Source organism: Necator americanus, chromosome V (genome assembly GCF_031761385.1).
Source record: "Necator americanus strain Aroian chromosome V, whole genome shotgun sequence".
Lineage (NCBI taxonomy): Eukaryota > Metazoa > Nematoda > Chromadorea > Rhabditida > Ancylostomatidae > Necator > Necator americanus.
This window is the reverse complement of record NC_087375.1, coordinates 182,391-305,144: the sequence shown is the minus strand read 5'-3', so window position 1 is coordinate 305,144 and position 122,754 is coordinate 182,391. Positions and strand designations below refer to the sequence as shown.

General features: G+C 39.7%; 17 protein-coding genes across 33 annotated transcripts in view; 9 read left to right on the top strand and 8 right to left on the bottom strand.

Annotated features, from left to right (window-relative positions):
* Positions 1–1,765: 1,765 nt before the first annotated feature.
* Positions 1,766–3,605, top strand: RB195_012558 (uncharacterized protein; the record flags this gene model as incomplete). Its single annotated transcript, XM_013447635.2, has 5 exons — positions 1,766–1,850; positions 2,256–2,394; positions 2,464–2,599; positions 3,238–3,371; positions 3,437–3,605. 5 exons carry the CDS (start codon positions 1,766–1,768, stop codon positions 3,603–3,605), a joined length of 663 nt encoding a protein of 220 aa, XP_013303089.1.
* Positions 3,606–4,032: 427 nt separating this feature from the next.
* Positions 4,033–12,398, bottom strand: RB195_012557 (uncharacterized protein; the record flags this gene model as incomplete). Its single annotated transcript, XM_064201982.1, has 17 exons — positions 4,033–4,146; positions 5,395–5,519; positions 7,563–7,659; positions 7,710–7,815; positions 7,875–7,952; positions 8,606–8,673; positions 8,736–8,903; positions 8,962–9,017; positions 9,991–10,057; positions 10,377–10,446; positions 10,562–10,628; positions 10,683–10,779; positions 11,368–11,508; positions 11,590–11,760; positions 11,919–12,035; positions 12,260–12,302; positions 12,379–12,398. 17 exons carry the CDS (start codon positions 12,396–12,398, stop codon positions 4,033–4,035), a joined length of 1,605 nt encoding a protein of 534 aa, XP_064057863.1.
* Positions 12,399–12,661: 263 nt separating this feature from the next.
* RB195_012555 (uncharacterized protein) lies at positions 12,662–20,284 on the bottom strand (the record flags this gene model as incomplete). Of its 2 annotated transcripts, XM_064201979.1 has the most annotated exons (5): positions 12,662–12,754; positions 12,855–12,975; positions 13,032–13,138; positions 13,199–13,349; positions 20,100–20,284. In XM_064201979.1, the coding sequence occupies 5 exons, from the start codon at positions 20,282–20,284 to the stop codon at positions 12,662–12,664; spliced, it is 657 nt and encodes a 218-aa protein (XP_064057860.1). The 2 variants fall into 2 exon arrangements, with proteins under 2 accessions (XP_064057860.1, XP_064057862.1); XM_064201980.1 differs by lacking the exon at positions 20,100–20,284 and having other exon boundaries at positions 13,199–13,339.
* RB195_012556 (uncharacterized protein) lies at positions 18,975–19,271 on the top strand (the record flags this gene model as incomplete). Its single annotated transcript, XM_064201981.1, has 1 exon — positions 18,975–19,271. One exon carries the CDS (start codon positions 18,975–18,977, stop codon positions 19,269–19,271), a length of 297 nt encoding a protein of 98 aa, XP_064057861.1.
* A 5,063-nt stretch (positions 20,285–25,347) lies between the features above and the next one.
* RB195_012554 (uncharacterized protein) lies at positions 25,348–38,143 on the top strand (the record flags this gene model as incomplete). 3 transcript variants are annotated; one of them, XM_064201976.1, is made up of 24 exons in its annotated part: positions 25,348–25,645; positions 27,058–27,172; positions 27,955–28,064; positions 28,793–28,877; positions 29,167–29,266; positions 29,342–29,486; positions 29,686–29,816; positions 30,499–30,591; positions 30,649–30,814; positions 30,891–30,970; positions 31,515–31,637; positions 31,757–31,914; positions 32,951–33,057; positions 33,151–33,288; positions 33,347–33,465; positions 33,794–33,915; positions 33,996–34,125; positions 34,177–34,308; positions 34,378–34,496; positions 35,069–35,149; positions 35,230–35,364; positions 35,422–35,578; positions 36,243–36,383; positions 38,075–38,143. In XM_064201976.1, the coding sequence occupies 24 exons, from the start codon at positions 25,348–25,350 to the stop codon at positions 38,141–38,143; spliced, it is 3,054 nt and encodes a 1,017-aa protein (XP_064057857.1). The 3 variants fall into 3 exon arrangements, with proteins under 3 accessions (XP_064057857.1, XP_064057858.1, XP_064057859.1); XM_064201977.1 differs by having other exon boundaries at positions 25,447–25,543; XM_064201978.1 differs by having other exon boundaries at positions 25,447–25,645.
* An 81-nt stretch (positions 38,144–38,224) lies between these two features.
* On the bottom strand, positions 38,225–43,238 carry RB195_012553 (uncharacterized protein; the record flags this gene model as incomplete). 2 transcript variants are annotated; one of them, XM_064201974.1, is made up of 9 exons in its annotated part: positions 38,225–38,296; positions 38,368–38,547; positions 39,854–39,941; positions 41,034–41,133; positions 41,654–41,709; positions 41,772–41,875; positions 41,949–42,032; positions 42,202–42,282; positions 43,122–43,238. In XM_064201974.1, the coding sequence occupies 9 exons, from the start codon at positions 43,236–43,238 to the stop codon at positions 38,225–38,227; spliced, it is 882 nt and encodes a 293-aa protein (XP_064057855.1). The 2 variants fall into 2 exon arrangements, with proteins under 2 accessions (XP_064057855.1, XP_064057856.1); XM_064201975.1 differs by having other exon boundaries at positions 43,145–43,147.
* Positions 43,239–45,691: 2,453 nt separating this feature from the next.
* On the top strand, positions 45,692–46,868 carry RB195_012552 (uncharacterized protein; the record flags this gene model as incomplete). Its single annotated transcript, XM_064201973.1, has 3 exons — positions 45,692–45,814; positions 45,879–46,000; positions 46,724–46,868. 3 exons carry the CDS (start codon positions 45,692–45,694, stop codon positions 46,866–46,868), a joined length of 390 nt encoding a protein of 129 aa, XP_064057854.1.
* Positions 46,869–47,132: 264 nt separating this feature from the next.
* On the top strand, positions 47,133–49,514 carry RB195_012551 (uncharacterized protein; the record flags this gene model as incomplete). The annotated part of the gene is made up of 8 exons (XM_064201972.1): positions 47,133–47,160; positions 47,242–47,422; positions 47,498–47,586; positions 48,482–48,620; positions 48,688–48,757; positions 48,813–48,929; positions 48,992–49,125; positions 49,472–49,514. 8 exons carry the CDS (start codon positions 47,133–47,135, stop codon positions 49,512–49,514), a joined length of 801 nt encoding a protein of 266 aa, XP_064057853.1.
* Positions 49,515–50,692: 1,178 nt separating this feature from the next.
* RB195_012550 (uncharacterized protein) lies at positions 50,693–65,071 on the bottom strand (the record flags this gene model as incomplete). 2 transcript variants are annotated; one of them, XM_064201970.1, is made up of 30 exons in its annotated part: positions 50,693–50,805; positions 51,392–51,471; positions 51,534–51,655; positions 51,725–51,789; positions 51,956–52,049; positions 52,134–52,202; positions 52,361–52,446; positions 52,588–52,636; positions 52,692–52,880; positions 52,944–53,107; positions 53,318–53,407; positions 53,492–53,563; positions 53,636–53,768; positions 53,867–53,982; positions 54,094–54,182; positions 54,248–54,312; positions 55,265–55,327; positions 55,379–55,499; positions 55,604–55,771; positions 57,834–57,964; positions 58,022–58,111; positions 58,167–58,364; positions 58,735–58,835; positions 59,036–59,104; positions 59,955–60,029; positions 60,363–60,489; positions 61,938–62,029; positions 62,093–62,156; positions 62,213–62,395; positions 65,006–65,071. In XM_064201970.1, 30 exons carry the CDS (start codon positions 65,069–65,071, stop codon positions 50,693–50,695), a joined length of 3,144 nt encoding a protein of 1,047 aa, XP_064057851.1. The 2 variants fall into 2 exon arrangements, with proteins under 2 accessions (XP_064057851.1, XP_064057852.1); XM_064201971.1 differs by lacking the exon at positions 65,006–65,071 and adding an exon at positions 63,139–63,153.
* Positions 65,072–65,200: 129 nt separating this feature from the next.
* RB195_012549 (uncharacterized protein) lies at positions 65,201–71,501 on the bottom strand (the record flags this gene model as incomplete). 4 transcript variants are annotated; one of them, XM_064201968.1, is made up of 10 exons in its annotated part: positions 65,201–65,255; positions 66,203–66,285; positions 67,132–67,174; positions 67,305–67,458; positions 67,514–67,620; positions 68,323–68,418; positions 68,496–68,563; positions 68,654–68,773; positions 70,296–70,375; positions 71,393–71,501. In XM_064201968.1, 10 exons carry the CDS (start codon positions 71,499–71,501, stop codon positions 65,201–65,203), a joined length of 915 nt encoding a protein of 304 aa, XP_064057847.1. The 4 variants fall into 4 exon arrangements, with proteins under 4 accessions (XP_064057847.1, XP_064057848.1, XP_064057850.1 ...); XM_064201969.1 differs by having other exon boundaries at positions 67,305–67,452; XM_064201966.1 differs by lacking the exons at positions 65,201–65,255; positions 66,203–66,285; positions 67,132–67,174; positions 71,393–71,501 and adding an exon at positions 70,648–70,672 and having other exon boundaries at positions 67,298–67,452.
* A 4,517-nt stretch (positions 71,502–76,018) lies between these two features.
* On the top strand, positions 76,019–82,199 carry RB195_012548 (uncharacterized protein; the record flags this gene model as incomplete). Of its 3 annotated transcripts, none has more annotated exons than XM_064201963.1 (4): positions 76,019–76,460; positions 78,822–78,963; positions 81,919–82,090; positions 82,146–82,199. In XM_064201963.1, the coding sequence occupies 4 exons, from the start codon at positions 76,019–76,021 to the stop codon at positions 82,197–82,199; spliced, it is 810 nt and encodes a 269-aa protein (XP_064057844.1). The 3 variants fall into 3 exon arrangements, with proteins under 3 accessions (XP_064057844.1, XP_064057845.1, XP_064057846.1); XM_064201964.1 differs by having other exon boundaries at positions 76,103–76,460; XM_064201965.1 differs by lacking the exons at positions 81,919–82,090; positions 82,146–82,199 and adding an exon at positions 79,123–79,153 and having other exon boundaries at positions 76,103–76,460.
* Positions 82,200–82,379: 180 nt separating this feature from the next.
* On the bottom strand, positions 82,380–86,816 carry RB195_012546 (uncharacterized protein; the record flags this gene model as incomplete). Of its 2 annotated transcripts, XM_064201961.1 has the most annotated exons (6): positions 82,380–82,487; positions 84,159–84,288; positions 84,771–84,844; positions 86,223–86,395; positions 86,451–86,564; positions 86,777–86,816. In XM_064201961.1, the coding sequence occupies 6 exons, from the start codon at positions 86,814–86,816 to the stop codon at positions 82,380–82,382; spliced, it is 639 nt and encodes a 212-aa protein (XP_064057841.1). The 2 variants fall into 2 exon arrangements, with proteins under 2 accessions (XP_064057841.1, XP_064057842.1); XM_064201960.1 differs by lacking the exon at positions 82,380–82,487 and having other exon boundaries at positions 84,078–84,288.
* On the top strand, positions 82,727–82,930 carry RB195_012547 (uncharacterized protein; the record flags this gene model as incomplete). The annotated part of the gene is made up of 1 exon (XM_064201962.1): positions 82,727–82,930. The coding sequence occupies one exon, from the start codon at positions 82,727–82,729 to the stop codon at positions 82,928–82,930; it is 204 nt and encodes a 67-aa protein (XP_064057843.1).
* Positions 86,817–89,883: 3,067 nt separating the features above from the next.
* RB195_012545 (uncharacterized protein) lies at positions 89,884–99,608 on the bottom strand (the record flags this gene model as incomplete). Of its 3 annotated transcripts, none has more annotated exons than XM_064201958.1 (15): positions 89,884–90,061; positions 91,847–91,997; positions 92,063–92,241; positions 94,585–94,667; positions 94,762–94,876; positions 94,939–95,021; positions 95,072–95,149; positions 95,237–95,340; positions 95,401–95,476; positions 96,135–96,214; positions 96,561–96,634; positions 96,722–96,848; positions 96,902–97,175; positions 99,288–99,348; positions 99,595–99,608. In XM_064201958.1, 15 exons carry the CDS (start codon positions 99,606–99,608, stop codon positions 89,884–89,886), a joined length of 1,677 nt encoding a protein of 558 aa, XP_064057838.1. The 3 variants fall into 3 exon arrangements, with proteins under 3 accessions (XP_064057838.1, XP_064057839.1, XP_064057840.1); XM_064201959.1 differs by lacking the exon at positions 99,595–99,608 and adding an exon at positions 98,247–98,298 and having other exon boundaries at positions 99,288–99,331; XM_064201957.1 differs by lacking the exons at positions 99,288–99,348; positions 99,595–99,608 and having other exon boundaries at positions 96,561–96,848.
* Positions 99,609–104,006: 4,398 nt separating this feature from the next.
* Positions 104,007–109,092, top strand: RB195_012544 (uncharacterized protein; the record flags this gene model as incomplete). Of its 2 annotated transcripts, XM_064201956.1 has the most annotated exons (10): positions 104,007–104,083; positions 104,163–104,329; positions 104,382–104,463; positions 105,382–105,492; positions 105,552–105,643; positions 105,725–105,837; positions 106,198–106,352; positions 106,420–106,540; positions 106,673–106,735; positions 108,931–109,092. In XM_064201956.1, the coding sequence occupies 10 exons, from the start codon at positions 104,007–104,009 to the stop codon at positions 109,090–109,092; spliced, it is 1,143 nt and encodes a 380-aa protein (XP_064057837.1). The 2 variants fall into 2 exon arrangements, with proteins under 2 accessions (XP_064057837.1, XP_064057836.1); XM_064201955.1 differs by lacking the exon at positions 106,673–106,735.
* Positions 109,093–112,240: 3,148 nt separating this feature from the next.
* RB195_012543 (uncharacterized protein) lies at positions 112,241–114,922 on the bottom strand (the record flags this gene model as incomplete). 2 transcript variants are annotated; one of them, XM_064201954.1, is made up of 4 exons in its annotated part: positions 112,241–112,405; positions 112,472–112,580; positions 112,641–112,807; positions 114,797–114,922. In XM_064201954.1, 4 exons carry the CDS (start codon positions 114,920–114,922, stop codon positions 112,241–112,243), a joined length of 567 nt encoding a protein of 188 aa, XP_064057835.1. The 2 variants fall into 2 exon arrangements, with proteins under 2 accessions (XP_064057835.1, XP_013303077.1); XM_013447623.1 differs by lacking the exon at positions 114,797–114,922 and having other exon boundaries at positions 112,641–112,786.
* Positions 114,923–117,310: 2,388 nt separating this feature from the next.
* Positions 117,311–122,754, top strand: part of RB195_012542 (uncharacterized protein) — a gene marked incomplete at both ends in the record, with an annotated part of 19,717 nt that continues 14,273 nt past the window's right edge. The window contains 10 exons of one of the 2 annotated variants that reach the window (XM_064201953.1): positions 117,311–117,334; positions 118,697–118,740; positions 118,807–118,876; positions 119,151–119,297; positions 119,905–120,036; positions 120,465–120,642; positions 121,238–121,382; positions 121,436–121,550; positions 122,479–122,595; positions 122,683–122,754. The exon at positions 122,683–122,754 is cut by the window's right edge and continues 61 nt beyond it. In XM_064201953.1, the coding sequence (XP_064057833.1) occupies positions 117,311–117,334; positions 118,697–118,740; positions 118,807–118,876; positions 119,151–119,297; positions 119,905–120,036; positions 120,465–120,642; positions 121,238–121,382; positions 121,436–121,550; positions 122,479–122,595; positions 122,683–122,754 (1,044 nt within the window). The remainder of the gene's footprint in view (positions 117,335–118,696; positions 118,741–118,806; positions 118,877–119,150; positions 119,298–119,904; positions 120,037–120,464; positions 120,643–121,237; positions 121,383–121,435; positions 121,551–122,478; positions 122,596–122,682) is intronic. The other variant, XM_064201952.1, reaches the window with a different exon arrangement.

Genomic DNA, 122,754 nt, shown 5'->3' with positions numbered 1-122,754 from the left:
ATAAGGAACAATACGTCAAACGTCAACAATAACGGTTCTATTGATGCTATATGTACGTCAACACAAATGTACAATTTTCCAAAATATAAATGATAACTGCTACATAGGTGAAACTGACTCATGGAACGGGAAGAAAAATTATCTATGGATTTGCTGTATTAAATGAACTCAGTCGCAGATGAAGGATGAAGCAGTTTACGAGTAGAAGCTCACAAAAAAAAATAGTTTTTGCACTCGGAGTACGTTTCTGAACTCCTCACTCTTGTTTTGTGATTCATCGTCTCCTCCAAAGATCAAACCTGTTCTCCATAGATAGTTCCCAGGAATCCTGAACAAATATTGGACAAAATAAAACATAGTATAAATTTCAAATAAAGAGGCGGTTTAGGGCAGTCGATAAGAGGTTTCGCTGTGACTGGAAGATCGACCGATGGTTCGAAACGTCCCTACTGCAAACCAATCCCTTCATCCTTCCGGGGCCGAAAAATTGGTACCAGACTTGTCTGCGTGAATAAAGACACTGAATTGACACCTTGACTAGCCCCGCAAGTCATTGTATAGCCCAACACGGGTCCCAAAATCCCTAACAATTACGAATTGCAGTAAAACGCGTTGACACATCCGATGTGGATTGATACTCCAGTGACTCTAGCCTTTCGCCCTAAATTTCAGCCATCAGGTTAATAACGCCACATAGCATATTTGAAGAAAAAAAGCTCTCAAGTAGTCGAATTGTCACGTTCATTAGGATTTTTTTTTGCTTTTGAACGCTTTTTCACACAACCGAACATTCGTATGAATTTGATTCTGAATGTCTAATGTTACCGAAAAATACTAGTCTCCTGATCGCTTTGTAATCGTCAAAGGTTGTCATTTTTTAGTAAAAAAAAAATTGAGGATTAGCTGAGTCCTCTAAGAGAATCAATTGATAAAAAGATTATAGCAGGAATACAATCAAACAACGTAACTACATAAATTTAGTGGATTAAAATAATGAACATGAGCAAATGGTACCATCACTTGAGATTATGTATGAAGTCTAGGTTTAAGCTTTCCATGAGTAAGAGCTTGCATCAGAATGTAAGCAAATGTCAATGGTAAGCTTCGCGTAAAAAAATTGAAAACTCAACACTTTGATGTTAATGCGCACACGTCTAGCATAGAGTTCACTTTGATTTGATCTCTTAACAAATATTGAGCAAACTTGAGAGTGTTTTTTTTTCCAATGATCCCATATGCGGTAAGCTCAACAATATTTCTGTTGAAGTTGCTATATAGTTTTGCTTCGAGTCACCCTACGAATGCCGATTATCGTACTTTTTATAATTTCTCTAGATTTTCATATTAACTTTAAGCCCTCTCCAAATTCCTTCAGAAGTAATTTTCTCTCTAGATTAGATAACTTGCAATGGTTTTTAAGGCGAAGCTGAAGCCCATTTCAGTTTTTGCTTCAAATCCATGCTATGGTGGCTATCCATGCCCGTGGTCAGTTCAGTTGTTTAACTTTGTTAGTAAAATACAGATAAATTAGAATTTCAGACAACAAGTCCTGTAACCCGTGGGTGTCCACGAATTGCTCAGCTTATGGTGACAATCATCAGGGCCACAGTGGTGTTCCGCTGCTGTTTCTTTCGCCGCACCGCCTCCTATTAGTGATTGCTGTCAGCGTTATCAGCTTTCCTTCCGGTGCATATCACTATGTTTATAAAGGGCTCTGATCGTATCGCCGTAGTGCTCCAGCATTGGTCATCTGCTTGTAATCACGATGAAATCGCAAGACGTCACATCATTTAACCTACTCCCAGCCACATTCTCCACTATTTCATTTCCGGATGCTTCTGCTCCACTCAGTGAGTCATCGTTTTCCTTTGCAGTTTTCCTCTTAAAGGCATCACCCCACGAATCTGAGGTGGTGCAGATTTCAAGTGGAGTATTCGTATACGAGATGGGAGACTACGGAGAGGGAGGTGATTCCGTCCATTTCTTTCTAATTGCCGTAAAAAACGGCCCGGAAGATGCGGCGCCGCACAAGACTGGCGCGCTCCAATCGAACCTCTTGTACAAAATGGTGCGCTAAAACGAATGAAGCTGTATCTTCCGGGCCGTTTTTTACGGCAATTAGCAAGAAGTGGACGGAATCACCTCTCTCTCCGTAGTCTCCCATCCCGTATACGAATACTCCACCTGAAATCGGTACCACCTCAGATTCGTGGGGTGATGCCTTTAACTTCATGTATATTTGATCACAATTCCAGCTTACCCAACGTTACCAGCACCACATTTATTGCCATTCAATTTCTTCCTGAATTCTTCGCTGCTCACCCCATTTCTATCCACGCTTCCGGACCAGCCACTGCTGAATCTGCCCGTTTCTAATTCACAATCACCATTCGGGTAAGCGGTATCCAGATTCCAGAACAAGTTCAACCCTTTCTTCAGTCTACTTCTATCTTTCTTTTACAGCTCTCAAGTGTCAACTACTTCCTGCGCGAAATTCCCTCAAATCTTCGAGTCGTCCACGGAATGTTGTTCTCAGTCCAGTGACAGCTCACATGCTACAGGTTCCGGTACATCGTCACCACGCGCCCCATCTCCAGTGGTAAGTACATCTTCTATAGAGTCCAGTGTATGTCATAGGATTTTTTCCCTTAATTCTACGTGCATAGTGATAGAACGATAAGTAATTCGTAAATGTCAGAGATGCTCCACAACACTATTTTTGGCATGTGAAAAAACTAACAGAATTACGAAGATAAATGAAAACTGGAAATAAAAGAACGTCTTCTGTCCCAGAAAATGAAAAGACCTATGCTCGAAGATGGGACTGTTAAAGGCATCACTCCACGAATCTGAGGTAGTACGGATTTCAGGTGGAGTATTCGTATACGGCATAGTAGATTATGGAAAGAAGAGTGATTCCGCCCATTTCTTCCTAATTGCCGTAAAAAACGGCCCGGAAGATGCGGCTTCGGGAGTTCTGGCGCACTATTTTCTGCAAGAAGTTCGACTGGAGCCAGCCTTGTGCGGCGCCTTCTTCGCCTTCCAGGCCGTTTTTACGGCAATAAGGAAGAAATGGACGGATTCACCCTCCTCTTCATAATCTACCATCCCTTATAAGAATACTCCACCTGAAATCTGCACCACCTCAGATTCGTGGGGTGATGCCTTTAACTATAGTTTCTGCAAATGGTGTTTTGAGGTATAGGTGCTCGTTCAGCCTTCATCTTGCCATTTTAGCGTGTCTCCTCGGTCGAAAGCTGCAGTACCACTACGAGAATTCGGAGAGGTCGACCACAGCAGGAGATCTGCGATGATGATGATCCGACTAGTCAGAAAAGACGTCACCGAAGACTTTATGCTCGCCAGTATCGGTGCGTAAAACATTTACAACTAAGCTTAAGATTCTGAGTGACTTTAATTAATGTTGATATTTAAGGGCTCAAATGCGGCACAAAATTGACGAGGTGAAGGTGCTATCAGCAAAGTTGGAGGAAATGCAACGTACAGTCGAGAGGCTAGAAGCAGCGCTAGAAACAGAACGGCGAGAACATCATCATAAGACAGTTCTACTGAACTCGATGATACAATCGAAGCTCCTTCCTTAAGCGTTATTAAACGTGTATTTTATAGAACAGGACATAACCCTGTAAACCACCACACAGGTACTTCAGCATCTCCCAATCACTTAATTATTCATCGAATGGACATATATTTGATTTATAAACATTCGAATAGTCTACAGACTTGTACATAAGTTCAGAATAGTCGACGTATTCTGTAAGAACGCATTAGTACGATGGGATCTCAGATACAAACTAATACTCAACAACGAAGAGGTTATGAAAGGGCGAACAAAGATCAGGAGAGACTCTCCAGAAAAATCAAGGTAATATAGTATAAGGGAATCATCACGGTGAGACCAGAGACGAACAAGAAAATCATGTCCCCCTGAGAGATTCCGTAACCAGACAAAAATAAACAACCACTATAAAATTAGAAAGCAAACGTAAGACAATTCCTTGTCAAGCCATCCTAATGACGCGCCCTTTTCGAGTCTTCACGATCCGCATCTCGTTCTCCTCCTCGTTTATTCTTTACCTGTTGGAACAGATCACCCAAACCGAATACGTCCTGCTCGCGTTCAAACTGAAATTGAATGAGTATCATCGACAGAAATCATTATTCCATAATCACATTACAACAAATGTGTATTCTGTAGAAGAATGGTACCAAATAATGTGGCTAGAAATGACATTGCTTGGATTTCCCGTTTTGAATTCGAAAATATGAAGGCCAAACTTGTTTATGCTGTTCATGTAATCAATTCCGAAGATTTTGGTGCTCGATTACAGCCTTATCGGCTTACTACCGCGATGTGGCCACAAATACTGTAGCAGCGATTGCTTAACGCCAGAGAACAATTTCAGCGCGCAAACGAAAAGCTTCGTTTATTATGGCAGGGGAAAAATTGTTCGAGAGGCTTTTACATGTTCACATTATATATAAGCTAAACGGATCTGAAGCCAAAAGTGGATAAATAGAAAGTAGTAAGCTTTTTTATGCACCCACAATGCTGGTGCATAAAAAAAGCACAAAAAAAAAACAAAAAACAATCGAGAGATGTATACTTCTGAAGTCTAGTACCATCTCAGCTATACATCTGTCAATCACCATTTCACCAAAAAAAAAAAAAAAAAACCGAGTAAATTCTTTAGTCGCAAAAGAGTGTATAAAATTAAATGCTGCACTTGTTGCTGACCAAAAATGGCTGATCTACCGTTATATAAACGAGGGACAAATTTTCAAAGCCTCAAAAGATGCGATAAAGGTCCTGCGTTTGCATCTATCAGTTCTGAATAAACGAAAACAGAATACGAAGAAAAAACTGTTGAATTCACATATAATGTGTTCATTACTGATTTCTGCGACGCAACTACGCATTAATATTAATTCATTCTTACTTTTCGCTTCTAAAACTTCTAACAGAAGCTTCATAATGTAAAACGTGATCCGAACACTTTTGGGTAGCTATCTTTTTTCGTTATCATGAGTTCACCTTCAGCAAATGGTGTAGTTTTGCACCATAAATTGATTCAGGACTCTGATGCAACTTTTGTTTAAAAAAAAGCTGCGATCACAGCTTCCTCTATACGACAACTTCCTCTTTTATTAATGGTGTATGAAACGATTCGATTTCGCAAGAGCAGAAATGATAAGAACGTGATAGAGAAGTCACGTACGCACAGCGACGTTTTCAGGAATACAAAAGGAGGAAATTTGAGGAACAAAGAGGACACGCTTATTGTGAAATTTCTTGGATACCCCATGAAAAAAAGAAAGCAACAAGAAAAAAGAACATGAACAACACGATTTTAGAAAAACAACAACACTGACCTGTACTGGACCAGCTCCTCGCGAACTTCCTTCCGCTCCAGAAAAGCCTTTGTCTGGCACAAACCGCTGAGTATTGATGATTTTGTCAAGATCGTCACCGTAAACGTCTTTGTCGATATTTTTGCCTGAAAAAAGACAAACGTTTCCCAAGCAGGACTACGAGAATGTCCCTTTAGAACTCCTGGAATAGTAGCAAAGACGAGCACATTTTGAAGAAGCAATATTTTTGATTGGACAAGTTTCTACAAAAGTTGAAAGCTAAAAATGTAATTTACGGCTTCTAATAAAAAAATCAGTACGCAAATACCAACTACAAGTGTGAACGTTATTTTTCTCGACAAAATGATTATTTCAGCGCTCATGGCTCCATTGCTTTAATTCCAATTCCTTTGAATTCAGGCTCATCTTTAGGAATAACCGTAAACGCTCAGATTTCACACTGATTAGCTTTTGATCAAAACAATCGAATAACGATTTCTGCTGTAAAAGAAAGTAAAAGGAAATTAATCATTTAATGAAAGAACCGCTAGAATTCTTGACCAGCAAAAAGTTATAGCTTTGAAACTCTCTTGAAATTAATCCTCAGAAAACTCTGCTGAAATCTTCAATACTTCACAGCACTTCTTTTGATTCACGTTGACTTCGTATGAGAATCGCATGTATTGCTGACTGTACACTGATAATAAAGCACGAGACAAACAAATCGCAAGCGCTCTTGCTGCGAACACAGTCGAATTCTGGGTGACATCATATACTCTACCACATAACGGTTCTAAAGATAGCGATGTGATCAAACCAAAACAGCAACGAAGATCACTGTTCAGTGGCTGAAATTCTTCAACTCCTCAACATTAAAAGTCTAGTCACAAATGAAAGCTAATGTAGAGTTGATGAAAAATTTGCTGTAATTGTTAGCTATGAAAATCATGTCATTAGCAAGTAAATGTGCAGAACTGTTCTGTTACATGACATCATTGTAGATTATCATCAACTACACTCAGTGGCATGCTCTGCTTTCGAGTCAACGTCTCCGCTGTTTGTTTGTTTTGAACAAAACCTTAGCTGTTATAACAAAGAACAACGTTTTAACCACATTGCAAGGTTGTTTTTCGAAAACGGATAAAAAATCTAAAAACAAAACGTAACTTTTTACATTATTATTGGGTGGTAGAGTGTGCACATTCGCGTTCCTAGTTGATTAGAAAGAGAAACAGAAAAGAGAGGAAAAAAATGTTTGAATGATATTTAAACAATTAATTGATCAGTTGAAGGAACGTGAAGAGAAGTATGCACTAGAATTAAACAAAAAATGGATATTATCTTGATTTCTCAGTTTCTCGTCTTTTTCAGGGAAAAAAAGGAATTCACACACTCCATCACTACCCCTATATTGAAGATGATTCAGCGCTACTAGGCCCTTCCATCAAATTTTCAAAAGATGCTGCGCCGTGATGAAATTATCTATTTAACTCGGAATAAGAAATTCAGAAACCATTTTGAGTCTCATAAAGCAGACCCAGAAGAGAACTTTACGTAAGTTACATAAATCTAATATTATTTTCAAACGCTCATACCTCAACCGAAAATAGTACACAGTTCTTAAGTTTACTGCTTTATTGCAGCATGAACACGGCATATTAGAAGTTCAACACTAAGAGTGCTTTATTTCTACGTTCCTTTTTTGTTAATGTGTCCTGGGGGATCTGAGAAGAATCTGTTCTACAACATATCGTCATTGTTCTCGCAAACTGATGTCCTCATTGGTAGCTCAGATAACCATCAGAGTTCATTCTTCTTGAAAGGTATTTGTATTTGGAGTACACGGCGAAATTATGGCATATGCCGTATTAGCACTGCAGCGAGGTATGTGATTAATACCGTTATCAGTAGAAACGAAAAAAGCAATAGTCCAGATCCATCATTCTCTGACTCGTTTTTTCCAAGGAATGACGGAACAAATTTGGCGCCCAATCACGCATTACAGACCATGAAAGGCCCTGTTATCAAGAGAAAAATCTGCTGGTGGCGTCTGCAGGACGTGAATCTCTCATTTTTATGTGAACGGCCAAAGAACATACAGAAAGCAAATATAGTAAAAGTATGGGAATATATGAAGAAGTACTTCTGTACAATGGCAAGACTTCTGAGTAGTTCATACTCTAACTTACTGGGCCTATAAATGTGTTGCTGAACGCTGTCGGTACCGCGCCACGCTTTGTCGTACGGGTTGTAGGTCTCGTCGTCCATCGCTCCGCTATCAAGACCCTGAAAGCATCAACTTTGTACCATACGAAATTTTACTGCACTACTCGGACCTTATTTTGATCAAACAGCCTTTGATCAAACTGTGTTTCAGTGGATCGGACTTTCGCGTCAGGCAATCCCAGTACTATCTTCTCTGAAATATCGCGGTCACGATCCCTAAAAATAAACTGTGTGAAATTGGGTTTAAAATCAAAAAGACCTCAGGGACAACGTACCGCATAAGTTTGTCCACTTTGTCTGGCCGATTACGAGCAATATTCCTCTCTTTGCGAATATCATCCAAACGATCACGCCTGAAAGTGGGATCGCCACTGCTTAACTTGAAGAAAAATGATATGAAGTCCAGAGATAGATTACTGGAATTCTCACATTTGTATTTGCATGCAGATGCGTCCAAGATGGAGAAAATTAACAGAGAGAGCTCGGTAACAAATAACTACAACGCACTGTAATTTCATTAAATCTCTGCGCAAATTGTTTTGCCGGCCGCTCAGCCGTGCAAATAAAAAAACAAACGGGAGCAAGGTACTAGTATTGGGAATGAGAGGAATGCTTAAAACTTGTATAAATAAACGTGAAAATACCCTTGCAAAGAAATCCTCATGGAAACCTGTCAAACAGAAGGGTGATAGCTTGAACCCGCAAAGAAAGAAGCATACCTTTAGGGACTTATCATACTAGACAATTTGTTCACTAATTTTTGTTGCAGTTTCGTGAAAAAAAAATTACATAAACGGAAGTGCATCCACAATTTTCAGCCATAAACTCGATAACAAAAGACGAGTAAAAAGAGAACACTGGTTGTCGGCTCATCACTTTTTTTCACCAGAACAGAAATCTATTTACCATCACAACACATCGTGATGAGGCTTACACACTACTCTTTTCCTTTCTAACCTGGATTATAATAACAACTGTGCAATAGCAGTTCCAGAGAAAAACGAACCGAATTTCTTCTCGTGCTTTAACTGCTTCATCTTCATCTTCATCTCTCTTTCGTATGCCAGCGCGTTCCTTAACATCTAATTCTTAGTTACAACCAGCGACCCCGCCTCTAAAAAGATACAATAGCAAACCTGTCGAGCTTTTGCTGCCATTTCGCGCATGCGTGCTTCTTGTTCAAGCTTTTTGTGTTGGGCGACCCTCTTTTCAAGTTGCGCTCTTGCTTCTACTGACTCTCTAGCTTTTCTGTCAGCAATGTAGAGTGCTTCCGATAGCTTTGCGAAACCTTCGTTGATATGAGTCTGAAAGAAATGGTCAGACGTCACAATTTAACCTAACCTAGCAGAGCAACGGATGAACCTGCTGTAATCCTCGACCATCTGCTGCTAATCGTTTATCCAGCGACACGGTGAAACCTTAAAGAAGAATTCTATCCTTAAATTTGTAGTAATGGGCTTTGCAGGATGTTGCCAGAAAGTGTAAATAATCCATTTAGCTACATTTCCACTGAATTTCCGCACAAAAAAAAAGCTGGAGACAAGAAAACTGCAAAATGTTGACATTTTATACACGTAATGAATCACTATTTCGCACCAAAAAGACGTATTCCACCCACTACCACAGTGGGGAATCCATTCTTGCATTCATGAAAATAATAAAACGAAGGGAGATGGTAGAGAAACTAGACCTAACACACTGAAATTCAAAACTATCAGATAAACGGCACAGATTTCCTCATTTTCACATGGTTTAAACAAATCTCAAATGAGTAGAGAAAAACATTCTTAGCAATTAAACTAAAACTATCGTGTATACGCATCGAGCGCTTGGGTTTTCGACCGAGAATATCGCTCTTCCTCATGAAACCAGTCTCTTTCCACGGGATCTTGCTGGTGGAATTTCGTCACAAAAATCCATGTTTATTAACTTATTTATTTATTCTTTACATGGCAATTATACGCTCTATTTCTAGTGTTCTACTGTTTTTCTTCAATTTCGATGGCTCCATATTTCAGAAACAACAAAGAGATAGACAAGGAACAGAAAGAGGATTACCAACAAGGAACAGAAAGGGGATTAGAAATCTCAAATACGTGTGGAAATTTTCGTGAATTGTAAATACCACTTCTAAAAAGGTAGCACCAGCGCTTTTACCAAAAGCCAACCTCGACATAATTGAGGATATTTGAGGATGCTCAAAAAATGAAAACAGGAAATCTAATGAAAGAGAAGACTACTTCACGGGAATATGAGCAAGAAGAGCCCGACGCCAACATGCAAATGAACAATAACAGCAACGCAAGAATGGACTACTACGAAATAGAACAGCAGTTTCCCAAATAGAAAAAAAGAAAAATGTAAGTAGAGAAATAAATAACACCTTCACACCTTTTGGATTTTTCCAGTTAGAAATACATGGTGGTATTTTCCAATCGTTTTGATCCTTTGTAGTCACCTGAAAACACCACATTACCCAACGAACTTGGGAGCATGCTTAAAAAATGAGAGACAACATGTGATGGTAAGAAGCTAGCAAGCGCTATCGCTGAAATAATTTGGTTCGCAAATTTTTAACGGTAAAGAAAAAATATGTCTCTTGATGAATTAATGTCGTACGCGACCTTCTAAGGCGATTCCAAGAATCCCTAATATTACTTGAAGAACTACAATCTTTTTTAGCGTGATATTAGTTGGATATTGTCATTAAATGTATTTGTCGCGATAAAAGATTCGAACAACGTGTGATATATGATAGTTCCAATAGTCAACATTACCTTTCGAGGGGGGCTATGCATCACTGGGGCAGGCGGAGAAGGTGGAGCTCGTGGGATTTTTTGGTTGATTCTGAAATGATATGCTACATATTTCAACACAACATGATTGTATATCATCCCACTGGAAACCCTAACTAGACCCATATGGCACACTTTAAAGATTTAAAAAGAGAAAAAGTGCTTGCCTGAATTTCGGTGGTTCCATAGGATCTTTCTGTTCCTCAACCATACGAATAATTCGTTGTTGTGACCCTGAATTAATAATATTTTATAACAACGACGAAAAGTTGCTACTTCAGTTCATACCTCCTGCATGCAGAGAACTCTGTTGGCTGGGTGTGTACCGGATGTACTGCGCCGGGGCCTGTTTCTCGGCATGACGAACAGGAAGAGCCGATGCAACCTAATCATGAGCGAATGAAATCTGCCGTACGGCAAGATCAATCTTGCATGAGATCATGCGTTTTATTATCGAAATATTACTCACTATTACTATTCTTATTGAAAATGAGTGATCACATGCAATATGGTACTTTTGATAGCATTTGTAGAGCATGAATTACGCTAACAACTTTTTCGTTAATACTTGTCATGGTTGTCGTCTTTGTAATACCAACATCCTCTTCACTTAACTCATTAAGAATCTTCATGAACCAGCAAGCAATCCCATGTCTGTTCAAGACTTCATTTCCAGTTGGTCTCAACCGTTTTAATTCGGTGAAACCAAGACACACCATCATTGAGATAGATCTTAGAACGTCCAATAAAACTAGAATTTGCTCTAAAAAATAAAGAAACTTGGAACTAGATTATCATTTCAAATAACCTTTGGAATAAAATCAGTTCAGGATGGCATTACAAGCCGTACTTCGAACTTCTAATATCTGCTCAGAACGTTCAATACAATTCAAAACTTGATATAACGCTACCCACTGCATATTTTCAGTACAAAACAGAAAAAAAAAACGAAATTATAGAGTCAGCCAACAACCTTGCTTTCTGTGATCTTCTCCAGAGCCAACCTCGTCTTCTCTGTCTGCTCTGCTATCGTTTCTTCATCTGGGCGTTGAATGTCTTCGTCCTCTTCGTCCCATACTTTTGCTCGCATATCAGCTAACTTCGTGTAGACAACCTATTTTTTTAAATTTCTAATTAAGAGAAAAAAAACAGCCATACTGTCAAAATACTTGGTAAAAATACAACTGAGAAATACCTTATTTTTATCATGGCCAATTCTAGCGATAGCGTCGTGTCTTAGCTTACCATCTGCATCATACTGCAAAGCAATCTGACCCTCACTCTTCCCTTTCCTTTCTCCCATGCCCATTCCTAAGGGGAACTGGGCAAAATGAATCTCAGGGAACGCACCGCCATCACCATAGTCCTAAAATAGTATTCAGAAAACATCAACTTGGATTTCCATAAGCAATGAGAATGGATGTGGTTTATACACTTCAAGATGTTTCAAAATTTGATAGGTTATCAAGTTCCAGAAGCTAGAGAAGAAAAATGACATGAAAAATGCACATAAAAGCGTCTCACTTCTGGAGTACGGGGCTTAAATCCTTGTCGTTTGCCATACGGAGGTGGCTCTTTTACAACAACAGCCGTAGAAGGCAAAGCATCTTCTCGTCCACGAAACCAAGGATCCCGCCGTACCTGCAATAGAAGAGTAAAAAAACAATTAAAAAAAAACTACTGTATCTTATTATATTAGCAAAGAATATATTATATTATTATAATATTAACGAGTAGCAATTATTAGCATAATAAAAAAACTATTATATCTTATATGAACAACGAAAAGCTACAGCTGAACAGCACAACATTTTTTACTCTTCAGCCGTAGCTTTTGGTTGTTCACAGGAGATGCTTTGCCTTACTTGTGAGTACTCCTCTGTGATAGCAGATGGGGCTGGAAGGAGGCTAAAACATATTATGATAGACTGAATCAAACAATATAACTACACCTCACATTCAATGGCAAAACAATAGAACTCACTCAGAGAGTTTCAGCGACATCTGCACTAGTTCGGGAGGTCGCTAAATCGTTAAATAGGTGGTGTAGCTGAGAAACCGACAGTAGCAACAAAAAAATCTTCAGATATGAACTGAGAAAACAAAAACGAAAATCTTTTAAGAATATAAGAATAAGGTTGAATGTTCATTGAGATTCTTCTGCAAAGCGATGAAGCTGGTAAAAAAATACAAGTGAGATTACGTCATACGGAATGTCAGATCATAATGAGCAAGAGAAACTTAGTAAGAACCAAAATATGCTAAAACTATTTGAGAGAATTCAGGGCCTTTATAGCCATTGTCTCGATTTCTGTTGAGGCTGCTTCGAAATCTTTGATTTCTTGGATTACATTTTGCCTCTGAAATGAAACTTGAAGGAATCAAAATCAAGTACGATTAAAATGAACATCAAAAGTGACAATCAGAAAAATGACGTTTATTATTTAAATAACAACGAACCTGTTCAGCAGCTATCCGACCAGATAACAGATATATGAAATCTCGTACAGTCCACTCTTTTTCATCTAATTTGCCTAACTCCACAAAGCTACACATCTTAGCGTGAGACTTATGTTCTTCCCTGCGGAAAACGAGATTAGAAGAAACATCACGTACCATAACGAACAGACAACATACCAAGGATCATCATTCTCCTCGAATATCATTTCCTTCAAGCAATAAGCACATGTTGCTGCAGCAGGTTCGCTTCTGCTGCCAGAGAAAAAGAAACCAGCTCTGGAGAGCTGAAATTCTTAACGAAAACACAGAAATGAAAAGATATAAGACTATATGCAGAATCTCACCGCATTTGAACTACATGGTGAGTTTTTCTTGTCGAAACACCAATTTTTAAATGTGGCCTTACGAAAAGTGTAGAATAATGTATCCGATTCCTCTGAAGCTAAGCTTTCGAAGAGGAGGTCCTTCGTATCCTTGTTGGACATATTTTGGGGGCTAAAAATGGACTAAAAAATGATGAGCACATCTTGTACACAAGGATTTTGAGCATATAACAAGTTATAGAGGCTTACATATGATACAATACATTACAGATACTCTCGACGGTAGTGAATTCACTATCTAAAGTTTGACTATGATATAAAACATGTTGCAAAAAAGAACACAACTATGTTGATGTTGACAAGCTATTCCAATGCTACACAACTACAACAATATTTCTGAGCAGGAGAAGATCAACAAAGTAACAGATCGACCAAAAAGAAACATGTCTGTAGTTCTTGTAGTAGATATATGTAGTAATAAAATCATCTTCTTACAAGCAATTAATAAATAACACACATAAATCGGAGGGATGAACTACCGGGTAAAATGGGGGAGGGGGGCACTCACTGGGTCGCTTATTTCCCGACGCTCTAACTTACTTTTTCTCTTAGTAACTTTAGTTTACATATCATAGATCCTCCAAGACTAATGCTTAGGCCTTAGGGTCCCCATTGATTTGATTATTTACTTCGAGAAATAAGGGCACCACTGAGTGCCCCAAACTACATTTTACCCGGAACTACCGATCACTAGAACTTCTTCTTACAATCAATTAATAAATAAAGGAAAAATGGATTACAAAACACAAGTTGTAAAGGCGACGCACGTCCGAATCGCGGCAATTTCAGATATTGCTCGTCGCAGTGCCTATTCACATTTCTGACGCTACCGTACCCTCGGAAAAAAATCATTCAGGCGAATGCTCCGCTATGATAGAATTTTGCAAATTTTCCAACTCACAAAGTACATTTGAGGGAACAACTACCTTTTTTATTCTGTTCGCAAAACATATCTCAACATTATGTTATTCATGGAACTTCAAACTGTCTCCAAAGTGCCGTGAGAAGTCCGGAGGGCCGACACAAAGTGATTTTTGGGTGCAGCACACAAAGTGTGTCGACAATAATGCGGCTACTTTGACATACTAGCTCAAAAGGGAGCGGATGTATTTGAATCCGGTACTCTATTGAATGTACCATTTCTTAGCTCTCTTTCCGTGTAGTTGTGACTATGACTGAGGTTTCTTAGCAGTTGTAATAAAATCCTTTTCTTTGGCATCAGAAGAGACACTCTATCCATTCTTTTCCATACATATGTGGAATCTGGTACTCGCTCTCCTCTGCGGAAGACGTAACGCGTCAGGTTGAGACAACAGGCTCGATGACAACTTATAGTAGAGTCAAATCGACATGAAGCACGTACGCAACTGCGTACGCAGCTTCTCTCGAGGCGCTTCGATGGAGCGTAGCGGCTAGGAGCGTGGTGAGACCCTTGCTGGCACCAATCATCGCAGCGGTTAGCGACGGTCCCACCACAGTTCCAACTGCTGCCTCCACCGCGCCGTTTCGAGCGCTTACGCAAATGCACCGCAACTACACTCGTGTGATTCATGTCGTTTTGACCCGAGTATAGTGTTCTCAGGCCTTGGCCAACGGACGAAAAGGTGTCGGAGGTATGGTCAGTTTAACACCACATGAAACTCGGTTCAGTTTCGTAAGCGGCTACGCTCGAAGTGGTGGGACGTAGCGGTTGGGATCGAGGTGGGAGCCTCGCCAGCGCAAATTTTCGCTACAGTAAGAGTGAAGCTAGCTATGGTCCTACCGAAGCCGCCTACGCAGCTGCATCGAGCTTTAGATCGTTTTCGCCAAATTCTAAATTAGTTGGCAACTTCAATTCGCTAGATTTACGCGTCCACACAGCTATGGAAATTCTGACTTTGATTTTGGCTAGTGATAAATTGAAGAGAAAGGAAGGCATCAGAAGCACTGAACATCTCAATTTCCCTTGACTATCCATTGACTGTGGCAGTATCATCTTTTCTGTCCAAACAACGTTGTGAACCGAAGAAAACACTCATCGATTTGACGTGCACGAGATTGTTGTGGATTTAGTACGTTTGGCGTGTGTGTACTATGCAAACAACATGTAGCAAGCAGCCAGTGAGGAGACTATAGAGCTGTACATATTGTTACCTGATTATATGCATTATTGTGGGAACAAATATGTTCTTCGAGGACGAATAATTTCATTTAGAAGAAGCACTGGAACCTTTAAACTTGTACAATCCCCAAGCGATCAAAAATAAGGGAATCTAGTGAGGATACATACATATATGGGTGGTTTTATCGGTATTCAGTCAGATGAGACAGAAAGAAAAACGAATTTTTGCGAGCGGCGCTCTCAAGTGGGCACTTATTTTGCAGTTCAAGGATTCGCCCATAATAACTGTATGAATATTATAACAATTAGAAATAACAAGATGATAAATAATCATAGTATTGATTTACTACTAGTAATAGCAATCACTTAAAGCAGAAGGACGAATTAAACTACATAAAACATGATTTCATCGGTGGTTGATTTTATTTTAGTGCTGATTTACTCACCAAGGCAAACTGAATTACGCTAAGGAATATAATCCAAAAAATCCGCTCATATCCACATCACAAGTCCACTGTAGTGGTACAAGTAATATCGACTCATAACAATTACACAAAGGTAAAATTTTAAAGATGAGATTCAACTAAAGTTTCTAGTATTGGATTACAACCTATCATTTTGACTCAGATAGATATCGTAGCAATTAGGATTTATTCCGAAAATGTTTCCTCGACAAAAGTGTTTTTGTGTAACAGTCCTATGAAAAAGCACATAAGGACGACAAAGGACGTCGTTATCTTGGTTGAGTGTTAATTTTCTAAATAGTTTTGGGCTGCAAACCTGCTATGTGAATCATTAGGATTCTGTAACACGTGCTTGGCGCTGATAAGAATCATCGCAAAGCACATAAGGATGACAAAGGTTGAAAAGAGATGCAACGTTTTTCGAAGGCACCAGATGCATCCTTCGTAGGTATATTCGATTCGGGTCGGTCGAATCGGTTAGGTTAGATAGCAACTTTTATGGCCTTGATCTTCTTCGCCTACGCTGGCCTTTTCGGCTGAAGTGCGCGTATTTTCATACTCGATTTGTTTCCTTTGAATTCCTATATTATTCACATTATGTGCATCGCTTATTCTCGCTTAGCTACAGTCATCCCTTAGATCACTCACGGAAATCCTAGCTCAATTGTTTTGAAGCATTCATTTACGTTATTGTATCAGTTCTTCCTTAGATCAATGCTCACCTTAAACACTTAGCTTTAGCTTTTTTCGTCCCTTATATTAGTTAGTATATATAATTTTAATTATGTAGGTTTGAGTGCTCTTCTTGTTGGTCAAACCGCGTCGGAATCAATTTTGGTTTGAGCGCGAGGAACCTAACGCGCAGAAGTGTTCCCGCCACATAATTCCCTAGCATCGCTAATTATCTTGTCTATTATTATAAATAGGTATGGCACAAAAGTGCATATTCATACTAGTAAATATATTCTACAGAAGAAGATTAAATTATAGTAAGTACTGTTTTGCATTAAAGCTTTGTAAACTGTGTATATTGAGAAAAGGAGTCTAAAAGGAGTATGTATAGATTGTTGGATAAAAATGTCAGCTGGATGTTGTCAGTCTCTCTCGTGAACTTCTCTTCTCGATACTCCTTGCTCACAATTTTCGGTACAAAAATAAAAGAGAATAGGATGATAATAATAAGGATAATAACAATAGAATAAAATAATGATGTAAAACAGCAGTAAGGAAGAAATTTTAAAATATTTACTTACCCAATTTATTTATTTAAAATATTTTTTAAAGTATTTTAGTTAAAATTTTTCAAAGTGTTCTCTTGATTTGGAAAATTCAGTATGTGTTCACAGGAATAGAATAGTACAAGTCTTATAGGGTTTTAGTGAGGAACTAATATGGAGTGTGAGTATCTGTACAGTAATTGTTCTGCTAGTATACTATTTCTTATGTTCAAAATCCTTTCATACGCTTTTTTTAGAGCAACACAAACGTCAGAGGGTATGTAAGAGATTTGCGAACAAAATTGACCAGTATTTGAAAGTTTACTGAGCATTACGCGCGTAAATATATCATCAGATGCGACAAGAATAGAGTCCATTCCATACATCCGCAAAATCTATCGACCTACCACCACTCCTTTTAAAGTCGTTCTGAAAAGTAACAACGAATCTCACGTATGGAAAGAAAGCGTGCTTAATCCTTTCCAGAGCTCGAAGTTTCGAGTATATTCTCCAAGAGTCTGGAGTTATGCTCAGAAAAAAAAGACGAATTGACTCGGGGTAATAACGTTACATAACAACATTAATAATAATATATAACAATATATTATATACTCATAATATATAGTAATAACATTGTGCACTAACTTCTAAATAAATCATAAAGCATACTTCTGTTTTTACGAACGTTATATGTGTAAGTTTAAATGTTAAAGAGTGAGATTCCTTGGTTATTTTTATAACCATGGATGAACTGAATTTTCCGTTCGCGGATCTGTCTCGCGCTCATTCGTCGTTTATTCGCGAAACACGCATGTCTGCTTCCGGTGTCCTGACCCGTTTCCCTATAGCATCGAACTTTTGAACTAGAGTATTTGGAGTATTTCTTGATGATTATTGAATTCCATTGTTTCCCGGAAGGTCAGTTTTCTACTACTTAAAGAATTGTAAAATACTCTGTTTCCTTCTTGTGGATCCAATCCTTTTGCTTCATTCCTGTGGTTCAAATCCTTTTGGCCTCTCACTTCAAAGTTCCGCAAATTATCCAATCACTAAATAACTTTTAACCTTTCTTCAATTTTCTCGTGCAGAAAAAATCCCTTTTATTTCAATCATTGGCGCAGTACTTTTTAGTTTCTACCACAATTTTTTGATAAAACCAATTTCAAAGTTATAGAATCTACCTGTACGTGAGCTATAGGTAGCTGGCTATGATAATAAGAAGTGATTTACTAAATACAAAGATAATTAGTACGTTTCTGATCCATTTTCCTGCTGATAAAAGTAGGAGTGACTTGGTGGAAGTTTTCAGGAATTTTCTCCACATTTCTGCTCATCCTTTTGAAATGGTTAATTCTTATGGTGAGGAAGCGCGAGAAGACCTCTAAGACCTTAAACTGCAGTCTTATGTAAAATGCGCGAAAAGCTAAATAGCAAGTTAAACATTTGCTTTCATTCGAGGTCCATAAATTCTGCTTTCGATTGTTTTACTTTCGATTATAAATCGCATATTTCTAAATTCTAAGCATCGTTGTATTGATAGTAGTGTCGATCTCAAAATATACTCATCCAGAGCACTTCTTAAAACTTCGTAACCAAGAAATATCTCGAGATGTGTTTCTGAGGGCGAAGTGAGGGAGTAGCCTCTGTGCAAAGATTAAACCTATGCGCACACGCACATGACATGTGCTCCTCCACTCCTGATAGCGATAACCAATGGCTTTTGCGAAGAGCTTTTAGCTCAACTAGTAGTTCCTACATTAAAATAAGAATGTATGATTAGATGAGAATAAACAAGATCACCGTAAACATCTGAAAATCTCGCTACGGCTTTCGCGTACATAGCACGTGGTGGCCTCTTACCGCCATCACGATGCCCCCGCTCGGTCACGTTGGGCGCCGGCGACGAGAGCTCAATGTGGAGAGCATGCGCAGTGGTGTGCCTGCGGCGAGGAGAGATGATTCCCGGTGAAGGCTCGGCTGCCAGGCCGGCCGGCCGGCTCAGCACGCGTCGCAACCGCCTCGCCGCGGCCAGCCCTCGGGGCAAATCAACCTTGGCAGAGGAGGACGTAGTTCAGAACCTTGCGAACCGCATCGGTTGCCCATCTTGTGGCTTCTTTTCTTTGCTTACTCGCTATTCTTCCATGCAGTTCGGACAATCGAGCAGCTGGGCAGTACATCTGCTCTTCTCTCATGTTGTTGATGTTTTCGACTTCACACCTGTCGTGCACCTTGCTCTTCGCGTACTATCATGAATGATTACCTGAGCTTGGATAATGTAACATTTCCATTTAAGTCCGGTTATTTGCTAAGTCTCTATGGAATAAGCCTAACTACAAATAACTTCGTTTGAAATTCGTTCACCCACATATCCTCTGGTCATTTAACGCGTCTAACTGCACTCATTAGTTCTGAAGCAGCTGTAAATAGCTGAGCACTAGAATGACCCTACTCGTAGTTCACAGCGTACTGCTACCTCTCAATCTCTCTGTGACACTCAGCTGTCGGTCTTTTGCCACCTTCTCGATGTTCTTCTCGTGTGTTGCAAGACAAATATGCGGTGTACGATCGAAGTAGAAGTGTGGCGGTGTGCGTAGTAGAGAGCGAATGAGAGGGTGAGGGCTGCAGAGAGTGGCGCCAGAGATCCTTTGCTATCGAACAGAATGCCTAGTGTCAGAGATGTACTACTACTCACTCGTGGTAGCTACGTGGACAAATAGATCGATGCTTGCTGCGTTGCGGCCCTTTCACACCTCATCGAAGGAGGTCCTGACCAGGGCAGTGATTTCGACGCAAGCCGGGCAGTCGGCGCAAGAAGGTGTTTTCCTAGGAACATGTCGGAAGCGTCAAAAGCGGCGGCCCTGATGTATTCAGCGACGGCTGTCCGTGCCCGAATGCCTATAGAAGAGGCAGTTAATGGAGATTTCTAATGGAAATCTCTCCTTTGCTTCTCTCCTCTTCGCCATTCAATATTGCCTTCCCAGCCCCTCCCCCTACCCTCTCGGCCCGAAACGATGACACGCGAGACGCCTCATCAATTCATCCATACATCCGTTCCTTTTTTCGCTCGCGGTCCACTTCACCTTCTCTCCTCTCCTTCCGTTCCGGCTGCGTCTTTGCGCAGAAGTTTGCCCATCTGATTCACTAGTATTGTTGACAGATCGAGCTTATCCCTCCTATAATTCATCATTGATCGCTCTCTCTCTTCACCATGCACATGTAGGTAAATGATCGCTGCTTTCTCCATGGATTTCCTCTTCTCATACATTTTCTTTTCATTCTCTTCATTCTCCTTCTCGTATTCCTTGCATTACAAGGTGCAAGCACAACCTTTATTTTCACGTGAAAATATTTGAAATAGAGAATGTGCGGATTTGCAGAGCAGAACGGCACACTTCAGGAATTATCGATTGCTGAAAGGTTGATGAGTGTTAAGAACAGGAATTCCTCTCGATATATAATCGATTCTCTTCTATTTATTCATTATTGTTCGTAAGCTCTCATTATTCCCCCATTATTCGGTGCTTTAATTTTGTTTGGATAGATTTAAAAAAGAACAAAGCTTGAATCTTTGCAAAAATTTTCCCAGCTGTTTTATTGTTTTCTAAAATTGTTTTTGCATTCTGTATTATTCTCTTATTCACTCAAATTTTTCCAAATTTTCTTCTCGTTTTAAAATATCAGCTTGTTCTACGCAGACGCTAACTATAACTTTATCTTAAGATCCTCTTTAAATCTGATAAGTCTTGTAATAAAAACTCTGCTAAAAATACAAATTATCATAGGCTTTTTTTAGTACACAAACAAACAACCGATTTTAATGAGAGGAATTTTTGAGCGTTCTTGGGATGACTTGCAAGGAACTGTTTCATAAAAAAAAACACGTAAAAATTCTTCCTTTTTTCTTCTGCAAAAGAAAGAAATTTTGGAGAACCTCTTGAAAAATAAGCTTATTTCAATTGCAGTTTGTAATAACAGAATTCAGCGTAGATTTGTCAATCCTAAATCCAACCGCAGCATTTTCGATGCTGTTTCGATTCGTTTCTGCTTCTCCTTATGAAAATTATAATTTGATGATAGCATTCGATTGACTATTAGAACATTTTCGATGATGTTTTTCGAATATTCATATCTTAGCCATTCGCGTTATGATGCGATTAGGTGGATCGCTCTAAAAAAAAAACCAATACAACAAGGTTCATTGAAAGAATGCGGGGGAAATGTCGACAAGTAAGCTTGAGACAAGTAAGCTAGAAAGCGGATGTGAGGCAAGGAGTTCGAATAAGTGCCTCACATCAGTTTCGTTGGAATAATATAAAAAAGAAAATTAAATGAATAATAATCAAATAAATTAACACAAATTAAAGTAATAAATATTAAATGATTAAATCATAATATAAATTATAGATATATTGATTGAAATGCTCCATGTGATTGAACTTTGTTTTATTAGATTGTACATACTTCAGTGTCTATTTATTTATTTATTCATCACTTTCATGAAAAAAAAGAAAGCATCAAAGTAGAAGAAAATCATTACTATATCCGAGTCGAAGCAAGATTTCTGCTTTTGTTTTTTTAAACGCAATACAAACTGATGTCATATTCTTGTCATTTCGCTCCTTTCTTAGGAACGAATTCATTTTTCGAGTATCTCTGTGTGTGTAGAAATCGTTGCGCTCTGATTTTCATTTCGTTTCCTACATATGTCTCCGTGTTCGCAGCTTGAATCAATGCAATTTTTCCTCTCTATTGCTGCTCCTCCTGTGGAAGTCACATCCTCGCATGATTTCGTCTTGCTTCGCGAAGAAATTCAGTCGTGATTTGCTGCATAATCTGCAGCCCGTGTTTCCCGACGCCTTTCCGATGACACTCAAAAGACGTTCTCGACAACGAAAAATACGCAAGAACCGCCTAGACAGCCGTTGTTTTATTCTTTTTTCTCATCACTGTCGAAAAATTAGCGGGAAAAATCCCATGACTTTCGTGTTGATTCGGAAAAATTTCTTGTACTTGTACGTGGGACGATTACTGTAGAATTCTGTGTCATTCCCTCAGAGGTTTTCTACACATCATATGAAACAAAGCGCCATTCATGCAATTGACAATATTTTTATGTGTTTCTGCTGTTATTTAATGGTTGCTTCTGAATCGTAAATGCTGACAGAAATTACAACGGTGATCCTTGAAGCGTAATTCGAAAATAACAACGTAGATCCAGATCGTATCCCCTCAAAGCCGCGCTAAAAATCTTCTACCTGAATAAATATGGAAAAAATCTACTTTTTTTAACAGTACTCAATTGAAAAGAACTTAAAAAGAGGTGATATAAGTAACTTAAGGTATAAGGTATAAGATGAAGGATATATCAAATTTTATTCCGAAGTTTTTTTTTTGCAAGTATTGATCGTCGTTCGTATGTACATACACTTATGATCCCCTTTCTATTAGTTCTTCTCTTGAATAGGCGCTGTTACCTAGGAATTTTTCTCGAACGAAGGAGGCCGAAATGGAGGAAGGTTTGGCCTTTTCAAAGAAAAGGTATAGTGTTTTTAAGTCAGTGAATTATGTGGGACGTAAAACAAACTTATAAAGGTTGACGCTCAAGTAAAAGGAGAAAAACAAACCATGAAATGCGTAGTTCACGAAAATTTTCGAAAAAAATTGTCGAATTATCTCCAGAGTGATCGAATATCATTAAATACTAGTTAGAAACGAATGCGAGTCAAAATCTTAACATTTTTTGTCGAAAAGAAAAAAAAAAGTCAGAGAAGAAGTAACGTCACATCGTTAATAATTTCGCACAAAGATTTGGTCCTTTTGGTCGAAACTTTCATCGTAAAAAATTAATAGGAGAAGGCTTCAGTTTCGTTCATTGTTGTTGAATTAATTTTGTCGGCAATGCAGCATTTCTGAAAATGTTTAGTTTATTGGAAGAATGTTGCTAAACACATTGACCCTGTGGCATTGTTGTCCACTGCTAAACATCTAAATAAAAACGAACTCGTTTAAGGATTCCCGATGGTTATTAGCTTTCTACGGCTAGCTTTCTACCTGCTGATCATTCTAAAGTTTGCATTTTATGATCTATAAAAGGTTTTCCTTGCAATTGGCACAGCATGTGTTTCGCACTTGCAACCGACGTGCACCAGTTGTTTGAGATATTCACCAAAGACACGAACTTCCCGAATTTAACCTCATTCTTCAGACGAAACGACCTCATCTTCTGCAGTGAAGTGAGGGCGGTGTAAGCAGTATGAAAAGTTTTTTCCTTAAAACCTCTTCAACTACCTCTTCGTTCGCGTCGTTGTCATCACAGAAAATTATTCCAGTTGTAATAGCATAGATAATTGTCCTGAAATCGTTGCGTGATTGTAACAGTTCACAGAACCGGAAAAAATTTCCAGAACCATGTTTCTGCATCATACAGTAAGATTGTACTCTGCTAATACGTTGCAACCTAATGCATTACAATATTCTGACCTATTGGACTTTATTTTCCTCATTTCTGACACATTTATGCTGTCTTCTTTCGTTTTCTGCGCCAGTCGTTAGTCGCAAGCAAAGGGACTTGAAAATTATTCAAAACAAGAAAGAGTCATCCAGAACTCAGAGGCATCAGTTCATTGAACTGGGCAGCCCCAGTTACATCCACAACATTGACGGATTGAAGCCGAGCAAGGCGCGGTGGCGGTGAAATTACTCTCACCAATGCCACTTTACAACCGTTGGATAACTGAATCCGCTGTTGTTTCTTAAAGCTCTGATTTCTGGACATATGGGTGCTGCTTCATATTTTTGTTGTATTAATATTAAATTCAACATCGAAAATTTCCACAAAAAACTTAGTTAGTTAGTCCTTGATTCATAGCATATCTTACTAGGTATTACTATTTTTATTCTAGGTACTTCTCTTAGAAAAGTAACCATAACCTCTTTCATATTTATATCACTTGGACCAGGTATGCGAAAAATTCATCCAGACTTTTTGGTGAATTGTGTGATTTTCTCATTGTAACATCATTTTGAGATGGACGAGACTGGCACAATATCTGGTTTTAAGGATTCGTACCTGATGCTTCTTTATCTATTGATGGGACAATCAAGCCGTAAAATGTTTCATAAATCTAAAATGTGAAAAATGCTGACCTTTCATTTCCTTAAAAAAATCTTTACAAGATTTGTCTCCGGAAGAATATTTGGATTTTGCGTCACGATTGTTTTATGTATTAGGATATTTAAAAATAATTGAAAGAAATCTGTTATCTATTATCAGTAAAAAAGCGCTAGAAAGTAGTACTCAAACTATCTATTAAAATTAGACAAAACTATTTTTAAATATATTTTTATTCCCACTCAGCAATGAGAATCATCCTCATTATCAATTGAATTATTCTGCCATATATAAATTTGGTTTGCAAATTGCATAAATTATATCTATAAGAAGAAAGTGATTTTTGGTCGAAAAAAAGTATGAGAAGCACAAAATGTTTAATAAATAAATTTCATCTGATATATGATATGTTATTGCTCAAAATTGATGTGCTGCTTATTTTCTTTTTCACAGATTATAAGTAACTTAAATAAGATACGATTACGGTACATAGGTGCGATTCCAATACAGGTAACTAAAATGTAGTTCAGTCTTGTCTATCGTACAGGAATCCCGTGGATAAGTCGTATTTCGTAGAGCTTCGTCATGGAACTCAACCAACAAATTGCCCGGGAATTTTCTGTTGAAGATTGGTCTAAGAATCCTTTAGCGCATACTTTTACAGGTAGTTCCCTTTTACTGTGATAAAAATGGCTGTTTTTTTATTCAGTGCAAGCAGAAACTAAAATAGTTCTCGATATTATGGTTGTAACATAAAAGTGCACTTTCTAGACGTTTATATTTACTTCGCAAAACTTATTCGCTTCAACATTAGTCTTACAGTATTATACTGCTTTAGTAATGTCTTACAGTACTTTATGACTAAATAAATATACAAAATTTACTGAAAATATTGAGTTCCCCACTTTCTAAAACTCATCGTTGGCCTTACTGTGGTGTTTACCTACTGCTTTCTGCTCTGGATCATCCCCTCTCATTGTTCCGTTGTGGCTTATTCGAGTGGATTTGCGTGTTTTCGTTTCCGTTTGCTCCTGACCAGATGTTTTTGTTGAAAACTTCTGTAAACGCTCCTCTGTTTACACATGGCGCTGTTTCAGGCAGGCAGGCACGTCCTGCTGCTATCGAAAACGATCAGTGCACAGAATTCATGTCGTTACTTTTGACGAATTTCGTTTTAATTCCTTTTATCGATTAGCGAATATTCTCGAGCAGCGATCATGTTCTACATTTTACCATGTCTCTGTACTTCTCTTCTCTCGTTACAGGATCAGTTGAATGAGCGATTAGTGGTTGTTTGTGATGCTGTGCTTTGTGACATGATGGAGCCGGCGGGCGATGCGTGCTGTGGAGCGACGGCTCGAGCGCTGGATATGTTCAATCGTCGAGGTTCGGTGATCGCCGTCGTGATCGGAGGTAAATCCCGGAAGGTGCCACCTCCAAGTCGAGTCAACGCCAATCGACCTAGCACCGATGCGGCTGCCGAAGAGCATCACACTGATCTCAGTCACCATCCAGGTGTCGCATCGCATCCCTTTAATCTATTTTGCTCCAACGATATCCTTACTATCACAATTAGATTGTGAAGCTTAGAGTTGAAAACGAAAATATTATCGATGTGGATGAAGGAAACAAGCGATCTTTCCCTTGATTTCTCAGCGATTTTTGAGTTTTTCGTGCTTGCAACCCAGGCAGCACAAATTTTTTGAGGTAGTGAGGTATCTATACTAAAAGAAAGAAGGAAAAGGATATCGAAAGGTAATCGGAGCTTACATAATGTAGCGTAATTGGATTTCATCTGAGCAGTATTCGATTTCTTTTGAAGTTAGTGGTGAGGAATTAATGGAAAATGAAACTGGCTTTTTCGCTTTGATTTGGTTCAAAGAGTTGATCAATAAGAATGTCAGATTTTAAAATCGAATTTTTGCTGCTGTTCTTGAGAGTTATAACTGGAACACTGGCGTATGTTAGTGGGAAGAACATAGAATAGAAATTTTCCTTCATCTTCTCCACACATACTTCCTCCAGTCATCTTTGAGAATTGGCTAACGGAATTGTGTGATTTTAGTAAAGAAGCTACTAATATGCTGTCTTATTTTTGACCCAAACAGATATTAATCCGTTGACGTCAACGCGCCTTTTTTGAGCATCTGGAACGATCCATGTTTTCATTTTTCTGGTCCATTTTGTGTGTAATATTATTCGAGGATAATAAACCCATTTAGTACGGAAAATTTTTTAGGAGAAAGAGGAAGCCATGAAAAATAATTCAGAATTCAAGGATTGGATTCAGAAGGAAATTATAAATTTCTATGAGGATTCAGAAGGAAATTATAAATTTCTATGAGATTATTTATTTTAAGATTTGTAGAAATATGAATGTTTGCTTCGGTCAACTTCTTATGAGCATCATTTTAGACTTTGTTAGGTGAGCGAAATCATATAACAGCAAGGAATACCGAGAAACAGAGTCAAGAAAAATTTTCTGTTTGCTTTGCTCGTTTTATTCCTAACAAATACAAGCGAGAAACTGTAAAAGAGCCTTTTTTCAGTTTATTTTGCAGACCTTAGGAGGTAAATAATGGCTGAAATTTGCTTCTTTAACACTAACATATGGTAGTAAAATGCAATGTTATAAAAAATTAAAGTTAAATAATAAATAAATACATAATAATAAAAAAATAAATAAGTTAAAAAACACAAAAATACAATGTTCGCTGTAAAAATTGTGCTAGCAGTGTACTGCAGCTACAATTAAAGTTGAAAAATTATATTGTTAGGTAGAAGAAACAATTGAAAACTCCTTTAAGAAATACGATTGAAGATTTATTTATTAAGTTTAAAATTAAAAATTAGGAAAAAAGAAAGAAAATTAAGACATTCCCATTTCTAGAACATTTCTTTTCCTGCTTATCTTCTTTTGATTCCAGGAAACTCTCAGGATCTGATGTCTTCGTGCACCGCGTCATCATCGTCAGCAATCCCGATGGATCATTCGTCGAATAACTCGGATATTGAAACGCATGGCCAGGTCGATTCACACAGGTTTGTTACGGGGCTAGAAAATTTTTGGTTTTGTTTCTTCTAAGTAAATGTCTGAAAAAGACTATCATGTTATTAAAAAATCTGACAAGTTCGAACAAAATTAGCGTTTTGTTGGAAATTTTTCTGGTTAAATTCATTTTTTTTTTTGGGAAAATCTCTAGTGTTGGGTATCCGTATAATGTTCAAAGGCACATTTCCTAAATTCAAAAAAAAAACAGATTAGGAACATCGGAATGACCGGTTCAAAGGAGAAAGCGACTTTTTACAATCGTATCGGTTACAGAATAAAAGCGCATAGAGCGGGTCGGTGCGGAAATTATGCAAAAAAAAACCAGTTTTTTTCATACCTGTATGAGTGAAAAATTCACTTCGTAGTCCTTCATTTCGTTACTGTAAAACTGAACAATAACTTTGTTGTGTACAGGTGTAGAACGTTGCTTTCTCCTTTGTCAGTCAAACAGATCAGTCTGATGCTGTAGGGCATTCCTCGTTTTTGAGGGGATATTTGCAACTAACATCTCTGCTACAATCTATTATTGGGAAGAATCGAACACTTAATTTCTTCTCCTTAATATCTTAATTAAGTTATATTCCGACTGAGCAACGAAATTCGCTTCATTTTTTTTAACCGATTCCTCGATCTTTTTTTTGGGAAATTTTCATAATTGACAGTTAGTTACAGAAAAATAAATTGATGTGCGTTGATGTATTTTCTAGCACTTGTCTTTTCTGTTCCCTTCAATCTCGTTCGGTACCAGTTCCACAGATGCGAATGTTTGCAGTGACTGGCGGCCTCCATATCCGCGTTTGATCGCGTTCCATGACTGTCTTTCTCTTGCTTCCGCTTGGTCACTTGGACTGAATCCGTCTCTGATCGATGATAGGCCTACAGGTGTTGTTCACATTCTATAATATTTAATATCCATACTGTGCAGAACTATTTAGTCGATCGCGACGTGTTACGACACAACGACCGAGTTAGAGTGAACTCGTCGCAGTCCTGATGCTATGAAATGACTACATAGAGCGAAAAACGGTCTTTAAAATAGCATATAAAGTCAATGGATTTTAACAAAATTTTTTTTGAAAAAACGTCATTTAAAATATAAGTGAAAAAAATCGCAGGAACTTTAATGACAACCTAATGTTAGTGATAACGAGAAATAATATCATTTTTTTCATGAAATTAGGACAAATCAACGTTATTCCACCTAAACCCGATGGAAGAGCTTCTACTGCATCCATGGACGTCTGCTGTCACTGAATAAATATCACCAGTGCTTTTTATTGCTTTTATGACTTTCCTACCTTTCATGAATTTGGATTTCATTTATTGTAGAATGTGGAATTCTGTTGGTTTTGCATTAAAAAAGGGAAGTTGATCTGTGAAACAAAAGCAGAAGGTCCTTTTTTTCTTGCAGTAGCATATTTTGCATAAAAGAAATCACCTGACCCATGTTAACTAAATGTTGAGACCCGTAGAAACAGCATAATTTTCCGGCACCACTAATAGTTATCCTGGGTGTTATGTGTTTTTTACATGGATAGGACTAGTTTGAAGCATCACCAGAACCTCTCTGCAATTGATCGTAGGGTAAAAGGTGTTTAATTTGCATTCAGGTGCGTCGCAAGCTCAGTCACCATGCGAAGACGACTCCGGGGATGGTAAATCCAACGAAATGTTAGCCAGCTGTCCAGCGTTCAGGTAAGAATTCATCGTCGATTGAAACTGCAGATAATCAAAGTTGCTATTGTCTACTTTTTTCCTGTTATTTTCTCAAGGATCCACTTATTTTATCGAGAGATCCATGTTTCCGCAATGCTATGATTATTTCTTACATCAACCATTAAAGGAAGTATGAAGTATGGTTTCCTCTTTTGTGCGAGTATCTCGTTGTATTTCACCTTATATACATAAAGTATAAATAAATAAATAAATATGAGCATATATCGGTAACCTAGAAGTAATGTTTCATATGACTACCGTTATTCAGAAATGAACTCGGTAGTGAACCCACACGAAGGTTGGCTCTTTCCCGATACACTAATGATGGTCCGCTTGAGGTACACGAATGTGAGAGTTGGATGAGAGAGGTGGGTACATATTATTTTCTATTTTTATTCACTCTTTCTTTTTACTCTCTGATCATACTTTTTGCGAAATTTTAGCACACTGCTGCTGAAGCTGGGATTCTGGAAGATGTTTCGAATGTGTATCTTGGCGGTCGTCTTTGTGCTGCTCGACAACCGAAAAACGTTATCGAACCGCAAGATATTGGATCATACTATTACAGACATTGTTTCGCGGGTCGAGGTTATTTATTTATTCATCTGTTTTTTGCATTTACTACATGGGGCGACTGTAAGAGGCTCTCTAGCGCTTACATGGTCAATGCTTCGAAATCGCGAGCTTAGAGTTTCCCAAGGAACATCGGCAGACACAAAGACTTTTTTCACAAAGACTTGAAATGAGCTTATCACCGATATCGATTATCGATATTTGCGGTTTTCAGCACACGTGGAGTACTTTGGAATGGACGATGAGCTCGGTCCTATAGCTGTTAGCATGGTACGAGAAGCCACGGAGAAAAAGAGCGATCGATCGAGTTCAGCTATTTACCGGCTGATCTTTAGGATCAGCGATGTGAGATTTTTTTTACAATGTTTGAGTAAAATATATACACATATTGAATTGTTTCTATTAAAATGAAAAATGAATGGATTCCTGATGATCATTCAGGGAAGTGTTTTTGACACAATTTTAAGAACACGGACACACAAATCGAAGTTAGCATAAAAGCAGAAAAAAATTAAATGGTGGTAATGAGAATGTTACCTTTGAGCTTCTAGTGTTTTCAAGGAAATTGAATTTTTTTTCCAATGTATTTATTTCGGTTTGCTAGAGATGAAAACATTGGATCCACGATAATTAGCGCTAATAAAAAAAAACAAGACTTGATGTCCATTTCAGTAGAAACTGAGCGGTACTGATCGATGTCGGTATTTAGCTCGAGTTTTTTAAAGTAGTGAAAAATCAAGTCCTTACTTATTTACTACTAAATGCTATTTAACACCATATTAAGACAAAGAGACGAAACAAAAAAAGAAATATACACGAATAGTCCAACCCAGACAATAATGTGATGTTACCACATATATTATTGTGCCACCGACAATTTTAATAAAACAGCCACATTTTTCTAGAATTTTTCTGTGGTTGGTTTGTGAAGCAGAGAAGTGTACTAGGACTTGTGTTTTAAATAATTTATCTATTTTAACTGTTTTCCTATAGTTTGAATCCATTTAATCTGATTTTTTTTCTCCAGTTACGTACTATGCGCGTCGCCGTGCCTGAAGAGGCGCTTTCCGATAGCGCTGATCGTTCTACTCGACCTCTCATGAGAGAACTCATGGAACTGGTACGATGTTGACTATTTTTCGTTACACTCCTCCAATAATTGATGAGTTTTCTTAAGATCTGTCCACGGGTCAGCTTCGGCTGTATGAGACCGGCTTTACAGTCGCCGAGAGTGGAGGAATTGCTCATGAAAATGGATGAGCAACCCATTTATACTCGGTATAAAGTCGGTATCATGCTGTGTCGAGCTGGACAAAGCACTGAAGAACATATGTACAATAACGGTAAGCATATATATTGTTTACATTACATATTGTAAGGACTTTTTTCTCAATACATAACAATATTCCTTGATTCCAGAACATTCCTCTCCCGCATTTGACGAGTTTTTGGATTTTATTGGTCAACGCGTGCGACTAAAAGGATGGGATCAGTATAAAGTAGGCGTCTTTCTTTTTCTGATCACACCGTTCATATCAATTATTTGCATAGACGGGCCAGAAAGCTATTTTCACGAATTTAAAACATTCTATATCTGATTGAATGCGAAATTGTGCTCTCTTTTGAGAAAGATTCGTTAACTATGATATGCATGATTCAGAAATATCATTTGACGCGAAATGTCCACGGTTAGGGTCAAGAAGTTCTAATATATGGTGCAATCGCATAGCCAGTTCCATCTGCAAAGGGACCTTCGTCAGCTCCAACGTGGCTGCAGAGCTGATGGGTTCCCACGCGACTACGAGCTTACCCACTTACGCAGTTGCACCCAAGTCACGTCGTTTTGGCATGGATGTACATACACTTGTTCTGGGATTGTGTTATAGTTATGTAAAATAGAAGTAAACAAATAAACAACAAGTACAGCACAATCGAAATTTTGGTAGGGCTCAAAGATCATTTTATAGTTGGTTTTCTAACAAAATTAGTGGGAAGAGGTCATTTTGTGAGATTATCACTTATGTGAATGCTTACATTTTTCAGGGCGGCTTGGATACTCGCGGCGACACTACAGGGACGCATTCAATTTATTGCGAGTACCAAGCTCACGAAGTGATGTTCCATGTCTCCACTCTTTTGCCGTTCACTCCGAGCAATCGACAGCAGGTTCGTACAGCAGCTAAAAAGAAATTACTGGCAAAATTGTATAAACAATATTCTCTGACTAAGTAGGATTCCACTTGCATTGACTTCCGAAATTTTTTTCCGGAAACGTGCGTATTTAGCTGTCACGAAAACGACATATCGGCAACGACATGGTGACGGTAGTGTTCCAAGAGCCTGGTGCACTACCTTTCTCTCCGATCGCCGTTCGCAGCCATTTCCAGCACGTGTTTATTATCATCCGTGTACATAATGCTTGTACAGACAACGTTTCGTATAGGTAAGTTTCTCCATTCAAATTAATTATTGGACCGAATTTCTGAAGTTTCACAAAATTCGTTTGAAAAGCTAGCGATTTTCTTCCTCCATGAACGAATGTCGTGCCGATATGAACGAGAATCTGAGCTCGCGTAAAATAACCTGAGTTTCGTGATCCCAACACATTCCTTTGAGTAGCTTGTGGGGGGAATCGGAGCGTCAAGGAGGTGTTCTTATCCTTCCGGACAAATCTGGTAGTAATTTATCGACCTTGACAAATGAAAAGTTTGCTGGGCTAGAGCAGCCTCGAACTATCAACCGCGTAAAATGCATTAGTGTTCTCTTACTATCCCCTCACATCCGTGTGGATTTTTTCGTAAAAGGATAAGGATGAAATGTCTGGCGTTAGTCATTCTGCTTGGGATGCGCCACCACGTTCACTTCAATTCAGAATCGTTTGAGGTTTACGAACGTGTAACTGGTCTATACAATGACTTGCGGTGGCCAGCTGATGTGTTAAGTCAGTGTTTTTTCTTCCCAGAGGAGCCTGCATCCGCTACAAACCTCCTTCTTTTCGGAAAAAGATTGGTTATTTTTGCTGTGAACATTTGCTTTACACCACAAAGTTGGCCATATTTCCACTCTTCTCAGCGAGTCCCCAAGTACCATGTCAACATTCACAAGAGCCATCTTTTCATCTTGGAAAATACGATTTCTGAGTGTAACCCGCTCTGTTGTCGTTGCCACCCGTGACAGTCTCGGTCTGTGATTCCAATCCAAACGTATTGTCAAAAAATAGCCTGACTAAAAAGATAAATAAAAAGAAATAGCCTGACTAATGGTGCAGTCGCTTAAGCAGTTCTGCTTGCGATGGGACCCTCATCGGTTCCTCGAGAAAGCAGATCTGAGTGAGGATTATATACGCGTCTCGCGTTTTCGTCAGCAACTTCATACGGTTCACAAAAAAGTTAGGTTGTTTTTACCCGACTGCAGTGCCACTTGATTATGTAGCTACGATTCCGTGATGGAAATCCTCTCTATGATCCTCGATGTTTTAGTGTAGCAGTCTCTCGATCAAAAGAGGTGCCAGCCTTTGGTCCACCTATTCCAAAAGGAGCCACCTTTAGTAAATGTGCCGACTTCCACGACTGGTTACTTACAAAAAGTACGAGTTTATCACTTGATCTTTCTCCTCTTCATTTTTCTTCATTTCGTCTTCATTTTTCTTCTCTTTTACTTAATAACTTCCTGTTTCTAGTAATCAATGCCGAAAATGCTGTTCATCGCTCAAAAAAGTTCGCAACGATGGCAGCTCGTACTCGAAGAGAGGCGCTGCGTGACCTTGCTGAGAATTACGTTGGAACGCATCAAAATGAGGGACCGAGCAGGATAGCCAGTACGTTCTTGGATGCTCACATTCTTATTATGAGAACTGCTTCAACCACTTCGTTCAGGCCGATTCCTGGGTGGAAGCGTGAAGCGACGCGAGCGACAGAATCCGAAGCCTTTCCTTGCAAACACACGGGGTGCACTGTCATGGTTGGTCGATGTCCATGACCACTCCACAAATCAGGTTTGTTTACACTCGCCATCTGCGACAACTACCGCTGGATCTTTAAAACTTGTTCGAATAACGAATGATAAAAACTCTTGGAGTCAGTTTCTGAGAGATTAGGCTTTCCTTTATAAATACGTTACCTTAAGACACATGTTTAATAATTACTCAAATTAAGAGGAAAATAACAGCCGCAGTTTTTATGACAACAAAATTAATCTGAATTCATTTCCAGGGAATTATACCTCACTTTCCTATTTCTCCTTCATTTTCACTTCCTTTGTTTTTACTAGTTCATCCTTTTTCAAGACTTTTCGTTCGTTTTGAAATAGATCTGCTTTTTCAGAGAGTAGGCTGTGTCCTAGGCTTGTCGCAAGATGCGCTCGTGCTGCTGGAGAGGCCATCAGGTGTGGTCATCTTCTGCACCCCAACACATTCCATCATCGGATGGGCGAACACTGATATGGGGTGAATACTCGACAGCCATTGATTTTTGCCTCTGGAATGGTGTCCTGTGTTTACAAATAATCCTCAACATTCTCATTTAGCCTAAAAATATACTACGATCACGGTGACATGTTGTTGTTACGATGTTGTACCGAGTCAGGTACCGATGTGGAGTTGAATCTGCTTCTACAACGTCTGCAAGCGGTCACCAGAGGTGACGAAGCTAAAGAAGTGAGAATTTGTTCTTCTTCCTCTTAGTTCCCCGCACAATTCTTTTTTGAGGTTGTGCTTCGCCGTGCACGTCTTTCCGACAGTTGGGGCTTTCACGTACAAGACGAAGGTGTTGTCACAGATGTTGAAATGTACCAAACTGCTTGGAAAGCTGGTTTAAGACAAGGCAGCCGGATCGTTGAGGTGAGAGAGAAAGAAGTCTACATTTTCTGTGAGGATTGTTTGGTACAATTAAATCCGGTATGGGCTCAGATCGAGTCACTCACGGTCGCAACCCTATCCTTTGATAAGATTAGTGAAATGCTATCCGAACGCGATACTATGCGGCTGCTGCTCATCGCACCAGCTCACGATGGATCTCCAAGAAGAGGGTACGCTGGTTTTTTTTTCCTATCGACATTTTTTTGTTTCTTAGTAGAATATTAGAGTTGACAGTTTTCTAGTTTGCTTTTTGTTCTTTAATTTTAGTAGGTTTTCTTCTTCCAATTAACTCCTTTCACAAGTTGTTTGTGCGCAGCCATGACGAATATTCACCTATTCTTTTTCTTTTTTGACTAGTTATGAAGGCAGATTTTTCTGAACAGCAGTACACAGAAGAGTAAAACATGACCTATGGTCAGAAAGTGCCATAACAATCTAATAATATTTCTGAAAAATGTGCCCAAAATTCGAGTTCTCAGCAAACCAAAACGGGATGTTTCGGATGCAGCGCATCGGATTGTTCCATATCATTCATTACATATCATTTTAGAGGTAAACCTTTCTTGTACGTATTTTATGGCCTATTGCGCATGTTATTTCTCAAACCAAATTTTATTATATTAAATTGAAGATGCATAATGAGGTCATCTCTGCAAAAATCTATGCCGCCCCGACGTCCGTTCACCTATACATACTTACAGAACCTCTTGCGTCTCTCAAAACTTTTCTTTGCGCATTACAGATGTGAAGATCCTCATTGTCCAGCCGTTAAAGGAGTAGAACAAATGTTGACTCCGGATGCTTTCGCTAGGCAGCCCATCAGGTGAGCTGTCGCTAATTCCATTCGACTGGTTCGCCAACAATTCGAAAGCGTGCTAAAACCTTTCTTTTTTCTCTCTGTAGCTATCAGGAGATGTTCCGCATGCGCAACCGAGAGTACGGTACTTCACCGGCGAACAGTCCTGCTGGTTCGCTTGAAGATCGGTCCTTCAATTTCACTGTGAAACGAATGGACGGAGCGAGGGCGAACAGCACTTGGTACTGAGGTTTGCTGCTTTGTCGGAGTTTTTTGTGGATGTCGCTATGTTATTGTAGTGCTGCCTCGACCTGTTCCGCTGCTGCTGCCGCTCTCACGATGAATCGTCAGACAACTTCAGTGCACGACCATATGTGTTTAATGCTGAACGCACAGTTGTGTCGCGCACAATCTGACGAACACCTTCGTTCTCCAATGACCGAAGATAATAAAAAAGTGAGTATGTGAATGCCGGTCAGTCTTGTTCCTTCCAGCGTCATCAATCTTGTCAAAGCGCTTCTTTATTGTGTCAAAAACAGCTGTCAACAGAACCGAATCCACAAGTCGTGGATCTTCAGTCGTCGATATCTTCGTAGAGACTAATTTTCATGTATGATTTCTGAAACTTCTCATATCACCCTTGCATTTTGTGTTCTAGAACAGAAGGAGGATATAAGATGTCAGAAAAAAACTGCAAATCTCCTTGCGGAGCAAAATATACCACAAAGAGGCCAGGATTTTTTGTTAAATCCCTGTAATTTTTTGTATTATTACAATCAGCAAAACCTAGCTAACTCTTAATTCCCTGAACTATCCCTAAACTCATCGATTTTTTCACATTGTTGCTGACACCTTACGCGTAGTGTCTTTTTCTTGCGCGACATCTCGAGAATTGTAAAATTGTAGATGTCATTTCTAAAAGTTCGCACCATCAGTTCCGTCCTAAACATGACATTTACTGGTATGAAATTCTATTCATTCAACTCCCTATAACCTATTTTTGATGTAACCCTCTTTCCATAAAAATTTTCGAGTCTTAAAAATTTCTATCTTTACGCACGCAACTCCTATCTTTGACAAGATCTTGAATGGACGATTTATTCTGGAAACACTGTTCTAGGCACCGCTGTCAGCTCGTGAGTCAACAAATGAACAAGAAGCTGCCGAGCTCGTGAGATGCCACCAAAACCTCGAAAGGGCAAATCAAGAGAAAAGAGCGTTGGAGATGTTGGTACAGCAATTGAGGAAACAACTTTCACATGTGAGTTGCTCCGATTGACTTTCTAAGATCATTTATTTAAAAATGCAATTTTGAACATTCGCACATTTCTTCATTAAAAGTAGGGTTTGCAGAAATTATCGAGATAAATCCTCATCAGTGGCAGGTAAAATTCTGAAAGTAGTTTAAATATCAAAGCGAAAGCGCGAATCACCATCTACAATACAAATGCACAAATCAGACACCTTAGCCGGAAGCGCAGTCGGCAAAAGATTCCGCCGTCACTGCACCATCGATAGCTGGTTCGATACCGCCCTAGTGCCAACCAAGCCCTTCATTTGCCGGGGTCAATAAATTGGTACCAGACTTGTCCGGAAGGATAAAGACACTGACTTGACCCACCGGCTATCCTCTACAAGTCATTGTAAGGCTGCATCCTCGTGCATATGTAGACCTCTAACGGTTCTGAATTAAAGTCGAACGCGTTGGCGCATTTCCATATGCGCCAACGCGTTCGATTGATCAACGCCGTACACTTTATCCTTTATGAGTATGAAGAGTGTTCTGTAGTGTAATTTCACCTAATCAATTAACTGATTAATTAATCAATTTTCAAGAAACTCCATCCCTTCTTCTCCTGGAGCTTCTGATTTCTGAGCCATCGGCTGTAAGAATGCTTCCCATTTTCATCGGCATTCATGAGAACTAGGTAGTGAGCCCTATGTATCTACCAGAGAGAGGAACTAAACGCTAACAATTTGCTGGAGCGTTGCACTTTATTTGCACCGTGGATATCTTCCCTCGAGAATCACCTTGTAACGTTTATTTATCTCGCAGTATTCTTTGTAAGATACGTAATGTAGTGATAATAAAGTAATCTAGATCAATGGTTGCACCCATAGGACTGGCCAATTGAATCCACGTAAGGCAAAGTTTACTACTTGTGCGGGTGTATAAAGTTGTTCTGTGGTGTAATTCCACCTAATCAATTAGAAGTTTCACGTTCAAGTTCAAGTTTCAAGTTTTTGTGATCACGCGATTCTGGTTATTCCCCTAGGATCCATATCTTCCACTAGGCAACCACCAGCTACCTCCGAGCGGATTAAATGCGCTTAAAGGCATCATCCCGGGAATCTGACGTGGTATGGATTTCCGATGGACAAACTCGGAACCACCCCTGATTCCGCGATCTGCGGGATCGTAGATTGCGAGATCAGAGGTGGTTCCGCTCACTTCTCCCTAATCGTAGTAAAAAAAACGGAAGACTCCGTTCTTCACGACGATTCCAGTTGCAAAGCGCCACCTTTGCGCACGCGCCGGATCCAGCTGCGCAGTGGTCGAAAGCCACTAAGAACACAGTAAGTTCTCCTCGACTCCCTATTCAAGTGAAAACTATGAATAGGTTGCTGAGGGGACCAGAACGTATACATAGAGGAGCGTTCTAACGTCCCTCGTAGGAACTAAAGTAGCTCTCACGCCGGTTTTGAGGATTAGTAAGAGGTGAACGGAACCACCCTTGATCCCGCAATCTACAACTGAATATCTGGTTTTTGCCGTGAATTCCCTCACCACGTCGTATTCGTGGTATGCTGCTTTTCATGTCAGATGTTTGAGCCCCGTTAGGTTTACTTTATTAGCTGTATGCTGGACCGTGCATCTAGGGATCAGCTAAATCTCCCATTAAAGAGAGTCAGTCTTCAGTCACTGAGTAAGTAATCTCCTCATTCTTTCAGGAACGTCAATTACATGAGAATACACGACGAGAACTGGAACGGCTCAGGACGCAACTCGACAAGAGATGACTCTCTCATTATTACGGAAATAAAATATGCAATACATATACACATTTCATAGAAAAAATAGCACATTTTCAAAAAAGAAAATTAACAGACGACAGGAGAACAATTCACGCTACTGTCTTTCTCTCGGAGATCCTGTTGTTCGGCTGAATTTATCTGAAAAATTCCTGTTTATTATATTCTTATACCTACTTGTCTTGGTTTTTCTAAGGAAGGTATGCACTTACGTGTGTTCTCATTTGAGCACAACTCGAAGCGGAGGTTTTCTGTTGACGAATTGTTCGCAATTTCGCAAAATCACCATACGAAGGGAAACATGACCGCACCATTGTCATCCAATGCGGACGATTTCCTCCATCTGAAGGATCAGGTTCACCTTCATGCCGGCGTCGGATGTGGCGGGTGAACTGAAATGGTCTACGTATGTTTATTTCGAGTCGCAACGAATGCTTGTACGCACACTGGTGCCAGAGAGGAAAAAAGCTGGTTAGCCAATGAAGATCCACCTAACGGAAGTGATCTGATATGCCCCGAGGTGATGCTAACGATTATCATTTCAAATCTGTTCCAATAACGAAATAGTAGTAGGGTCCCAAGTCACGTTGCTACTAGGGCTACATTGTCTTTGTTATGTCCTTCTTATATTTGATGAACTGAGCTTCATCCCCTTATACCGGACTTTGCACTTTCGACACATTCAAAATTCCCGAAATATGATCTACAATAAATAGTAGATTTTTACAGCTCGGATTTTCAGGGGGAAATGCTGGGACAAATACGTCTCAGCAATGTGAAACGACGTTACATACGTATTCTATCGGTCATAAGATACCTTGTCAAAAACTGCGCTCGATGAAACATCCTGACCGGAAACCGGAAGTTTGGCCCTTCTTCGCTTGACCCTTTTACTAAAAACGCGACATGAATTCACTTTTGGTTGACTACTTTGTACATAGCTATTCCCTTTTCATGTTAAAAGATGTTCCTCTGGTCTTAATCCCGACCTTCGAAAATCAAGATTTTTCCCCGTAGACCTTTGACTGTGTATGTCTCCCTCACCCTTCTCCCTCATTAGTAAGGGACAAATCCGTAGTTGACACCTTGTTTGAGTTTCATCGAGCAAAAAAGAATTCGACTATGTTAATACATGTTATTATATGTTTCTGATTCCAACGATTGACTTTCTCCGTGGCACGAGCGAGCTGTTCAGCTGTGGTTGATTTGTTTCAATAACAGTAGTAATATCACTAATAAGGAATAATTCCCTCAAACACTTCCTGAAGACTTTTGTGTCCGTTTACTGGACGGTTTCTGCGTGTTCTCCGGATTTTGGAACATTGGTGGGACAATTGATGGTCGTATGCTGCACAGTTTACCGGCGATTACTACTACTACTGCTAGATTACTTCATAAAAGTTTACAGAAAAATCTACAGGTTCTTCATGCACAGTTAATGACATGTTGAGTTGCACTGCGTATTCCTCAGCGCTACGGTTAATTTACAGGAGCTGCGTAGATCTTTGTGTATCTGAAAGAATCACCTATGCCTGGTCACCTAAAACTCTAGTTTTCCTGAACTACATATTTCCAATGTTGTTTGCTGTTCAGCATGTGAGTGTTGCAAATTTTCAGCACATCAGAGAATGCTGCTGTCGTTAGGTGGTTCCAATTTCACATCCAACAGCCGTTTTCATCTATAATTTGATGACTTACATCAAATTTACGATCTGTGTGGTATTTACAGCGGCTGCAGCCATAACGCTTCCCAGAATGCGATTGCACGTGGGCTTTCAAAGAAGTCCTGAAACGAACAGTAACCGCTGGTAAATACTAGGATAAAAAAGATAAAGTCACTAGCGTATTAATCCACTTGGGAAGCACATACGCGTTCGCCTTTAAAGACATCACCCCACGAATCTGAGGTGGTACGGATTTCAGGTGGGGTATTCGTATACGGGAACGTAGATTATGGAGAGAGGGGTGATCCCGTCCATTTCTTCCTAATTGCCGTAAAAAAACGGCCCGGAAGATACGGCTTCGAGTGTCCCGACGCGCTATTTTCTTCAAGGAGTTCGATTGGAGCGCGCCAGCCTCGTGCACGCGCCGCATCTTCCAAGCCGTTCTTTACGGCAATTAGCAACAAATGGACGGAATCACCCACCTCTCCATAATCTACGATCTAATATATATATATATATATATATATATATATAAGAATACTCCACCTGTAATCCGTACCCCTCAGATTCGTGGGGTGATGCCTTTAATTCAGAATCGTTTGTGTTTATCCATGGATATACAACCTTACAATGACTTTCCGAGGATAGCCGATGGGTTAAGTCAGTGTTTATATCCTCCAAACAACTCTGGTACCAATTCATTGACCTCGGTGAAGGAAGGTCTAGGTTGGCACCAGGGTGATTTTGAACCATCAACCGTGTCAGCGGACCTCTAACCGACTGCCGAACACCCCCAAATATAGAAAATTGTACCAGTAAATTTCGTAACACTGATTAAGAACTGAATGTCTTATAGTGAAGAGAAACGTCTGAAGATAATGAAGGAATTCCGGCGACTTTATCAATCGATGTACGTAAGAAGTGAAGGAGAGAGGTGCTCACGGGAACAGTATAAGACTGATGCTTAGGTTTTAGGGCCTTCACTGACTTAACTATTCACTTCGAATAAGCTTAGTTTGATAAAGTTAAAGCGTGCTCAAGCACAGTTCAAACACAGTTCGGCTAGAGCTGTGCTGATTACCCCCTCCACTCCCTCCAACTACCTTTTCCCCGAAGCTAAAACTAACTGGAACTGGAAGGAGGGCAATATGAAGCACCCGCAAAATCTACAAATCTGTTATAACCCGATGTAGTTGCTAAAGACAAATTCGTACCTGTCTCGAGGTACTTCCTCTTGGCAAAGCATGCAGGTGACGGTTTCTCTTTCGGAGGTATCCATATTTAGGACTATTGGTCTGCCTACTTTACATTGCACTGAAATTCGTTTCAGAAAAAAAAGAACGATTTGATGAGTTGCGATCAGGATTGCAAGCATGATTTTACTTTTGATTTGGTGTAACATTTAAAGATTAGTGCCAGATAGTAACACTTTGATAAGTTAAATGCGGTGGGTGACGCTGTGCAAAAAGAGCTAATTACACTCTTCACGCGTTCTTTTACTTGGCGAAAGAGAGGTTTTTGGAGACTTTATTACTTCGTCATTTTCTGGACTGACTTGACTGAGTCTATAGTATATATAAGCTCTGACAGATATATAATTAATGGAGCCCCGGGATAAACAAATATGTAGAGTCGGGCTCGGTGCTCGGTGCTACCGCGTAAACGGCTGCGCTCGGAGCGGCGCGGTTTACCTGGCGGTTGCAAACAACTCGGATCGCAGAGATAAATGGAGCCAGCGAGGGTCGAACCTCTATGACAACCGCTAGCTCAAACGAGCGCAGCCGTCTACCCTTCTGCATCGAGTTTCAGGTTGTTTTGACCCGAATATAACCACCTGTCACTTTGGGTGCGGCAGTTTCAATAGCAGACTTGTTCAGCTCCACATTAACGCTAAAAATAAAAATAATACAGCGAGATTTGCGCATAAAATGTGCATGAAGCACAAGTCTTACTTTGCTTCGATAAAGCTCAGCAGTGCTGCATATTCAAGCAGTATAGGATCGAATAGTTGTTGTAGACCCATATGCGCTTCGTCGAAATAATTCACTGTACAGCTCTAAAGAAAACGAAATTTTCGAAAGTTAGAAATGTTCCACTGTGCTAAATTCTATGGAATTGGTCAAACTCACAGATTCGTTTGGTTCTTCTGTTGTAGTGCTTAGGCTGGAACTCGGTGCATCGTTTGTATAAATGACTTCAAGCCCTAGCCCGCTCTAGAAAAGAATGGTTATGCTGGGGCTAACTTTTTACTACAATTACTGACAAATGTCCATAAATGCGATAAACTCAACTGTTCTTGCTCCCTCACACTCTCTCGGGCTCACAATTTACAAAGCAGAAGAAGGTGCATTTCAAATCTAACATTGAAGAAGTACAACTTACCAACAATCTTTGAAAGACGACTTCATCTAAACCTTGGTAAAGCTTGACGACTGCATATCTGTGGCCGATGTGTGGGGGATCCTACAACTGCCTTGTGAACCATAATGCATAGTTGGGTCAAAACGACATGAAACACGGCGCATTTGCCTACGCGATCGAAACGACTCAGAAGCAGTTGGGACCGAAGTGGGACCATCGCAAATTGCAGTAATGGGTAGTGCCACCAAGGGTTCCAGTACGCTCCTAACCGCTACGCTCCAACGCACCGCCTCGAGAGAAGTCGCGTACGCAATTGCACCGAGCTTCATGTCATTTTGACCCTACTATAGGTGAGACTGTGAAGCAAGCCGACGACAGTAAAACATAACCACGGTCAGGTGGTACGAAATCGAAATCGAAGGCAGGCACCAAGAAATTCTCTATGTCAGGTTCTCTGTAGAGTAGTTAAGGTTCGGAACGCCTACATAATTTGCAAGGATCACAACGAAAACACGGATAACTTTCCACATGTTCCGTCAATTAACGGAGATGGATCAGGAGCACAAGCTTATTCGACGAGCCACTCTTTTCACTTTCAGAAGGTATTAAAAAATAAAAGCTACTGAAGTGTGCTCTGTAGTGAATTCAACTATTCGTCGAAATAACAATCTACACATATATGAAAGATGAGATTCCTCTTATGTTCATTCAGTTCATCAGTTGTAGGTTGTAAAGAGGTGTTTTGTCGAATAAACCAGTATAAACCAATAAAAGGGTGTGATTTGTGGAATTGCAAGGCTGTTCAGTATTTTTTTTTTTCGTAAAACTTGCAAACTACGTCGTTATAGCGTCCATTACGAAATCGTCTTCTCTTTCTAGCAAAAGTTCCCCGATAAGGAATAAGATACTGTAAAAACCTCTTAGAAGCTACGTAGCCGCACCTTAAGAATAAGAAGTGGCTCACCATGTTTCTTTCCACAAATAGCACTTTTTTCCACCGATCGGTAAGTCGTTCGCAACGAAAGTGTGCGCTTGGTGAACGGCGTCGCTACTTCCATTATCAAAAAACGAATCATCTTTTGATCCACAGTGGAGGCGGAGCGGTCCAAGTCAAGGCATGTGAATTAAGGCCTATTCGTCTTCGCAAGAAGTACTTGCAACCAGGACAGCACAGGAATTACACCAGATAAAAATCCGTTCCAGAGTTGAGTGTTAGGTTCGTAGACCTATCCTATATCACTAGCTGTAGTTCTGCACATCTTTGAACCACGAGAACTTTTCGTTTTTCGCTAAATGTTTGAGAAATTGCATCTAATTCTCAACTTACTGCCGGTCTTAGGCGTACTTAATGGATTCTACTGCTCTTTGCAGTTCTCCTTTAAAGGCAGCACACCACGAAACACCATTGGAATCTCTCCAGGAAAAGATTATTAAGTTGTAGATGCGTGTTTACTTTTATGCTCGTAATCCACACCTCGAGCCCCATTCTCCCTTCGAGAGATCCCAACATTGCCAATTTTGTGGTATAATGGGTTCAACAGAAGAAGTCACTGACCAATTTGCCCAACAAGAGGATCGAGGGTTTCCTTGGCCTTCCCCGGAGATCGGACTCGAAATGCTTAAGCGCGGCGCAGCGCTTTGGACCAAGTAGGAGGTAGGAGAGACTGGCTGCATTGGGGCTGACGGCATATACCTTCTGAGGACCGACGGTTTCAAAGATCTCGGTCCGCATTCTACGGCCGCCTTGCACGCGCGGTTACCGCTAATGTAAATGAAGTATGGCTGAGGTGGTGTCAATTATGTCTTCTGAGGCAAGAAGATACACGACCTCCTGAAGTCAAAGATAAATAAAACCATCATTCGACAGGTAAAAATCTGTGCCAACCAAGAGATGACCAAAGGATTATGGAACATCGTCTCCAGATCGTGGAAATGAATCTGCTTTCATGGACGGTCATTGCTTTTCGCCATATCCGTAACAAACATTTCCGATAGAGACAAGATGTGATTCGCATAGCCTAGAAGATCCGTGAACCTGACCTTCGATGGTACAGTCACATCCTACGGTGCGACAGTTACACACTGCTTTCGATCGGGATAGACCTGGATCTATCAGGAAGCGACATAGCAGACTGTTGAGACCAGCGCTGCGATGATACGATTCACACCGACATAAAGCTCGCTCGCGTCCACCCTGATAAAGTACATGATCGGGCGAAAAGGCATCACCTAAGCTGGAAAGGGTACCCCGTCACTAAACGGACAAACCCTGAAGAAAAAGAAGAAGATATCACAAAAACTCCAGCTGCCCGCTCAACTTAACTACTCACAGTAGCACGGTTTCAGGACCAGAAGCTAGACAAGTGTAGTGACTTCATCCGTATCGCCTCATCAGTAGTTCTCAACGACGTAGCCACCTAGGTGACCCTTAGATTAAATTACAAGCAACCAATGCAGAGGTAATGTGTTATATATAATTTGCAAGAAAAAACAAAACGTTAAAAGTTAGAGAAGATTAAATTCAATCTCTACATAGCGTCCGCAACTTGCAACGAATGAAAAAAATATGATTTTACAGTTACAGCTGACAAGAATTGGAGGAGAGCCTTGTCGAATATTTCGAACACTCCAGTTGCGATTGATTCTGTGTTGCAATCATTTTTGGCGCGAAGATACGCCAATCGATCAGGTAAGATCAAGGCAATTGCGAGGGACGTGATTTAATACCAGGATAGTGTGCTTAACGTCCCAAGCAACACATATTCGAAAGCAAAAAGGAAGGATTTTTTTCTAGCCAGAAAACAGCAAAACTTCTACTATTGCAAACATTTTGAAGAGAGTATAATGCGCTATTAATGGAAATTGATTTTGTTCCATGTCAGAAAATTCCGGAATGTGCCGCGAAATACAAAAATGTTCCACATTCATCTCCTGTTTTGCGCAGCAATCAATAAGAGATCCGGTTAGAGAATTTTTTGGTACTTCTTCAGACCGTTATTAGGTTCGAAATTAACATGGTATTTGTGACCAATACCTCAAACTATCCTCCCTGCACAAAGTTTGGATGAAATAAGACTATGTGATTCCGGGGCACAGACTGTACGTTAGCACTCCTGCACCTCACACTGGGATCTGTTCCAAATATTTTCCGCAGGATCTTTGAATGCTCCCTCAGAAGTTTATCATTACACTGAAGAAACTTCTGGAACCAGCATATTTAGGCATCCAGGCATGATCGAAACTTTAGAAAATGTGTGAGAAAACGCGTAGGTTCTGACGCAATAATGCAGAACATCTGTTTAATTCTCATCAACTTTCGCAGATGAAGTGTTTTGGACATTTCTTGCTGTTTTTTTTTTCGCTGAATACATCTAAAAAGCCAACTTTAGTTGAATGAGCTGCCACTTAATTTATTTGTTGCTTTGGGAATTACCGGTACTCCTTATTTCAGGTTACGGTGCACAAACTTGTTGCTTATACACAGTTCTCTTCGATTTCCTAGTATTTCGTCATGTCTCTCCTAAGTTTGTCGGCTCGTCAACCAGATCTTCTTGCCAAGCAGACTGCTTTGGATGATGAGTGCTACAAACAAACATCTACTGTCTCAAATCTTAATTTGGAGGCACCGAAAAATGTGAGAAATCTTTCTTTTATTCTTTATTATTTTTCTAAGTCATCAGATCAGTAATCGTTCTTAGACTGCGGCTGCCGTTCCTCATGAACTCGCTGCTGAAGACTCCCGTATTCGAAACCGAGTTGTGGATTACATCAACGCGCAGAGAATGCTTGCTGGGAGTGCACATGCGGAGCAGCTTCTACTGTAACCTATTTCTTAAACATTTCTTTGACTTAGGGGTTTTTTTAATGGCTTGCGTAGAAGTGAAGAATTCACCTCTTTAATCTTCCTTTCTATACACTGTTTCTTCTTCACGAAAGGAGGAAAATAATTCTAATATAACACGCGGGAAGCAACAACACATAGTTCCGCATATTCGTCATTGCATAATATGGATGTAGAGCCCTACAGTGACTTCTGATTGATCGGCACTGAAAACCTGGAAGCCGACGGATTTAGTCGCTTGCTACTTCGTCGCCACTTTTGTGGGGTATCACCGATTTTCAGTGATATGACTATTTGCTTAAGCGACCAAAAATCCCAGCAATACAAGAACCATTAAGAATTTGTAGGTGTTCCATAGCGGTAAAAGCTTTACTGACTTAAATCGTCCAATTTTTTCAACTCAAACGCGCCCTTATTTTCGAAAGCTCTATCTTCTTTTTCCCTCTTCATAACTTTAGCTTGCATTTCATAGATCCTCTAAGGCTAATGGTGGGTCCTGACTGACTTAGCCGTTAGGTCCTGACTGATTTAGTCGTTTAATTCCAGAAATAAGGTCGTGGCTGAGTGCCCCACACCCATCCCTTCTTCATTTTACCCGATTGTTGTTTTATGGTGCAGTTTTAGGTGTTTCAATTCCTTAAATACCCAAATGCGTTTTATGATAATAATAATAATAATAATAATAACTTTGCCGTATTTTAGTGAGCTGAACTCTGCTGCACAAATCAATCGCGGTCCTGAAGGTGTGTTTGAGTCGTCGCGTCTTCATTGGGATATGATCCTCGGTCGTGATGAAAAAATCTACCCGTCTGATTATCTCAATTTCGACTCGAAAATGAAATTTTAGACATTGATGCTTTTTTTAAATGGCTTCTTGATAGAAAGAGCTCAGTTGTACCGATTTACCTTGCTGGGCTTCTATGTGTTCTATTCAAATGTATACCGTACTTAATTTATTCCAAGCTGTTGCGTAATAAATGTTGAGATGATCTACTACAAATCAAGTTCTTTTGAGTTTATTCTCAATCTTAGCTTTCATCACATTGGTGACTTTGAGTAACTATTTTGCACATGCTTTGATTTCTCAGAAAGGTCTTCAACTTTTTTCAGGATGAATCCCATGCGTGCGGGAACCTCCGGTATGTTTGTATTGGTTTATTGTGTTTTTTATTTGTTGATTCCAAATAACGCTCCTCATTTTTTCTCTAAAAATGCTTCAGTAATGAGGCCAAATCCTCTACACATCACATTCAAAAATCCGAATTGGCCAGCCAATTTTATCACGCCCGAGAACGTACTGGAATATTTCTGCAACTCCGACAATGCATTTTACGATAAAAGTTCATGTAATGAGAACGTACGAATGCAAAACATTTCGCGACCACTTGAGGAGTGTCTACTGCAAGTTTTTTCTTTTGTTTTTTTCTTCGCTTCTTTTTTTCAACTTGTTTCACTTGCTCTGAGCAGCTGTTCCAGTTCAATGACGGGGATTCAGTACGTCTTATGGAGCGCTCAACCCCCTCTCTATGTGATTTGTAAACATCGTCGAAATAATATGCAGAACGGTGAGAGACACTTGGTGGAATTTCTACAGACTTCGATTTTTGCGTTATTCTATTTTATTCGTGCTTTTCCAATTGCAACTTGATTCTTATGATGTTGATGTATTCCAGTTACTCATTTGGATATTTTATGAGTTGTCGATGGATATTGTGCTCTGTTTGGCCGAGGATTTCGCTTACTTATTCTTACTTGATCGTCGGGCTGGTATTGTTGTCTGACGCGGTTGCCCAAAAAAGCACAGCCTAAATAGATCAAGTACCTAGAAACTGTGGGTCTTTAATGACAATTCTCTCTTTCGTTACGCTGAACTGCCGGACATTGTCGACGTGAGGTACTCGGGTCAGCCAATGTCGATAGGCAGTTCAAGCCAGACGTCTAGTGTCCCATGATTTGCAACAGTGACAAATGGAAGAATTTTGTGCTGTAAATCGAAAAGGTTTGGCATAGCTGTGTTCAAAGGCGATACTCCTCGGCGGAGATGCGGGCAGCCGCGTCAGGCGATAATATCAGCGCGACGATCAAGTCAAAGCAAGTAAGCAAAATCCTCGACCAAACAGTCAGCGAGCGCAGAGCGACTTTTGACGGGAAACACGAAACTTTTTCTAAAATCTAACCAATTCTTCTCGAACGTCAAGTGAGGTTAGAAGTGAATTGCTGCTGGCACCTGTGCTTTCACTTGGCTTGTCATTCTACGCCTCTTCATATTTCTTTACTTCCTTGTTTCATTCCGATTACGAAGAAAAATGAAAGCATTCTCCATGAGCTTGCGAAATGTTATTCGCCTTCTCTCGGTTTGGTTTTTACTTTAGAATCTCTAGGCTCTGAGCAGTATTTGTTTTGAAATCTCTAAACTAAGCTGATCTACAATTTGCGAATGAAATTACTGTATCTCTTCAGTTACTCCGCTCGCATACTATTACATCATTAATGGCACCGTCTACCAGGCTCCTGATGTCTACACTTTTGTTCAGTCTCGTTTGTTGGGCGCTGTTGAACCATTGAAAAACGCTTTTGATCAGGTCATACAATACTCAAGGTAATTGTCCAGGTTTCTCTTTTGCTTCTGATTGCGGACATTTCCTCATCTTCCTTTCATATTGCAGATACAATGTCGCAAAAGGCTACTACTGGCAATTTGACAAGAAACCTGCTACTAAAAAAGATGAGGAAAAGGTGGCCATTTCGTTTTCAAATGAATAATTTCATTGTTGTCAAGTTGAAGTTTCAGTCAGAAGAGGAGAAACCGCTCCAAGCCCGCAGCACTCATTTCCAAAAGACGCGCACTCATATGTTGATGCAGAATCTTTTCGAAATATTCCCTGCTGGAACTCCCTTAGCGATTTCGGTTAGTTCCTTTTATCTCAGCTTAACTCTCTTGTTTTCGCTTAATGTTGTGACTCATTCCAGAATCCTGCAGAAAGTTCTGAGCCAATGGATACCGATGTTAAATCTGAGGGGAATGCTGGAAGCACAACGCCATCACAACTTGTTGAAGGCAATCAACAACCTAAACCTCCTGGTACTTCAGCACCAAAACCGAAGTAAACAATGTTTTTGTACCCAAGGAATTGCGAACAAAATTACGAACGAATGATAGCTGTCGTGCAAGCGCCGCACTAGTCTATCTTTGAAAAGCGATGCATCCGCTATAATGCTCAGGGTTTTTACTTGTTTTATTGCATTTTCTCACCACTTTCGTGGTGAACAGTGCGGAACTGCTAACGCGAGTTGCACTATTTCCAGAAAGGGAATATACTCGTCGTACCCCCTATCAAAGTTTACATAAAACCGAAACTATATATGTATATGTGTTCTACATCCAAATGAGTCGAATACTAGGAATGATCTCTTTACGATAAAGCGTATAATATCAGCGACTGTATTCAGCGAAAGAATTTGTTCCCTTCCTGCACACTACTCATTAGTGTGATCTTCACGGATCTCCGCGAAATCTTCAGCAAAGGTGGCTGTCCTGACATGGATGTGGTGGATCCATAGAGTTTATATGTCGATTTCTTTGCTCACCCCTTCCGTGTATGGTGTAAACATATCAAGTAGATAATGCAAAGGTATCTTCTTGAAGTAATCGCCCACTAGCCTAATTCCAACGTTTTCGGGTTCTCATGAGCACATTGCTATCGTATGCCTAATAAAAGTTATTGTAATATACACTGAACCATAATTAGCTTTACCTTATGATTATGCGAATGTTTACCGCTTCAGTTACTGGGATTGATCTGTTCTGTGCACTTAATTCAAGCCTTGTTTTTTTCGTTCCTACAATAGAGGTTAATAATAATAATAATAAGCGCTCAAAACAAGCAACGGTAAAAGCATAGCTGAATCATATGTGCGCAAAACTGTTGTAAAATAACTCTTTTTCCAGCCGGTTTTTATCCTCAAAATTTAAGCTCCGCACATTCCCCTTTCCTTATTACCATAAAATAATTTTAAGATGTCAAGTGATCTATCACAGCAGCAAGAATATTTCTGTCTCACAGCAAAATTCCTCGCACCTCTTGTAGAAATACTTCTTCACGGTTTAGTACACATGCAAGAGTATACATATAGAATGCAAATTGTACTATCAGAAGTCGTTTAGTAGGAGCAATAGCCTTCTTATTGCGTGGTAAGGATGGGCGTCCTTTACTGAACACTGTTAACAACATGTATTACAGAAGCATTCATTTCAAAGGTAGAAGTGTTGATCCCCTTCTTTTATCGCAGTGACAGTACTTTCTTTAACGCGCCACTGGCGTGAAAGTAAGACTAGCAAATAATAGGCTCTGGTTTCTGAACGATAAATAAAACAAACTGCATTCCCAGCAGAGCAAATATTAAAACCGAATAATTATACATAATACATAATTATATCCTATGTTTGTTTCCTACTCATCACAAAACATGATTAATGTGAAGGGATATGACGTGTAAATGGAAGCAATGATTTCCAAATCTATCTTTGATAACCCGTCACAAGAGAAAGTAAAACGTTACAGAATAGAGTCCGTCATAAAAGCTATTTCACATTAGCTGTGACGACAACATTTCTGATTCTACTGGGAGATAACATTAACATTGGAGATGGTAACATTTGCAAACGAAAAGCTATGGCTCCCAAAAGTTCTTCCTTGCCCTTTGAGTAAAAGGCCTACCAGGGAGGAGATCATTGTCGAACAAACTCCGTCTTTCAAACTGGGATGGTGATGCTGGAGGATATCCTAGAATATGGAAAATTAGAAAACACCACACGAGAAGAAATTCAAACAAGAATTATATTATATTGATATACTGATAGATGTATGTAAAGCATTTAAAGGCATCACCCCTCTGAGGTGGTACGGATTTCACTCCGGAAGATGCGGCGCGTGCACAAGGCTGGCGCGCTCCAGTCGAACTCCTTGTAAAAATGGTGCGCCAGAACGCATGAACGAACGAACGCCAGAACAATTTATCGAATTTATGAAGGGCTTGGTGGCACTACGGCGGATTCGAGCCTCCGATCGATCGTGCAGGAAGCGGAACCTCTAACCGCTACACTACACCCGCACCTATTCGATCTACATACTGTGAATAATTTTCTTACATAATAGAATAACTGAGAGCATCATCTAAGTAATCAATCAGAGAAGACAGTCACATTTTGTTCTACGTTAGCAAGTTGCACTTTTGCCATCCATAATATCATAAACGTTATTTGTGAAACACCTTTCGTTGAAAAAACAATTGGAATGGTTCAGGATCTCTAGTGATTTCGAGAGTCACGCAATTCTTGATACGATTGATGTGAGAAAAGATAAAACTGACCAGCACGATCCCACACCTCATAATCAGTGGCTGCGCCTCCGCGATGCCATGGAAGCGGCGAGCTTGAGAATCTCATACGTCTAAAAGTTCACTGAATCATACCAACAAACCGAACCATAAAAGATAGCCCCTAATATCCCACATAGTGTCTGAAGGATGTGACTCTGGAGGTGACCGACTACGATGGTGTCCTTCTTCAAAGAATGACACGGGACCGTTGAACGGTGGCGGTCCACAAACTGACATCAAAGATGGGATAGTTTTCTGCAAAAAGTAAAAAGTACTAGGAAAGAACACGTCATCTTAGATGTGTCCATATTACGTTCAACTTACGGCATTTTTGTGTTGATGTAGTCCTCCGAACACATTCTTCTTCGCAGTCTTGACCTTTGTTTTCCCTTCAAAAGCGAAAATTTAATTGCATTAACAAAGCACTTGTTGATGAAGGTATGTGAAAGAGAAACAGATTAAACCCAAATCTGAGTTTCTGATCATTAAAAAGTTCGTTGTTAGTTCCCTGCATGAACGAGTTGAAAAGTTATTCCTACTTAAGATTTGACCAACCTGACTTTCCAGACTGTCTCAATGAAGGCTGTGCTGTTGTTTTTTGAGCTCCAACATCAAAAAGGCGTGAAGTTGATGTGTTAGCACCGTTCGTCTAAATAGGTTTCAAGTCCGAATGACAACAATATGCAGCTGGAGAAAAATAAAGTAGTTCCACTTAATTTTAAATCAGCTTTACCTTTTGGTTATTCCTGGTCATTTTCGATGGCAATTTCCCTATCATGGGCACGTTGTCGCCAGTGCAAGACTGAATCGTTAAATTGGAGAAATGAGTTACGATAACATCAGAAAAGAACAATAAAAGGTTTTCTACTCTGTTTAGCTGACGTTCATGCTTTTCACGGCTAATAAACAAATACATACAGGAACATAGTCAAATAATATAAATAAATTCACAACGTTAACCTGATCGCTGCTCCTAGTATCATGCTGTTGCCTTACGTTGCCCATTTCTGTAGATGTTGCAGTTACAACTGGTTGCAGCGGCCCAACTAACATATAAGAACTATGAGAGAAATACGGCGTGAGAAACTAGTAAAACCAAGGTCCAAAAGGATTTAATCGCGTTGTTTTATTCATATTCATAACCGACAAACACCACCTTTAAGGTCCATTTATTACTTGTAACCAACCTTTTCTTATGCTCTGATCTGAGAGTTTTTCACCGGTCCTGTCAATACTCTGAAGTAATTTTCCGCATTATGGATTCTGCGATGATTGTTCATGAAACACAGACCTTTTCATCCTCCTTGGTTGATGATGAGCCCACACTTGGACCATTTCGTCTTCCTGCAGAACGTTCACTGAACACTGGACCATTGAAAGGATGATTCTTCCGCACCGATGGAATAAGGCAGCCATGCTTCGAGGTAGTAGAAGGGGAATTGAAAAACGTTACCGGAGGAGAACAATCGACTCTACGTTCCTAAAATTGAACGTAACCAAGTCAATAACTCAAAAATGAAGCATTAGTAAACAAAAACGTCACCTTTGGCAACCAAGAGGTAAATGGTGAATCAGGCTCTTCCGGTGGAGTAGGCATTACTGGAGGTATTGGTGGTGGACGTACGACGGACCCTTCGACATTGTTGGCAAATATTTTGGCAACACCATCTTGGGATGAATTTAGCATCTCTTTGCTTGGAGTGGAACCTGAGAACTTTGTCTAGCGAATCATCCGGCCAAACTAAGAACTGAACATTATCGAATTGAACGATATCTACGGACACTTCCACCGACAAGCAACTTTCACACTCGAGGAAGATAAGGACGCTAAACTGCAGTTCAAGAGATTTTTGGCTGCCACTCGTCATGACAAGAGTGGTCCTGAATTTCCCTAAGACTGATAAAATAATAATTTACCAGAATCATTTGATGTTTGCAATTTTCCAACATGATTGGGAGCAGGAGAGGCGTTGCAATGGCTACTTTGCTTCGAAGTGAAAGATTCGCCTATAACAGCAACATCAGTTACGAACAAGAGGGAACATTATTATTTTACTCGTTTCGCATCAAACGCAGATGTATCTGGCGTACTTCGTGGGGTTTGTGAAGCTGTATTAGAAACTGCAGTACCAGAGGCGTTAGAGGTAACCTTCTTGAGTTCTTCTAAAAATCAGGTTGAAATTGTAAATCGGAGCACTTCTACAAAAAAAAAGAAAAAAAAAACAAGAAAAGTACCTTTTAATCGTGTGATCTCCGTAATGTTGCGCTCAGCGTCTGACTTCCACCTATTCAATTCAAACCTCAGTTTCTCACTATCCTTCGACAGTATTTGTGAAATGCGATCCGCTTGGTCAGCGCGTCGTACAGCCTCAAATATGGGAACTTTTGGTTCAACACCTAAGAAATGTGTATAAGGAAGTAAGAAAGAAGTACGTGAAGGTAAACTTTAAGAAATGGCACACATACATCTATACACTCCTTCTGACATTTTTCCAATAAAACGGTCTTCTCGGCTACAACATCAGTCAAGTGTTTCCGCATTTTATCACTGATTTGACAATGAGCACATTTCGCATTATTTGCTAAATGTTACAAGAGTTTTGAGAATAACGACAACTCATACACCTTCAAATAGTTCTTCAAAAGAACCCTTCATTCAAATACATTTTCCTGTGCGATATAAGTACACCTACCAACGTAGAGAGTGTCACCGAGCTTTCGCTCAGCTCTATCACGAGCTTTGTTTGCGAGAATAACTTCACGGTCACGAGCGCTTATTTCTCTAGAAGAAATGGGGTAAGAAAAAAGCAATCAGTGCAAAGTTCAATGATTAAGTGCCAAGAGAACCTTAGATATCCATCAGCACGTTCTTCAATCGCTTCCTTCTCCTTGATGTGCAAGTCTATCCGGGCCTGCAATTAGACGACACCTTCATACTCAAGTTTTACTGCTCACTGACGTGCTCTTACACCACTCTATTCATATTATTTTAGAAAGTAACGCTTCTCTTCTCTTCTCGAATTGTGAAGAAGAGGGAGGTTGTGCGTTTTTCAAGATGATTAGTGGAAATTGAGCGTGGCCACGCTTATAATCATTATTTCCATCCCTAAACATATAATGTTTTGAAGAGATCTAACATCAGCAGTTTCATGTCATGCTGGCCACTTGTCACAAGTTTTTGCGTCCTACGTCATGTTTCCAACACTGTCGGCAAAGAACAGCTCACGATGAAAGTTAGGCAGACGAACCTCCATGTTTGACTCTATTAATCTGAATGCTATCATTCTTTGGATAAAAGGGGTACATATGTAGCCAAAAATTCAAAATGTATGTATACGTGTATGTGAAACGTCAAAAACACTCCATGAATGTAGCGACTGCGCGCATGTAGCCCCAGCTCAATGTACGCGTAAACATGTCTGCTCTTCTCTGACTAATTCCTACTGTGTTCACAGTATTCTGTCTTCAGAAATGAAGCATATATGCATGTAGCATCTTAAACAGTTATTCCTCTTTTTCAAATCATTCTTTGTAAGAACGATTTGAAAAAGAGGAATAAACAGAAAGGCTTACGCCAATAAAAAGAATAGTTTTTCTTTCCAAAATATAGTGGCATCAAGGGTATTCAGATGTGAAAACTAGTCCGAATACTCATCAAATCGCAATCAAATAGTAACATTTTTAACAAAAATGCTGCAAAATCCTTCAATAATGCCAACATTTCTAAACCGAAGAAAATGCGCAAATAGTGATGTTAGCAAAATCCAAAACTGTAATGATAAAGCGGGGGGAAGTTACACAAAAAAAGACCTCAAATTACATGCAAAGAGCAACTGGAAGAAAAATGCCTTAGAAGATACTCACATTAAGCAGCCGATTTTTCCGCTCCACATCATCTATTCTCTGTTGAACTTCGTTCTTTTGCATCTGAATGTCTTAGCTGACAAAAGTGATATCAGCGAATGAATGTAAACTTACATTGATGCTGTCAATACTTTTTTTCGCTTCAACCACAAATTCATCTTGATAAAATGAGAACTCTCTTTTTATAACCCCAATTGTATCACGAAGATGTCTAAGTTCTGGAGTGTACTCATCTCTGTAAAAAAAAAATTATATTTGGAAATCTATTTGGAAATGCACATCATCCATCGGAATTCCTATAAAAAAGGAAAATAAGATCAGTTGTAATAAGATTCTAACCTGAACTTCTTTACCACTGCATTCATAAGGGTTACGAGTGTCATTAGGCGTTTGTTCTCCTCATGCGCTTGCAACAATTCTTCGGACTGGCGTTTCAATAGTTGCTGGCTTACCATTAATCGGCGTGATATATGGGTCGGGAGGATTGGTCTCGCTTCTGATGTCGTGCTGAAACCAATATATATATATATATATATATATATATATATATATATATATATATATATATATATATATATATATATATATATATATATATGTATATATATACCAGACTGAACGTCCGGCTAAAGCCGGACTTCGGGCTTATTTTGGTATTCGCTTCGCTTGCCTTCACCGATCAGTAAGAAGTAACAGTAGTGACATTTTTTGGAAATTAGAATTGCTTTTTTCTATCAACGCTTTCTTCAGTTTTTTTTACCCGAAAATATAAGCATAGATGAAGCATTTATGGTTTTTCCCTAAACGCGCCGGTTTTATATTTGGAAACATTATTCAAAGTATGAGTCTCCTCGTTCCTAACTGTTAGCAAAGAATGATGTGCTAACATGGAGTGACGTGAATATCTCTATCGTAGTGATAAAAATAACGTTCTGTCAGATCCATGTAAACTGGTGACTACTATGTATTGTATTTGATCAGCCGTTCGCACGTGTGTTTCCTCTTTTTGAAGAAAAGATGCTAGTAGCATCATGGAGACATGCTGGGAAATAGACAAATGAAGGAGCCACATAAACCCCGTCCTACCGCCTTGGGACTCCCGCGTACTAACCCGACGCAGTGGAAACCGTCTCTCCCCACTCTATAGCTTCCTGGGGTCGGCGCACCATTCCAACAGCGTGGAATCCGTCCCACCCAATTTTACAGATATCTGCTCCGGGACGCGAATTTAACACCGTAATACCCGCCTCACTCAATTTTACCGCCTTGGGGGTCCAGCGCACCAAATCGACGCCATAATATTCTCTTTTCGGAATTTCTTGACTGAGACGCACACATACACAGACGCACACACGTGACTAAGCCCGTTATTATATAGCATGACAGTTTGCGAATCTGGAAGTATACATTCACATAAAAGTTTACTTACTCTCACTAACATAACAGAGAAACTAACTTGCCTTATCAAGGCCAACATGCATAGCTACATAACTTTAGACAATGGTGAAAAGGTAGAGTGCTCACCTGTCACGTGCATGGCGATGGTTCGGCACCTTACCGCTGTACAGTTTTGCATCATTATGGAGTATTTTCGTGACACACAGACAGACAAACAAACAAACAAACACACACACACACAAACACACACACACACACACACACACACACACACACACACACACACACACACACACACACACACACACACACACACACACACACGCACACGCACACACACACACGGACTAAGCGCGTTATTATATAGCATGATATATAATGTCGAAGTCGAAGATTGTCGGAGAATTGACAGTTAAAAATCATGCGCTTCTTGGTAATAAATGAGGGCTTAGAATTGTAAATGACAAAGTGAAGCTTTTGAACAACTTAGACAACTTAAGACCTATTTCTCCTGAGCATCTAGTCAACAGAATGTCCATTGTTCGCAGTAAAAGTCTCGGTCTTATTGCGAAAGGAGGAAATCTGCAGATAAGAAGACCACAGTCAATCAGGTGCACAACAAAAAGAAAAGTCAGCTAAAGTGAACAAGTACGATGAACATTTGCTACATTTCTGGTGAATATCTTTACATCGCTTCTGGAGTAACTCTAAGTCCATGTTTGTGATCGAAAATGCAATCACCGATGACACAGTAACAAAATTCGGCCTTGAAACACAAAACCCGCGTAGTTGTTTTTTCAAGTTCCTCTCAATATTTTTGTGTACGACTTTCTACTTTACAGAGTTTCAGTGAACTATGAAAAAAACATCTTATAGAAGTAATAAAGATAATGATAATAATAATAGTACAAGTAGGAACTAACAGTAATAATATTAGTATATTATTATTATTATACATTTGAGAATCACTATTGCCGGAGCCTGGAATTTAAGAAAGTAACAAAGTCATGCGGAAAAGATTTCGTTGTTTTATGAGATAGCTGGATCCCAATTGCTGTAGGACATTTTTCTGCTCCAAATTCACCTCAAAGCACATTCGATATGATCAAGGCTTGTGTTTTGGTTACTAATCTGAACACGAAGCCGAATATAACGAGCGATAGAGACTTACCCAGAGTAAAAGTCTGCTTCTCCGTTAATGAGTTCCTCAATCAAAACAGAAAAGTAATGCGTTCCTCCCAAAGTTTGGGTACTACTTTCGCTGTAGGTCGGCTGCTGTGTACCGTTCATATTCGGAGGGTTCTGAACGAAACTGGTTTTGTGCAAACACAAAAGAATGAAATTCTCGAGCTTGACCACCTCTAATGAGTTAAGGTGCTGCAGTGAAGGGGAAATAGGCTCCAAAACATATCCCTTACGTAATTTCTTAGGAACAATTGCGGCATCGGACTGAAAAATGACAATTACGCATTCGAAAAATTGTTAGGAAGAAAATACTACAAACTATAGCTGGTTCCAAAGTCTTCTCTCTCCGTCGTTTCGGTGCTGGTGTTTTCAGGACTTTCGCAGATTTAACAGGCTTAGCAGTTCTTACAGGAGCTTTCGGAGGAGATTTGGAGTTGCGCTTCGGAGGCGTTTTATGAACAATTTTAATTGTTCGATTGTTTGATCGCTTCTCGAGCTTTTTGCTGTTAGGTGAGACCTGAAAGATTATGAGTCACACATCCTCTTAAGAAGTTTATCGCTCCTTTTATCCTCAAAGAAAGATCAAATTTCAGTAATTATGCTACTTAAAATGAGAAGATAACTCTAGTACGGTATAACCATAACCATTCCCATGTACACATTTTGTAAAAAAGTACAAGAAGATACATGTTCCTTTTCTTATGGAAGAGCATGTTGGAGAAGATTCGTCAGAGTAATTTAGTTAATAATAAGTAGTTCCACATTATGAAGTCAACGTCAGATTTGAAAGAAGAACAAACAATTGTCACAAGAAATATGACCACTGCTTTGAATCTAAGATCTTCAAGTATAACAAAGTTATGGATGATCCAATTAATTACCCTTACCTTAGTTATACTAGGTGTAGCAGTTTTCTTTCGCGCTGTAGCTCTCTGTCGTCGTCTACTTCTTGGATCTCCTGATGAATCTGCTGTCGTTTCAACACTATCTGAACACAATATGAGTAAATGACTCTAGGCTTTACGTTAATATAACAGATGAACTAAGACTTCAATATCTTCTCCTATCACAGAAGTTATCTCATGTAAGCGATATTCAGCTAGTAAGTCAAGTATTATATATATATTATATATTATTATATAGTAAGTAGTAATATTAAACAAGACTAGTAACCAAGATGAACTCTACCGCAATTGCTTCCTTGTCTTTCTTCGAGTGGTGATTCTTCCGGTGATTGATCTACAATTGTTGGCGGTGCTAAAACAGATGAGTAATTCGAAATTGATTGTTCGTCACTGGAAGCTGTTTTAAACCAAATAAGCTGAGCAGCTATTATACAAGGAGAGGTACCCTTCTGCTATGCTAATTTCATCCTTGAAATAAAAATTCATTGATGATTTGTGCATTTCGTAATGCGCGACGATGGTTTGCAAATACTCAGAACACGCGTTTCCACACATTATAGCTGCTAATGCTTCGGAAGAAACTTGAAACAAAATAGACAGCCACAAAATACCGAGTAGAAGAAATAATAATTATACGAGTAGTCCAGAAGAAATCATGTGAAACGGTTTTGCGTGATCCCATCTTCCCAACGATGGAGTTTATTACTGATGATATGACGATAGCAATCCCAACACCTGTGCGACTGTGCAGATGGGGCAGCTTCTGCTGCTTATCTGATTTATATTAGTTGGACTGCAAGCATCAGATGACGAGGTAGTCGCCCATATTTCATCGCATCCTAACAAGTCGCACCGTTGGGGGAGACGGATCGTATAATGCTGCTTCACATGCATTCTTTTGGATTACTAAAGGGGATTGATGATAGGTGACGCTCATATCGTTAACTAAACTTCCACCACTACCATCCTTGGAGATATGCCTACATCGTCAACTTAGCATCGATTTAGATGGGTCAGAACGAGTTGGAGTTCGATGCAGTTGCATAAGCAGCTGCGTCCAAAGCGGTGCGGTGGAACTATGGAACTAACGATATGGTGCAGCGTTGATCAACTGTTTGGCAAGGTCCAAGCAGTCACTACTGTTGCAGGTTTATGGTAATCGCAGGAATGAATTAAAAAAAAAACTGCAACGTGAAAAGAACCTTCGGTTGCCTGTGGAATAGGTTGCTCTTCTACGTCGCCATTTTCGTCTTCAGCGTCCTCTGGAACTCCTCCATCTGGAAGATTAGGTTATCTAATATGAAAACAAAAGTAGACGTCGCTGCTTCAATGTTGCCATCTATTTCGATCATTCGCACCCCTACGACAATATATGTTTCAAGTTTAACACTAACAATATGTACTGATAAATTAGTGCGACCGAACCCGTTGGGAGCATTGTCAGCACGGTCTGTCGATGGACCCAAAGGTAAACAAAAATATGAAAAGTTAAACAGATACTTCTGCATAAAATAATTCTATTACGTTAATGGAACCTAACTATAAACTAATGTTGACTGAGCTCTGAGAGCGTCGTCGAACCAGGAAGACATGCTTAAAAATTTGCAAACCTTCTGAGACCCTCACGAAGGAGTTCGACACCTTATCGTAAGCATAGAAATCTCCAAAAAATTGAGCGCATTCCTCTTTTCCACAACGGTACCGCCAGATGAAAGCACCACCAGCCGAACCTATTGCCTAGAAAGCCAAACTTCGAACAAAACATCGGTAAAAGAGAAGTAAAATTGGTTTCGAGCAAAATGGTCATGCTTGTGCTGCAAACGAACTAACTGTAAAATGCTTATCCATTATGTCAACCTATTGACCAAGAAAATATATGGACTTAAATAGGACAGATTTTTCGCCAAAAAAAAACCATGCTACTAGTAATAACCAGTGAATAAGCAACGTTACTTAATGCCCGCAATGTGCCTTTGATTGAACCAGAACTATAGGCTGGTTGGCGGGATTATCTTCTCTTCATCTTTCTCAAGCCTGTACCCATTTACCGGCTACACCTCAGTCAGCAGTGAGTTGTTGGAAACAACGCCACCTTATTCTTATTGCTTGCACTACAAATCAACAGTACTGTAGTGGCGACTGCAGTCCTGTCGAAACGAGTTGCTTTGTACAATATGACGTTAGCTGCTGCGTTTGTTGTTTGTTTGCAACTGTTTGCAGCTCACTGTAAGCGTAACACTACAGCACAGCTAGTAGCTGACCTTCAGGTTGAAATTAGCCCAGTTTCGAACTCAATCACCTACGTCAAACTGCACCACAAAATTGTTTTGACCGCACTGTATACATTTTGGTAAATTAGCGTCACTTTAAACCAAACATAAGACTATATTTGTAAGCTGATGAACTGATTTTCATTGTAAAGCCAGCCTATTGTCGCCTGCATATCTAAAATGATAAAGTTCAAAAGAAATCGTTGGAACTTATGATTCAGTCCATTGGAGCCTTTTCACAATTTCGCAGGAATAAACATAACTATTTACATAGAAGTTTTTCACTAATCCAGGTGCACAGGATTAAGGTCCAAGGTTAACTGCACTTGAATAAACGATTTCGGAATTAAATTCGAATTTAATTAATTAAAAATTAATCAATTTAATTTTTTTCGAATTTAAGCAAAATGTTATTAAAACAAAGATTGTACTAGGCGTTGTTGCCCATCATTATGCCAATTATTGTCTCTTTTCATGCTACTGCCCCACAAGATGGTGTGAGGGTGTAGCCAATTAAAAAGAAGTTCGGTCGAAATTGCCTGCATCACGGCTTCATTCGCCTGTTTTCTGAGAGCATTCGCTCAGCATCTGAAGTCACATTATTCATATTTCCCCACTCGTTCATTTAACGTGATGTTCATCAAGTTTAAACCATAAAGTCTATATCGACTGTTCAGAGACGAACTTATTAGCATGTTATCTTGTTGCAAATTGCACAAATTGCATGGCAATCACAAAAATGTTTGTCGAGACATGTGAACTTGAACACTGTAGTACTAGCAGGATTTGAAGGTTGTGGACGAGTTCATCATCATGAAGGAACACAAACTCCTTCCGTTCCTTCACGCAAATTGATCAATTCGATTAGCACAAATTCTCAATCCGAGGCAAATTGAACAGAAAATTGTCAGTCACCGTCTCGCATTTCTTATAGTGAACGAAGTGAGGTTCTTCAGAAGAACCACATGCCGAACAGGGCGTTGTTTCCTCCCCCTGGGTATGAGCACCTAAATATGTCAATGTATTCTCTTCAGCAAAATAATTAAGCATCCAACCCAGTGAAACGCTACCTCTGTCAAACGAAGTCTTTTGCGCAGACTCCTCGTAGCTTCTTCCTGCGCTCGGATCGTCTTCCTGTAAAATTGAATAGTATATGAACTCAGTCATCACAGTTACGGGCAACAACGCACTTTCAACATGTCACAGGGATTTTGTAAGCGCATCGCAAGGGCCACCTCCTCCTCAGTAGGCTCCTCTCCTTCGAAACAGCTCGGATCAGCGTTGGTTCCGGCCAAATGATCGTCTTCATGATGAGATTCATCAGAGTTTCCGGTAGTTACAATCGCTTCGATTCTCTCATTCTGTGGCTGAACCTAAAAATTAAAAATTGAACATACCGCATGATGCAGGACGCCATGTACCCGTCGGGGCACCGTCTTCAAAAAAGTTGGACTAGAGATACAGCACAGATACGACCACAATTTTTTTTAAAAAATAATTTGTAGAACTACCGTCGGGATATTACTTTAACCGCGCTGATCGCTGATTTGGTGGGTGGAGGGTTTTCTTTTGGTTACCCATCTAATTCTTTTTCTGGTAGCATTACTAGTAACTATTGGCTTTAAATCGGTTTACATGGTCAACTTCCCATGTTTTATATAAATTATCACCCTTTAAGTATCCAGTTGAACCTACTGAGACGATTGACGAGTTTTTCAAGAACACCGAAGTTGCTCGTTTTCTACATAAATCCTCATTCTCTTGTCTCCAAAATTGCACCTTACTGCGCGGTTAATTTCTACCTATATAGAATATTAACCGTTAAATGTGCCCATTACAACATTTTTGACCTAGCAACGATATGAATTCTTGCCGAATCCACATGCAGCATAATCTTGGCAATCGACAGATAAGATTTTAGCCTCACTTGTCCTCCAACAAAGCCCATCGCATTTTCTTTGCAGAGTACCGACAGAAACAAAAACAGAATAATTGGATGTCAAATTTTAATGGGACAGTTCACCTACTTTTTTACGTGTTATTTAACGTCCGAGCCGATTACGCCCAATTCTCTTCCTAATAAATCTAAGTTTTTGAAAGGCAAAGCAGACCTTACCTCATTTCCATTCATTTCGATGGACAGGAAGGGAATACGATGTTGCCACACCTTCCCGTCGGACTAGTTTAATCAGCAAATTTCCTAGTAATGAAAGCAATCTGAAGATGAAAAGAAATCTGTTACATTAAACTGTAAAACATTTGGTAGAAGTTAAGAGAACTAGAAGAGACACGACAACAAATAGCTAAAATAACAATTTTTAAGGCTATAGTGACGCTTCCAAAGAACACTTTACAGTATTTCCAATGTGGATGACGTAAGGGCAGAAGTAAGTATAAAACTAAGACGACAAGAATAGCGCATGTGTGAGCGTCGTGCTAACCGATATCGGCGAGGTTTGCCGATGGCGTGTACGCAAACGCACTATCGACCGCATCCGATGCTTACTCTTATTAGGCAGTACATTCCACTAACTACCTTTGATATAGAAGCCCATAAAAGACTATCTTTACACCTCACATCGACATGGAGACATTTGTACTCTTATCCACTTCTCACGATTGATTCATTTCACTACAGGATTTTTACGCAAATATGTGCACATGAATGCCGTACATACTGCTGGAAGATAGATCAATCAAGAACTTCCAAATGTCGGCTCAAACTAGATCCTAAGTATCTTTAGATACAATAAATCTAAAAAAAAAGACTTCTTACAAACTTGTATACTTGGTAGAAGTTGGGTCAGGTGAAGGAAAAATTAATAGAGACGAAACGATAACAAGCAGCTACACAACTTGGGTAAACTGTATTTGGGGAAGGCATTCAACCGCGTTCTTATTTCTAGAAGTGAATAACTAGGTTAGTTGGGGCCCTAAAATCCAAGCGTTAGTCTTAGAGGATCCAAGACAGTAGGCTAAAGCTACTAAGGAAAAAAGGAAGAAAGCTTTCAGAAATAAGAGTTCCATTGTCTGGAATTCTAACAGCTGTGTGAAATTTGACAGGTCGTACCAAAAAATGCTCCCAAGAAAGTTCTCCTAAATAAAAACAGGGTTTGAGCCAATCTTTGTAGTTCTCAGTTACAGCTAAAGAATCCAAACTGTTAGCACAATTATAATAGCCAAAGGAGTTCCACATGAAAAAGCATGAAAAAACCTGTCTAGTAGGAAAAATTTCTAACTTGTAAGATCAGCTGCATATGGGAAATCACAGGCCAACACCCAAAAAACCCCGCTGCATCGAAAGCTACATATAGTAGATCAAAACGACACGAGGCACGGTGCAGTTGCGTAAGCGATGCGCTCGAAGCGGCGCGATGGAGATAGCGGTTGGAGTTGAGGTGGGACCATCGCAAACTGCGGTGAGGAATGGTGACAGCAAAGGTCCCCTCTAACCTTTCTAACCGCTACGCTCCGTCGCACCGTTTCGAGCGCAATCACTTATGCAAGCACCGCGCTTCATGTCGTTTTGACTCCCTATAAGAAGTAAGAGAACTTCCAGAAACTGCTGCTGGAATTCCCAAAGGAAAACTACAGTGCAGGCACAGTTCGAAGAGGTTCTCAAAATGTACCACCTATGAAGTCTAAAGTGAATTGGTAGTCATGTTAAAATCACTAGATTGCTTATCAAGCATTACACAGCCTATTTCAAACACAGTGATCATGATTAAGTGGGAAGTCCTTCCCTCTGGGTGCACATTACGGTCTTCATTGAAAGCATATTAACGAGTTTTACTCACAGAAAGACATAAACTATCCGAACCATGATCCATCCAAACCTTTTCAATATTTTTTAAAAGTTATTTTCATACACTGCCCATCGCTTATTAACTTCAGCCAAACCTATGAACCTCGGTGTGTTGTCAAGGTCAAGCTACTTTGAATTACTTCATTTTCAAAATATTTCGAGAATGTTTGACACCTACTACAAAGGCATGGACAAATACAGCAAGAAGTAAGACGTTTTGCAAACATTTTATCGATGTCACCATGATACAAAGTTGGACAAAACAAAGATTACAAAAGAAAGTACACGTTAACATAAAAATGTATCATTTGAGATCCACATTGGTACATTAAACTTCATTTGGTGGGGGTAGACTCCGAATGGTGGTTCGCCTCTAATTCAAAGATTTCAGTGGTAGTGGTTGTGTCTTTGACATCATGTCTAGCCGACTGAAAAGCAACGAAATGAGAGCAAGCAATCACTGACAATCAACCTGGTCGTAACCGCTTAAGCCTTTAACTACTTGTTCAACTACCTATAATCGCAGTTTGGTCGAACCATGGTAATCTTCGTTGTCACGCCAATCAAGTTTCAGGTTAACCTAACGCAGAGATATAAAAGGGTGCAGTGTGGCTCAGCTTTGAACACCCCCACAAAGCTCTCATGTTATAGCGATGCTCGTAAATGCGATAGTTGTTCTCCGACTCCTTGACTTTTGGACGGTTGGCGAAGAGATCATCACCTGAGCTGTACCCCATGAGCTGGACCACCTTCACATGCTGAGGAAGGTGCATCACTTTATTGCTAATGTCATACTGCAGTATGAATCAATATTTTCGATCACACTTTATGTTTGATTTTATTGGTGGTCGACAATCAATATGTGGAAATTGTTAGGATGCTCACCAACTTCCTTAAGTACAACCTATAGAGAACTTCTAAAATGAAATTTTCAATGTGAGCTATATTGGGGTCAAAACGACATGAGGTTGCTTAAGCAGTGGTTGGGATTGAAGTTAGATCATTGCAGTGATGAGTGAGACTAGTAAGGGTCCCCTCGATCCTAAAGGCAGGATATCACGAATCTGACAAGGAGAGGAAATCCGCGGAAAAAGCTAGAGATGAAGTTAACTCGCAATCCTTAACGATGCCTCTAGCTTTTCCGCGGATTTCCTCACTATATCAGATTTGTGGTGTCTTACCTTTATTCGCTACTTCGACCGTCCACCGCTTCGAGCGCAACTGCTTACGCAGTTGCACCGAGATTCAAGTGATTTTGACCTGACCATATCTTCAAACGATAATAGTGAAGCTAACAATAGTAAGACAATTGAGACAGTAACACCAATGAATTGGTAGATTAGCATCAACTAGAACTGCTATAAATAAAACCTACGTCTTTTTTGTGACAGGTGCCTTCACGGGAATTTGCACGTCTGATTCTTTTCTCTCTGCGGGTGTGCCAGATACAAAAGGATTCTGTAATATTAAAGCACTGAGCATCATTGAACATTTTCCTCAAAAAATTTTGCTCCTTTGCACAAAGCAATACGGAAGGACTCACAAATAGAATCCGTAAGGTCAATTCACATGAAAGTTCTCCTAATTTCGATGAGATGCAGCCGAGCCAAAACAATGTGAAGCTCGATGCAGTTGCGTAAGCGGCTGCACCGAGCTTCAGGTCAGGGCTGTGATAGGGCAGTTTTTTTATGCTGTTTTTCTGGATTCTAGGGAAATACAAAGGCCAGTAACGAACTATTCTGGGTAAAGGCGAACAAATCTCTCCATTATTTGTACTTCAGTTGTTTGGCAAATTTAAAACTGCAAACTTTCAATTTTCTTCTGATTCCAGTCAAAAAAAAAAACAAAAACAAAATTTGAAACCTAATCAAATCTTCAATCACACCAACTCTTTCTATTTGCTACCAGTTCCTTCCATAATTTCAATCGGGTCAAAGTCAGCTGACTTGTGATGCATGAGTAGTTGTTCCCAGAAAAGGTATCTTCTTCCATACCCTGTGGCTGATTGGACCTAGCGGGGATCCTACGGCAAGCCTATTTAACATTTTGAAGGCCTTTAACTTTGTTTGTACAATTCACGAAGAGTGCGAGAAACAAGGAATGGCTATGTTGACAAGTCCCATCTAACATATGATTGGTATTGTAGCAATGCAAGAACAATGCACAACAAAAGTGGATGCAAAATTATTTTGGGTACTTTGGTATTTTGGCTACACCCGCAACCGTCAGCAATGTACATACATTCATTAGACAGAAGTAATGTGAGAACGTTTAGGAGGTCTTCTTAAACGTGAACTGAGTTACCTTGCTGTTAAGACACGTAACGATGCCTGAGGATGGATCGTCTCTGCATAATGTTGATGTCATATGGGCTAGTTTCGAGACATGAAAATACACAGTTGAAAAAAATTAAAATAGACAAAATGTAATTGAAAAAGTACGAAAGTACTGCGGTAGTTCGAGTACCTAACTAAAACCTATGATAGGAATACAAGGACACAGCATCCATTAAATGATCCCAAACCTCTTCGCCTGGATCTATAGACACAGTTGGTTCTCCTAACGCAGTAAAGGAAACAGTGGTGTCCGTCGGACGTGTAGCAGACATAGTGGATTCAGTAATATCTGCAGCTGAAACGTAAAATTATGCTGTGAAGGTTCATGATATAGACAATACAGCGCTGACCATATTTTCGAGGGTATTTGAATGGAGTGGAGGTCATGAAACTGCGTTGATCTGACGCTTTTGTCGACACAGGAGTGCGGAACGGATCGTGTGTCATGTCGTTAAGACTATAAAAATATATGGTCAACTTATAATGAATCAATGCTTCTAACCTTTGCCGTTCAAGTCATTCCGCCACCTATCACTGCTTATTTTCTAACTCCTTTTTATCGCCTGATATGAAGATTCCTTCTTTATACCTATGAGCGGAACAGGAGACCTCGTGTTTGTCTTAGCTACCTTCTACCTTCTTCTTAGTTGCCTCTGTATACGTGAGCGAACTAAACAAAACTGTAGGCTAGGGAACCCCATCTGTCCGGAGGAATAGATGTCACCCTTAAAAATGCAACTGCGAGAGCAAAGCAAAGTTAAGCTGTCATAAGTGTGTGTACTGTTTTTTTCTAACGTAAAGTTTTATGGCCTACAGGTCCCGCCATATAAGAACCGATAGTGTGCATAATAAGGAAACAACTATCAAAACATATCCTTATGTGCTTAAATGCGGCAAATGCGCTGCCCAGCAGTTAACTGCTACTGCAAACCATTCCGGTGCATCTATCAGGCCTATCTCTAATTTGGTTTGTGTTGCGGTGTTAGGAAACTAATAAATCCCAACAATGATCAATGACGATTACCATTTAAACTAATATCATGTAAAACAGTATGACATGACAATGAGTGATCACTGGTTATCACTCAACTCCTGTTCTCAGTGTATCAACCAGTTTGGACTACCGTTATGTTTCCATAGTTCAACTTAATCCACTCACTCCAATGTGCAGTTCTTCAATTTTGTAATTTTTGCTCTGAGTTCAGCAGTTTCGTCACATTTTCTTTTATATTCAACTCTCAAGCGGTGCAACTCTCTGAAATTTGAGGTGTTAGGTTACCTGAAATTATAAACAATACTACAATACAAAACAAACAATGCAGAATATCTTACTGTTTATATTGGTTCTTCTTTTTGATTTCCTCCTGACAAAACGTTTGTAACTTTTCGAAATTGCGGCTCTGAAATATCTATCAAAGATGCATTATGGAACTTATTAATTAGTACAATAAATGTTGTTATTGAATGGTGAATGAAAGTAGACGCGTCACCTTGATGTGGAAATGTCTCATCAAACGTTGTCTGTGACCATTTTGAAAATCAGAAATATGTCCAATGTCGCGTACAACTCTTGAAAATCCATCCGTAAAGGAGGTAAACAATTCCAGCAACTAAAAGAAACCTATCTAAAGATTAATGGACCAAATTCCAATTATGAAACATCAAGAATCTTATATTTTACACAATAAAAGGGCAACGTCGGTATTTCCGAAGTGTCTTAATACTTAATACCGTCCACATGTCTACCTCCCTCCGTTTCAAATCGATTCAAATCAAACTTTCCCCACTGCTCTGGGACAGGACGATGACTTCTTCTTGTTTAGGTTTTTTTTTCTTGTGACTCCTTTGGTGAGGTGGCGGTATCTTCGGTCTGTGGCGGGCATAAGCGAGGTTGATGCCAGATAGCTTCGTGTCAGTCTGAATCGATTCAACCAGCGCTGTTTCGACCGTACTTTTGATCTCTTGACGGGTACATCTATGTGTGTACGGATCTTAGAGAGTGTAGTGGTCGTTAGAAGTGCTCGTACCCTGGCTCCCACAACCAATAATATTTATTTATTTATTTAGCGAGTTTCCTGGTTCTTCTAGGTTATGAGAACTACCAGTCTCTATCCTATCTATCTCCGTTGCGGATGTGGTTAAGTGACCCCAATAGTCCATCGCAGCATCTTCGTTTCCATGACTACTATGTGAATATGGCTGGGTGCAAACTGCGGTCTACTTTCTGCACTGAAATAATGATCGATTATTTCAGTTTCAGTTGCTCATACTAATTTCTTTGGTTTCCATCTGCTTTCCTTTTAGAAGTTACTGATAACGTGTCTACTGAGACCTTAACATGTCGTGATTACGATGATGATTTTGCCTGAAAAGATCGACGTAAACGAAATGTTGATTTAGATAAGGGAGTGAAGGAATGGGCGAAATCAAAAAACAAGTACGGCGCAAACCGTCTGGCGACCGTTCGTGCAAGCATCGTGGAAAGAAGACTCCAAAGATTTACGACCTAAGCAAAAAAACCTACAAGAGCAACTCAATCTTGTTTCGCGAGAGCGATTTGTGTCGCCAATCCTGAACGGATTTGCTGTCCTGGGAAGTGGGAACTTCATTCCCGTCCCGAAATAGTAAAACTACAACATGAAAAAGTTGTTGCTGTAGAAAAAATAAAAAAAGCGAACACTCGTTCCACCATTCTCCTTGGGAAGCACACTTAGGTTTCTGTGATCCTTAACTGGGCCAATATATTTTAAAAAGACTTTTAACGTTGGAGCGATCCCACAAGTTGCGCTGCTACTGCAGCATCAACACTAGCTGGGTTTACGGTGAAACCACATAGAATGAAACACAAAGCAACGCAAAACTATCAAAGTCGTGGAAGATACAAAAACGCTTGTGCGGAACCCAAGTGATGCGGATGAAAACGATGGATTCTTTGTCCAATTATCACGTTCATCTAAGGGAATTTAAGGAATTGGCTCCCTCTTTATTTTTCTGCTCTCACTTCAACTCCTTCCAGCGTTCTGATCTGTTTCAATACATCTCGTTGTGAGGTCCCACTTCAGTGTTTGGCTTCGGAAATGAAGCGTTTATGTAGGGAAACTTTCTAATACAGTTAGAAAAGGAATCACATACCTGCGGTTTAAGATTTCTGTTTATCTCCAGTATTTGAGGATTGTCCTTCAGGCATACTTTGCACTTGATCGTCATGGAACCTAAAAAGTAACGTAGCTCCACGTTATTCTACAGATCCATCGGGAATTCTTGGTATCTGTGCTGTGCTGTCGAAATTTGGTATTGCGTAATTTTACATATCTTCTGTAGATACACCCAGATTTAAAGATAGTACAGTAGATAGAGGACATAGTAGATAGATAGTAGATTCTGAAGGAAATGAATCACGATGAAGTTGCTTATCCCGCTGTGCTCGAAGCGGCGCGGTGGAGCGTAGCGGTGACCATCGTGATGGAATCCTTGTTAACAGCACCCATCGCTGCAGTTCGCGATAGCATCACCTCACTTTAGCGCAATGTTCCATGAAAAGATTTTTGTAGTCTTAGTAAAAGTCATTTCCCATTAGTTTTTGGCTTTTGTTCCTCCTCTAGTGTGCTTTTAAGATTTAGCTTTGTAAGGATTTCTATGTCATTTCTGGTGTAGTTGTACACGATTAGCATCCAGCATGGTAATAATTGGTAACAGTATAATGAAATCTTACTTCTCTAGTCCAACGGTTTCTTTTGGTGATATATTCGTCTGAACGTTGGATCTTGGTCCAGTTCGTAAGCAGCTGCATTTTGAACGGCGTTGTGGAACTATCGGTTGTGACTATCGCTAACTCCACTCTATCTGCAGAGGCGAATGGAGCTAGCGATGATCCCAATCGCAATCGTTGGCTCCATCACGCGCCTCTAGAGGCGCGTGTTACACAAGTGCATCAAACTTCAAGCCGTTTTGACCCAACTATGTCTTAATTGGTTTTTCTCCTGCTAAAGTAGTAATCACACATTGGAGTTCCCGCACACACTTCAATCTGCTTTGAATATTTTGTTAATGACATTTTCGTTCATCATATAATCCTTTTCTTGGATGTATAATAACTTACACGAAGGTCACGTAATTGTCTGACGAGAAGAGCTTTCTTTATTCATTCCCTTTCGTAGATTATTCCGACTTAATGCATTAAAATCACTGGGAGATAACATTTCAGAGAAGAAAAAAAAACTACTCCCCACCTTTCTGGACACATCTGAAGCAAGCAACATGACCACAACCAGACAAAAAGAACTTTAAATCTGGAGCAGGAAATGCAAAGCATATCATGCAATGTATGAAAGACGTCATCTCCTAAAAAGAGGCTTTTTAAAAAAAATCCACGAAAGGAAACTTAGTCTGCAGAGATCGAGACTGCATCTTTGTGCTTATCCATTAGCTGTGCTAGAATGATATAATTAGAGCCAGTGGTTGCGAAGTGGAGTGTGGTTGCAAACCGCACTGCTCTGTACGAAATGAATAATGGACTGTTACACCGCAAAACAAAACTTTCGGATCGAAGAACATGTATAGTGAGGTCAAAACGACGTGAAGCACGGTGCAATTGCGTACGCGGCTTCTCTCGAGGCGCTTCAATGGAGTAGCAGTTAGGAGCGCACAGGAACCCTTGCTGGCACCACCAATCGCTGCAGTTTGCGATGGTCCCATCTCTGTTCCAACTGCTGCCTCCACCGCGCCGTTTCGAGCGCGTACGCAAATACACTGTGCTTCATGTCGTTTTGACGCGACTATATGCAGTCGCAATCTTTACAATTCGACTTTTGTTTTTTCCAGGTAAACTATGTAAAACCAGGTGTCAAACGTGGAAGATAATACCGGCAGTGGTGGGCTGCTATGCAGTATGAAACACTACACCAAGCAAAGTGTAGTCGGAGGAGGGGGCATGAATCACGAGTGTAGTTGAGGCGCACTTGCGTACGCGCTCGAAACGACGCGGTGGAGGCAGCAGTTGAACCGAGAGGGGCCGTCGCAAAGTGCAGCCATGGGTGGTGACAGCAGGGGTTTCACCACGCTCCTAGCTGCTACGCTCCACCGAAGCGGTTCGAAAGAAGCCGCACACGCAATTGCGTGCGTGCTTCATGTCGTTTTGACCCTACTATACGTCTTCCCTGCCTACCTGTGCATGTGCGATAGATGATCACGACAGTCATTGTATTCAGACTATTCCACGAAAAAAGAACAAAAACTAGAAGAGAGGAGGAAGCCTGCGAGGCACTGCGGAAAGGGGCCGGAGCACGCCTTGCGTCACCCGACCCAACACGTTTAACGCTGACTCTAGAGGGTGGCGAGCGAGCGAACGCGACGTATAGTCGGGTCACAACGACATGAAGCATGGTGCACTTGTGCAAGTGGCTGGGCTTGAAGCGGCGCTGTTGAGAGAGCGGTTGGAATCGGGGTGGGACCATCGCGAAATGCGAGTGAAAATCACGAGGGTTGTTGCGGTGCATTTGCGTACGCACTCAAAACGCAGCGGTGAAGGGAAGCAGTTGGAACCGAGGTTGCTTGCTTTTGCTTTGCTCTCGTTTTGCTCCCGATTTTAACCGATACGCTCCATCGCACTGCCTCGAGGACAATCGCTTGCGCAACTGCACCGTGGTTCATGTCGTTTTGAGTCTGCTGTGTATCTCCGTCATTGTCATTATCTCCGACAGTTTAGTCTTTTTTTGCGCAGTTTAGATCTCCAAGGCCGGAAATGTGTATAATTACTTAGTTTGTGTTTCTATTCAATAACTTCTATTGTTTGCAATTCCACAGATGAAAACCTCTCGTTACGATATCAGTTTTATGAAAAACCTGTTGGATTTATCGTATTGATTTTTTACATAGGTGTGAGTAGTTCAGTTGCTCAATCGAAATCCAACGCATATGTGTATCTCAAAGAATTAGAGTCACAACTAGAAATTGATAATTCGAGCAGTTCTAGAACGAAGTAACACTGATTAGTACTGAAACTACTAGTGACAATCTCCACAATGACTATCTGTGAAAAAGACAGGTAAGCAAATCCACGAAGCTGTTTGAAGTCAAAACGTCGTTGTGTGTCTCAAATAAACGGTGGCAAAAATGCCATTATCTGTAACAGTATTAGTAATCACAGCTTTCGAATGGTGTTAGAAACTTATTCAGACATGAGATCTGAAGTCTTATTGCGTTAATTTGGTCTTCATGTCCATGCAGAACGCAGCCGAATTATTCCAATTACATTATTCAGAATTCTCTTACAAGTTTACCGACATCGTTTTAGCTAATCATTGCACTTTACCGTCCTTCGTCAGTGTACCACATACGTTGTTCTCAACATGTTCATGGGCAGAGTACGAGGGAGAATAAGGTATTTCAGTTGAATTGTTATGGTTTTTTTTTTAAATCAAAACATCCGTTGATCATGTGTTTCCGTATTTTTTTGTTCGTTTTTGTCGCTTTTTTTTGTTCGTTTTTGTCGCGTTGAAATTTTTCGACAGAACAAGAATGTACCTTAGGCTTGTTGTATCGTGGCAAGTGTTGTGTATAGTTTGTAATTTTCCCATTATTTCTGATCTTTGAGTGGAATAATTACGTTAGAAGAGCCCAACTAATTTTTATGGAATGAAATTCGCCATTTTCACGCCCACCATAAAGTTACCAGATTTTCTGTTGTATCGGAATAACATAGCGATGTTGATGTTTGGTGAGTATTTATTTCCAGCGGTCTTCACGATCACTGATTTCCTAGTGATTATCATTTCCAATATGTCAATTTTGTCGCTTTTCCCGTCATTTTTTTCTTGTTGTTCATAGAAGTGGTAAGAGTGTAACAGAAGAATTTTATGCATATGTTAAGTATTAATATAATAATTCTTTTGCCTAAAACTGTTTAGATGTCTTTTTGATTCTCCCTCACTTTAGTTCTCCTTTCGTTCGATAGAGTCGACTTTGCTTCATAAACCTTTACGAAGTTATCAATATTCTATAGAAATAGTCAATATAGGTTTTTTTTAATTTTATTTATTCATGTTCCGCAATGGTGCACCAAAAAATGGAAACCATATCTTATCTGAATCAGAGTGAAAAGTCAGCGCTCAAGACTCACCAAGAATTTCCATATCGTGATTATGGCTAAGACAAGAATTTCTAGTAAAGTATCCAAATATTCATTTCTTGCAAGTTTGACAATTTCTGGAAAACAGTTTCGTACACGTTGAATATTTTTGAGTTTATTTCTTCTCGTGAGAAAAGTGGGAAGGGCACGATCCGCGTTCCCGTTCTTGAGAACCCTCTAAAAAAAAAAGGTTTTTGCGTAAATTGATTATCTTTTGGCGAACATGGTTGAGTAATTTGTTACATTTGCAACAGTTTCCTCTCTCTAAAGTTGACCTCTCTTTGGTTTCTCTGATTAAAGGCATCACCCCACGAATCTGAGGTGTTGCGGATTTCAGGTGGAGTATTCTTATACGGGATAGTAAATTATGGGGAGGAGGGTGATTCCGTCCATTTTTTCCTAATTCCCGTAAAAAGCGGTCCGGAAGATGCGGCGCGAGCACATTTCTGGCGCGCTCCAGTCGAACTCGTTGTAGAAAATAGCGCACCGGAGCGCTCGAAGTCGTATCTTCCTTCCTTGCCGTTTTTACGGTAATTAAGTAGAAAAGGACGGAATCATCCTTCTCTCCATAATCTACGATCCCGTATACGAATATTCGACCTGAAATTCGTACCACCTCAGATTCGTGGGGTAATGCCTTTAATTACTTATGTTATGATACAAGGGGAAGAACTTGAAAAAATCTGATGTCGTGAGTTAATAAAAGTGCAAACCTGCTTTCATATCGAGAAATATCGAGAAACGTCAATCAAGTATGGAATATTGAAAAAAAAAGAACTAATCACGTAGTCATGGTGCACCATAACATTCTATAACACTTTAAAAACGCATTCCTAGAATTAAATGAAACTCGTCGCTTTTCTACAACATCTTTTTATATTGTTAAGAGATGCATTGGAGACTGTAATCCCGGATTTAACGTTTAACGGCAAACTTGGATTTAACGTTGCTTACCTTTCTAAGCATACAAAAAGTAACTGTGTGATGAGTTTTTCTTTTTCTTCTTGTAGTATTACACTTCGCAGTGACAAGGGGAAGCATAAGTGATAAGCTTCAAATTAGGAAAGTGGTTATCAGAATTTTATTTCTAACAGGATACTGGAAGGATTTTTTTTAAGAATGTGCCTTCATAATGACGTGAAGCTTAGAGGAGTATTTTAGTGACACATACAACACTCGTAAGGAAAGACGTATAGTGGGTGCTAAACATGATAACGCGCTAATTTTGGATAGTTGCACGTGTCTAGTTGCTGGGGGTCGGACAACCTACGCACGGAAGAACTACTCAAGGACTCAAGATTAGCAGATATACACAGAAGTTAGGGTTCGCAGATAAACAGAAGTGATGCTCCTATGCAGAGTGATCCTTTATTCCTTCCATTTGTACTTGGAAACAAAAGAAGGCATTGTCATGTACAAGTCGTAAGACGGCAAAAAAAAACCAACAAACCCCAAATAGCCATTGAATGATGGAACGTTGGCTGAAATCGCAATGAGCAGGATCGTGCGCTTCTTGACGCCGGCTCTTCAGGGTGGCGCCTCTATGGGGGCAGCAGCGTTGCTATCTCCACAACTATTAGCTGATAGCGCTAGTCAACTGCCTCGACAGCCAGCCGTATTCCATCACCCTGCACCAACAATTCACTTCGATTATTCACGCACATCAATGACAGCCATCGCATGTCATTGATCTACCGGCCATTTCCGTTGCAGTTCACATTTCTAGATCATGAGAAAGACTGGACATTGTCATTCAAATGAGTGTCTAGTTGCCGTCATCCTAAGGAGGCGGGACTTGAGGTTGCTGCAGCAGATGACTGGTTCTAGCCCTCAAACATCCCGAATGTCGATGCGGCCGATGTCGTCCATCTCCTCTTTTACAGTGCGGATCATTTCGGTCACTCTGATTGTGACCACGATCTCAGTGGTCGCCTGCAAGCCTGTCGGCGAATCACCTTCTGCTGGCGAGCCGTTATCCGTTTCTGATGGCTATATCCACTATTCTGTCGCCAACGATTCGCGATTGCGCGAAATATCGCGAAAGGCCTTCGAGTCCTTAATCAGCGAGCCTATCGGGAAGCAAAGCTACTCGTCACAAGAAATCATATTTCGTCCACATTCTCAGATGAGTGAGAAGTCCGATCGAATGCTGAAAAAGCATCGGAAACCAGGTGCAGTTTTTCACGGTTGTCCTTTGATACTTGATTCAGCGCAACGTATTGCCGGAGATACAATATGTTGACAGATAGCAGTGGTAAGATTTTGAATTGATTAGAAATCAGCTATGAAATGACATGCGAGAAATATTTTAAAAACTTCGATTTTTCAAAACGCTATGTTGCTGTTGTTGAACGAATATATAGCGTAGCAATTAGTTTTCTAGTTCACCAATAATTGCGCACGGCAATCTAGGAATTTTTTTTGGTGATTGTGACAGTTGATATCTTTGACTGTTGCAGTTTTTACCACTGTTGATAGATTGGAAGTCATTCATATGGAGAGTATTTGACATCCGACAGTTAAACTTCATCTCGAGTTAGTCCATGAAGTAAAATCGAATGTAATTTGCTTTCAGCTTATTCAATTAATCTGCATGACACTTTATTCTTATCTTTACTTATTTTTACTTTAGTCTTACTTATTTCCACTTGAATCTCTTGCAGTTCTTTTTACTGCGTCTGCGTTGCGTTTAAGGCGTCTGTGTGATATCCTACTTTGTAATGATAGCAGAAAATGCTGTTGTACATCCTCATTCTTCGCTATCCTTTTGTTTCGTTGCAGTTGAACCTTTTCTTCATTATTATCATTCAGTAACCTGTTCTGGCGTTTGCTTTATTGATTTCATCTCCAATTTCGTAGTGATCTTATTGTTGTTGAGAAATTCACTACCACAAGACCTCACAAGAAATTAATATAAATAAGTACATACATAAGGCAACAAATAAATCAATCGTAGTATAACAATCTACTAAGATTGAAAGCTAATCGAGAGAAAGACTAGAAGCTCATTTGTCACTACCGACATTCATGAAGTATTAAGAGCCTATAACTTCGCCTCTTTTCCTTTGTTCATATTTATAGGTCCGCTTAAAATATCTCGAGCAGGATTTCAGGATCTCTGCCCCATTCTAAGTGATTTTCACTCTTTGGCTGCTTCTTGCTTCGACACTCTGAGATCTCGAATGTCCTTCAAAAACTCAGATGTATTCGCCCACTACTTATGTTTGCCAGCCGACGGCGACAATTTGCATGCTTTTCTACCTGGAAGATACTCACACGTTGCCTTTCTCACTCCTATGCTTCAATTCTGCGATTTTTTACAAAACATAAGTACTTGTGCCTATGTTTATCAATGTTTTCTTGCTTTGTTTATGAGCGAAAAAGTGTGGGAAGGTAGTAAACGGCATGACAACACGGGTTATTTATATTTTCATTTTTTTTTCAATAGCTTCCTAAGCGTCAATGAATACCGCATTGTAATTGTTAAATTAATCTAGATGTCACAAGTCGCCGATTCCATATGATAAGTTTTTTTTTTCTGCTAAAACTGAAAACTGTCATCAGAATATTTCTGAGGAAAGGGTAGTGGACTAGAGCTGCAGTGATCGTCTCACGCTCGCTTTACTCCTGTTCTCAAAAGTAAGCAGTCAATTCACACGTGTACGTATTCGCAACTTGCAGCACCGGCAGAAACGGAATAAAGGCGGTTGTTTTATGGCTTCTAGGCTTTCTATTTTTTTTTCTCTCACAATTCCTTACATTCAAAGCAGTGCTTTCCAAAATTTTATCTCTGGACGGAGACGTTATGATGTTTGATGTCTCTTAGTCTTTGTTTAGTCTCATTAAAAAACCGTCTTGAGACCAAAAAAAGACAGAAGAAGTCAGAACCAATAGACATTGCTAGCATCAGCATAGGATTCAAAAGTATGGCGGACGTCTGTTATCAGAATTATTCAAAACTTATTTCTGACGAACTTGACCAAATGTAAATAACTATTTCCGCTCTATTAGTTCCGTTCCAAGAGGATCCCTTAAGTTCCTGTAGATACTACATTTTCTGATAGTTCTTGTGTTGTGTGAACGTTGTTGTGGGAACAAACTAGTAAAGTTTGATACTCTTAGTACTCATTTTAGCTTACATTTCAACATATTCTACAAATCACTCTTGTCTTCTCTTGTCTAAAGGATGCCTATAGTGGCTTACGTGGCCAGCGTCTCAAGTACTGACCGTACGAATAACATCAGTCAAAATTAATGTTTCATGATTGAATCTCCGTAAGATCAAAAATTTAGCAATCCAAAACTCATGTTTTAGCTGGACATTATTTCTAGATTTACACATAAATGGGGTTTCCAGTAGCCTTTTGTTTGATTATTGTCTTCTGACTTATCGTTTGTGGTTTTTTTAATCGATTAGTTGATGGCAAGCGCTAACGTAGTTAGGAAATAAAAAACACATATTTGAAAACAGTGACGAAAATTTGAGAGATATTTGTTATGTGAGCCTCATTTATGATCCATGATAGATTCAGGGCGACGGAAACCATTGCTTGATGGTCGCAACCAAGCACTAATCACTGTCAAAGACACCAGAGAAATGCAGAAGTGCGAAGGTGCGAAGTTCAAACAGCGAGTGAAAGCTCCAGGCTGCCTCACGAAGGTGATTGTTAACAGGTATGGTCCTTGAAGTGTGTCTTGCGGATCTTCGATATTTGCGGTGATAGCACTTATGTGGGCTAATTACGGCACTAAAATAAAAATGCAGTGCTCAAGTAGAAAAGTGAATGGAAGTAAGTAAGATAACATTGCATATATTAACATTTGTGATCGCAGAAATCGATTAATGGGACGAGAAAACGAATAAGAAAAGAGGATGAAGCCAAAATCAACGATGACAAAATCACTTGTGCAATGAGCCGATTGGACAAAGGGAAGCAAAGCAACAGAAAATGTATTTACGCGGTTATAAAATATTTACAATTGCTTCAAAGAATTCACAACATAATTAAACATAGATTTCATTTCCAATACTTCATATTCGTGGGACATTCAAGGAGTACCCTTTTCAACTTTTTTGTTTCTCTAGGAAGCTGTGTTACATTCGATTGCATCGCCATTACTCATAGGAATCAAGCAACGGAGGCTGTTTTGTGAGCTTTTGGTCTGAAATCTGTTTTCACGAGAAAAAGCTTGAAGATCAGGCCACAAAAACCCAGATAGTCTCTAAAGACATTAAGGATATCTTCAATTAATACATCTTTGATCTTTAATTAATAACTACGGCAATAAATGATGGCTGGAAAAGTAGAGAAAATTTGAAATTGAAGCCAACTACTACTTTGATACCAATGGCTTTAAGGGACGTTTTAAAATACTTTCCAAATTGCTACTACAGTAGTAAAAGAGTCTGTGTGGTAACCAGAGTTAGAAATGACCTTGAGTTTCTGGGAACATTTTTCCAGTCTATTTTAAAATTTGTCTTCTACCATATTTTGTCTAGTATAGCACTGGATTTTCTACGTTCTCAGTTTCTAAACGATGACGATTCCTTTCTCCTGCCTATCCTTTTTTGGCTTTACTGGGCTTTTCTATGTTTACGTCCGCCTCTATATGTTATGCGTTGAAACAACTAATATATTCACTCCCAGAAAATATTTCTGTTTAAAACTGCACTTGCATTGGATAGAAAATGATTTGAAATTGCGTGTAGTAGAACTGTAGGCTCCCGGGAATGTCCATGTAAATCTCGGAAAACTTTTCTTTTTGCTGTCAATATTTCTGTGAATCACCTTATATTCTATTATGTTTTGCTAACGTTTTTCTTTCCAAACCTCTGCTGATCTGGAATCTTCTTTCCAACATTTTGTGATGCATGAAATACGAACGGTTGCTGCATGTCTACTTGCATTTGTCGATTAGTCCTTGTTTCGCATTCCTTCCTTGTCATGTCGACACCATTCTAAATGTAGCTACAAGTGATAAGGACTGTCGGCGCCATCGATCCTTATTTTGCTCCTTGCTCTTTATCTCTGGAAGCTTTTCGTAGGAGATCATAATGCTAGTAACTATATGATTACTTTTGTAGGTTGGCGTTCATTTTGAGAACCTCTGATCCATTCTGAACTCTAATTCTACTTTTCCATTTCTGCCGCAAATTTTTTCTCGCTCCGTCTATCAGTTACGTTCCATCTTATAATAATGAGGCCATATAAAGATGATATATATAGCAAAAAAAAAAAACCAACAGAAAACTAGGCATCTTCATCGTGAACTTACTGAACAGGGTTACTGAGTTCTTTGTTTTTACAATCATAACTTGATGTATTTTCATTTTAAAGTCAATGAGATTGTTGGACAATTTTATGTTTTTCACTGCTGTTGAATTTGTCTGACAAAAAATAGCTTATAGAACTTAATCTATTTACTTTCTTGTATTTTATACGGATCGTACATTTGTCGTCTTATCAAATATCAGTAACAGCATTCTATACAGATCCTCAGGAAGATAGCTTAAGAACCGTCTTTTGAGGTAGAGAAAACATTGCACATAGTGTACGTAGATTCAATGTGGTTTGAAGTTTCTCTTACTGTCTTTTTCTCATTAGTGAAAATTTGTATAATATGAATTATGAACTTTTATGGGTTATAAGTAAGTTTCTAACGATATTCGTCTACTAGCAGTGAGCTTATTGGACTACTCTTGAATCTTGGCATGTAAAGTACGTAGATGTTATAGAAATGAGCTTGAGGTGTTGGCAAGATTGTTATTGATGTTTATTAACATCTAATGTTTTAACATGATTGTCTTCATCAGAGTTTGAGATAACAAAAACAAGTGATTTATGTTCTCAATTGCCTCATGACCCTTCAGAAAACTATTATTCAAATTATACAGATTTATTTCATTTTAAATGGTGTTTGAATAGTTTCCATGATTAGCTATGGGTTTCAGCCAGTGTCTGTGAAGCTCTTAACTTAATATATAAGATGTGAGAAATTTCCTTTATACTTTCCAAAAGCCAGCAAAAGTTCAATTTCCAGAACATATCGAATTAGGTAAACAAAACTGGTGCATTATTGTATCTTTCTGGTCAGAAAAAAAACCACGCATATTTGCTTGATTATCAAGTGCATCGAATAGTTGTGTATTGTGCGTTGTGTTGTTCTCTCCAACCAGGTGTTCATTTCTGGGTTTTCTTTTTGTACTTGAAACCCGAACACATTTGAAAAGAAAAACTCAGTGCAATATCAGTATGTGATTTTTTTTGGCATAAAATAGTCCCTGAAATTCGGGAGAAATTAATTAAAATCTCGAAAACCCCGGCAGAAGAACCCGGGCTTTCAACGAGAAAAAGGTTTTCACCGCTTCAAAGGTCTCGAGTAATGACAGAAGGTAATTGTTGATTTGAGCAGTCACTGTTGTAACATCTGTAGGAAAGTTGCTGATAGGTGGTGAGCAGCTTTTCTTTTTTCCCCAGAAAAAAAAACTTTTTGAGCAGAGGGGCAGTTTATGAGTAATTTCTATAGACAGCACAGTAGCAGTAGAAATGTTGGAAGAATCAAATTCGAAACATCATCAACACTACACAGTTTTCCTCCCGCATTTTTCGCACAATGCGATCTTTCCAGATTCTGCCACGGTACATGCCCCTCATACTTCATTCCTCGGATGAACAGTAAAATGCTGAAAGCGAAGTTCAAATCATGTGCCGCATGCGCTCCAAGGGACTACGATGCTGTTGACGTCACTCTCGACTGTCCAGGGCAAGATCCGCCACAAATCACCAAGACTATTATAAAAGTATGCGAATGCACTGTCGGTCGGACATGACCGAAGAGTACAAATCGTTTTACAGATCAAAAAATGTGAATGCATCGATTTGGATCTTTCGACGAATTTCCGATTATAGTAAAGGACCACCTATTCACGTCTGCAGCAGAATATGCCAGGAAGTCCGGTATGGAAGTTATGTTGGTATGGAAGTTCATGTTTAATAGTCAGCACTAATGCCTATGAACCGCTATATGGATGTCATGTGAAGTGTCTGTATTACCGGTGCTTCTTTCTGTGGAAGAAAATCTTTTCTTGATTAACCTGAGAAAGTGCAGAACACCACATAGACAGTCAACGCCATAGCTACTGCTTTGTAGTCGTGCGATGTTAGCGGCCATTTTGAGGCTATAATGAGGGACCATTCCTGGATGATTTTCTTGAGGGAGTTATTCCAGCTTTCGTTCGCTTTTTCTCCAAATTTACCGATCTCAAACACTATTTCAACGACCACGTGACCTTCCTGTCACCTACATATCCTTGCTCTTTCTCATTCTCTCTATGCGTTTTTTCGTGGTTTCGTAGTAGTGCTGTACGGTCACGGGTCTATCATTGATGTACTGAATGTCGTAGAACGGTGCTACGTTATTTAATGCTTCTTGTTTAATGTTGTCCGTTTTTAAATTGATATACAGGTTATTAAAAGTGCAAAATATAATAAATATCATGACTTTGTTTTTGAATCTAATCGAGTCCGACTATAAATTTGGAAGTAGAAAAACAAGAGAACAAAAAAAAAGCAACACTGATGTTCCACATATAAAACTAAACGCTCTCGCAAATCGATCGCTAGAAGATATCCTGCGATGAGCTGTTGCGTTGTACTTACAAATTATAGAGTTATAATCCGTCCGCAATATACTGCCGTTTCCAATATTATAACATTTTTATATTTGTTAAAGTTTCTCATTTGTTTCTTATTTGATCCCGCGAATCTTTTTTTAGTAATCTGAGGTAGGGGTGATTCGTCCTTATTATCGTCCTTATTATATTATTATTATTATTATATTACCTTATTATATTATTATTGAGAAATACTGATGGCGAAAAGGATGTGTTGTAGAGAAGAAAAGGAAGTGGTTGATTGTTGAAACAAGTGTCAAGTACTGAGTTTGGTCAGATTGCAAAAATTTCCAAAAAAAAAATTCTATGTGCGACGGGGAGCAAATTTCGAAGGAAAATAGGAGAGCTCCTAAAAATTGGGATGTTAGTGTTTCTTTGTATAATAAGTTATCTATATAATAAAATGGATGAAACAATCTAATATAATAATAATCATATAATATATAATCTTGAGAAACAGCACTTTTCACACACGATATATATGTATTTCTGATTTTCGAGTGTCGTCAAATACTACTCGAACAAATGCAAACACAAAAAATGTCAAAAAATGTGCTCCAACAATCTCATGAAGATTTGACGAGTTTTCTAAGATCTCTAATTAAGTGTGTTTAGAGATGTTGTTTATTATGAACTAGACGTAATCTGGGAGTAGTCCGACACGTATGATAATTTTGAAATTTTTAGAAATTCTGTATGCTTTATTTATGTGATTTCTTGATAGATCTGTGCATGTTGTCATAATTCTTTGCTGCAGCTTTGATCTCACCTACAAGAGCCACTATGCTTCGTTAGGATGAATTAATGCAATTAGTTGTTTCGCATGCTGTCATAGTCTGCAAAAGTTTCGCAACACACGGAGTTTTATTTTCGGGAGAACCAGATGAGGAATAATGAATTCAATTACATCAATTACTCATGCGCTAAAGTTTCTCGAGCCTTGTGACTCATAGTTACTTCAAATCAGAAGTCACGTCACACAAAAATGGATACTATTTATTCCACTCCTAAAATAGTTTGAATGACGAGAAAATGAGCGTCACGCTTGCACGACTTAACACACGATGACATGGTTCTTTTAAAAAACAGTCTCATGAAAAAATTTTGAAGTTGTTTATGTGATGATGATCACAGCTCCATTATGACAACACAGACAAACAATGCAATAGCAGCAACAGCAGAGAAGAACACCTACGATAACATATGTGAGAGTGATGATGCCGAAGGTGAACTTGTACGTCAATTGGTCACAATAATTTTGTTTGCCTTCATCGTAGACCACATCGTTGTAGATGCCGTATGTCCAGTATGAACCCAAAATTAACCTGAATACTTTAATACCACCTCGAATACTTGAATGAACCTTATTTCTTTGCTTAGATGTTTTCATCTGGAAAATCTGTTACAAATCTCTCTTAAATCCACCAGAAAAAGTGTTCTGAATGAAAAAAGGCATATTCAAGTGACTTAAGACTGCCTGATTCTCATCGCCACAAAGTAAATTCGCAATAGCCCGAAAGCGGCATCCACGCTAATAATGTCTTATAAGATTGTTACAGATTCTCATCAGTCAGCGTATCCTTGGTGGGATTATCAAGCAAGATCTCAGGTTATTGAGACTGCGATCACCGCCATCAATTTTGAGCTGACAACATGCGGTTACAGCATGCATTTTTCCGACAATACTTGCCTCCGGAGAACATTTTGTGTTGCTATCGATATAAGTCGATATAATATAATCGATAGATCGATGTCATAAGTTCAGCAGCTTTTGGTACCATCATGTAATGACGAGAGTTTCACTTACCAGATGATCCAGAATGCTGCGAAAATTCCTATCAAAAGTTCACGAACTGCCGCAATTCGCCCGCTTTTGTCATCCTAAAATACAGTACACTAACAGTAAAAGAGCTAGAATTTTTTCCAGTATACACAGTGATCGAGTATGTTTCTGTTGACAATTCTTAACGGTTTACAATTAGAATGATGATATTACCAAAAGAAAATATTATAGATTCAATATTTCTGATCCCGAACCATTACTGAAACGCAGCATATTACGAAATTAATGACGGTGGGGTCTCTGTGGGACAACATAGAGTTCGGGTCTTAGATTAGCAGAATGAAAGTGGCCATGCTCAATTTCCCCTAATCATCCTTTAAAAAAACAGCGTTGAAACCTACTTAGTCCTTACGAGACACGTTAGAACGCATCACTTTTGTACATATTCAGCAATATTTTGATTGGTTTTGACTGAATAGGCTCCTGAGGGAACCGTATACAAAGGTGCGTGTTTTAACATATCTCGTAAGAATTGAAGTGGTTCCCATGCCGTTTCTTCTTTACGACGATTATGTGGAAGTAAGCATAGCCTCGCTCGACGGCGTAACCTGCAACCTGAACTCTGTATTGTCGCACAGGGACTCCAACAACTACAGCAATGCCTTGATATGCTTCCTTTAATCCATGTCTCCCTTATTATATACACTTTTAAATGAGATTCTAGTTTCCACATTGTTAACCACATAACTCTCGTCTACTTATAGCCAGACCTCTGCAATGTTCTCGTAATGCTTGTTGGATTTGGATAAAGGATAAAAAGGATGGAATGTCTGGCGTTAATCAATCCGCTTGGGATGCGCCCCCACGTTCACTTCAATTCAGAATCGTTTGTTTACGAACGTGTAGCTGGCCTATACAATGACTTGCGGTGGCTAGCCGATGTGTCAAGTGAGTGCTTTTATCCTCCCAGACAAGTCTCTGGTACCAATTTATCGACCACGGAGGGATGAAAGGCTTGGTGAGCACTAGGGAGGAAAGAACCTCCGATCGATCGTGCAGGAAGCGGAACCTGTAACCGGCTGCGCTACACCCGCCCCAGACGATTGGAACACAAATGTATTGCAAATATGGAAAAGCTGCATATCTTCGTGAAAAAGAAAAGTTCTTGATATGGCCAAAAAAATACGGAATCCAAATCGGTAAAAAGTTTAGCAAAACTTTGAAGAAATGCATCGCCAAAAATCTAGTTTGCTTTTCGATGCTTTGCTAAAAAAGGGGAATAAGATAAACCTGCGAAAAAAAAATCCAGTCAGACTACGCAAATTAGATGAACCCTACACGGCATAAATAAGGATATCAAAATCACTAAAGGACATCTAACATTGCAGACAAAAATTGAACAATTTACGAAATAATCGTTCTCTTTTTCGAGAAAAGGAACGTCGGATTCTGGGATTACACGACTACAAGACTCACCCATACGGACAACAGAATTCCAGTGATGTTACGAAGGGAGCTCACTGATCCAGCTACTACCAGCCATATGGGTATAAGAGGGCGAATCGGACATGAGCCGATGTTCATTGCACCTATCAAAATCTCTAGAACACCGACAGCCAGCAACAAGGAAAACAGTATGACAGCCACCACTGTAAAATAAAGAAACAGTTAATATCGTGGCGTGTCCACATAGACACAACTCACCTGTTCGCGCCATAGTATGAAGACCTTCTCGCACGAGTTCAGAACGTTCCCTTGCAGAGTCAGCACCTAGGATTGACGCCATCATGCTCCCCAGCACATCTTCGGGGCGGCGATCTGGAAAATTTGTGGTAAGAATACTCTTGGAGGCATCGCCAAAGTTCATGAAGGATGAAGGGATGCAATTCATGGAAGAGTTCTGAATTCAGGAGCATACATAGGATCTATGCTACTGAATTTAGAACTCTTCTAGGAAGTGCATCCCTTCATCCCTCCTATTTCTATCCTTACGGAAGGATACTGTATGGTGAGTGGTGTGAACAACTTACTTTCGTTTTCGTCGCTCCTTCCCAGGATAACATCACCCATTTTCAAAACGTCTACCCTCGGTGGTTACAAAACTAGAAATGAAGCCAACTTGTGTACTACTTTTCCTGAGCAAAACTAAGATTGTTATCGATCTTCACCTTCTGGCATCACCCTTTCAATTGAGCTTCTATTTTCTTCCTGCTTCTTACGTGTATATACAATTGCAGCAACTGAATGTTTTCCGTTGAGCACGAACACAACATCCGAGATCCCTCCATTTTCATAAGTAGCGGTTTTTTCAGATTCAAATGAATACCTTTATTTCCACATGCTCTTATGAATTGAGAATTGGCGTAGCACAGTCGGTAAAAGATAAGACTGTAGCTGGACGATCGCTGCAGTTCCAAATAAGCATTTCACCCCGACGGAGTGGATAAATTTGTACCAGACTTGTTTGGGAGGATAACACTGACTAACTACAGCGGTTGGGCCCTACAAATCATTGTACAGGCCGACACGCGTTCCAAAACCCCATGAATTCCGAATTGCAGTAAAACGCGTTGACACATCAGAAGCGGATTGATACGCCAGAGACTTAGACTTTTTGTTGAGTTCGGCCACCATTCGTTCAGCTTGCCTGATGCTAAATGTTATCAAAATGATATCTCAACGAATGTATGGGACAAGATGGTGTAGTTGTCGATCGTCAAGCTTCACTCTAACGTTGTACCATTCCAACTTTCGCATTGCGTTGTCGACAGTGACAATATACGAACATTTCGCGTGAGATTGCTTCACGTTGGCGGACCACTGATAATGACATTATTGCAGAACGGTGAAATTCCAATATTTAAGTTATTGTAGAACTCTCGGAGTACCCTTATCAACTGAGTAGGTACACATTACTTGTTTAAGTCGTTTTTCCTTGTACAGTAGTGGTGCAGAAGTTCTAAGAGTAGTCACATTCGTCATCGATATCCACTGAAGCATCTTCACAGAGCCGGTTTACGAAGTGAAGAGGTCCCAGTTAACGAAGTGCCCTCGAACTTCGTTTTCTGAACAATGCGGGAATCCGTCACAATAAAAATCTTTCTAAATCTTGACGATAGTCCGATTTCGTAAAGTGCATGGGGACCACAACGACATCCGTCAAGCAAACATTTTACTGACAAATATCTGATAAATTCCATTATGGTATCTTCTCTCAACACTCCAACGTAGAAAGGAGGTGTTGTGGAAGTGTGAGTCTGTACGGGTGGTCTTAGACGCTGTGATAAACTGCCTCTGCTCGCTATATTTTAGAATTTTGTTTTCTTTCAAATTGAAGTTCTTCTGACGTTTATCTTTCCTTCCTTCCTTTCCTTCCTTTCTTCCTTCTTTCTTTGTTCATTTCTTTCCTTCCCTCTTTGTTTCTTTCCTTCCTTCCCTCTTTCTTTCTTTCTTTACTGTCCATATAGAAAACTTCGACTTTTTCACAATTATCTGTGGTGTGAACAACGAAGACGGTCATAACCGTCGTTAATAAACATCTTCTACTCCGTAAACTCCTATATGAGTCTAAAGAAGGTTGTTCAAAAAAACCGATGTTTACTGGTGTTGATGGGGATGCCAACTTCACCAACTCCACTACTGTGGCCTAACCTAGCAAGTTCGAGCAGTTGTTCCCTAGGGTCAAATACAGCGTTCAATCTTCAGTCTAATCAGAGTATGAGCTATAGTACCGGCCAGCACTCCTTTGTTTGATAGTGCTGTCAACTTTCTGATCCTTGAACCATCATTCTTAACTTTACATCATCAATGGCTTAATATTCCGTAAAGTTGCAATGGGCCTCTACAAGTTTCGAAATCAGACTCGAGTCAAAGCAAAACATGACAGCGATCGTTTACAGATATGAAGAAAAAATGCCACCAATGATAATATTTCAACGTAACCTTGTCTTGCCTCGGAAGAATAACCACGATGTTGTACAGAAGTACAAAAACAACCAGGAAAAACAACCAGGTCAATGTGGCGCCGCCAAAACGAACGCCTACGACCTCTATGACAACACGCTGACCGATCGGCACAGTGAAACGGTGACGACTGCCAGATTCGTGAGTGTACTGTACATTTTAATTCGTTCATTTTTTCTGCGCCTTGCATATAGTTCCTATAACACACTAGTTTGTAGAGACCACCCACCGTTACAGGGAAAGAATTTCGTCGAAAAAGACGAGAAATTTTTCTAAGTTAGCTGCGTGTAATGAATTATTGCCTCCATCGCACATTTGACTCAAAATATCTACACTCTGTGTTCCCTAAATTTACTGCTTCGAAAAGAAGCCTAAGAATACTCTGACGACAACGAGCAAGTACTGTTGCATCAACAGCGGAAAAGTAGTTGATCCTATCCGATATTTCCCAAATTTTAGCATCATAAACAGTTCTAGCCTTAAAATGAATTGTACACCAGTTATTATAGATGTTTATTCTATGGACACTGTACATAGTAACAAAATCAAATATTGAAAATTTCACAACGCTACGTCACAGGCTTAGCAGAGCAGTTACACATATCACATTGTTGCATATGAACATTGTCTACATAGAAAAAATTTCTTCACACTAATAGATTAGCGTCTATATTTTTATGGTGTTTATACGCAGAATAAAGACGACACGTACTTGAAACCAAGTAAACTTTTGGACGACGATAAAGGCACTTCGGAAGACTTGAACAACTGATCATCAGTGAGTCTATTGGTGCGATACATTTGGATCCTCATAGTACAAAAGATAGCCACATACTCGCACCAATTGCAATAAAATACTAGCTAGGAGCATGTAAAGGAGGCACAATACATACCAACAGGTAGAGTAGGACGCCTATACAAAAGGGTGTCGAGCAATCGACAAGTCGAATCACGATCAGCTGATATGTTGACTAGAACTGACAGGCTGTTGAATTAGCAGTTTAAACAAAAACTAACACCGGACTATAAACAGTTCCACAACACCCGAAATCACAAAAAAAAAAGCTTCCATACCGTATACTCTTATTAGACAAAGCTGCAGTCGTAAATGAAAAGGATATTCGGGAAGTGCAACCAGATAAAATTCAGATTGAGAATGACCACAAAACTAAACTCATGGTTGGTTACAACCAGTTCCCCCCATTGGAAACATGATCATGTTGGCTCGCAAGAACTCGATGTCTGGCAGCTGATCATGCAGAGCACGTGCATCCAGTGACAACTCAGATGGAGGCCGGTTTATTCTTCCATCAGGTTTCGCTGCCGATGCCATTAATACATCCAACATGGAGCTATAACACATCACTGATATAAAGTTCAACTTATTTACATATGCAAAGAAGATACGCACTTCTTCTATATAAAGACACCTAGAGGAAAATAAAGAGAAGAATTTGTGGAAAGTGGTAAATTACCTGGATTGCTACGTGAGTTTTTTTTTTGCACATTTTTTTTACTGCAAAGTAACAATAGATTGTCTGGCGTTAATCAGTCCTTGTCTATACAATAATTTGCGAGAGCCAGCCGATGTATCAGATAAGTTTTTTTTTATCCTCTCAGACAGTTTAGTTCCAAATTATCGACAATGGAATGATGAAAAGCTTGATTAGTACTAGGGCGGTTTTGAACCATAAATCGATCGTGCAACCATAATCGGGCCGACTGCGTTACACACACCTATTGATCATAATAACTTTACACACACTTCAATAATAATAAATAATGCCGACTGCATCAACATAGAGGGTTCAACCTCCAAGTCTTAAGAGTTCCACGCCTAAGGAAGCCACTGTGATCATAGGGACGCTGAATGAATGAACGATGAGCGAAACCGAAGTACCCAGCCACAAGCACTTTTGGAGACGGTGCGGAAAGTGGAAAGACGAACCTCGGAAATCTATCCGGTGTCATTCGGAAAAGTTATTACATTGGAGAGAAATTCGAACAACGGTAACTTTGGTTAACCTATGTGTATAGGATGGATCTCATCATTGCATTTACATTCAAGGCGAATCACAGACCCCGTCAGCTTAAGGTCAACAGCCCTAGGAGCAGAGTGTGCGGAAGACTCTAAACTCTCAAAATTCAGCTCAATTACTTTCTTATGAGGAATACCGCTTGATGGATGTGCAGAATTCTAGAGCTGTCTTATATGACTCATATCTTCTCACCTTCAAGATACAATTCTTGAGAAGATATGGAATTTTTGTAGGTAAGAGTTATTTACAATTTCTTTTGTACCATCAATCTCCCCTCCTCCCATCAAATTGTTGGTTATTTCAACCAACAAAAGATGTGAAAATAAACCTCTGAGGGCTTCAACGCGAAAACAAATGGACATCGAGATGGAAGAAGTTGGAAAAGGCGTGGAAGGACAGAATCCAGAGAGAGGATATGTTCAAGAAGAAGAGACGTTGGTCGGTTCTCAATCCGCAAAACAGCCGTCGTAAGCGAAATAACCTTATTAACCTGGAGCAAATACATCTATATTTGCTGAACAGAGACGCGCAATCGCCTCCCAAGCTCGAGCGCATGCAAGGTCTGACAAACGGTGTCAAAGAGGAACTGCCAACCGGTTCGGAGAATCTACATTGGGTTCAGAAAATGAAGAATGTGAAGACTGGCGAAGACGATGATTTTAGCAATGAAATGCTGGAAACTCTACCTCCATCAGTGAGATGCGTGAGATAACAGAAATCATCCGTTCAAGTGGAACGACATCTCACTTGTGAAGGCTACGCTACAAGTACCGCTCTCGGTCAACAAAACTTTTCATAATTCCGTTGTCGAAAAGTTAAAACGCTAAATTGGTAAAGCAGTGGGTCTCTGAAGATCACTGTGTGCGCCGCATATTCGTCCATAAACATCAAACAATTCTGAATTGACGTCAAACGTGCTTGGGCATCTTGAAATGCTTGACCAACTTATGGAATAGAATATAGAAAGATAGCGTAGAATATCAACATTACATTACAAACAAAACAAAACCAACAACTGAGTGAAAGTGTGAAAGCAAAAAAGTATTCAAATAGTGAAGAAAAATGCGACCGAAATCATCGATTTGTAAAAATACTCACGGTTGACTTGAAGGTTTCTTTAACATCTGAGATGATGAATTTGAAAGTCCTAGTTGATCCAATTCTTTTTGTAGCGTAGATATCGTTGAAGAACTACCACTTCCACTGTTTGCAGACAAGAAATCTACATCAAGCAACGCCGAAGATCGATCTGAACAGGCAGTATGTGGTCTGATTTTGAACAAACTACTCACTGAAAAGAAACCAAAAACTCACTCGATGCTTTCGTCGGGTTCGTTAAACCTGATTTATCCCAATCAAAGTCAGCTTGTGGAATTGAAGGCGACTCGGCTGCGGTGGAAAGATTCCTCGATTGAAGTGCATTGATAGTTGATTCGGACCTGAACACCTTCGCGTCGTGGGCTCCTTCTCGAGAAATGATAACAGATCGGCGTCTGAAATGGATTACGAACGTTAGCAGACAGTTTGTCACTCTAAAATTGTACTACATTCACTACAAAAGGTTAAGGAGCTCGAAAAACAGCTCATTCAATTACTCAATTCATATAAGTAGGTGGTCAAATCAAATGGGTAATTCATTGCTAACTTCATAACTTTAGGAAATATTCATAAATATAGGTAATTTCCTGTTCTCAAAGCCTGTTTAGCTAATCAATTACCCGAGAGTTACCAGAAAATACCAGTTTCAGCTTGAATCTTAACAATTTTAATTTCTCCCCTTCAATTATTCGCCATAACAGAAGTAACCACTCAGAGACTCTGAACAAATCGCGGTCTATTCTGCGGCGCGGAGCTGGCGCAGAGCGCATTCATCTTGCTTGCACTTCTCCACTGTTTTCATTCCTTGAGAATTGAAGTGGAAGCGCTACCGACACAGAATTCTCCAAGTTCCGAATGTATGGCACCAGTATAACTGTGGTTTCCATCACCGCTATTTCACTTTCAAAAGCTGTGAGCAACTCCATGGTCCCATTGAGAACAGCAATTCATGGTCGCAACTAATCTTGTTTTTCTATGTAAAAACTGTGATCATGGTCGCTCGTAAACATCCCGCACTACGAGACAATCACACAATTTCCTCTCAGGACTTAATTCGGTACTTCATGACGATCTACCCAAAATCTGTGTGCTGGGGAACTGATTTGTGCATCTTAATTTGTGCATGCGAATCTTTGCATTGTCTCGCAGAAGATTGACGTTGATTACAGCCAGGATTTTAGCAGAAGTTGCTTGTTGAGGATATGCTGATAATCTTTTGAGCTCATTCGAGTGATGATGAATTAAAACTCCACATGTTTTGTGGTACAGCATGTTCCCTATAGCAGAAAAACGCCAGAACTACTCCGGCTGAAAATTAATTATTTCTCTCCAGCAGTCAAGGTTAATTCATCGTCAATTTCTTCTCGCTCTTCGTATGCTATCCATGTAAGTGCTGCTCTTTAAGAAAAATCCCGAATTTACATACATCTGTCTGTTATCAAATACAATCAATGGAAGTTTTCAAGACGGAACGTTTTAAAACTAGCTTTCAAAAAACTGATATAAGAAAAATGAAGAAAAACAACTAAGGAATGGAATAAAAAGGTTATACGTACCCTATGCGCTTTCCTGTGTATACCTACTAAACATGCGGACTAGCACCTCAGACTTAGGTAACAAAACCAGAGCGGTCAATGACTAGGAACCTTGCTGTACGAAACAACATGAAATGGACCTGAGTCTTCAAAACGATGGAATGAGAAGAAAATAAAATATGTAACCATGGAAGCAGTGTATAATCCCACCAGGACTAATTATACGACAACTATTTATGCTATCAGCGGAGTTGATTCCTGGTTTAAAAAAGTCCTTCAAAATTCTTTCTGAGACTGTGGTTTCACTAAAGCACATAAACAACATGTATTCTTCTCGGAAATTAGCAGCGCACAACGGACATTGTTCCGCACAGAAAGCAGAACTCATTGTTTGGTTGTGTGCTGAGCGAAAGGAGAGAACCAGAGAAGAAAGGAAGTAGAAAACGAAAGTTAATCAAAATATGAGAAAGTCACTTGCTCTAGTTTGATTCATTATATAAATTCGCATGAGATGTCATGAATTATTTATCAATAATCAAACGATTCCATTATACACAAAAATTGCAGTCACAGAAGGCACTGGGACGTGAAGACACACCGTAAGTGGTGCAGTATGAAATGCTTCAAGAATAGACTGAATCAAATATCAAATAAAAAAGAAAAATACAGGGGCTAGCATTTACCTTCGAATCTCAAAATGAAAACATTGAAAGAGCAGCACGAGAAATCACTTCCAAAATTTGTTTGGCTCGCTGGATTATGATTGTCATCTTTAACAGTGACAACTCCTACTCATCATTTTCTGACCCGTGTCATCATTTTGCATAAGAAGTCACCCGTTCTAAATGTGCGTCTGGATACTTGTACTTCACAAAATTTTACATCTACTCACTTAAGAACTTTACTGTTGTTGTTTAATATGGAAAAAATTAACAGGCTAGAAGTCCACAATGCTCCGAAGACGAGGTGGAACGCTGTTCTTGTCACACAAACACATTATAAGAAGGTAAAAAAAATATTGGGCGTAGTTGATGCACCACCTTGCTTTTTCTCTGTATCAGGGAAAATAAAAAAGTCGGCATTTGAATGAGAAATGACCATAATTTCCGTGTTTATGGCAATCGAATAACTTTTTCTGAGTTTCATTTTCAAACATGACTCAACTGAATTATTTCCACTGAACTTAACATTAAAAAAACGTACGCAGTTCCATTTGCAATGAATGGTGTTGGTTCAAGAACAGTTCCAGAAGAGAGAGGAGGTAATGATCCCCGTCCTACAGCCTTCTGAACAACAGAAGAATCGGTATAAAATGAAAGGTTCTTGAAGGAAAACAACGAAATATTGATTTTCATAATGTAAAACAGGACAGTAGCTGACCGGATCTATCGCAAGCGCTTTATAAAGGTTCTCTCCATGTTCAGCATTTTTCCATTCAAATTTAAGCGCCAACGCATCTTCCACAATTCTCAGGGCGAACCAAAGATGAAAGCTACTGAAAATACTGATTATGTCCGTGATCTTCTCCAGCGCTAATTCGAAATGAAAGAAACAAACCGATCTAATGACGCGGACTCGTTCTTTTCGTTCTTTAAGATGACAGGTTTGTCAGCATCGAGCATAGCACTGATATCATATGCCTAAGAAAACAAACCGTTTGGAATACGGAAGCAAAAATATGTTAAATGACCTCATCATTGCCTATTTCGTTCTCTACGTCCCAAAGATTCGAACAGTCACATAATTCATCCAAAATAGGGCACGATTCCTGAACAAAATAGCTGAGAACATCACTAAATAGCAGGTAAATTACAAGAAATTTGAGTACACGACTATATACAAAAAAAAAACTAACTGCACTGGATGAAACATCAGCAGTTTTGGAATTTATTGTCTCTCTTGGTCCTTCGCCAACACTTATTTCACCACAGAAAGCAAAATCCGCAGACCACTCGTCGTCTTAAATAGTGTAGCAATATTTAGTAGAAAATCAAAGATAAATATATTGAAAGTAGTAACCATCTCTGGGTTTCGCCTCTGCACTTAAGCCATTCGGTTCAGCAATCTGCTCGCCGTCATAGTTCGTTTGTGAATTCTGAAAACAGTAAGGTTTGAATTCCCTTAAATAATACACAATGGAAGGGAATTTCTAAAAGATTTATAAAGGAAGCTAACATCACGCCGAATCTGTAGAATTTTGATGCTGCAACGACACCAACTGCAATCAAAATGCATTTTGTCCAAAGCCAGATTTATTCTTTGCACCTTTCAAATTTTCTATGTAATTTAGGTGCAAATGGTCTTTGGATATAATTTTTCTTTGCGTGAACAATGCATCCAGTAGGGTCAATATGACCTGAAGCTCGGTACAATTGCGCAAGAGGGTTGCGATCGAAGCACGGCGGTGGAGCGCACCACTTGGTACCGAAAGAGGAACTTTGTTAGCACCACTCATTGCATCAGTTCGCATTGGTCCCACCTCGATCACAACCGCTGACCCCACCGCGCCAGCGGTCGTGATCGTGATGGGACCAACGCAGCCGCTTACGCAAATTCACCAATCTCTGTGTGGTTTTGACTCAAATGTACCACTACCAAAAAATCGTACCGGTTTCGCCTCCTTAAACCTTAAAGAAGAACACAGCTAGCCAACCATCAAATTTCTCATCTAATTTACTTAGAGAGGTAAAGAGGCTGTACTATGTGGTCGTTGCGACGGTTCTCCACATTCTGCATAGATTTAACCTACGCACGTGATCTTTCTCCTGATTCCGCTGGACAGAGGTCTTCGAATCAGATTTCATTTTTTCAGGCTCCACTTTATTCGAAGAACCTAAATTAAAAAAAAAACTTGTAAGCAACGAAGTGTTATATTCGCTTTAAAAAGAATACTCGAACAAGCAAGTTTCTAATGCTGAACGTACTTTTGTTGCATTGTAACTGCAATTGATATTCTCAAAAATATTTCAAACTATTCTAGCACACAGGACTATCAGACTCGCAAACACTAAAGGATATTGGAATTCGGATTGGGATTCGCATATTACTCGATCAGGCTGATATTCTTGAAAATACATCCTGTATACTATACAAAATACTTCTCAACATACTTACAACATATGAACAAAGTTACATTAATTAGGAGAAGATGGAATCAACGCAAAAGATGAGACACTTACCAGCTTCTTCCGTTTCAGCATCTTCGCCTTTTACGCAAGCGAAATCTCCGAAATCATCGAAATCGTCATCTTCACTAATACATGAATGAGCCGAAGAGGTAGGTTTATGGGGAATATTCTGTTCACAAAAATGCCCTTCATCTGGCACATTTGGACCGCACCATGACACTTCATCAGTGCAAACATCGTCCCGTCGATGATCGCATTCCGCTGCTTGAGAAGCAGAAGTGAACACATGAGATGTGTTTGCCTCTGGATAGTTATCATGACCGGTAACTGTCGGCACATCTAGAATAAATTCAATATCAGTGCTCACACATTTATAGAAAAAATGACGCCACCTATAGTCTCTGGTAATCCATTCGCAATTGGAAAAAGTGGAAAATTAGCAGTGGAAGGATACGAATCGCTTGGTGAAACAACTTCTGATGACTTCGGCTTCTCAAACGAAATCGTTGGTGGGGAAGCAGCTGGAGGAAAGGTTATAGGCAAATCAGATGGAATATCGGGAAGTTCGTCTTCATCTTCGTCGTCCACCGTCATACGTATATCACATTCCACATCAGGAGGCTCCTCTAATGCTCCAGTGAAAGGTGGTGGAGCTTCGAAATCCATCTAAAATTGTTACAGTTAGGAAACAAACCAAAAATAAAGGTAAAATCCGTTCCCGTTACATTTCTTAGATATATTTCTGTTGAGCGATAACAAGGTGACAACAACATTATTTCGTAATAAAACACAAAGAGGAATTCAAATGGTATAACAAAACGAATAGCGGAGGCCTTCACCGAATCCGCATACAAAGATTGATGAAACTTCATACAAACGACTTGGGATACTCTATGCAAGCCAAAGATTTTTCACTTTAACTGGACTCACTTCACTCTGAAAAAATTGCGTGGAACTTGTCCAGGCGCTAGTCTCTTCACGGATAACCACAATCATACAATCGGACTGGAGTTTTTTTTTCTTTGACTCGAAGCAAAAACTGTCAACGCAGTTTAGATGTATCGCCGCGGAAGCGCCAAATTTCCCCTACGAATATAGGGGAAAAAACGGATAGGTACGGAGGGTAAAGTGTAGATAGTAAAGGGGTGGGGGGCACTCAACTGCGCTCCTAATTCTGGAGGCTCCATCTTCCTTTTTTCCCTTAGTAGCTTTAACCTACATGTCATAGATCCTCCAAGACTAATTCTCAGGTTTCAGGGTAACGATCGACTTAGTTATTCATTTCTAGAAATAAGAGCGCAGCTTGGTCCCCCTCCCGGGCAACTACACTTTACCCCAGCGGACCAACCAATTCAATCAACGGTGCAACTCTTTACAGTACTGGGTTCCACTGATTGAAACAGCATAAAGTACATTAGAGGTGAAATTACGCGATAATACAACTCTTTACACCGACACCATAAAAAAAGATGTCTACTTAATGCAGTTTTCTCTTATCTAATTAGTGTAAAAAGTTACTTCCTCAGATAAATTGGCAACAATCTATTTGTCCTTGTATATTGGCGAACACGAGTTGTTTCACATTTCTTTTGCGGGGCCTTCAAACTGCGTCGAGAAAAATACCTGTTGCTAAAGAGAACTCAGCATCGAAGGTTTCGCGAATACTGCCTTAAGGTAAAACTCATGCATTCACTCACTGTTACCGAAGAAAAATTCAATGGGAGATTTGGACAATACCTCATAATCAGTGAAAGTACTCGATGCTCCCAGAGAAAGAGAAGAAGATAACCTTCAAATGGTTGTGTAAAATCTGTAAACTGATGTCCTTACAAGTCATGTCAGGAAGAATGTAATACGAACGAGGACACTTTTTGTTAGCAGAGATGAAACACATTACGGAATACCAGGAATGCTACTGTTTGAGGGGAAATTAACGCCTACACTACAAGAGGAACCCATCCCTGTGCGCGAATCTGATCCAAACTCAGATGACCTCTTTTACGATCGTTTTGCTTGAATGCGCTTCTCAAACACATCCAACCATACTAACGAGAATTGCTTCAAGGTAACTTACTGGAAATGAGGTTTATACTTGAGATCCACTCAGTGAGGCAAATATGTAAAGAAAACATACTACATGCCGTTCTGATCACCGTGTGACGCAGCTCTAAATGTGGCAGAAAATGAGGGAGGTGCGTGCACATATACACATAGTCTTCGCAATTGCTCAATAGGGGCACACAACTCCCTGACAACCAGCTTGCCAACAGACACGCCTACTTTGCAAATTTTGCACAGTTGCACATCTGGAACTCAATAACTGCTCCAAGCGAAACGATTACCATCGACTTTTTCTTGAAAGCTGCTTAACATATCACTTTCATTCCCACTTCCCATACCTTCCTCTTTGTGTATGTGTTGGTGCTGAAGGTGAGATTAAGGTTTTGAGCAGTGGAACTTTGTTACTATATCATGTTCTGTGTTTATCGTGTGTGAAAGAGAACCGTTCATCATCCAAATCTAAAAAACATAAAGAAAGAAATAATAGAGCGCAGTTATGGGTAGGTGAAGTCAGATGGAAAAGCTCAGGAATGTGTAATTAGTAACGTTTCAGTTCTTGTCTAGGTTTGAAACTTCAACCCTTAACCCTTTTGAAACCATGTTCGTAATTGGGGGATGAATTAATTCTGTTCACTACCAATTATACCTCCAAAATGTCTAAATGAAATCATTAAGCTATATTACAACAAAGGGCTGCGGCACATCTGGATGACAAACCAGTCTGACGAGTTCAGCTCGCTCTTCAATAGTTGCCGTTTCATTCTCCTTGGTAGCCGGTCTGTCAGATGTTTGAGAAGAAGAGGGAAATACATGTACGAGTAGATTCGAACCAGAGCAATGAATACCTAAATTTCCACTCACTATACAGTCCTAATGCAGTTCCGAAGTAGTTGTGCTAGTCGAAGGCGTTTAACAAGTACTCGTCGCAGTTAACGTGCCGCCAACTAAATCCTATTACCAGGGAAACCGGCATAAAATAGACGAAAGTAGAATGTTGCCACAGATTCGCCTTTGCCCTGATTACCCAGCGGTCGCCATCCTCGACACAATCTTTCTCAATAGAAGAAGATGATGTAGGAATGAAATGTTAACAAGAATCCCTCCGCTTGCGTTAGAGAAAAGAGATAGGACGAAAATGAGCGCGGCAACAACCAAATTGAAAGTAAAGTGCGTGGGTGTGATAGGCGGTCGATCATTGATCGATTTGGCACAGGTCGATGACGTCAGGCGCCGCCGCATCGCCATAAACGCAAGTCGCATCTTTGTAATTTGAACGATCGTGTGCAGAAATTCTAGAGGAAGGAGAGACGGTGGCTGAAGGTGATAAGAAATAGGAGGTGAATGGATTTTTCTTTGGAAGTGATTGTGCATCAAATTAGTGGTTTACGTTGCTTTACAAAAATGGTTTAAAACAGATACTTTACTATTGTTGTAAGGGAGGACTGAAAGAATCGTGGCCAATCTATGATCTAAACAGGAATCACTGGAGACTTTGTTGCATAGCTGTGAATACAGATATGACATGTATATAATTCATTTGACTTCTCTCCTCTACACATGGATTACTAGTAATAGTAGTAGTATTTATAGTATTATGCGTGGTAAGCAAGGAACGAGAAGATGAAATCGTAGCTTCTCTTACGTTCCAGACAGAGTACGCTTCGGTGGAGTGGTAGGAGACTTTTCATTTTCGCGACATCACACTCTCTGTGTCTATTTCAAGCAACGTGAACAATCTTTAGTACACTTTAGAGAACAAAGAGAGACAATCTTCGTGTCATCATTTCCCGAAATCCTCTTTTTGCTTGACAGTTCGTAGAGACCGGTCCACAGTGCTGTAACAGCAATCGTTGCAGTGTTTGTGTGGTTGCATCAGGTCCGTAGGATTACGCCATTTCCAAAGAAGTCACTTTCACGGATCGTTATACTGGAAGATATTTTAGTCTTGAAAAAGATAGCTATAGTGTAGAACAACCCTACTATGCAAAATGTAAGAAAAATTTGATAGGTAAAGGATTTACGTTTCCGAGATGGTCTGAATCTTCTCGATAGATGAGCTAGTTTCTCGGATGAAAAACTGGTTCTCATGAAACAAACCGGAACCTTCCAAGTCTTCCTCGAAGATGCGAAAAAGCTCCAGCTTTTTTGGGAACACGCTCGCAAAATTGCATCCCACTAGGTGCTTCTCTACAATTCCTTCATTAATGGCGGGAGGAGGCATTAATAACGCCCTTATCTCTGGAAGTCCATAATTAAATCAGTTGGGGCCCTAAGACCTAAGCATTAGTCTTAGAGGATTTATGACATGTAAGCGAAAAGAACTAAGAGAAAAAGAAGTTAGACAGTCTAGAAATAGGGCACCACTGAGTGCCTCCTCCCCCTCCCCACTACATTTTTGAAACAAACTTCTCGCAGTCAATTTATTTACTCTCCAGTTCCCGTTCGTTTATGAGTATACATAGCTGAGTCAAAACGACCTCAACTCTGCTGTAGTTGCACAAACGGCCGCGCTCGAAGCGGTGCGGCGAAGCAATTGGTTACTATCGAAGTGGGACCTTCGCTAGCTCCATTCAGATTGCAGAGATGAGTAAAGCCGAACTTGATCGCAGCTGCCAGCTAGACATTGTCGCTTCGAGCAGAATCGTTTACGCCACTGGATCAGGCTTCAGGTCGTTCAGCCCGACTAAACCACTTCTGGACTCGTTTTCACGAGCCTGGAATTCAGTAGGTTTTAACGATTTTTGGCAGAACTGTAAATGAAACCGATTCTTCCGTTGGCATTCTCCGAAGATGGATGGGAGGGGGATTCTTCAGTGTTTCGTTTTCTCCACCAATAAATAAGGCTCAGGATATATTTGTCCTCGTAACGGCATAGGACAAATCAAGCTCTCAGTACCCGACGAGACCGCTTTCCACGCAGTGTGATGGTGCGAAGATGGAACGAAAGCACCTAAAGTTGATTTCATTCCATCGAGTAACTTGACAAGGAATTTACTCCGCGCATTTTATCTCGTCACTCCCTTGGACGTATAGGGTTGCTTTGCTTGATAAACTGAGTCTTCTGGATTCTCCTAGAGCCGCTGACTCTTAGATTTAAAGGGGCTCCTTCGCATTTTTGCTACTATGTTTGAGCAGTACGTTCGGGACCACACCTATCACTGAGAAGAACTAAACACCTGAAATACCCCTGAACGCTAACTTTAGTTTCGGATATTTGAAGTGGTGCTGAGCTTTGAGAAAGTATCTAAAAGATGTACAAACCAAAATCCTGATCAATGCACTCCTGATGAGAAGACGTCTCTCCTATGGGGAGTGGTTCTTGGTTCTCGCAATTACGATGAATGGATGAAAGGCTTGGTGAGCACTAGAGCGGATTCGAACTTCCGATCGATCGTGTAGACAGCGTAACCTCTTATCGACTGTTCTACACCCGCCCCAGACGATTGGAACACAACAGAAATAACTCGAAACAGGAGTACAATACAGAAAGAGTGATTTGCAAGCGAAAGCGGGAACTGACGTCGGCATATCGTACGGATACTGTATCCTGGGGAAATAGTCGGCGCAAGAAACTATACTTCCGAATGCAACCTTAACGGTTTTATGAAAGATAGGGCACTGACGTCAGCATATCGTACGAATGATGAACTCGCGATAGTCAGAGAAATGTGCACACACAACATATACAACACCTTGACTCAGGGAGACTTTGTCTACAGACATTTTAGCATACTACTAATTAAAAATATGACATTCATTTCGAGGGTAAGTACCGAGTTGTCGACCCACTGATTTACATGCAATTTTTCATCAGGCTCAGCGCAAAATTACTAACTAAATCTAAATGCTTTAACATGCGCTGGAAACAAATATGATGATCAGTTTGAGCAAAAATATCGACTCATTTGTACGCACTTTTTAGTAGAAACTAAAAGCTTGCTAATTATTGTAATATTTAGTAATTTCGGCCGAAAATTCCTTTTCTTACCAGTCCTTTTTTTGGTTTTGTGCGTTTTCCTAGGTTGAATAGAATTTTGTCGGGTTCAACTTTACCATACTTTGATTGAGAATACTAGCAAGCATTTTCAGTTTCGCATGGTTACTTCTTTGTATGAAAGTAACAGCTTTAACAGTTTTTGAAGCATATTTTCTTGAAAGAGGTTTACAGGAGTTACTGGGTCGTCTCTACATAGGTTATGACTCCACTATACTTCATGTTTTCATGATTTTATGTTTCTCGTAGACCAGACATTTCAGAGAAACTGCTCTCTTACCCGGTGTTAAATCATTTTTGGATAGAATACTGATTTTAGAATGTTTATTCTTTCTGATCAGTGCAATGTGCACTTTGTGGCATCGGGAGCTATCAAGGATACCATCCGAGTATTTTGCCATTAGTCGGTTACAACGATCTTATTGCACTCACAAATGTATGCTGCCCTCCCAATATCTGAAAGTGATCAACGAAGTAGAGTTTCGAGTCGTTTAACTCAGTAGTTAAGAAGTTTTCAACTTATTGGAATAAGTATCCGTAAAGAAAAGGAAGATGTCTGAAAATCTAAAGAGGTTTGAAGTTAGAAACTTTGAAAAGATATTTCCGACTTTGACGTTGAAACGGACGAAAGACAATAGAAATACAAGAGTCAGAAATTTTCTGTTGCTGTAGTATCTAAAAAATTAAAGTGTGAGAATAAGATGATAGCCCTTGCCTTCCTCGCTCCCTCTCTCGTGACTTCCGTTGATATACTACTAGACAAGGTTGAGTTGCCTCTTCTTGAACTGATAGAACCAGAACAAAAGGTTTTAAACGAGTTTTAAATCTGATGAATATATGTATATATATATATATATATATTAAAGCGGAAGTGAGAGAGCATGTAGTGAATTGACAGAAGCACAACATTGTTTTATCGCTGTAATATCCACTGAACCCCATCAGATTCAAAAGCTGGAGAAGCATAGGAAATCGATGTTTTCTGCTGTATCTATTGTCTGTAAGTGAGACCTAAACGCTTTTAACTCTAGCACTTGTCTCATTTTCTTCTGTATTCCGACTGCTTTTTTGACGGTCCAGACTCTAGTTTTTGTTCTCTGTATCTATTGAAATCGAGTGCGCCTAATCCTCTTGGTGGTGGTTTCTCTTGAAGGAGACTTTGAGGCAACATCCAAAGCTGACTGGTCCATTTGGTAGCCAGAAATATACTGGCTTGATAATCCTATACATTAGTTGGAACTGTCAGTATTCCGACTAGTCGTGCTCTTTCTCAAATTGTATGTAGCTAGTGACCGCTCAAATCTAGTTGAACTGAAGAATTACACCAACTTCAGGTTCTTTTCACCATAGGGCTTGATTTAAAACAAGGACATTGTTTAAAAAAACAAATGGTGTCATTTAGACGATCTATTGTTATGCAAGCGGTGAATATGCATTGATGCATGTTTTTGAACGGACCATCATCGTCGTCGAAATCGTCGTCCAGAAAAGGCGATTTGTCTGCCAGAAAATTGGCACCGTAAGTTTCTAGGCTTCTGCTTCCTTATTTTGCTCATTTTCCCTTCTTCTTCTCCTGCTATGTTGTGTCACCTTTTCAGAGGTGGTAACAGCGACCGTGCGCAAGCCACTGAACTTCTTGTTGGGATTTTGGATCATCAATGTCCTTTAGTCTTTCATGAAATTTACGATGTCAAGATGTTCGGGATTGAGAAGTGTCACCCATTTGATGCGGGCAAATGGGGTAGAGTGTATGCAATGCTAAAAGGTAGGTTATCATCTGAATTACAAACCTAACAAAATTCTAGGTTTTTATACAGACTGGCACCTGATCTCTGACGAGAGTACTGTTAGGCCACTTGAAGCGACGAAAAACGACCTGCTCATTGCTCATACAAATTTGTACGTTTTCTTTCTTCACTCGAAATTTCTTTGTATTTTTCACGTGCTACTACATGCAAGCAATGGTATATATAGTCAGAAGTCTTGTGTGAAGCATTATACTAAAGGAAAAAATAAAAACTTTTTTGGTATTGTTTTGTAGAGGAGCTTCATGGCTGTGACCAATTCGTGGAGGTGTAAAACATGTAACAAGATGACGTGACCCGTCCTCACGGAAAGTGTGCACTGAGCTCCCTCTGCAGTATGAAAACACTGTGGAAAACTCCTTTCTGGACTTCTACCTTAGTTTTTTTGTAGTGTGTCCTATTTTTCTCGTGTAATAATGCATGAATAGGCTAGTATCAACGAGGACTTAGTTTTGTTTTTTCATTTGTTTTTTTTTAATTTTTAGTTGTTTTTGTTTTGTTTTGAGGACGCTTCTAAGATCTTGCTTTGTATGGATTCGGTTTCTCTCCTATTTTTTTCTGTAATTATGCATCTATTTTGTAGTCGGAATCAGAGCTGAACTCCAAAATTCATCCTAGAAGAAAGTTGACTATGCACTGTTACAGAAGTGGGGCAGAAATCCAAATCCTGTAGACTAAAGTGTTTGTGGAGATGTGCTGGGATTAGAAGAAACTAGAAAGACTGGAAAAGTGTTTCCATGGTATAACGGTGGAAATTGTGCACTAGTACAAAAAAGATGAGACAGAAGTTGGTTCTTATAATGAAGGATCTTGACGGCCTTCTAGGTGCAAAATAAACGGTAGAACTAGTGGTGAATAGGACATCACCAGGATTCTCAGAGGGAGTTGTGTGCACTTCATCGAGGGTGGATCTTATCGTCGTGCTACAAAATATTTTACGCCGACTGTTGTCTAAAAAGTCACCATCTGCGTTCATGTGATGAGAGACTTTGTGGAAAATCGTTTTTTCTAGATATTTGAGCAGTCTTTACTCTCCCTGTGTTCTCGCCAAGGTAGTCGAAGTTCCCATCGCCTGTTTAATTCCCACATGTATCACAGATAAGTATTTCTTGAAACGAATGAGGTAAGCGTTTGCTCGGTGGTTCGTCAACGTCAATATATCGAAGAATCCGATATTAATAGATATCAGTGCGGTGGTACGGTTGCAGCTTGTGGCCTGGCTCTTGAGCGTGGATGGGCCGTTAATTTAGGTGGAGGATTTCATCACGCACATAGTAGGTGGTCTTCATCTCTCTTTTCCTCAAAAAAAAATCTTCCGGTGTTGGTTAGAAGTGCTCAGTTTAAATCTCTTTTAGGGAGTTTTGGAGGCGGCTTCTGTGTTTATGCTGACATTTCGCTCGCTTTAAAAATACTGTTCTCACGGAAATTGATAGAAAAGGCCTTGATCATAGATTTGGATGCTCACCAGGTTTGCGTTCTGCATAATTGGAGGAAATGACGTCATTACACATATCTTTGTACCGTTGAACTTTTGTTGGACATTACGTGTGAATCTCTGTAACCGTTCCCGTGGAAAACTCGATTACTTTAAATTATGTTGATTTACTTATTTACTCAGTTACTTTACTCTTTCCCTCTCACACACAGAAACATAGCTAATCAATAAACTAGGCATAGTTATTGAATTTTTATTGTAGTGCAGAATATGTTCAGCTTTCAATCATATTCACTTTATACTACCAGTAAAAACCAGGCTGCTTCATTTGTTTCCAACCACTAAAAAGCTTCATCAAAACTTACATTTTCATCTTAGTGGCTTTTCTTCAAGGGGAACGGTCATGAACGAGATTTCGGAGATGATGAAAAAGTATTCATCCTTGATGTCTACAATCCAAGGATTTATCCTTGGGATCATAAGGCACAAGAAGGCATCTCTTGTTCGGTACACGTTGGTTCGATGACATCCGATGTTGAGTATCTGAAGTGAGTTTCCATGGTTTTTGAAGCAATTTTCTGCAGAAGACAAAGGTATTTGAAAAAAAATGTTCAGACTGGTAAAGCGTAATCTTTCAACTGCGCTTACGGATTTCCGCTGCGATTTGGTGATTTTTAACGCCGGCACAGATAGTTTGGAGAACGATCCATTAGGTGGACTGTCTTTGAGCCCAGAGGTTCGTAACGCTTCTGTACTTACTTGCTCTTGCCCCGTCTAGGTTGTGGCCTGTTGCTGGCGATATGCGACAACGCAGTGCAAAGGACGAAAGAAGTTAGAAAATTTGGAGAAAAAAAGAGAAACATCATAGATATTTCATCTGACATTTGCATTCTGCTCCAATTTTCAATGCATCGATCCGAAATCAGGCAAGGTAGATGTTTAAAGGAATTTGTAGCTTTTGTAAATAAATGAATGTGCAGGTGAGTCTTAATTAATGTCACAGATTTCTGAAGAAGAGCGAATGAGAATTAACTTCTATATGAACTCAAAGAGGGAAAGGCTCGCATTTCATTGACAACCTTGAAAAGAGGCTGCTTCAACAGTTTATCGCAGAAGTGTTAGATGCTTCTTGTGATGTGAATGCTTCAAGAAATATATCATGATATTTAATAACGGGCTTAGTCCGTGTGTGTGTGTGTGTGTGTGTGTGTGTGTGTGTGTGTGTGTGTGTGTGTGTGTGTGTGTGTGTGTGTGTGTGTGTGTGTGTGTGTGTGTGTGTGTGTGTGTGTGTGTGTGTGTGTGTGTGTGTGTGTGTGTGTGTGTGTGTGTGTGTGTGTGTGTGTGTGTGTGTGTGTGTGTGTGTGTGTGTGTGTGTGTGTGTGTGTGTGTGTGTGTGTGTGTGTGTGTGTGTGTGTGTGTGTGTGTGTGTGTGTGTGTGTGTGTGTGTGTGTGTGTGTGTGTGTGTGTGTGTGTGTGTGTGTCTCGCAAAATTCGAAAAAGGGGGTGCGACGGGTCCACCGGCGTTGCACTAGCGTGCCGGCGCCAGATACCTATAGAAGGGGGTGGGACGGGTCCACTGGCGCCAGATACCTATAGAAGAGCGTGCGACGGGTCCAACAGCGCCAGATTGCTATAATATGGGGTGCGACGGATCCAGCGGCATCGGTGGACCCGGTCATTGGAGCGCAATAAATTAGTGTGCATGACGCAAAAGGTAAATGGTTGCAGCCGTTTCATAGCCGTAACCACCTGGCGCTTTGCTCTTCACCTTTATGACTACTCCTGTGTGCCTATTTCCTTCTTCTTTCGCCTCAAGTTTGTAGCATGCCGTTCTCAGAAACTGGCTGCTTAAATAGTAGCAAAATGTTCATGTGATTTGACGTGGAACGTTATCTTTATCAGTAGGATGATGTCTTTCACGTTATTTTATGTTAAAACATCATTCTGTGATAACTATTGGGGAAAACAGGAGGAACACACATACTTCGAGTAATGTTTCAAATTGTATCTATATTATTCTGGCACCGAAGGAGTGTTTGTAGCTGATGATCGAATATTCTCCAAATGTAGAATTGACGCGTTTGGAAGGAAAACTTCGTAACCTTTCGCCTTAATTTATAATATAAAGAAGAGAAGGAAAGCGCTGTTAAAAAAACACAAGTATAATTTTAAATAAAACACCACTACCATTAACTTTCATTGATCAGTGAAGGGAGCGAAGCTAAAACCACCAAAAGTCTGAAGTCGGGCTTTAGCCGGACATTCAGGCTGGTATTTATTATATCTTCACTACACTTATATTCATTATATTATATGCAATTGAGATTTCACTGCAGTAATAATATTTTTTTAATGTGTTCTTTTCTATCGAACATTTGTTGTTACTTCTGCGGACTACTTTCGGTTCATTTCACATAATTGTGCTCCAGAAATACCATTTGACCTCCGCTTTCTATTTCGGGGGGCCTTAGAACAATGTTTATAGCTGCTACACAAACATTGCTTCTATGATGCTGCTGTTGAGCAAAAAATGGTCAATGCATCCATTTTTGAGACCTATCCGAAATGAAAGGCAACATCCTAGTTACCAAAATGTAGGACGTCGAAAATGTGGTAAAAATTCTCCTGCGGGCCACTGCTGAATCCGTCTATAAAGAAAGATTTGACTGTGTATGATTAACACCAAAATATATGAGAATATATGATCACGTATACATATTAGTCTGAAACTTTTCTAGAAATTCTGGAGATCTGAAAATTTGAATTTATGTTAAAACATCATTCTGTGATAACTATTGGGGAAAACAGGAGGAACACACATACTTCGAGTAATGTTTCAAATTGACAAGTTTTAGAGTAACATGTATGTGTAAATATATATTCTAATATATTTTGGTGGTAATCATACCCAATCAATTCTTACATTAATCTCCAGCTCTTGCATCTTCAAAAATTTTCACACATTTTCTTCTGCGTAGCCGCGTTTCCTGCCCATTTTTTCCGTTTCCTAAGACAACACCGAGAGTACAAGTAGCTTCGGGGGCGGCTCCACACTTAACAATCAGCCCGCAAGCTGTTTATGGCGACTGCCGAAGTGTTTTCCACATTATTTCCGAACAATTTCAGTGCATAGTTCGTCGTGACGAAGTCGTGTTTCGTCTGTGTCGGCAGAACTCAACACCCATCGCGATGGTCACCAGTGGCGGATACCTGATGAAGAGTGCTGAAGTCATTGCCAATTCCATAAAGAATTTACACGAAAAGGAACTGATAGAACTCAGAGCCTGAAAAATTTGTAGCTCTGTACATAAATGCTTGGTGTTGTAATCTATTGTCTATACCTGATATAAATTAGCTAAGCAACAATCTAATGTTAACATTTAAATTTATTTTTTACTTTATCACTTAATTTTATTTCGGTTCCTATAAGAGAACTATAGAAAATGAACTACGACGAAACTATAGTTAACCATGCGAAAAAATACAGTAGTATCTACTGCAACCGTGGACGCATTTTTCGAAAGAACTGAGCTTTGAGTTGAGCTTTTACGTCTCTCTATCATTATTTATGGGGAACCTAAGAGTTTTATTGGATTTATTATTGCAAGGTCTTGTATTTTTGTATTTGTGCTCATACTACTTTCGTTTCCTGTAAAAAAGAATGGAGGTAAAAATCACTGGATTTTGCCGCCCATGAAGTCAGCCAGTTTCGCCCTTTATTTAAACTACTGCTGATAAAAACTGACGTGGTGACACAGCTGAAGAAGCCAAACCATCACAATCCTTAGGGCAAGAGGTAAGGTTTTTTTTTCAGGAAAAGGTTTTTCAGGAAAATGTCATCCGCATGTAGTAGTTTTACGGCAACTTTTATTCCAAAGAAATTACTGATCAAGCATTTTCGGTATTCAAATAAAAGTAAAGAGCGTTATAGTTTTTTCTCCTATTTTTGTTTCTCCACTGGTTAAGATTTAGTTACGGATTGGTTTGGATTTACTAAATAATTTATTGTCTTTTTGGAAACCCTTAGCTACTTGCGTTTCTAAATAACTATATTTTTCGAAATTGAACAAAACATTCAAAGAAAATTTTTGCATTTATATCTTCTTGGTTTTTGTTACTAATTTTTCATTTATTATTCTATTATTTTTGGTTGTTTCTCCTTCATCGAAAATAATTTTTCCCCATACACACATTCAAGAAATGATGCTTTCACCAGCTAAATCGAAAATGGTTAGTGTAGAATGGGAGCGAGTTTCACACTAGCATCCTGAACCGCACAAAAAAGAGCTTCGACAGTCCCAGTCGGATAAGGCGTTACTGTTCAAATGCATACTGACGCGCCGTCTATGGATAAACAACTGTTTTTCGATAGAGGATTCCTAGCCATTTATTGAGATTTTTTGGAAAAAATGAAAGCTCTTAACATGAAGAGATAATAGAGATAAGAGATAGAAAATCACCTCGAATGCGAACATGAAATAAGTTAGAATGTTAGCATCAAAAACTTGCAAATATTGGGACACTGTTAATTATTAACAAAAAGTTGCGAGAACGTAAGAGAAAAAGCATCTTCTGATCTGAGCACACTGGAAACGTATTGAAGCTATACCGGTTAGTAAGCAGATAAGAAAGTGTTATAGAATCGAATGGTTCCCGGAACCTCTAGCATTGATTTTGAAAAAAGATACCTTTAAACATCACATTGCAGAGATTATATATATATATATTTGTTGTATGATGTACTGGATTTTAATACAGTGGTCCACAGAAAACTGCATACTAAAACGATGAACAGAGGGAACATTATAGCACTGTTATAATTTTTTTTTCCTGAAGAAGAGAAAACCAATCTCTTCTCCAATGATCTCATCTCTGCCGGCTGTCTATACGGATAGAGCGCATAATGGTGTTCCTTCCGTACAAAAATGCCCGTCAACCAAGTCAAATTTAATTATTTGAACCTCAAATTTTACAACTAAAATATACTCATTAATTGATCAGTGATAGTTGATGCAGGCAAAAGTCCTGAAACTCTTTCCTAGCACTCCCAAATTCTCAAGTGATTTTTTGTTTTTTTTTTCCAAATTTTGAAATGTTGCACTTTCGATAGATTAAGGTTTCTCTGCCGAGGACTTTCTTATGTTTCTTTGAAAAGAGGTTTCATTTGCTCCTAACTTGGTAGAGTTTTCCCAGATTCTATAAATTGAATTCATTGACATTGCACAAAACTCGTCCTAAACCCTCTCATTCTCCACCTCCACTTCAGCTAATGGTTGCCCGTGGATTCGACATAAGCTAGTTTCTTATAAAGGTACTCTGAACACTATCCAGAAAAGTGGAATCTGTTGTACAAGTCCTAAAATCTGTTAGATATGCAAATAAAAGATGTAGAAAAGGGCTTTAGGTTAAAAGTTCGAGATGGAAACAAAATTTACTTCTAGTAATGAAGATACTTAGTTGGACCTGATTTTCACTGATTTTGAAGTCGGTGTCATGTATTTCAGAACGCTCTACTGATCCTTACCAATTCTTCACATGCTGAAAACGTTCAGCAGCGTCCACATTTTAGAATGAATGATTTTGAGCTCTGAGTTATAAGATGAAGGATAAAGGATAAAGAGTCTGGCGTTGATCAACCAACTTGGGATGCGGCACCATGTTCGCTTCAATTCAGAATCGTTTGAGGTTTACGAACGTGTAACTGGCCCATGCAATTACTTGCGGGAGCTAGCCGATATGTCAAGTAAGTGCTATTATCCTCCCAGACAAGTCTGATACCAATTTATCGACCCCGGAGGGTGAAAGACTTGGTGAGCGCTAGGGCGTATTCGAACTTCCGATCGATCGTGCAGACGGCGGAACCTCTTACCGACTGCGCTACACCCGCCAACATTATAAGATAACGCTAAGAAACTGCTGTCTTCTATGTTGAAGAAGTGGTGCTGCCCATTAAGACAAACATCTGCGTTTGGTGGAGAGAAAGTTCCCATCCTCCCACTCTCTGTTCAACGTAACTGAGAATGAAATGTTCACAGGTTTCACTACTAATGTTAAAAATTCGCGTATATCTTTAACTCATTACTTTTATTTCTAACAGTTTATTTATGAATACATGAAATTACATACAATGTAAGTATTTTGATCAAATAATGTTGTCGCTCTTCTCGGAAGAATCTGTCGTTGTTGGCGACTTTGTGCTGATAGATACTGATCGTTGGCGGAACAACATATCAATAGCCATCAAAAACGAAATGGCTAACTTTACTGATCGTCGACAACGACGGCGAAGACAACCATGGAGAAGCAGACTCAGAGCGATACCCGTAGATAATGAAAGAACCACAGAAAGACATATGGATTACCCTGCCACACCAGATGCGATCAGATGCTGATGATTGTTCACGTTCAAAGGGAAACAAGTGAACCACTTTGTGGACTACACTGCGTCAGGAACGTGTTTGCGGTAATGTTTGGACAACGATGAGGCTCGCTGCGTTCGAGGCAGGACCGAATGACATCCTACGGTGATCGACATTGACGCTCTTTCGTATCGCCAATATCCACTCTCTATGTCGCAAGAGACCCTCCGCATTACTGGAATCTAAAAAAAGATGCACGGCTAATGAGTATGCTAATTCCTTACAAGGAAGAAAACAGTCAGGAGTACCTCTCTTTTGATGGGCAGACAAAAAGCGCCGGTGGCCCCTCTGCTTCGTCGGCAAAGACATACCGCTTCGGAGATCATTTTTGGCTCTCGGGTCTCGTCGAAGTTCACTCTTAATCTTGACCACTATTTCGCTTTTCTTCGCAGAAAAACGATGTCTAGCTGTTCTCACCGCGATTCCCATGGACACATAGCTCGCTGCATAACTGTCGTATCACCTTCGGCTCGTGGTGATTTGTTGCAAATCGCCGGCTCTGACGACGGTGGGGACCAATCCTCGTCCACTTCTGCGCCAACACCTTCCAGCGACTCTCGCATCCATGCGGCATGGTCATCTCTCTAAATAGAGCCAGATCTGTTAGATCTAGGTTGATAAGGAGGTGATGTGCGAATAAACATGGGATATGGTGTTCTTGTGGTTGTTATGACGGTCAGTGTTTTACAGATAAATATATCGTTTGATGTTTACATGTAGGAAAAAAGGGTGACCATGAGAGAAACAATTTTTTCGAGATGAATAGAGTATATCTAGCAATTTACTGTCGTTTGTTCGAGTATAGGATATTTCCGTGGGCATTAATGCTATTATTGGTCCTTCTACGAGTCTTTGCCTATTTTGAAGGAAAAAGATGCTGCGGATTGGACTGGTTATATTCAGTACTTGGAGAATTATGGGTGTTTAGGTATTTCAAGGATATTGTGTCCTTAAGCCGGCTACATGAGGGCATACAACCGTTCCGAATTTCTTAAATAGAGTGACATTTTCACAGAGCAAGTGCCAAAATAATCAGATTTACGATTTCGTGCTGTTCATAGCCTATCTAAACAGCTCAGGTTACATCGACATAACTGTAATGCGAGCAAATCGCGGTACGATTTTTGCGGTACTTCTGAGAGAAAAAAAAACAAGAAAACGCGGGACACTGTCTACGAATCCAAGAATAAAAGCATTGAAGTGCACCAGAGGGATCAATTCACACAACAAAGCAACTCTTTACCCTTATGGGATTGAAAGAATGGAACCTCGTGAGGTGAGTTTCGTCACTCGTTACAAGTATAAAAAATTGTCCTACTTCGAAATCTTACCAGAAACTCACACTAAGGATTTTTCAATTGATTCTTTGGTTGTTTCGCCAGAGAAAGTGATGATTTTTTCTGATTCAGCTGGATTCAGTTTGTTGGATTTATAAGCGGTGGTTCGTATTTTTGTCGTGACACTTGTAAACAACACTGCCTCGAATTCCGCCGCGCGTTTGTGTTTCTCAACAAATTTGATTTCTTATTTGGGATTGTCACTCCTTAGAAGGTTTGACTATGTTGTTCGCAAAGCCAGTATAAATCCGTTGGTGAAGATTCCTTAGAGTGAAATTGTTAGAGGTCCGTAGTAACATCACTGTAGATCTTAGTGTATTCATGGAAGTCGTCATGTACAGAGCACCTGAACCCTGCAGAATAAAGTGTGGATCTGTTGAAAAAGTAGTTAGTTGTGAATTTCGTCGAAAGATATGTCTTGGATCCCTTTACTGAAGTTGAATATTACCGTTCTATGAATTGTAGAGATAATTTGCACATATTACCCATGTTGTATGTTACATGTTACACTGTAATAACTCTGACAGTGTTAGAAATCCGAAATTAATCTCTGAAGCTTGAACTAGTCAGAACTACTCAAAACTCTTGAAATTTTATCAGTTTCCCATTCATCTGCTAGTATTGTCATACATTTTGAGGATGTACCTTTTCTATAAATTTTATTTTGGAGAACTTTTTAATATTAGTAGCGACCTACTGGCGTTAGTCCTGGATTTCATTTATTAAACAGGAGATATTAAACCTTTACATAGGCAGATCATCGCAAATGCACGTTCCTTTTAATACGTTCTAGAACAGGACTAAGGTGACTGTGTTGTTATGTAAGGCACTGTAACTTTTTCCCAGCGTCAGTTCACGGAGCCAAAGAGAGACAGCAAAAGTTAACCGATTGCATTGCGCTTGTCAACCGCAAAGAATGATGGAAAGGGACATCAACGCCTTTTTTAGGTCAATTAGGATCGCCCTTTCTTGTTCGAATGCAAAAGTTGACCGGACATTAGTGGACGAGAAAATCTCGAAAGAAAAATCCTTGATGTAAGGAAATGGTGAATGAGCATCAAATCAATCTCATTTTCATTGCAAAGGAGGACGTTATGGAAATGATATGAGGTTTTTGTTCTGGTGGTTTTTACATGAAATTTACATGAAAAAATGAGCTTGATAGAATCCTTAGAAGACATCAAACTACACAAAATTTCGTTTTAAAAAAGTAGAAAATAAATAATTAACTGTTACCAGGGTGGGCGGCTCGACACAAAGCCGATGAGGCTTGTGCAAATGTCGCTGCCTGTGAATCTTTGCCGAGGCGAAGTATTGTTGTAAATTTAGCAGAAGAATGGCGAGAAGGTTCAGAAATCGCATTTAGTGATGATAATGCGCCCCCGCATGTGTCTGACCTAGTGCCCCACTAGTACCGCCCATTCCTGGATCCAGAAACCTGCCCGATGGCCTGAGAGTTGCAACCGTGTTTTTGCAAACTTTCCATGTCCAAGTAGCGAAAAAGGGAAAGGTTTCTGTTAGCAATCTTTTCGTCATCGATGAGTCGTTAGGTAAGGGCAAAGTTTAGAAAGCGGACTCATCAAACAGGTCGTAAAGAAACTCATTGACGGAACAAAATAACGAGTATTAGAATGCTGTTCAATTCTTTAGCAAGTGTTACAAGTATGACGTATACAGTCGACGTAAAACGTATTGTATTAAAGATGTTGACGCAGCACATCCTTGGTGAACGCCTGCACAGAATTCCCTCTATGTACATTGTACGGGAAACTCTCTAGAGCTCTTTTCCTTTCAATTTTTTTATGTTTTTCACTAATTTTTTGCCTATAATAATGAAGGAATAACTTAACATCCTCTTTCTGGAATCATAGCCGCTAGACTGTTCCTAGGGTGCTTCCGTGTTCTTACTTTGTAAGGATCCAATTTCTCATTTTTGTCCCATTTTTTGCTTAACTGTACAATCGAAATAATAATAAAACAGTAAAATTCGCCCTAGAAGAAGGCTAAACATGTACAGTCACACAAAAAGAGGGTCAAAAATCTACTTTCTGGACTCTGAAGGATTTGAGAAGAAACATTAGAAGCTCTTGAACTAATGAAAAAGGGTTTTCTCAGTGTAACGGCTATGAAAGATGAAAATCGTGCGCAAAAATGGGAAATAAAACAAACAAAGAAATAGAACTCAAATCACTACGAACTATAATCTTAGAGGTATCCTGGTAACAAAGAAAATGATGGAACTAATAGGAAAGGACTTCACTAGGACTACATAATTCTATGTAATTCTACGTAAATTCTACGACCAAAAGCAAAAGGAAGAAAAAGAGAAGAGACACCATTATACGAGAAAAATAGTGGAAAACTATAGGACAAAAATATCTAATATATAATATATGCGAAAAAACAAGCGTTTCGGGAATTTTCTCCATGTAGTTGAGAGGGGTTCTCCGTCTTCTCCGATGATGTGGTGCGTCGTCGCGTTTTACGTCGACTCTATGCAATCTATTCGTAAAAGTGTCCTAAAAACGTATGCACACTTTTGTATGCCTTCGTTGCTCATTATCCGGATTTTAACAACTTCAAAATGCTACAGATACCTGATTTTTGCAATCCTACCTAATAACATACCTTTTAAAGAAATATTCTAGATATTTTAAGACTTTATTAATAATAAATGATAAGTTCTAGTCGAGGAGCCCTCCGTTGCATTCCTCATAGTTCCTCCTCTTCGAAACGTTTCCACGAACTTACCCTAACTTGGCTTAACCTTACCTAACTTTGAATTTTATCATTTTTTTTAGAGATTTCTCTTCATTTTTTTTGATTCAACAAATCTCACATTTGAGAGATGGTTACGTTAGGTCTCGTTGAAGATCTGGTGTTGGATTTCTTCACATCTCTACTATGTATGCGACCATACTTCTTGTAGTATTTTTCAGAACTAGTACTAGGTAAACTCGTTATATCACATATGCTAAATATTCCAGAAGACTGCAAGCGAACTCAAGCAACTGGTAACGTTGTCGTGTAAGACTTGCACAGTAACGGAAGGAATATTCCATACCAGACCTCTCTTTAAACTATTTAACGGAATTATACGATTTGAAATGTTGTCAATGTCGTTTTGTCACCTTTTGCGCCTTTTTTCGCCACATGTAAATGATGATGTTAACGGTTATCTGACAATAGACGGATTTATCTGCGTCACTACTCTGCAGCACAAACCGTTGAATCTTCTGAATATTTCCTGTTGAAGTTAGAAAAAGGTCCAGAAAGTAATGATATGAAGTCGGTTCCACTTGCGCGTGCATGTTGCAAGGTTTGACAGCTGTAGAAAACAGAAGGGGGAGAATGGTTTGCAGCGCTAACTAGCAGTAATAGTCAATTTCCGTCATTGGGTTTACGATAGTGAAATAGCTAACGTAAGCGAACCCAGCCCAAGGGAGATTGAGGAACCGGAAGCGTACATACCAAAGGCGGCGTTCTTGATTCCTCGTCCTCTATTAAATGTGTCAGAAATCAATTTGAACACAGTATTGAGGTTTTTTTTGTAACTTTGTAGCTTTATTCAGAGGAATTGGTATAATTTATCTAATTCAAAGTATTGTCCATCATTACCTATGACATTTCACCATCTTTCCGGCAGTATGCGGATTCTGGGTTGGAAAATTTCCTCGTCTTTTGAGCCGGTCTAAGAATCGATCCGATTTTCGATTCTTCGTAAGAAGTGAAGTGTTGCTTGGCCAGGCCATGAGTCGTCGACCGGACCAAGTGGTAGTTGGAAGTAACAATTTCTTATGAATACGGCAGTTGGAGTATCCCACTGAAGCGCCACCATGTTTCCTTGACGATTTTTGCAACATGTAGCCGAGCGTTGTCGTTGTAAAAGATTACCTTGTCTTGTCCTTTGGCGTACCGGGGCGTTTGAGCTTCAGGGCTCACCTCAATTGCATCAATTGTGTTTGGTATAGAAAGGCCAGAACGACATGAAGCACGGTGCAATTGCGTACGCGGCTTCTTTCGAGGCGGTGCGGTGGAGCATAACGGTTAGGAGCGTGCGGAAATCCTTGCTGGCACTACCGATCGTTGCGGTTTGCGATGGTCCCACCTCGGTTCCAGCTGCTGCCTGTGAAGGGGCCCTTCTCTATAGACTGCAAGCGACAAGCTCTTGAGAACTCTCATTTCCTGTTGCTATTCTTCAGTTTCCACTTTTTTTGGTGATAAAGCGTTAAGAGGATGGCCTAGTATTACCAAAATCCTTTTCTCTTTTGCTGTTAGAGCGTCTCTAGTTTGTATGGTTTTTATTTCCTCTTCATTTATTCGTGTAACTATACACGATTGAAGTTTTTTTTGTAATCGTGATTGCTGCGAAATCCCAGAATCACAAACCCAGGTTTTCGAGGAGATGCTCATGGTTTCCTCTAAGAAAACTTTCAAACTAGAAGATTTTTCCACTACTACGACTATGAAGAGTATCAGTCGGAAACTACTCGGAAAAAATCCGGAAATTAAATCCTTACAAACTACGATATTGCAACCTTCTAAGGAGCAAAACAGACACCAGAAATAGTTACTCGGTAAGACTACGTAACCCTGGTCATGGAGAGATACGAAAAAGGAAAAAAGTGTCAGAAAGAAAAAAGAGCTCCTAGGAGCTTGTCGCGCTCCAAGGGGAAAGGGGCCATAGCACACTTTCATCGAAAAAGTCTAATTCAACAATTACCTTAAGCTAGCGTATCACAAAATTAACGTGGTGAGGAAACCCGAAGGAACCCGTAGAGCTCGGGTTGTGGATTACAGAACCCAGTATAGCTCTGCTTTACTTCCCCGAATCGTCGTAAAAAAACGGCATTGAAAACGCCGTTTTTTTTTTAATTTCCAACGAGATAACTCTAGAACTCTCAATTTCTCTTGTTCTTCTCTAGTCTCCACTGTTTTCGTATGATGAAGCGCACCACCTGAGGTAGTTCCTGAGGTTTCCTTGCTACGTCAATTCCGTGATACGCTCCATTTAACTTGTCACTTGTTCCCGATAAGCTCTATCCTAGCAATCAATCACAGAAACTTCGAGAAGTTGCGACACACTCGATAACGGGTATTAGAAGAAGGTGTACAAGGTCGTTTTCGACGGCATAGCGTTTGTTTGCTCCCGGAGGAAAGCACATCGATCCACCTGCAAAGTGCGATTACTTTATTTTTTCTGCGCAGAATGTCGTCTGTCAAGAGTATTCATGCTCGTCTTCCAGCCGTAGAAACAGATGTATCAATTCTTGGAGAAAGATTGACGTTCCGCAATGGTCGCACAGCTCAAAATCGGTTTCTCAAGTTAAGTATTTAATTCGTCGTTTCCCAGCAAATGTTCGTTGAATACTTCTAGGAGAATAGTAAGTGAATTAATTGATCTGGTCCACCTTAACATTAATGCGGACCTTCACATAATTCAGTCATTCGTGTTCATTTGTTTAATGAAGATTTTGAAGTTTATACCATTTCTTATAATTTTGTCACATAGTAGTATATATGATTGCTGCTTATAATGCTACAAATGGAAGTCTATAATTATTCTTACTGCAACGAATTACTCTTTCAGGCCGCTTTGACCGAAAGGATAAGCTCGTGGGATCCCGCTGATTATGCGAAACGTGGTATTCCATCACAGGAAATCATTAATCTCTACGACAAATGGGGACGTGGAAAATTTGGAATGATCCTAACGGGGAACATCTGTGTTGATCCGGTTAGTTGTCCTTCAAGTCATCGTTTTTTTTGTTAAAAATAATAGTGGAAGTTTTCCCTTAACTCGTCATTTTTTTATTTGTGTTGTGAAAGCAATATAAAACTATTGCATCTGCTAAATATTACGGTGGTGTCGCCGTATAGGTTAGTCATTATTCCGTTAGTCATCACTAGTATCCAGGTTTCCGTTATCTGACACGATTGCTCAGCCACTTACTGACTGTAAATTTTTGCATATAGTTCATTATTTTACTCTCAAGTGGTTCTTTAAGTAGTTAAATGAGAACGAGAGATCAGTTATGTAAGCGGCGCGGTGGAGCGAGCGGTTGGGATCGAGCTAGGGCCTCACTAATTTCACTGATTTCTGCATTGAAACTTCCGCGTGGACCCAGGTGGTCTCACCTCGATCTCAACCGTTCGCTCCACCGTCCCGCGTCGAACTCGGCTGCAACTAAACCGGGGTTCCGGTAGTTATGGCCCCACTATTCGTTTCAAAATTAGGACAAATATCCAGTCGTGTGATTCCGACATCCGGTTTGAAACTACGCCGTTTTTCCTTCTTTTTTTCTGGAATATATATAGTCTGTCAAATTGTGGCGTTTTTCCAGTGGAACCTTGAAGCTGCAGGAAACGTAATCTTTAGCAAGGAGAACGATTGTGAGAAACTCCGAGACGCTTGCCACAAATGGGTGAAAGTGATGAAAGCGGATGGAGCGCTTGCTATAGCCCAACTATCACATGTGAGTCGGATGTCATGATCTTTCTCTACCTTTTTGCATTTGCAGCTTTTCTGAACCGTGGTTTTGACCCGTACTGTGTACATTCTGTGTTTTTCTTTCCTGATGGAATATTTTAAACAGTGTTTAGTTTAGTTAGTAATGTTCTTTCGTCAATCTTAATTTTTTCTTTTGAGATTATGTTGATGTTGAACACATAAATATGTGCAAACGATTAAGGGCTGCACGACTTTGTACTTAATTGCCTACACCACTTCAAGCGATTTTTTTTAAAAAACCGAACTGTTTATGGACATATGGAGGAGGTACCTTAGGAACTCCTCACTGTTAAGAAGCAGGACTCTCGAGATATTACTCCTTAAAAGACTACTGCTCGATTCCATCTTAAGTAAGTAAGTACTCCAGAATTTCGGAAAACATTTCTTTTTCAGGCAGGACGCCAAACTCCTGATCTCATAAACAAACAACCTTTCTCATGTTCTGATGTACAACTAACAGCTAACAGGCGATTCATGGGTTTCGGCAAACCGATACCATTGTCTCTAGAGCAGATCAAGACCGAAGTTATTGACCGGTTCGTGTACGCAGCAAAGTTTGCATTTGAGCAAGGCAAGTTCAAGTTCCACATTGCATTGGAAACTAACAATGGTTAAGTTGTTGGTGTAAAGTGACCGCTGCTTAGGCGTCTACGGTAGATTCACCGACGCGGTACTGTGGGTTGTGCTTATGGACTGTTGTTTTTCTCACTTTCTTTACGTTACTGCCTCAAAAGGTTCTGGAACATAAGTTTGCATTTGTGGAAGCTGGCAAAAGATACTACGGGGAGTCAAGAGAGTGAAAAAAGTAGGCAGGAGTGTTTTTTTTTTGGATTTAAGCCGAACAACTGTTTCTTCGCACAGTCTAGTCAGAAAATTCCACTCTTGGCGTTATTACATGTCAGTATTCGGTGAGTGTATTGTTTTTAACTATGCGACGGAACACTCTTAATATAGGTCTAGTTAGAAGGTACTAGCTGAAAACTAATTACTATTTTTCTGAAGAAGAGTAGTTTCTCCAGCGGAACGAACACATATTTTTTATTGTTTTGGATCCAATAACGTTTCCGCTGTTTTATGCACTTCTTCCTGTAATTTGCAGTAGAAGGTGTTACTGAAGAAATTTGGGCGGTCCAGGACTGTCTCATTAACTTTTCTCTGTTATGCAGGATTCGATGGTGTGGAAATCCACGCAGCTCACGGATACCTCCTGTCGCAGTTTATGTCACCGATCACTAATAAACGCTTTGATCAGTACGGAGGATCGCCAGAAAACAGAATGAGAGTTGTCCGAGAGATATTTGATGGAATTCGGTAAGTATCATTCAAATATCTTCGAAAAGACATTTTAAAAAAAAGTAATTTAGGAGTGAAGTGCACGCATCCACTGGTTTTCTAGTGGGTATCAAAACGAACTCAGTGGAATTCCAAGACAATGGCTTAAACGTGGATGATGCGAAGCTCATGTGCGAGATGATGGAGGTTAGGGTTTTGTTCCGAAGACTTCGGTGGTATAAAGGAAATACGTGAGCTGTCTCAGGAATCATCCTCCAATTCTGGACCAGATAATAAAAACAACGGAAATATGAAGTTTGTATAATCTGCACTAACTTTTTCCGGTGTTTTTTTTTCATTCTGAAAGTGGTGCTATTCTATGTCTATATGTCTCTTTTCGAGATGAAAGGGATTTTGACACGTTATCAGCAAATAATAACTTTTTGAAGGCTTATTATAATTCATTATATATTGTGATGCGGAGATTCTTATTCGAAACACTACAATCTCCTTTAATGTAACTAAATGTAATTGTTTCATTCCCTTCGGCACTATTTAAAGAAGTACGGGTTTGTACCTTCTATCCATCTCCAAACCAGGCTTATTTTTGATTATTATTCAATTCTGTTGATGTTCTAGTTTTGTATAAGCTCATTAATTACATTGCTGTAATAGATTAATTTCAAATTTGAAAAAGAAGTACATATGAAGCATTGCAGTCTTTTTATTACATTTTACATTGCATCCATTTATCACATTTATCAATCCATTTAGATCATTTGTGCTACTACAGATTGGAAAAGTGAAAGTGAAAAGTGAAGTGAAAGTGGTTTGAGGAACTATCCGTATTATTCATATACTACGTTTCTTTTCTTTATCGCTGTTTATCAGTTCGCTGGTTTATCAAAGGATGATAATGTCAGAAAATCGCTGAGTAGTCTCCTTCAACGCAGCTACATCTGACTCCTAGTAACGGGGACTAGTCTATGTGATACCAGAAGCCGGATGTGCTTGACAGAAGTCTTAAAATTTGACAGGTGTTCTCCATACCCTAGTGGTCTAGAATGTTCAATATTCCAACATCTATTCACTCCTTACATCATTCCCTAATACACCGTAATTTTCGGTTTTTCAGAATTGTGGATTTGACTTTGTAGAGCTCTCTGGTGGAAATATTGAACGACTTGCATTCCAACATATGCGCGATTCGACCAGAAAACGAGAAGCATTTTTCCTGGAGTTCGCAGCAAAAGTCGGCGATCTTCTGTTTTGTCTGCACATCTTTTTATTTATTTTATTTGTTTTATTTTTTCTTACCTTTTCAACAGCTTAGTCTTAGATTCGCCCAGTCTTCGAGAAAACTATCGTTTATGTCACTGGTGGATTCCGAACAGCTCCAGCAATGGTGAAT